The sequence below is a fragment of the Scardinius erythrophthalmus genome (genome assembly GCF_964197995.2).
Source record: "Scardinius erythrophthalmus genome assembly, chromosome: 13".
Taxonomy (NCBI): Eukaryota; Metazoa; Chordata; class Actinopteri; order Cypriniformes; family Leuciscidae; genus Scardinius; species Scardinius erythrophthalmus.
The window spans coordinates 31179513-31323691 of NC_138233.1; the positions used below are offsets into that span (position 1 = coordinate 31179513).

Genomic DNA, 144179 nt, shown 5'->3' on the forward strand with positions numbered 1-144179 from the left:
TATTTTCAGTCAGAGAAACAGAGGAAGCTCCCGAAAAAAAAAGTGACTTTATTTTTTGATAGTCCGGTTTAAAGAGACGAGACGTAGGCTATGACAGATAAAATAAAAACTGTGATAGCCTTTAAGATTGGTCTGATTTCTTCAAGCGTTCGATATGTTTTTTTTTTTTTTACCATGCGTATCTTCAAGCGTTTACTATGTTTACTATGGTAACGGCTAGGGGTGTAACGATACATCGATATGGATCGATGCATCGATATAACGTCTAACGATACGATGCATCGATTCCGCACTTAAAATATCGATATGCACCTTTATTTTGACACGCTCCACATTATCACGACACGTAACATCCTTCCGCTAAAGCGCACATTTTCGTTTACTCACCAACCGCCTGCCGGAGTGTAACGTTAATCTCCTCATCTGAAAAAGACGCCTGACAAGACTGACTAAACCCTAAACAAGTTTTTTTTTTTCACAAAAGCCGGTATTGTCCGCTGTCAAGGCATATATATATATATATATATATATATATATATATATATATATATATACACTCACCTAAAGGATTATTAGGAACACCTCTTCAATTTCTCATTAATGCAATTATCTAATCAACCAATCACATGGCAGTTGCTTCAATGCATTTAGGAGTGTGGTCCTGGTCAAGACAATCTCCTGAACTCCAAACTGAATGTCAGAATGGGAAAGAAAGGTGATTTAAGCAATTTTGAGCGTGGCATGGTTGTTGGTGCCAGACGGGCCGGTCTGAGTATTTCACAATCTGCTCAGTTACTGGGATTTTCACGCACAACCATTTCTAGGGTTTACAAAGAATGGTGTGAAAAGGGAAAAACATCCAGTATGCGGCAGTCCTGTGGGTGAAAATGCCTTGTTGATGCTAGAGGTCAGAGGAGAATGGGCCGACTGATTCAAGCTGATAGAAGAGCAACTTTGACTGAAATAACCACTCGTTACAACCGAGGTATGCAGCAAAGCATTTGTGAAGCCACAACACACACAACCTTGAGGCGGATGGGCTACAACAGCAGAAGACCCCACCGGGTACCACTCATCTCCACTACAAATAGGAAAAAGAGGCTACAATTTGCACGAGCTCACCAAAATTGGACAGTTGAAGACTGGAAAAATGTTGCCTGGTCTGATGAGTCTCGATTTCTGTTGAGACATTCAGATGGTAGAGTCAGAATTTGGCGTAAACAGAATGAGAACATGGATCCATCATGCCTTGTTACCACTGTGCAGGCTGCTGGTGGTGGTGTAATGGTGTGGGGGATGTTTTCTTGGCACACTTTAGGCCCCTTAGTGCCAATTGGGCATCGTTTAAATGCCACGGCCTACCTGAGCATTGTTTCTGACCATGTCCATCCCTTTATGACCACCATGTACCCATCCTCTGATGGCTACTTCCAGCAGGATAATGCACCATGTCACAAAGCTCGAATCGTTTCAAATTGGTTTCTTGAACATGACAATGAGTTCACTGTACTAAAACGGCCCCCATAGTCACCAGATCTCAACCCAATAGAGCATCTTTGGGATGTGGTGGAATGGGAGCTTCGTGCCCTGGATGTGCATCCCACAAATCTCCATCAACTGCAAGATGCTATCCTATCAATATGGGCCAACATTTCTAAAGAATGCTTTCAGCACCTTGTTGAATCAATGCCACGTAGAATTAAGGCAGTTCTGAAAGGCGAAAGGGGGTCAAACACAGTATTAGTATGGTGTTCCTAATAATCCTTTAGGTGAGTGTATATATAGGCCAAGGCTATAGCATGCAGTTTATCAAGAATAATGATTGATCAAACCAGACAATTTCCATTTGGCGTTTTAATTCCACATTTCAAAGTACAGTAGCCTAACTGTCATTGAAACATGTCAGATCACTGAAATATAAATAACAGAAAAAAAGAAAGAAATATATACACACACACACACACACACACACTAAAGAACATGCAGGTTTCCAATTAAATTGTAAAAAAAAAAAAAAAAAAAAAACAGCTTACAAAGCAACATAGATTACATATCCAAGCAAATTATAACACAATAATTGTTAATAATACACATAATAATAAACACAATAATACAATAATTGTTAATAATATAAAGAGGTCAGCTCTGGGATGAAAAGAATTACCAGTAAACATAAGGATATTTGGTATCAAAGAATGTGCAGGATACCAAATAAATCGAGGTATAACATCACATTTACAAGTTATTTCTAACAATAGGATAAGTGGTAATAATTTAAAGAAAAGCTCTGGAGTAGAATAGACCATTATAATGGCATTGCTGACCTGGGGTACAAGATTTCACTGTGCTGCAATAAGATCTGTGTCTCTTGTATCTGTGATAAACAACTTGACATATAAAAAATACTGAGGTAAAAACAGTAGCAGAACAGATATAACTGCAATGCTGACCTGTGGCACAAGGATTTACAAGCTATTTTTAACAATAGAATAACAGTTTAGCACTGTGATGGAATGAAAAAAGCAAATGTTAAAAACAGATTAAGTAGAATATTTGGTACCAGGTAATGTGCAATATTAAGTATCAGAGATATGAAATAGGATTTCCAAACTATAATAGAATCGTTAAGCACTGACGGAATGAAATAAGCCAATACTAAAGTCACAGTAAGTAGAATATTTGGTACCAGATAATGTGCAGATATCAAGTATTAGAGGTATAATCAAGGACTACAAGCTATATTCAAAAATAGAATAGTTAAGCACTATTTGTGCTTATGAATGTTTAACATTCAATTTACACATAACTATAATTGGGAACAAATACAATTAACAGCAGGAAATCTGGCTGTAGAGAACACAGCCAATCAGAATGTCTGGAGTGGTTGGGGTCTGCGTGGCATAGTGGGCTAAGAATTGCAGAACAGTCCAAGTCATGATAATCAGCGGTTCACGCCTGACTACCAGGTCCGTGTACTTTTTCGTTCATTCATTATTCTATTTCGGAATGAAAGATGAAATTTAAAAAAGGGTGCAGCTTGGTTTTTTGTTTAAAAGAAAAAAAGCAGAAATGGCTGTATTCTGTTTTCCAAATTTATTGTATTTCATTTGACTGATCCTATCTTTACCTGGAAGTAAATTACACCTCCTTATTTCTGTCAGACGTCTACAGAAGCTCTTATTGAGAATTAACAGGTTTTGGTGTTGACGATTCATTGAATGTTTCATTTAAAGTCACCAGAATCGTGATTAGTGTCAGCTTTATTTGGGCTCTTGGCCCTTGACTCTTTAACATTAGTTTTCTTTGATTGCTGTAAATGTGTATTTATTTTAACAAATTTGAAACAGCAATAGTAATCATGAGAAAAATATGTTCAGATTATAATGATGAGTTTTAAAGATGAGTGTAATATATAAAAGATGATTTTTAAAAAGATTAGCATATTGACTTTGTTATCAAACTGACATCAAGTATCAGCACATGAATCTCAACAATGGTGACAAACAAAAAGCTTCATGCCGCAATGCATGCTGGGTGCCACCATAGTACGAATCTCATCAATGACTCCAAGCATGCATTGCGGCATGAAGCATTTCGTTTGTCACCATTGTTGAGATTCATGTGCTGATACTTGATGTCTGTTTGATACGATAGTCTGTAAGGTTCTGTATGTACTGTGTATTTAAAAATTAATTTTAAGCTAATTCAATATGCTAATCTTTTTAAAAATCATCTTTTATATATAACACTCATCTTTAAAACTCATCATTATAATCTGAGCATATTTTTCTCATGAAGTTTCTCACAAGTTGTCCCTGAGCACACACACACTACATGTGTCAATGAAACATCAACATCTAAAACTCAGTTAATTCTCAATAAGAGCTTGTCTATGTAGATTCATGATGTCTAAACCATCCAAATGTTCAAACAAACTCTTTATTAAACGTCATAGGACTACATAAAAACAAGTTAACAATACGTTTCAGTTTTCATCCAAACACTCAGTTGTAAAAACACAGGAAGTAATTTTGGCAAATACACACCGACTACAGTCACATGTGACACATATCTGACACAAGTTGTGTAACTACACATTAGTGTGTAAAAGGTTTCAACACACTTCTGTGTAAGAGGAATAACACATTAGTTGTGTTAAAGGTAATACAAAATGTATAGTCCTTATAAACACAGAGATGAGTTAAGAATCAACACAGGTTGTGTGTTAAATTTGACACAACATGTGTTGTCCCTGAGCACACACACTACATGTGTTAAAATCTACACAACATGTGTTGTCCCTGAGCACACACACTACATGTGTTAAAATCTACACAACGTGTCCCTGAGCACACACACTACATGTGTTAAAATCTACACAACACGTGTTAAAATCTACACATGTGTTGTCCCTGAGCGCACACACCACATGTGTTAAAATCTACACAACATATGTCATTTTTAACATCTCTTTTTACAGGTTGTGTTGTTTTCAACTCATATAATTTTATAAGAGCGCGCCGACACTCACCATCACTGTGAATGGTATGCAGTGTTTGCTATGTTCTCAAACAAACAGGCCAGTGTAAATACAAGTTATTTATATACAATATTTTGTCAGTTGCTACATTTTAATTAAATTCAAAGTGCAAACTCTGTTAACTGTTATCTCTTCATGAACTTTTGTCATTTCTTTACATTAGTTAGCATCCAAATGTTACATTGCAAATATGGAAACTTTGGACCGAATGAGAGATGCACGCAGCACGAAACCAATGTCCGTACAGTTTCAGTTTCGATTCAAATAAATTTGTTTAGGCTTGACGTTTAAAATAGGCTAAATGTTGTTTATAATAAAGGACACAATAGGCTATTATTATAAGCTATTAGGTTAGATTTTTATTATACGTGGCTACTTATTTTTCATTCTTCTTGTTTTCTGAATAGCATTTATTTAAGGATTTGACATAGGCTACAGTAAGGGGAGGTAAAATACGCATAGACATATGTTATTAATAGTGTTTATAATGTTAAAGTTGTATTTTATTTATTGTACACTATTTCTGAATAGGCTAATAATAAAATGCATTTGTTTCCCTCTCAACGTGACCGGTGCCCTGCGCACAAGCGCACATCTTTGAGATATAAATTAATACATTTTAATAAAAACACAAGGCCTACATCATAAAACTCAGAAGAGTATGTATTTAATATCTCTGTTGTTCTCTGTTCTCCGGTTGTTAAATAGTCTGAATGACAGTTCATGCGTTTACGTTAATATAGGCCTATTATATAGTCAATGCATTATCTTTTCTTTTTGGATTCGTGTTAAAAATATTTAATTTACAACTAATTATATTGATTTATATCTTCATTTATTATTTTAAAAAAAATTACTGGGCGAGGGCGACCATGGTAGGCTAACAGCCGCCATTTACCCCGCATACCCAGCTAATGCAAAGCGTAGGTGAATTTATATCTACACAGAAGAAAGCCCTGTCTAGTCTATTCCCCAGTACGGGTTGTGTCGAACCATTCGTTAGTCTGATTGTTTGATGAAAAAAAAGATGAAATGTAGTTGCAATAAACGCGTTAAGAATCCGCACAACGGAGGACCCTTATCCTGCAGTGCAGAACTAAGGAAGAACTGATGAAGGTGTTACAATATATTCGGTTCCTGAAATATTTGGTTCCAATGGGTGGAGCTACCATGAATATTTACAAGACCATAGCGTGGGCGGGGCGACAAATACAAGCGAGTGGAACGGAAATTATTAGCGTGAGCGCCTGCTCGTTTTGTTTTATGGATTATTTATTTCAAACAGGTAATACATTTGAACGAAGTTAATCTTAAACTAGTCGTATATATTTTATAAATAATTCATCGTTTTGTAGCATGTGTTTCAGTAGCCTACTCTGAGTTTACCTGAACTGAACTAATCCTGGAAGCGTTGCAAGACCTACATTAAAGGCATATTTCTCCAAATTTTCCCAGATTAGTTGTTGCTGACATTATAGAACTTTTGGTTTCTCATGAGTAACTGAGATTAGGATTTTTAAAGGTGTGTGATTGCTGTTTAATTAAATATTTACAAATAGATTCTTTCTTGTGTCTTTATTCTGTCTCCCAAAGTTGTCTGCATATTATTAAAATAGCCTTTAAATTATAGGCTGATAGCTCAAGACGACATAAGAACTTGGAGTTGCATGTTGCATGCTTTGGATGTTGCTTTATACTGACTCAACTGAAAATGTTTTTGATACACAACCTTTACTTTATCAAAGGTTATCATAAATGTTAAGCTTCAGATGCATTAACAGTTGTTTTCTCTAGCAATGCTTTAGAACAGTGGTCAAATTAACTGATAATAATGACTAACCATTAATGATAAAATTAGGCCTACATCTTATCAGTTTAGTAATGTTATCATTCTTATGTAATCTTTTTGTAAACAAGTGAACAGAAAAAGGCAGGGGTATACCAAAATATTAAGGAAAGGTATATTTGAATGGAAAGGTATATTTGAACAAATACATATTTGAATAATATAGTAAATATTTTATTAGTCCTGCTGTATTCATTTTGTCCTTGATCCCATTTTTTTCTCTTGTCTAACATTCTTGTTTTTACAGCTGAATATGAATAAAATATGTAATTTTTAATTTAAAAATTATTTCGAGTTAATGAATGAATGCTTTAAAAAAACAGATGTTTTTGTTTATCAGTTTTAAACAGTCTAGAATAGATCATATTTAGGTAGATAACTTTATGCATATAGATTTATATTATAAAAATTATATATTATATTCTTTAAATGAGAATACTTTTTAATTATATGTCCATATCCCACCACACCTGAGAAACTGAACTCTATGTCTGTGCAATTTACTATTGTACACAGCTTTGGCCAATAAATAATTGGTTTAGTACATATAGTTTGTGAAGCATTCAACATCCAATTAGCTATGGTGTTTTAAAATAATAACGAGTCTCAACCACAATTCATAAACCTACCCATCTTTGTTGAATTTGTCACTTGGGCTGTCAATATAGATAAGGAAATGTTTAAAACCTTGTATGAATTGAAAAAATCTGGAAAGGTGCCTCATGGTGTTTCTAAAAGAAATTAAAAATATGTCCTTCTTAGAAGGGCACAGAACTTCACAATGAGAGGTGAGTTAAGTAACACCACTACTTTTAGATGATTTATACTATATTATACAGTGAGGTTTTTATTTGCCCTAGATGCAAACACCCTTAATTTTGTGCATGATATCAATGAAAGAAAATTAGAAATTTAAAAACTAAATTAAATGAATCAATTTGCTAGAGTTTTGTCATTTGTCATTTGTTATGTTTTATTACAATTAAGTGCACTTACCTTTGGAATGGTACATTCAAAACTACAAATTGCACAAACTGAGTATAAAATTACTTTAGTTGGACCTTGTATACATCAATGCAATTGAAATAATTATCACTTAATTTGACCAATGTTCTAAAGCATTGCTAGAGAAAACAACTGTTAAAGCAACTGAAGCTTAACATTTATGATAACCTTTGACAGTTGTGTATCAAAAAGATTTTCAGTTGAGTGTAAAGCAACATTCAAAGCATGCAACAACATGCAACTCCAAGTAGCCTATGTTGTCTTGAGCTATCATCAAGCTATTTCAATAATAGCCTACAGACAACTTTGGGAGACAGAATCAAAACACAAGAATATATTTGTAAATATTTATTTAATCATGCAATAATATACATTTAAAAAGCTTAATCTCAGTCATTCGTGAGAAACGAACAGTTAGCAGTATAGGACAAAACGCGATCTGAGGCGCTCGCGCTAATAATTTCTGTTCCACTCGCTTGTACACTCAAAAAAATAATCTGTTGAACGAACTTAATTAAATTAAGGAAAGGTTTTCCACGAAATTGAATTACATTTGTCCAACAAAATCTAAATAGTTTGAAATAATGTGTTGTAATCTTGTTGTATGAATTTAAATTAATTTAGTCATTCCTGCTAGATAAAGTTTTGTCGGGTTGACTACATTTAGTTTTTGACCTGCCTTAAATAACCAACATTATAATTTTAGTTAATTTGACTCTATGGTCACTTCTATTGATAGACACTAATGTTCAATTGAATTATTACTTGTGCAGGTCTGTGAGCAAGGTTTACACAGTGTATACTGAGTGCCCACAGTCTGAACATGAGGTGTTATGCACATATAGCATAATACTGAGCCCACAGCCTAAACACAGTCGCCACTCTTCTGCAAAATGGTAACCACAAAATTCAAAAACATTACAGAAAGTCCTCTAAGTTTATAACATAACTGAACATTAAACACTAACATTAACTAACAACATCTTTCCATTTACTGAAAAACACATAAAATAACACTTTTTCCCTAAATTGACCCTCTTAATGCAGTCCCTTGCAAAGCATGCTGGGAACTACAGATCCACTGCCCGGTTAGATTTCAACAACAATGATTCATGTAGTTTTCACACAAATGAATTAGGTTGATTGAACACAATTAAATTAAGTTGTGACAATATTAAACAATCGTGTTACTTTGGCTTATTGTAATTAATTATTTTAACAAGAGGCCAAAATTATTTTTTTGAGTGACATCCGGTTAAGACGAACGAAAAATATTCATGTTGACTCAATTAAAAAAAATTTGGTAAACCAAATTTTAAAAAAATTACATTGATTACATTTAATGAAATTAAGCTGGAATCATTTCTATGAAGGGTTGTGTTGTATATGCTCATTTTAATTAATGAAATTGAACAAAGAGCTAAAATCATTTTTTTGAGTGTATGCCCCGCCCATGCACGCTATATGATCTCATGAATATTCATAGTAGCTCCACCCATTGGAACCAAATATTTCAGGAACCGAATATATTGTAACACCTGTTCGGACAGTTATTTAAAATCGGAATTTCTCTTAAATAAAAAAAAAATCTTTGGAGACTTTTGAGATATTGTAAGTACACAACTGGAGGAAATATATCACACTGTGCAAGATATTTTCAGAAATTTTATTACAAAATTGTTATTGGAGCTTTAAATGTGTCTAGACTCTGTTTATGGTGATTTCTACATCCATTTAAGCCCATATCTTATTTCATGTATGGGATGTATTTATTGTATGTATTTTAATAGTTATAAACATTTTTTAATTCAATACTCTGTAATTTCTGTTTTAATTTTACAAGCCTAACCAGGGACAGGGGTTGCAAATTAGTCATGGCTATAAACCTGTATGCATGGCATCTACTTTGTATTCTTTATAAAGCAATGCATTTGTCCCTGTCAAATAAACATTAAATAAATAAATAATGCTGCATGTTGCTTTATTTAACCGCCAGTAAAGGTGTAGTTGCTGATGCTTTACTTTATTTTTGCGTTCTTTCTTTGGCTGCCATTGACAGTCATTGACCATTTTTTAAAGATTTCATTTTTTTACAGACTGTCACAATGGGATACGCTGATGTGGCTACCCATTAAAATGCTATATGTCTGTAAACTAGTTGCTCAATTATTTTAACAAATTGTTTTAACATCTTTATACAATATATTATAAACTGATATTTTCTGATATTGGTCAAGGCCATTATTAATAGCCTATACTCCTTTCTCTTAATTCACTCTTCTCTATACTTTCATTTTTGTTGTCTACACACAAGTATCAATATGCAATTAATAACTATATTCATTTTTTTTAATTGCTTGAGTGAAATACAAAACGTGCCTCAGAAAAAAACTTTTTCAATTCAATTAAAATAAATCCAAATAGCAGCAAAAAACATAAATACAAAGGCAAAATAGGACAAAAGAAAAAGGAGCTTAATCAACATAATATACTTCTAAAAAAATACTTTTTATATTTTTCATAAAATGTAAAGATTCGGAGAAACTCCTTTTGCAAAAGAGAGTGGAAGGAATGAATTTTTTTTTTTACATTATTTATCTGCATATGTGTATAAAATGGTTGGCCCAAGCTACAATATTATTAACTAAAAACTTAACATCCAGATTCAGAGTGAAAAAACAAACAAACAAACAAACAAACAAACAAACTTTATAATTTTGAAATCAGACTATTTCAAATTTAACCAAACATGATGGTAGGCCCAGAATTTTCTAGAAAATGTGCATGAATAAAATAAATGTTTCAATGACTCTATATCCGCTTTACAAAAAGTGCATTCCAAGTTAAATCTATGTCTGAGAAACTCTTTATAAGGATAAATGACATTAATAATTTTATACCAAATCTCTTTTGCCTTTGGGAGGAAAAGGAAAAGAGAGGTAATGTTAATCTGATTTAAACCACTTTCACTTTAGAGAAAACAAAACAGAGATCTCTTTCAAACTTTCAAAGGAAAATAGTCTTATTATTAGGCTACTGCAGATGTCTTCCAAAAAATTAAGACCACAAATGAATATATTACTCAGTCTTGGTATCACAGTTAAGACAATGCATCTTGAACAGTACAGAGGAATGGCTTTTAACAATATAAAATATCTGCGTACAAGTGGTTTTGTACTTTCCAGTAAAATCATGACTGAGGAAGTTCCTTTCTCCAACCACTATGTGTAGGCTAACATATCCATCCAATAATAAAAGAACAGAGAAGAACGCATGTGAAGATGCATGTTATTCCACAGAGAACAACTTTATGGGGCACTATACGGTTATCCGGACCACACGTGACCACACGTAAATGTAGGCTACTATACGGTTAACCTAACCCTAACCCTACCCAAATAGGTGTGGTCCAGATAACCGTATAGTTCCCTTTATGGGGAAAAATTGTGTCACTCTGTCAACATTTTGCAGCTGCTCTTTTAGGAGTATGCGCTCGATTAGTCACAATCCTCTTATTTAACGGTTCTGGTCACATCCATCCAGATTTTAGGCTTGACGAATCACCCATGTGTAAGAAAAACGGCTCGTTGATCAGTACAGTAGGGGGCGACAATGCTCCAGAGAGTGGATAGCCATTCATCAAGAAGAAGACATTAACATCAGAGGAAAACAATGACGTCAATTGAGTGACGTATCAAGCGGATGAGGATTGAGATCTGATGTTCGTGCTGGTCATATTGAACGCTTAAAACAGATAATACAGCAGGTATATGTAAAATATAAACATTAAAGTATTTAATTAATGTTTATGTTATTCCGAGTGCAGTTATCATGCAGGTTAGAGAGTGAATGTTTTCGGTCATGAGTTTACGGAGGTGGAAGGATAATCGCGAATATGATGAGATCCTAGTTACTAAAATAATGAAGAAATCAATTAAATGTTTTTACTTATTCCCACTAAATGAACGGCAAAAGTCATTTATTCTTCAACTGTGATTTAATATAGGCCTAACTGATGATTATAGCTGCTGTGTAGCCTGGTAGCTGGCCTGCTAGCAGAGCTCGGAGTATTTACAATATCACAATATCATTTAATTCAGACAGGAGAGCATTTAATACACTGTTATATTCACTATATTTTACAGCCTTAAATATCATGACCCTTTATCATCATATAAATGTTTTAATGGCATGGACTTTGTATTCTAAAATTTCCACTCTTATATGCTACCTTATACTTTCTCTGAATATTATTCAAAATAATTAATTTTCATTATTTATCATGTTTTTTTTGTTGTTTCTAACTGAATTCATTAGTATAGTATAATTTTATTGCTGAATGTGAGTTGTTAATTGTTTTGTCAAATAATTTATTATTATGATTTTATTGTGTAAGCAAAACATGTGCTCCTTACATTCCTGATTACCTCTAGTGTGCAGGGGTGGTTATATGTTTTCATTCTCAGTGAGGCTTTAACCCTCAGTCAGAATCTGTAGCAAGAGACCATTACCTAAGTGGTGCATCTTTAAATCAACCCCACTATATTATTATACTAAGTCAAAAGTAGCCTACCGTAGGGCTGCTCGATTATGACAAAAATCATAATTGTCGATTATTCCCTTGAAATTGTAATTGCAATTATTAACTACGATTATCATAATTTACATTGAATGGTGTTTTGAATAGCTATATGCCATTGTTTGAAACGACTGCATGCCGAGAAAACACTCAGTTTCAGTTTTTTTTCGATTTTCTATCACATTAAGCTTCAAATGTCCAATATATTTATTTATTTAAAGAAACCAAAGTAAAAAAAAACTTAAGATAAGCAGTAGAAAGAAAAAAAACACATCTTAAGCACACAGAATATTGTAAGTGTACTTGTTTTTTGTAATTGCGCCTTTAAACGATTACATAATTGTGGCATCCGTAATTGTAATCGCGATTACAAATTCGATTAATTGTGCAACCCTAGCCTACCGGTACTTAAATTGGTACTAAATCAATTCAATATTTTTTAAATGATACAATACCAGTCTTTTGCAGTACAGTTCAAATCGGTACACGTAGGCTATTGTTTTACTAACAGAACATTGTCATCATATCAATATTATTAACAAGTAGGCTATCACTATTAACTAGCTAAAAAACAAAAATATTGACGCAGGGCACTGTTGAATCGCTTTTTTTTTATCAGATTTTTTTTTTAGATTAGCTATTTATTTGCCTCGTCAAATCATTCACTGGCCTTGCTTAAATAAATAAAGTTATTGCTTTCGTTGTTTTCTACCTATGTAGTAACCTTACGATACCAACATTTTAGATGGCAGTGAAATTACACAATTCTCGATTCCAATTTACAATCACAGCTAAAACTAATACTAGCCTAACTAAAATAAAGTTCAAACATTAAAGACAAGTAAACATTGATTATAAAATAAGGAATTAACTAATTTCAAGCAATATCACAAATAAATACAAGAGAACAAAGATACTAAACTCTTTATAGTAGGCCTTTGTGAAAACTGTTTTACTGTATGAAGTAGGCTAAATGTACAAAGATACAATTAAAGCTACAGAAGTTTATTTAGTTAAGAGCAGTGAGTGATTATCTATTTTTCTTTTGTTGTTTGGTTGACATTAATGAAACACAAGGTATGTGATTCGGCTGTCGTTTAACACCTAATGATGTCGATTAGGACTGTGTTTACATGGATGCTTGTCAAAACGAGCATTTTTACATAATAGGCCTTTATCTCACTTACATGCTCGAAAAGCGGAAGCTTCAAATAGCAGCGTAATTAATGGCTATGTCCATAGCACAGGATTGTTGTGATTTATTAATGTAAAATTCAGCACAGATACTTTCTTCTAAAGACACCAGCCACAGTTTACAATCATTAACTGAGTATTGTGAAACAAAGAAAAAAGGTGTCTTAATATTCCGAAAATTTCCAACGCATATTTTGTGATTTAAAGGGGTCCTATAATGCTTTTTCAACATTAGTTAGTCTGTTATGTTGCTGTTTGAGCATAAAAACATGTGCTAAGCGGTGCCGATAACACACTGGGCTAGCTAACAATCACAGCATATTTTGTATTTCGGCTTCATTAGGCTTCATCGAAAATGAATAAAAACAACCAGGTTCAACCAGACTGGGGAGAGAGGAGCTGTAATAATGTAAAATGTGTGAAAAAAAAGTGTCTTTTGAACAATTAAGCATGATTACATATTCTAGTACACACACAAAAAAAAAAAAAAACAATACTTTGTAAAATGGCAAATAGGACCCCTTTAAATAATGTTATATATAATAAAGATAATAAAGTTTTGTAGTAAAATTAGGGTGTTGTCATGTCACCGTAAATAGTCATCAACTGTTCTAATGTGTAGTTAGTGTTAAGTTTGTATGTGTCTGACAGTTCAATAAGCTTTAGCCTAAAGCTTAACTGACAAAATGGCAGATAGCAACAAGGCTTCTCAGCGCAGCAATTTGATTGAATATTTAGGCTGTCGGTCATTTATTTGTTGTAAGGTTAATTCTGATGCCAGTATCTGTTCTTGTGATTTAGCTTGCAGATGTCTGAGCATGTCTATGAGAAGTTCCTTGCTCCAGAAGAGCCATTTCCACTGCTTTCACAGGGAGGAAACTTCAGTGAAAATGCCACGCTGGATATTAGCGACTTTGGGTGTCAATTGTCATCATGTCACCGAACAGACCCTTTACACCGCTTTCACAGCAGCAGGTAAGTGACTGGTGATTAGGTAGGAGTTTATATTAATATAAAGTGATAGTTCACCCAAAAGTGAAAATTCTGTCATTAACTTTCGTTAATCTTTGGAAAACAAATGAAGATTTTTTTGATGAAATCTGAGAGCTTTCTGTACTCTCCATTGAGCGCTACGCAACTACCATTTTGAAGCTTCAAAAAGTTCATAAACAGATCGTAAAACTAATCCATATGAATTGAGTGGTTTGGTCCAAATTTTCTGAAGAGATTTGATCGCTTTATATGATGAACAGGTTTAATTTAATTCACATTTAAACATTGATTAACAGACATAAACAGAAGCTCAATTGAACCTGCTTGACGCATAAGATATCCATATTTAAAACTTTATAAACTATAACTGGCTTCCGGTAATGGCCATATATGTTTCTAGTTCTGGCAGAAGAGTGACCTCTGATCTACGTATTACGTACGAGTAGCGTAAGCTTAGGTGAGAGTAGATGCCTCCCGCGGTTCAAACAAATAGGGCTGGGCAACAAACTCAATCTCCTCCTTTGGGCTGGGCGATAAAACAATAATGATAATTATTGCAAATTTGCAATATAATTTTCCTTGATTAAACTATAACAAGAGTTCGATAAATGTGGAACGAAACAGCACTACTCTTTTGAACCGCATGCCACGCAAACCGCTCTGCTCAAAGTTCAAACTAAAGCCAGCGTGGGCTTACATGTGTTTACTTGCTGATCTGTCTCGGTCACGTGACCACTAAACAGTGCTGTGAGGTCCAGTGAGAAGCACTTGAAGCGACAAACTGGAGAAACACAATGATACAGTCAGAAGGCTTTTCAATCTACAAATTTCCATCATTTACCATGAATTTACTGTAGTAACACTGACTGCACCATGTGGCAGAAATGTGGGATTTTCAAATTGAATTTTATTATATTATTTTTTTTTTTGTGATCAACATTTTTATTGTTTTTTTTTACTGGGGTTGGGGGGGGGGGGGGGGGGGTTACAGACATATCCAAAATCATATATGACCATATAAGAAAAACTAAAAGAAAATGAACAATGAGGAGAAAAGACATCAATGGTAAGACAGCACATACTGTACAACATCAGAAACATGGGCGGCAGGTGTTTTACAACAATGATTATCTAGCTATTGTCCCTGGCCCAAGAGATTATCTTAGATGAGAAAGAATTCCAAGCTTGTACAGTCACTGGTCTTGCCTTGTTGAGTCGTGCAGTTGTAAGCTCAAGGTTGACAATGTTGACAAGACTATGGATCCAGAATGATTTCATACACATATCCGGAAAGAACCAGTTTTTCAAAATACTTTTCTTTGCTGAGGTAAACCCTGCAAACACCATTTTAAACTGAATTTGGTTAAGATTTATATCAGAATTATCATTAAGGAGACAGAAACCAGGACTGGGAACATAAAAAATGTCAAGTATATCTGCTAAAACTGAATTTACATGCAACCAGAACTTAGAGATAACTGGACACTCCCAAAACATGTGTAGAAACGTACCAGGTGAAGCAGTATTACATATATGACAGTTGTGAGTAGGTTGTAATTTCATCTGGAATCTCTTATAAGGTGTAATGTAGGCTCTATGTATGGTCTTGAAGTGAATTAGTTGGTGAGCTAGATTCTTAGAAGTCATACCTAGATTGCACCATATTCTTTCCCAATCTAGATTTATATTTAAGCTCCCCAATTCCCTGTTCCATATAGATTCAATTGGTAGAGCCTTAGCACTATGCTGAATTAGTGCACCATATATTAAGGAGACATAAGCTCTACCCCGTAATGGTGCAATCCATTGTAACATGGGATGAGAAGGGAGAGGAGAATTCCAGGGAACTCCATACGTTTTTAAGGCAGATCTTAACTGAAAGTAAACAAAATAAGCGGATGTGGGAAGAGAAAAGCGTGTTCTTAAATCTTGAATGGAACAGAGACCTTGAGTGTCATAAATATCACCCAGTGTATTCAGCCCAAGGGAGGACCAAGATGGTTGATTGAATGGTTTGTTGCCGCATAAAAATTTCTGATTATGCCATAATGGCGTGCTCTGACAGAATTTAGGTGGGCCGCCTATCCACCGTTCTGCTTTCTTCCACACTTGAATAGAGTTGGCAATGATGGGCCCAAAATTATTTTTTATTATTTTGTTTGCTACACTAGAGAATAGTATGTCTTGCAGTTTGTGTGGAAATATCTTAGCAGCTTCAATCAATCGCCATGCAGTGGTAGACTGAGGATCGACCCATGTGCTGAGTGCTCTGATCTGAAATGACCAATAATAAAGTTCAACGTTTGGTACTGCCAGACCACCAAGCAGTTTGGGTCGTTGCAATGTCTTCAGACGAACCCTAGGTCGTCTACCATCCCAAATAAAACTGGAAATCATGGAGTGGATTTCTTTAAAGTAATTTGGAGGGGGGCAGAGTGGTAACATAAAAAAGAGGAAATTGAGACGGGGCAATATATTCGTTTTGACTGTATTAATTCTACCTTGAAGAGATGTTTTCAGATTCCTCCATCTATGAATGTCTACTTTTATTTTGCTTAATATAGTGTTAAAGTTGTCTTTGGTAATTGTATGTATGTTTTTATAGATCGTAATACCCAGATATGTGAAAGAGCTTTTGGACTGGATATCGATGGGAATAGGAAACTTTGGGTGTATATTATTTAGAGGCATAAGTGCCGATTTTGTCCAGTTAATTTTGTAGCCTGACAGGCTGCTAAACTTATCAAATTCCTTAATAACTGGATCAATAGAGGAATCAAAATTATCTAAGAACAAAATTATATCATCCGCATACAGAGATATAATATGATTATGATGACCAATTTTCATAGGGGAAGCTGTAGATTGTCTAATGGCTTGTGCTAGAGGTTGCAGAGACAGACAAAATAAAAGCGGGGAGAGTGGACACCCCTGTCTTGTACCACGCTGTAGTGTAAAAGGAGAGGAGATCAAGTCCCCTGTTAAAACACTCGCCAAAGGTGAGTGGTAGAGTGCCTTGATCATTGAAACAAAGCCCTGCCCGAAACCAAATCGTTGTAACACTGCCCACATATATTCCCACTCTATCCTGTCAAAGGCTTTCTCTGCGTCGAGTGAAAATACGGCACAAGGATTTGGGTGCGTCTCTGCAAACTCTATAATGTGTAGCAGCCTTCTCATGTTATCAGCTGCATAGCGTCCCTTAATAAATCCTGTTTGATCCTCATTGACTAGCGATTGAATAACTTTTTCCAGGCGGAGAGCAAGTACTTTGGCATATATCTTAAGATCACTTGTAAGTAAAGATATTGGTCTATAACTAGAGCACTCTAAAGGATCTTTACCTTTTTTCAAAAGTAAGGTGATGAGTGCAGTTTTTTGGTCCCTATGGAAGGTCCCATTTTTGATTGCAAAATTAAATGAATTCAGCATGAGTGTGCCCACCATGTCCCATAGTTCTAAATAAAGCTCTGGAGGGAGGCCATCCAAGCCAGGCGACTTGCCTTTATTAAGACATTTTGCTGCTCTATGTAATTCATTCAGCTCTAATGCAGCTTCCAGATCATCTTGATCAGTTTGATTGAGACAGGGAAGGTCTAATTTATCAAGAGAATGTTTGTTGGTAGAATCTTCAAAAGAAATCTCTGATTTGTACAAGTTTTCATAGAAGGTTAAGAATGTATTATTAATGGCCTGCGGGTTAGTAGTAATTTTACTCTCAGGTGTGTTTATTGCTGGAATCTGCGCTTTCGTTTCACATTCCTTAAGCATTAAAGCCAGTAGGTGACTAGGCCTCTCTGCTTCAAAATAGTACTTTTGTCTGGTTCTATGCCAAATGAATTCCGCCTTTGATATGGCCAGTGTATTGTATTCATTTTTTAAAGATGCCAGCAACTTAGACTGATCATCTGAAAAACTATGTTTTTGTAGATTTTCTAAAGATTCTATTTTATTTTCAAGATTTGTGATCTGGGAAGCTTTTGTTTTAGCTAACGTTGAGGAGACTGAAATACAGAAACCCCGAATAAAGCACTTTGTGGTCTCCCATAGAACTTGTGGATTGGAACAATCCTTTGTGTTAATATCTAAAAAATATTTTAGTTGACCTTTAAGTGAACTAAGGAATCCAGAGTTAGTTAGTAACGATGTATTAAAACGCCACCTAGGGGCCTTTGTTTTAATGTTGGGCAGATCAATGTTACATAAAAGTGCAGAGTGGTCAGATATTAGAATTGGTAGTATTGTAATGGACGTGTGTCCTGCAATAAGGGTTGGGCTAAGAAAAATATAATCTATTCGGGAAAATGTTTTATGTCTATTGGAAAAAAATGTGTAATCTCTAACAGTAGTATTCTGTATACGCCAAATATCCACAAGATTTAAATCTTTGAGGAGCGACTTCAATAAGGTAGATGAAGGATTGCCTGCTGCATCATTATTAGATTTATCAAGAGATGGGTTAAGGACTGCATTGAAATCACCTCCCACCACTAAAGAACAGTCATTTTGTTCTAACAATATATTTCCAATGTAAGAAAAAAATTCTCTGTCAGGCTCATTTGGGCAGTATATGGATGTGAAAGCTAATTTATGATTAAATATACACACACGGGCAAAAGCAAGTCTTCCATTCTCATCATTTCCAGTATTATTTATATTGCATGATATTTTTCGATTAAGAAGGATGCATACTCCCTTGGTCTTATTTAGGGCGCATGACGATACAATTAATTTGTAATGTTTATTTTGAAATCGAGCCACATCGCATTGTTTTAGGTGTGTTTCTTGGATCAGTGCAATATCTGCCTTTTTACGATATATATACTCAAGCACACGAGTGCGTTTAATAGCGGAATTTAGGCCATTCACATTAAGTGACAATATATTCAGTGATTGCATCGACATATACCGCTAAGATCTGTCTTAGTATATAAATGTGTTAGTAAAGATATAAGCATGTAAACATCCTGCCGATTACCGTACTGATGTCCTAAAACTGATGTTCTATCAAAAAGTATGAATATGTCTGTCAAGGGCAGGGAATGGAAAAAACTATATACAAAAACAAAGGCAGACCGCACAGGTAAAAATCCGTAGGTCTGCAAGAACATAAACAGTGTCTGATCCGTGACCAAACCACCCCAATACACAGCAATAGAATCAGATAAACACACACAATCTTAAAGGCCATGTTGCAGGTTAACAACCACTGTCGATTAATGGGTACATAAATCACTCAAGATATGTATATCATTTTTAAAATGTCCCAAAAATGGCCTTAAAGACCAGTTTTTTACGTTTTTGGTATTAACGGTTTTTTTACGCAACTCGGTGATGACGTCACGTTGGGGAGAAGTGGAGGAAAGCTAGCCTCAGCCTAGTATTATGGTGCGTTCAAAGTCATCTCGTATAGATCGTATTTACGAGTTGAACGCAATTAAACGCCACCACAATGTCGTAAATACTTAATAATTAAATGCATGGTCCGAGGAGAATGAGTGGAGAGTTGGTGAAGTGTTCTGGTGAGTTGCTATCATTTAACAACGCAGCAATGAGCACTGGAGGTATAGTCTACGAGCAGCAGTGCACAATAACGACACTTTTTTTTTCTTTTCATCTACAAATAGAATCAAATAGGCATCATGCTAGCTATATGGGTGTTTCTAAGCGTTTATCTCTTCCTCCGGTGAAAATGTTGTTGCAAACGTAGCCGCCGCGTGTCTGTCGCTGTGTTCGGCAGGTGCTTGTGTGAGTGGTGCCGTCCCATGGAAACTGCGTTGGAAAGCTTGTGCTGTAGGGAAGTGAGTGTGTTTTGGTCGCTGGTCGAGGAGCTCACCCCACACCAGATGTGACGTGCCTCACTCAGCATCAAGAGTTTTTACACCCAGCACAAACAGTAGATCACCATTGTCAATCTACCTAACGTTATATATTTCTATATTATCTATCTAGCTGCTAGCTATCTATGCTATTGCTAACGTTATGCTATCTGGCTGTCTGCCTATCTCTCTATACTAGCCTATCTATCTATCTATTTATCTGTCTGTCTATCTATATCTATTTATTTATCTATAATCTGCGCTAACGTTATCTGAATACTCTCGTCTGCTACTCGTCTCTCTAGTCACTCTCAATGCGGGCCGCGGGCTTTGGTAAATTCTCTCCCCAACGTGACGTAATGGCATTGTGGGGGAAAGGAGAGTCGTTGCAAACCGCTCTACTTTTTCTTATTATATTCCGCTTTGTGATACCCAACGACATAAAATACAATGGATAACAGTTTAAATGTTTATTACCAACAAGTAAATAGCACAAATTCGATGAAAAAAAAAACCTGCAACACGGCCTTTAATACATAAAAAAAAAAAAAAAAAAAAAAAAAAAAAAATTACATTCGACACATCTCAAACAGAGTAGGCAAGGCTATTTAGCATAAGTTAGTGTTACTAGTTTTAAAAAGCAACCAGTAAATATTAACTGAAGATCATTGTGGTGAGGACCCTGAAAATAAACATAGTCCCACAAAATGTTAGGTGATGATCATTCCTCCATGTCCACTAAATTGCCTTCTCTGGCGTGAGGAGGATTCCCGTGGTTGTTTTCTTTAATCGGGTTTGAAGCTACGTCAGTGACATCACCTTCGCGCCGTACCGGTGTTAAGGTGGACCTCCGCGGAAGAGAGTTGATAAAATCTTCGGCGGCCCGAGGGGAGTCGAACATCTTCTTTTCGCCGTAGTACTGCAGTTTCAGCCGTGCCGGATAGATGAGGAACGGCTCCAAGCCCATATCCCTAGCCTTCTTCATGGTAGAACTGAAGCTCTTTCTCTTTGCTGTTGTCGCGGGACTATAGTCGGGAAAGAATAGGATAGTGCCGGCTGTTGGCGCCGAGGCCTGAGCGGGAGGCTTGATCGGGCGAACGGATGCGCGTGCGCTGATAGCATTATGCTTCACTGGATAAACTTGACGTGCCCCGTTAAGGATAGCCGATCTGTCTTGCCAACGCAGTAATCTGAAGATGAGTGTGCGCGGCTTGTTGGACTTAGCCTCTCCTCCATCATATATGCGATGAGCCCGTTCAATGTCAATGTCACGGCCCACCAATGAGGGAATCCACTTGGGAAGATTGACTTTCAGGTAGCCGACTGCATCCGAACCCTCCACTGTTTCTGGTAAGCCAACCAGCCTTACATTATTTCTTCGTCCCCTATCCTCCAAATCTGTCAGTTTTGTGGTTAGCTGGTCTAGCTGTGTCTTTAGTTCAATAACCGATCGCCTGTCCTCTCGCGCGGCCGTCTGCACAGCTTCTACTCGGTCTTGAACCCGTTTAGTAGATTTGGCTACCTTTTCAAGTTCACTGCCGATCTCCTTCACTGTTTCATTCGTTTTTTGAATTTCTATTCGCAAGTCACGTAATGCTGGGGCCAAAATAGAATCCACAGCTTCCCTGACAGCGGAGGCTACGGCCACATCTAAACCACGTTGTTGTTCTTGGAGGGCTAGCTTTATGCCATTAGCAATAGCTGCATCGAGTTCTTCTTTAGAGATGGCAGAGTCCTTGAATTTTTTCTTTATAGGCGATTGTTCATTTTCCCTTTTCCGTGTTTCTTTGCTTGAGGAGGTATTCATGATGAGATAGATGTCGAAGTATTTTCAATTAATTGAAGGATTATTGAAAAAATAAGATTATGCGAGCAGAGCCGAAAACTACGCTGGCATCGCTGTCGATGGGTCACGTGATCCCTTTTTATTATATTATTAATGTAGACCAGTGGTTCTCAAAGTGGGGTCGGGGTCCGCGGCGCACTGCCTGGGGGTCCGTGGAAAGTTCGCTATAAAATATAAACATACCCGGAGAAAGTGCAGGGCCCATCGTCATTCATTACTCCCGCGCGTGTAACGTTAGACCAATGAACATTCGGCTTTTACATTAGCCAATCTACCAAAACATTTCCCTCAGGTTTTAACTTCACGTCTCACAGCTAATGAATGAATAAAAGCCAATTAAACAGGCGCATTGTGTTCATCAGCACTCCCCTCGCTTTAACTTTGGGCCAATAGAAACTCTGTTGTATTACGTCAATCTGTCAAAGTCGTTATTTCGACATAATATCTCGTAATTTCGCCATAATAAGGGGACATTCTTATCTGCATTAAGCCACATTAAGCGTTCTTATAATGGTTTTCTATGGGAGGAAAATGCTTAACGTGTAGGCTATGCATTTGTTGCGTTTAACGTTGCGTTCATATTCTGGGCTCATCTGATTTACATAGCCTACTTTGTTATGATTTTAGTATCATAATGATTAATAAATGCACGCACAATTATCCGTGAACTTGATTTGATCAAATGCCTTTCAACTTGTTTGTGAAAAATTCAGAATTAAATGAATGTGCAGCAATTTGCAGAGAGTCTGTAGGCCTACTATACTGTTGTAGCCATTAAATAAGCGCATTTAGTTTCATATTTGTTCAAATATTATGATGTTATTTTGTTTCGTTTATGTTGATTTATGAAAAGTGCAACAGCACGAGTAAGATAGAATGCGCAATATATCGAGAGACGTGGAGCGGGTTCTATGATTTTGACCACTTCATTAAGTTTTGTTTTGTAGAAAGCCTTTCTTTAAAGTGAATTTCGTTTTGTATAAATTGTATCTTAATTTTAATACATTTTTCATCAACCAATTGATTGTTTTTAATGAATAAGTTGCAAATGTAACAGACAATAATCATGGAGGCGCCCGCGCGGTCACTTGCCCTGCACGTTAACTGGAGCGCATCTCATCCTAACTTAACGAAACTCAGTGTATGCCTCACACTGACATGAGAAATACATCAAATACACAAAGCTTGAAATGTCTTTAAACGAAATAATTCAAAACGAAAAGAAAAAGGCTACTCTCTGATTATGTAATCCATGATGTGCATTTCTCTCTACAGGCGCGTTCACTGCGAATATGGCGATCGTCAACTTCATCTTTGCAGCCGACACTGTAATAAAAATCAATGCAGGCGCCACCGGATTTACAAACGCACATCTTGCTTGTTGTACGCACACATATTATAACATTATTATTAATTAATACATCTTTTAGAATATTTGACTGAATGCTGAATGTTGCGCTTGTTCAATTTAATAAAATTAAAACTTTAATTATGATCATTAAAATAATTGAATATTAAATATTTAGTGGCCAAGTTTAGCTCATTTATTAATAGTGTATATATATATATATATATATATATATATATATATATATATATATATATATATATATATATATATATATATATATATATATATATATATATAATTGCGCAGCCCCCCTGTCAATGATCTAGCACCCCCTCAGCACATGCGTTAACGATTTTGCCGGGGCTTCAGCCCCGAATGTTTTGAGTGTAGCCCTGAATGTTTTTTGAAAAGTTGACTGACAAAAATGAAACTGGGCAATAGCCTATGTAAACCCCTCGCCTTATTTCATTGTGCTTTGGCTTTGCTGCTGCTTTGCTGCTATATGTCAGTAAAACTTTCCTGTCGTATCAGCCATGTGCTCGCAGCGTGCACTCTTCAATATCAAGCGCAAATGCAGCCTGCACTGTATCACGCAAAAGAAACTACGAGCATGTACGTCGTGTTCTGTCGTCAATTAAGTATTGAAATAAATCAATATTGCAAAGTCGTCAAAACTGACTCGTGTCATAAAAAAATTATATTGTGACCAAAAATGTGGAAAAATACATCTAGCCTATAAGCAACCCAATTTGTCTAGATCTGTAATATTATTTCCTTTGTATAATGAGCTTGTCTTTGTTCTAAATTATATTGTATTTTTATTGTGAGTGTGAACTGCTGCACAGTCGTGATTTAGTCAGCTTGATTAACATTATTACAATGTATTCCTATTTAACACAGATGTTCTTTGCTAATTACAGAAACTATAAGCAAAATATAAGTATAGATATATATTTATAAAATAAACAAACAAAAGATTGCACTGGTGTTTGATTGAAATGTAACATCTAAATGCAAAATAATCCTTAAAAGATTTCTCATTTAAGGCCATTCCTGTTTGGAATATGTGATTGTGTATTGTCAACAATAGGAAGAAACATTCTCAATTTCCATTTTGTAGTGTGGATCATTCATTTCAACATTTATTCTCATTCTCATGTTTAAGAATCTGTTATCTGCTTGATAATTTATGCTACTGCCCACTTACATGCTTTTAAAGCTATTGTAATCCAGTTTTGGGGGGCCTTCAAACACCTTAAAATGCACATATGTAACTCCGAGAAATCCAAATTTTCTCGGGGGAGCATGCCCCCGAACCCCCCTAACTACCTTACATTTCAATGCACGTGTCTATGGGGTAATGTGGGCTGGTGTGGCTGTCCCCTGTATATAGACCTACAATATATATTATTATCTGTATCGAATCATGTTATCTTGTAACCCACCCCCAGCCCCTAATGTTTCAGGCTCAGCCCCTGATGTTTTTAAAACCTAGAAACGCCCCTATCCCATCTTTCTCTTTAGCCATTTAGCTATTACATTTAGCTATTACATTTGTGTTGCGGTTATGAGGGGGTCCTTGGAATTTTTTCTGCCCTATGAGGGGTCCCTATCTCCAGATAGTTTGAGAACCCCTGATGTAGACATGTATTAACCCTCTGGGGTCCTTCATTGAACACTCACACTCAGGACCTTCGGGTCAAAAATGACCCGGAGGGCAAAATTAATATATATAAAAAAAAATCATATATATATTTTTTTTATTGTTTTTAATAATATTTTTTCTTTTCTTTTTTGGTGTTTTGAGAGAATTTTATGATTTATAATTAATATTTATGCAATAATTATGACCAATTTTTTCCCATTGAATATAATGGAAAAATTATATTTATTTTTTTTAATTTATTTTTTTTATATATATTTTTTTTTCTTTTTTTTTTAATTAAAGCTGAAATGAGATGGGTGCCATCTGGTGGACACATTGAGCATTTTTATCAAGCAATAGCACATTTTTACCACTAGTGGATTTACAGCTCTCTGTAGAAAGGCTTGCGAATTCTAGTGATTTTTGCCTGAACAGATTTAGTCTGTTTTGCACTCTTGATGTTTTAGAGATTCACCCCTTCACTGTTGAGTCCCTTTTTTCTGCATTCTGGCTTATTTGTAGATTGTATGCACAAAAAATACTCTTGTGTTTTCATATTTTTGACAATTTCCCATTCATTTCCTATGGGGGTCATTTTTGACCAAAGAGCAGAAGTGTGACGACCACTTAGCATGCTTGGATCATGACCTCAATATTTTTTGTGTGTTTACATACCTAATACCATAAAAGTCACCTAGTTTCGTAACATTCCGATGAAGCTGTGATTTTTAAATATTCAAAACAGATTTTTGTTATCTGAATTTATTAGTGTATGTGTATAAAAGTGTGTGTGTGTGTGTCTGGATGTGTCTGTTTTGCACTCTTGATGTTTTAGAGATTCACCCCTTCACTGTTGAGTCCTTTTTTTCTGCATTCTGGCTTATTTGTAGATTGTATGCACAAAAAAACCTCTGTGTTTTCATATTTTTGACAATTTCCCATTCATTTCCTATGGGGTCATTTTTGACCAAAGAGCAGAAGTGTGACTACCATTTAGCATGCTTGGATCATGACCTCAATATTTTTTGTGTGTTCACATACCTAATACCATAAAAGTCACCTAGTTTCGGAACATTCCGATGAAGCTGTGATTTTTAAATATTCAAAACAGATGTTTGTAATCTGAATTTATTAGTGTGTATGTGTATAAAAGTGTGTTTGTGTGTGTGTGTGTGTGTGTGTGTGTGTGTGTGGATGTGTCTGTTTTGCACTCTTGATGTTTTATAGATTCACCCCTTCACTGTTGTGTACTTTTTTTCTGGATCGTGGCTGATTTGTAGATTGTACGCACAAAAAAACTCTGTATTGTCACATTTTTGCCAATTTCCCATTCATTTCCTATGGGGGTCATTTTTGACCCGAAGGTCCTGAGTGTGACTATTTTTTTTTACAGCCACTTAGACTACTCAAATCCTGTCCCCAATTGTTTTGGGTGTTCATATACCAAGTACAAAGTACCAACAAAGTCACCAAGTTTCGGACCATTCTGATGAAGCTACGATTTTTAATCATTTTTTATTTAAACGCTTCGGGTCATTTTTGACCCGAAGGACCCCAGAGGGAGGATCAATATAATTACAGTATTTTTTGTGATTAAGCTATAGTTTTTGTGCATTTATACTCAATGTATTTAGGCTACTGTTTTTCATACAAATACCATAGAAACCATATAGTTACATTTTACCATGGTATTGAGGTGCTATATGTGTGATTTATCTGTGGTGATCATGATCTAAATGTATGCTACTATTGAAGACCAATGGTTAATTTTAATAAACCTCAAACAGTCAGAATAATTTTACCATATAAAAATGAGGTTGTTTAAATTTTTACAGATGTTACTTTTTTAGGGGTGTAAATCGGACAGTTCAGCACGATACGATATCGATTCTCTCAGTCAGCGATACGATATTTGGCGATACCTCAAAAAAATTCTGTGATATGATTCAATTCGATTCAAGGCTATTTTTTTGTTTTGTTGGCAAAAGCAGATAACTCTACATTTCATGTTTCAGTGTTAAACAAAACCAAGTAATTGCTATGATACATAATAAAACACTCAGTTAATCTTAGTAACATTAATCTCTTCAGCTGACATAGATGCCTGACAAACTTTGTTGTTGTGATAACACGCAATTCAGCAATCTTTTCCCTCACCACTAACGTGCAGTTTCCGTAAAAAAAGTTCAGCTTTTCAACAAAACGTGTTTAGGGTTCAGTCAATCTTGTCAGTCATTTTTTCAGCTGAGAAATGTGAGGATGTGGAGTGTCAAAATATAGATACCATATATCAATATTTTATGTGTGGCATCGATGCATCGTATTGTTAGACGTTTGATCGATGCATCGATCCATATCGATGTATCGTCGTTACACCCCTAACTGTTTTTGGTAATGAACATACATTTACATCTGCAGAACTCAAATGTGCTAGCCTGGTAATACCAAACTCAGCTACTTCGCTTTGCTTCGTAGACAGAGTCTGGCATGGCATAATTGAAAAGCGTTTTCTTTCTTGCGGGGGGGCGCTTGTCTGAAGTTTAAAATCATTGGTTACCCGTAAGCCAATCACATAACGTTTGGTTATGGCGTGTGTTATGCGCATGTTCAGCCACATCTAACTTCCACTGTAAACACATGTATGATGCGAAAACAAAACCTTAGAGCGAAATACCGGAGTGAACATGGCTGTGAACGACTTTTGCAGATTATGTGAAGTAAATCTACGCATTCCACGGTACAATCAGTGTCTACGTCACGGCTCTCAGCCCGCCCTCTGTTCGTTGATTGGCTGGCTGTTTTCAGGCCGGAGAAAAACGGAAAGCTATTACGCTGTCTCAGACTGAGTACAGAAGCGAAATGAAATTGAGCGGAAGGAAGAAGTCTGACGTAGTCAGGCTACAAATGTGCATTTCTAAGAGAGAAAACATGCAATATTATTTATATTGTATTTGCAGCCTGAACCGCAAACTGTGCTCTGTCTTTTGTATAGGCATATTCCCTACACTGTTAGACCTTACCAGGTTTTTTTACAGTAAAATACTGGCAACACTGTTGTTGTTTACATCCTGTTTTCGGTTGAAGTCCATAGTAATCGATTGTCGAGTTCACGCGCATAGGTTTAGTTACCTACGATCACGCGGGTGAACTTGGCAATCGACTACTTTGGACTAAAGGTCCAAAATCACAAATCCACTTCTTATACAAATAATACTGGTGTTCCGCAAGGATCTATACTTGGGCCACTGTTGTTCAGTCTTTATGTTAATGATTTGCCTTTGGTTTGTCCCGATGTAGAAATTCTATTATATGCGGATGATGCTGTTATTTATGTACATAGCAGCACAAAACAGCAAGCTGCTTTAAAACTAACCAGTGCAATGAATTATATCACAACATGGCTTGACAGATCATGTCTAACATTAAATGTTGGTAAAACGGTTAGCATGTTCTTTTCAAAGCGACCATGTAGTGGTTCCAGACCCTGACATAATGATATCAGGTCAAAATTTGCAAGTTGTGACTGAATACAAGTATCTGGGTGTTTGGATTGATTCGAATCTCTGTTTTAGAACTCATGTTAAACGTATGTGCAAACGAGTTAGATTTAATTTAAGTAATTTTAGATTTGTTAGGGATTCATTCACCTTTAAAACTGCTATGATATATATGAATGCCATGAATAACCCACAAGCTGGGCACAAGCTAACAAGTCTACAATGAGGCCACTTGAAAGTCTTTATAAACATACTCTTAAAGTTTTAGTTCAGAAACCTAATAAGTTTCACACTTGTCAAATTTTAAATACCCATAGACTTAGAAGCTGGGAAAACTTGCCCATAGAGCTACCCATAGAGCTGGGAAAACTTGATCACTTACAGTAATCTTTGTCTAGTCTAAGATATTGCATAGTACGGCCCCACCTCCACTGAAGAGATTTGTTATGCAGAGAGCAGGCACTCATGTCACCAGAGGTATCACAAGAGGGGACTGTATCATTCCCACTCGAAAAAGTGCCTTTAGTCAGTCAGCTTTCTCTGTACCAGCAACTAAACAGTGGAATCTATTGCCAAGGATGATAAGAGAAACAGACACTTATCGTTCTGGTCAGCTTAAGAACTGGCTAATTGATAATCAGATATGTGCACATTAGATATGCGCTCCGAGAAAAGACCGTTAAAATCGATTCCCTTTTTTCGTTTTCGAAACTTGCGTTGGTTGGTCCGATCGATTGTGCAATCGATTTTCGAACGTAAAGTGACAGCCCTATTACACATTGACACTTATTATTTACCAGTGTGACTTTATTTCTGTCATACATCTACAGAAGTTGTTATTGAGATGTTTCATTGAAAATGTTTGGTTTGAAATTACCATTATAGAGATCAGTGTTTGCTTTAGTTGGGCTCCTGACCCTTGACTTTTTTTAACATATATTTTTCTCTTGCTTGAACTTTGTTTTTGCAAACCACACTTGTGCACACACACACACACACACACACACACACACACACACACACACACACACACACACACACACACACACACACACACACACACACACACACACACACACACACACACACACACACACACACACACACACACACACACACACACACACACACACACACACACACACACAGTTTGTGAATGCAGTTTGTTAAATTGAATATGATGACAAAATCATCATATAGCCTGTTCATTCATTAATCTCATTCAGAGTTTAATTCTGTATCAAAACTGTTATATTACCACTACTGTGAAACTACAGCAATGATTTACAATGACAATTTTTTTAACACATCATGTAAAAGCAAAGAAACAGAGCTACACTGTCTTGCAGGAGCACAGAGATATAAAAAAATCAGCCCATGTCTCTCAAAAATGGTGGCAATATTTTATTTATTTATTTTTTATTCATACTGCAGTGCATGCTGGGAGTTTTATACTATCCTGTAACCCAGCATGCATTGCGACATGAAAATTTTGATTGTCACCATTATTGAGATTCATATGCTGATTGTTGATGTTGATGTCTGTGTCCAAATAAAGGACGAGTTTAAGATGTTTTACTGCACTATATGATTTCAATATCCTTCATAATAAATGTTTACAGAAACATTGCTGGATTTAATGTTGTAGATTAACAGATATACGATAAATATTAATTACCCATATATTCAAAGCTTATATACTGGATGTGATCAGAGAGTCAGACATGTCCAGGATGATTATGGCATCATCTCAACAGCCTAAAACACCTGATCATCTTCCTCTTGGCTTTTTCTAGCCATAACAAATGTGCTTTATAAACACACAGTTAAAGCACCCAGAGAGAAACTAATGTTATAAAGTCAAGGGTCAAGAGACCAATTAAAACAAATACTGATCTCCATCATACAACAAACTTTATTATTTTCAATAAAACATCAACAACTAAATATCTGTTAATTCTCAACAATAACTTTTGTACGAAAGAAATAATGTTTTCTGGTTTGTAAACTGTTTTCACACTCAGTGTCGCTTGGAAGTCAGTTGTAGTTTTTGTGTTTCTCTTTTTTTCTGTTCTTGTTTCTCTGTCCTTCAGTGATTCTAATTATCAGGTGTTCATAAGTGTCTCAGTTCACTCACTTCTTTTCATTCACTCTGTCAAGTGGACTATATTAGTGAACTAATGTAGGGCAGTGGTTCCCAAACCTGTCCTGGAGTACCCCCAACACTGCACGTTTTCTTTGTCTCCCTACTTAAACACACCTGATTCAACTCATCAGCTCATTAACCTATGTGATAATGAGCTGATGAGTTGAATCAGGTGTGTTTGATTAGGGAGACAAAGAAAACGTGCAGTGTTGGGGATACTCCAGGACAGGTTTGGGAACCACTGATGTAGGGAATAGTGAATGAGTGTATAGGGTGTAATTGGGAAAACAGCCTCTGAGTGTCGATTTTGAGCACGGTTAATTTACAGTATATTCCTGTAGGCTATTTTTGTTTTCTACGGTATATTACTGTTTTAATGGAAAATGGTATGATATTGTCAGAAGTTGGCCTTTTTTTACAGCAAGGGTTAACAGTGTATGTTGTAGTAACGCTAGTTACGTATGTAACTGGTTCTGTGAATTTTGGATGACCACCCGAGGTGGTGTTAAGCACTTGTGGATAATCACTGCGCCAGCTAGATACGAGAAGAATATAACAACAAAGTCACGTCATGACGCAGACCGAGACGCAAGGATATAAACTACAGCAGCTCGGTGCCCAGCCCTGGAATGCTTTCTCGCGCATTCCAAATAACAGGGGACTCTGGCGGTCAACCAAAATTCACAGAACCACAGTTACATACGTAACTAGCGTTCTGTTTCATTCCTCCTGACCGCCAGAGATGGTGCTAAACACTAGTGGAAGATTCATATCAACATAGTCATGAGGAAAGCCACCCACCTGCAAACATCAGGTTTGCTCCAGAAGGACTGCAGAGCTCACATCATGGGAAGCAGCCACGTTAACCTTGTAGAACTGCGTGAAGGTACATGGAGAAGACCAGGTAGCAGCTTCGCAGACATCTGCCAAGGAAACTCCCTCTAAAGTGGCCCAAGATGAAGAGACGACCCTAGTGGAGTGACAAGTAACACCCACTGGTAAGGGTTAATGAGATTTGTTATACGCCAACTTTATCACCTCGACAATCCAGCGTGATAGTCTCTGTTTGGATAAAGGTGCACTTTTGTTTAGCTCATCGTAACAAACAAATAACTGACCCGTCTGTCTGAAAGAAGTGGTAGACTTAACATAGCACTTTAAAGCTCATACTGGACACCGAAGATGAGGCCTCCCCCTATCTGTATCTGAGTGAGTGAAAGGCAGTTAGTGTTCATTACTGCTGGTTTACAGTCCATTAACTGTGAACCGTACCCAATGACCAAAACCAGAGCTGAAGGCGAGTTGGATCTGGGTGCCACAGCCGTGCATCTGAGACAGGAGGTCCCGTCTGATGGGAAGCTGCCATGGTTCTTCCTGTAACAGACTCAGAAGGAGAGGAAATTTAGCTGTCCATCGGGGTGCAACTAAAAGCACCCTGTGCTTGTATAGGAATATTCTGTGTAATGTTTCCCACAGAAGTGGTAGTGAAAGTAATGCATACAACAGGCAACTCATTCACTCATGGGCAGCAGATCCCTAGACAGAGCATTCGTCACTTGATTGTCCGATCCCGGGAGATGAACTGCCCTTGACAAAGCCAGCTGGCCCTGAGACCATTTAAGGATCTTGCGAGTTAGTTCTAAAGAAGCAAGAAACCTGTTGCCGCCCTGATGGTTCAAATGAAAGATCATTGACGTTATCGGACCAGACAAGCTCTTGACGACCCATCATATTTGGTAAGAAGCGTTGTAGAGCTAAGTACACTGCCCTCATTTCCATGTCACCAATTCCCCTCTAGTTCCATGTTGCCCACCCATCCTGTTAGTGAAGCATCGGTCGTGATCACTTCTTTTTTTATTTATTATTTTTTTCTTTTATTTTTATTGCGGTTTTAGGCATTACAGGGATTTTCAAAACATATAAATAGAAAAGAACAAAGGGAGGAACACATCAAGTCAAACATGCAAGCAAAACATGAAACCTCCATCTGAATCCCTTATTTGTTTTCCTTGGAATTCTGTTCATATGCATATCAAGAAATAATAATAAAAAAAAAATGATAATAATGATTTAGTAATAGAATAGCAGCCAACCCAAAATTACCTCTACTCCTTCCAAGCTAAATTTTGAATTCCCAAGGATAGCATATGTTCCGCATCTACACCTAAGTATTTTAGAAAGGGGCCCCAGATCCTGTAGAATTTAAAGGGTTTGCCTCTTAGTGCAGTGGAAAAGGCTTCATTAGGAATAAAGCCCTTAACAATATTTATCCACTGAGCCACTGATGGGGTTATGTCAGTTATCCATTGTAACAAAATACTTTTGTGGGCACAAAATAATAATATTTGCAAGAGATGATCACCCTTAAAACCATGAGGGAGTTCCTCTGTAAGTCCCAGTAAACAGATCTTAGGCCCTAATTGTAAAGAACAGGAAAAGATTTTATCCACTTCTAGACAGACCCCCGCCCAGAATTGCTGAACCTTAGAACATCCCCAGAAGCAGTGCATAAGGGTTCCCTCTGCGATCTTGCATTTATTGCATAGGCTGGATAAATTGGGGTTCATTTTGTGTCTGCGAACCGGAGTGATATGCAATCTGTGCAGTATTTTAAACTGCATTTCCCAGGATGCATTGTCTGCTAAGTAATGTGTTACACATACCATTCCCCAGTCCGCTTTGTGTATTTCTACCCCAAGATCAGTTTCCCATTGTCTCCTGACTTTATCTGAATTATCCTTGTTTGAACTTGAGAGAATATTATAAAAACGGCTAAGTACTGATCGAGAAGATGAGAGTTTATTAAGCTGTTCTTCTATTGTAGACAGACCAAGGCCGCTGGATGGTCCTTTAGCTTTTTTGATACAAACCTTTGTATTTGGTTATATGTAAAGAAGTGCTTCCTATCAATATTATACTTTAAAACAATCTGATCAAAGGTCATCAACTTATTGTTTTCCACTACATCACCTATAACACAAATCCCTTGTTTTTTCCAGAGTGCTAGCCCATCACTCAACCCAGGTGGGAAATCTGGATTATTGTGTATAGGTGTGTACGGTGAGAGGTGTGTAGCATATCCCTCTGTTTTGCGAGCCATCCGCCACACTTTAATCATGTTATTAAGAATTATGTTGCCTTTGATTAAAATAGACAACTTTGTAGATGACATGTATAATAAATTGCGAAGAGGGATAGAACCAATACCTGCCGCTTCTGCACTGACCCAGGTCGAGTTTGGGTCGTCTAGATGCCATTCTAGTATATATTTTAATTGAGCAGATAATTGATATAATTCAAATGAGGGAGCTGCCAACCCTCCAGACATACTAGGGAGAGAGAGAAAGCTATACCTGAGTCTAGGCCTTTTTTTCCGCCAAATAAAATATATAACTGAACCGCGTAGCTGTCTTAGAGCTTTACCAGGAAGCAGAATGGGAGCATCTGGAAGAGGTATAACATACGTGGTACTATGTTCATTTTGACAAGGTGAATACGCCCTATTAATGATAATGGTAAACTGCACCATCTATCCAGATCATTAATAATAGATTTAATAGCTGGGGTAAAATTTAATTTGTAAAGGCAGTCCAGTGATCACTTCTTGATGGGAGGACACCACCCCTAGTGGCACTCCAGCTTTCAGAAATGTTACCCGTTTCCAGGGTTTCAGTGCATGGACAGAAACGATATGCAGGAGAAACGACAATCATGCAATGACGATGTCTGAAGAGGCCTGAGGTGAAGCAAGCCCAGGGGGGATCAGAGATGTGGTGGCAGATAACTTCCCCATTAGTTGCAGAAGGACACCATAAGGAATTTTTGTCCTCAAGCGGAGTCAGTAACTGACAAATATTGTCTGTCCCTGTCCGAGCATAAGACAGTGTGGCAGACAATTCTGGGACCAAACGACTCTGTGTCGTTCACAGTAAGGCCCAGTCTCTGTATATGCTCCAGTACAATCTTGGTGTTTTCTAGAGCATGTCGTCTTGTTGGGGCACAAAGCAGCCAATTGTCTAAGTAGGGCAGAATCCTCATGTCTTTAGACCAAAGAGGAGACAGGGCTGCACTCATGCATCTTGTAAAAACACAAGGAGCCAGAGATGGACTGAATGGTTGGACTCTGAACTGATAGGCTTGATCCTGTAAGCAGAATCTTAGGAACTTCCTGTGGTGGGTAGCAATGGGAACTATAGTTGTCGTGTAGCCTCTGACAACTTCATTCTCTTTTCCAATACCTCAGGGACATTGGGGCCAAAAAGTTTGCAAGAGTGCTGGCTCTTTTTGACCTCTTTCTAGGCACATTGGGACCTGTAAGTGCACTGGAGAATTCTGTCACAAAGTCCTTACATGGTGGCATTTCAAACACTTTACTATCAGCAGCTTGTCTGAAGAACACATTGGTTTGAACGGGCTGGACAGGCGATTTGTCAAGACCAAAACGAGCCACTGCCATCTGCAGAACAGATAAATATCATCTGGAGAAGATGGGTCTGCGCCTGATGAATGCACTGCTCGAACCACCTGCAGCAGATAGGCTGGAGAAAACATCATGTGGGAGGGTGGGTTGCATGGCAGGTTCCACCAATTCTGCATCAAGAAAATGTAGTCATGGAGAGAGCATATAAATCTATAGCATGTGGGGTTTGGAAATCACTCTCGTCCATGTGTGCGTGTGTGTGTATTTGCGGCTGATGCTGGGGGTTGTATAGACTGAAGAAGACGTTTAATCTCTACCATTTCTGAAGAGAGAGTTGGCACAGTCTTCAATAGCAAATGTTCTGAAGTTTCTGTCTGTGGTAAAGATTTTTTCTTGCTCGCAGAGTGCCAGCAGCTGCCTACGGGAAATGCATTTGAGAGCACCTTGGCTGTTTTGTGAGACTAACAGACGAGTTAGTGTCTAAATCAACAAGGCGAAGCTGGCTCTCTGACAACGATAGTATACTACAATGCAAACACGGATCAGTCAGTGCCTCCTTTAGGTGTTGAATCCCTAAACATGATGGGCATCGATTGTGTCCGTCATCGGGAAGAAGCGTATTCGGACACAATTTGTAACTTGAAATGGAGATTAGAGAACTATGATCCTTGACTGTCAACAACACGTCCTCTGTTCGCACCATAGGCACAAAAAACTGTGATAACACCCACTCAGAAAGATCAGGCGTCGATTAAAATCTTCAGATATGAACTGAAAGATTTATAACGTGAAACACACTCACACGGGAAAATCAAATCTGCCTTCGAATAGAATCCCGTGGCATACAATAACTTGCATGACAGCAAATATATTAAATATCTTAGACTTAATCTTATATATATATATATATATATATATATATATATATATATATATATATATATATATATATATACACTCACCTAAAGGATTTTTAGGAACACCTGTTCAATTTCTCATTAATGCAATTATCTAATCAATCAATCACATGGCAGTTGCTTCAATGCATTTAGGGGTGTGGTCCTGGTCAAGACAATCTCCTGAACTCCAAACTGAATGTCAGAATGGGAAAGAAAGGTGATTTAAGCAATTTTGAGCGTGGCATGGTTGTTGGTGCCAGACGGGCCGGTCTGAGTATTTCACAATCTGCTCAGTTACTGGGATTTTCACGCACAACCATTTCTAGGGTTTACAAATAATGGTGTGAAAAGGGAAAAACATCCAGTATGCGGCAGTTCTGTGGGCGAAAATGCCTTGTTGATGCTAGAGGTCAGAGGAGAATGGGCCGACTGATTCAAGCTGATAGAAGAGCAACTTTAACTGAAATAACCACTCGTTACAACCGAGGTATGCAGCAAAGCATTTGTGAAGCCACAACACGCACAACCTTGAGGCGGATGGGCTACAACAGCAGAAGACCCCACCGGGTACCACTCATCTCCACTACAAATAGGAAAAAGAGGCTACAATTTGCACAAGCTCACCAAAATTGGACAGTTGAAGACTGGAAAAATGTTGCCTGGTCTGATGAGTCTCGATTTCTGTTGAGATATTCAGATGGTAGAGTCAGAATTTGGCGTAAACAGAATGAGAACATGGATCCATCATGCCTTGTTACCACTGTGCAGGCTGGTTATGGTGGTGTAATGGTGTGGGGGATGTTTTCTTGGCACACTTTAGGCCCCTTAGTGCCAATTGGGCATCGTTTAAATGCCACGGCCTACCTGAGCATTGTTTCTGACCATGTCCATCCCTTTATGACCACCATGTACCCATCCTCTGATGGCTACTTCCAGCAGGATAATGCACCATGTCACAAAGCTCGAATCATTTCAAATTGGTTTCTTGAACATGACAAAGAGTTCACTGTACTAAAATGGCCCCCACAGTCACCAGATCTCAACCCAATAGAGCATCTTTGGGATGTGGTGGAACGGGAGCTTCGTGCCCTGGATGTGCATCCCACAAATCTCCATCAACTGCAAGATGCTATCCTATCAATATGGGCCAACATTTCTAAAGAATGCTTTCAGCACCTTGTTGAATCAATGCCACGTAGAATTAAGGCAGTTCTAAAGGCGAAAGGGGGTCAAACACAGTATTAGTATGTATGTACCTAATAATCCTTTAGGTGAGTGTATATACAGGGTTTTTCCTGGCTCAAAACGAGGCGGAGGTGGTAAAATCCTGATAATGTAGCTATTTTAATAATACGATAATTAAATGTGTATTTTTCGTAGACCATATAGCCTACTGTGTTTCCCACAGTATTGGAGTGGGTGGAGTTCGGTACCTCTAGGGGGGTCCGGGGACATGCCCTATGGGGTTAGAATTGTTGCATTATTCCAAATAAATAGATTGAGATTCACAAACAAATGTAAAGAGTGTAACGAATGGACTTAATCCAAAATGCTCTAGGCATCACAAAACCTTCCCCCTCTCCCCTGTTGTCATCGGCCCTCTAGCCAGTTCTCTTCAAAGACCATTATCACCTCTGCTCTACTGAACGATTTCAACAAGAGACTGTGTCTGCCACCCTCAAAGACAGCACGAGAGTCCAGATGGCACTAGCCATTTGGTCAAAGACTATAGAGGCAAACTTCCAATACACGAAGGACATTTACTAAATTCTTACCCATAAACTTTCCCAAATGTTTATAGTATTTCTCCTGTGTTTTATGCATGTCCCTATGTTTTATTAGTTATCACTACTTATGATTCTTTAGTTATGTTAGAGTAACTTCAAATGTTGATATCCAAAGATGAAGCATCACTGCCAGGGTTTTTCCTGGCTCAAAATGAGGCGGAGGTGGTAAAATCCTAATAATGTATTTTAATAATAAGGTATTTTTTGTTGGGCATCATATAGCCTAATGTGTTTCCCACATTTATTTTTGTGGGTGTAGCTCGGTACCTCTAGGGGGGTCCGGGGGCATGCCCCCCCGGAAGAAAATTTTGTACATTTTAAAGATAAATTCATTAATCTGGTGCACTTTGAGTCACCCGAATCCACTGTTAAAAATAAATAATCCACCCGCAAACCGCCCATATTCTTTGATTTAGTTATCTGCATCTGATCACCACATTACAATTATTCAAATTCTCAGTGTTAAGCATGATGGTAACATATCACACTGAAGTAGGCTGATTTAAAATGAACTTTTATTTAAAATAAAAGTTCTTCCTTTGGCAAAATTACATTTCCTGTTTTTACATTTTTTTGTACCTTATATAAAGGGCATTTCCCCCCTAATTTTATTACATGCATGCTCCATTTTTCATTTCAAATTCTTAAATTTGATCAATATATTCAATTAAAATAATAAGACACAGGCTGTTACCAATCAAATTAAATAATTTACATTAAATATTATAACTGTATTAAATGAGATTAATTTAAATATTTTTGAATATACAAATAAGGAATATTGAAAAGAATGATACTTTATGAAACTAAACCGCCAGTAGGAGGCAGCAGGCGACCGTCTTAATGAGCGAGTCATTGAGTCATTCATTCAAACGATTTGTTCAAACGGCTGATTTATTCAGAGTGAGGCAGTTTATGAATGGATCATTGAATTTTTGACTCAACCGATTCGTTCGAAACGCTGAATCATTCAGTAATGCTTCAAGTGTTCGTTGCTGTGAGATGCGCGATGGTGCGTGATCTTTGTTTGGAACTATTTTCGCTGCAGAAACAGAACAAAAACGCAGTCATTGCGTCTAAAATGTAAGTGACTTAATTTTAACTGTTTAAAGAACTGTTATGAAATCAGTCTCGGTTTCAGTCTTGATGGCATTCAGGAAAACAGCACTCTTGTCGTGTGTAGCCTAGGCTATTGTTTCTTAACAACATTCTTAACAACATTGTTGCAACATTGTACCGTCAGTACATTAGGTAGGCCTATTATTATCAACTATAGGCTATCAATCGCCACTTACATTAAATTAAATTAAACAGAATCATCCTCACATTTTCGGTGATTCCCTAGATATTTTTTATTTTTAAATAAAAAATTGTTTTAATCAGGGTATTTGTTCGGTTGGACAAGTAGTACAATTCTCTCTCACTTTTCCCTTCAAAAAAAGAAAAAAAAACACGTGTCCCAGACAAGCGTTATTGTCAAGCCTTGATATTTTCCTTGATGGGTTTTCCCTGAAGAGAATTAACGTTACGTTGTTGAAAACGAAAGTAAAAGTGACGCACGTTCATTTCGTTTTACCGTGATGAGAGTTCCGTGTCTTTATTAAACTCAAAACATTATAATTTATCGGTCATCCACCCTCGATTAATTGGAATGGAATGTTTGTATTACTTGGCCCGCCCGACCTGCGGATTATCCGCGATCCGCGCAGCACTATACGGGTTGAGAATGGACACAAGCCGGTAACCGCAACAGAACCATCACGGTGGAAAAACTGTATCTGACCATGTGACTGTCCGAATTTTGTCGAGAGCCGGAGGCGGCACGAAATTTTACGGAGGCGGCCGCCTCATAATTCTCTATGCAGGAAAAACCCTGACTGCTTTAATGTCTTCAAATCCACTTTCTTTGGGAATCAAAAGAATTCAAAAGAATCCTCTTTTGATTTTATAATCAATTGTGTACAACATGTTATGATAACTTGCATCATAAATATTTGTACCATACTTTTGTGTAAAGACTGCACAAATTCTCCATGTCACCATGAACATGCAAATGGGGATAAGATAGAACAAAGACTTTCTCCCGGTCATCTTTGATTGGTCACCTCACCAAATGGGTGTGAACTGATATGACCTTTAAGAGTGTCTGATTAGTTCATATTAGGGCTGTTTTCGACTAAGGATTTTCATAGTCGAATCTGATTCGTTAGATTTTGCCTTAGTCGACTGATAGTCGAACCTTTTTTTTTTTTTTTTTTAGATAGCAGCTAGATTTTTTCCATTTCAAACAAAAGAGCTAAAAGAAAAACATTGTGTGTAACAAATACCTTTTATTCATTTAAAGCCAGATGAACAAAACATATGTCAAGTCAAGTCATCTTCATTTATATAGCGCTTTTAACAATGTAGATTGTTTCAAAGCAGCTTTACAGAGATAAGCGTATAATTTAAGGTAACAGAGATTGTTTTGGCTTTATAGCAGAGTTAAGTTATTTCCATCTAAAGTTAGTTTTAATTGATTTGCTTCTGTCGCAATGATCATTTGTTATTAAATTAGGGGCCGCTAAGACGACACCATTCTCTCTACACAGACTTTAAACGCGAACCTGTGAGAAACGCTGATGGCGTTCACATGCGCATTTAGAATGGGTTCTATAGTTATGTGCGTTTGAATATACGCTTGAATATATCACACATATATCATAATATTTCATAAACATGAGGAGCAATATGAGAGAGAAATTTGGTGATCGTTGTTTAGGTACATTAAACCACGTAAAGCTTTTTCACGTCCATGAGAACCGTGTGGAGTCAACCCACAACCGCTCCGCTGCCCTGCTGAAAATGTGAAGCAGAAACGCTTAATGTCAGATAACGTCCGTAATAATTGGACTCTGGGTTTGATTTTTTGACCATTTTTAGTGGTTATGACTTATGAGGAGCAATATGAGAGGGAAATTTGGTGATCGTTGTTTAGGTACATTAAACCACGTAAAGATTTTTCACGCCCATGAGAACCGTGTGGAGTCAACTCACAGCCGCTCCGCTGCCCTGCTGAAAATGTGAAGCAGAAACGCTTAATATCAGATAACGTCCATAATAATTGGACTCTGGGTTCGATTTTTTGACCATTTTCAGTGGTTATGAGGAGCAATATGAGAGGGAAATTTGGTAATCATTGTATAGGTACATTAAACCACGTAAAGCTTTTTTCACGTTAGCCCATGAGAACCGTGTGGAGTCAACCCACAGCCGCTCCGCAGCCCTCCTGAAAATGTGAAGCAGATTTTTGAATACATTTTTATTTATTTACATTAGTAAGCTACAGGACATCGTCTTTCAAAACATGACCTGCGCGAAAGCGAAACATTTTTTTTTGTACCCAGCCCTTCTGAAAATGCGAATGCGTCTCTGTCCCCAGCACATTTCAAACCAAATTGACGCTCATGTAAATTCGACTACGAGGTTCATAGTCGAATCAGACCTCTCCGAATCGAATCGTCGAATCCTCGACTATTAGAAGTCAGCCCTAGTTCATATCTTTGCTCAATCTCTTTGAGACAACGTTCTCCTATCTTCTTCCGGCAACTTCATCTTCAAGGTAACTTCTTTGGATTCAACTTGGGACCAAGTTAATTTCTTTGGATTCAACGTGGACCACACCAAGAACCCAAACGAACCCTTCAGCACACTCCAGGCGAAATCATCAAGAATCTCAAGAATCTCCTGCATCTGGACTTGTTCAGCAACCGAAGTCAATGCAAGTACCTGTTTGCTGCCTTTAGATGCGTTTCTAAGTTATTGTGCCCCTTTAAGGTGACCCTGATTCTCTGATGTTTCTCGTAGGTTGTGGTTAACTTATTGTAATCTTGCCATTCTCTTTTCTTCTCTCTCTCTTTCTTCACTTTTCTTTACTTTCTTGATTCTGTATACTGTCTTTGTTTAGTTTAGTTGTGTGTGTGTGTAGCCTACCCTAGTTTAATTTATTAAACCATTATATCAACGCTTTATTGTCTCTGTTATCTGCACGTCGACGCTAGAAGTGTTTCAAAATCCACAGTTGCGTGAGGGGATTTACAAATGCACAAGAAGCAATTCACAAATGTGTGCAGCGAAGAAAGCGGTTCACAAATAAATGCCAGGCAGCGTTGTGTTTGTGACATAAAACACATTTGTAAATATATTTTTTTATTTGCAAATCTCACTTTATTTATTTATGAGTTTTATAATTTTTTTTTTCTTTACATTTATTTGTGGATCTTAATCTATTTATTTGTGAATTTGATACTTTTTTGTGTATCTCTTTACATTTGTTTTTGAATCTCAATCTATTTATTTGGAATAATGCAACAATTCTAACCCCATAATGCCCCCCCGGAAGAAAATTTTGTACATTTTAAAGATAAATTCATTAATCTGGTGCACTTTGAGTCACCCGAATCCACTGTTAATAATAAATAATCCACCCGTCAACCCACCGCTCCTCTGACCTATGATATTCTTTGATTTAGATATCTGCATCTGATCATCACATTACAATTATTAAAATTCTCAGTGTTAAGCATGATAATATGGTAACATCACACTGAAGTAGGCTGATTTAAAATTAACATTTATTTAAATTAAAAGTTCTTCTTTTGGCAAAATTCCTTAATAGCCTAAACAGAGGCTTTACTCCCTCCAAACTTAAATTGTCAATGTTTCATTACATCACTGTTGGAAAGCACTCTTATCAGAATACATTTTTTTTACCTTTATAAAGGGCATTTTTCCCCCCTAATTTTATTAAATTTATGCTCCATCTTTCATTTCAAATTCTTAAATTTGATCAATAAATTCAGTTACAATAATAAGACACTTGGCTGTTACCAATCAAATTAAATAATTTACATTGAAAAATGACAACTGTATTAAATAAGATTATGAGAGTGTTTTAAATATTAATAATCAATTACAAATAAGGAATGTTGAAAAGAATGATACTTTGAAACTAAACCGCCAGAAGGTGGCGGCAAGTGACCGTCTTAATGAGTGAGTCATTTAGTCATTCATTCAAATGATTCGTTCAAACGGCTGATTTATTCAGTATGTTTAACGTTAATGCAAAAACTGCTTTATGTGCAGTATATATGTTTGCATACAATTTGTTATTTGAGTGTTGATTATTATATCGAAAAATAAATGGCAACTGAATTTAGGCTCATAGTTTTGGCTCTGTTGTTAACCTTTAATATTATAGTAATGTGCAAGTTATGGCTCTCTATATAGTTTACAGCATTAGGAGAGATAAAAAAAAAATTATCCTTAAGAAACTTTTAATTATAACTTAATTTAAAGACAGAGACATAATTTGTTCAATAAAAAAAGCAATTTCAAACTATCTGAAACAAACTAATTATTCAAACTAATTATTTTAGGTTGGAACAAACTAACAAAAATAATATGTATAGGTTAAAGTAAATTAATTATTTTAGGTTGTTAAAACAAACTAATATTTACAGGTCCGAGTAAATTAATTATTTTAGGTCGTCTCAAATTTGTATAATAAATCAAATTTAAATAAATGCTTTTAATGCATTTTGATCAATGACTACTCAGAACACTTTCCTTTAGAACACATTTATATTTATTGTTCAATAAACTGACAACATTTGAACATCTGTTTCAAATGTATGAAGATTAACAGCCACATTTGTAAATGCTGCAGTGAAAAAGCAGCCTCTTAAGTGCAACCTCTTACAAAAGGATCCAAATTCTACACATTTCAGAACACTCGGCCTACTTCGGCCTTTGAGGCTGGTAGCCATCGAACTTGGGCAGCCACATTTGTAAATGCTGCAGTGAAAAAGCAGCCTTGTAAGTGCAACCTCTTACAAAAGGATCCAAATTCTTGAAAATCATTTCTACACATTTCAGAACACTCGGCCTACTTCGGCCTTTGAGGCTGGTACCCATCAAACTTGGGCAGCCACATTTGTAAATGCTGCAGTGAAAAAGCAGCCTTGTAAGTGCAACCTCTTACAAAAGGATCCAAATTCTTGAAAATCAGTTCTACACACTTCAGAACACTCGGCCTACTTCGGCCTTTGAGGCTGGTAGCCTTCGAACTTGGGCAGACACATTTGTAAATGCTGCAGTGGAAAAGGAGCCTTGTAAGTGCAACCTCTTACAAAAGGATCCAAAGTCATGGCTGTAAAAACATCATAGAATTTAACCACAAATGGAAAATAAAATCAAGCAAGTCTGTGCAATTCAGCTCTGCCTACTCTGTGCTGTACAGCTGGGTGGTCAGTCTAGTGACTTTTGGGGTCATCTTTTTTCCATCAAGCTCCATCAGGACCTTTTGCACAAATTCAAAGGTGAACTGCAGCCTTTTCGGATATTTTAGGTTAAGTGTATATATGAGCCCAAAGACCATGGCAAAAGCGGTTGCAACCGAGGGCAATTCGTTCAGGACCTCGGTTCCTTCGATGACAATTTTAATGTCTTTGGGTGGATGGAGAGGACGCTCTTTCCCAGTGATAAAGATCGCCATGGTTGTCTGCTCCAGTTCTTCAACTTCATTTTCCTGCATAAAAAAGAAAGAGAAAATAAGTACGTTATAGTTTCAGAAATCTCCCGATTTCATGTTAGATCATAATGTGCCAAGCTCTTATACACTCTAAACTTTCAAAACTTAAATAGGTGCAAATCAAACGAATCAAATGTTTATTACAAGGGGTGTGACTAGATTAAAAGTGACGAGATTTCTTGTCTGGTTAGAAGCTGTCTCATGAGATTCACGCAATTCACAATATTTCACATGCTGTCATGTGACACATCATATTATCTCACACAGTAAATAAAACAAATGTATAACTGATAATGTGCACTCGCAGATTGAATCAACTCCGCCCAGCTGATGCAACACCAGCGTACGCTTTGATCTAAAAACTGGAATGCTTCCTAGCTCTGTTTGAGACTGTGAGCTGCAGTTTATCAGAGGTGCTGAAGTTAAAATACGTTTGAAATGGTGGTGATATTTCTGCCTGATCAGAAGTGTTTTTTCTAGGGCTGCACGATATTGGACAAAAACTGGCATTGCAATATTTTTCTATTCTGCGATATATATTGCGATATGAAAAAATACAGGAACAGCAATTCAACTGCTCTATTTGAAAATAATTTAGCATCCTAAAATGATTGGGGTGATTTTGTAGGGGAAAATGCATGGAAAATAAAAATTCGAGTTCAAGCCAGCCATTCTTGAGCTTGATTGTCTTATTAGCAACAAACTGTGTATCCAAGAACTCTTAAAGTAAAAGTAAAAGTAAATCGATGGTGAAAGTAATAGTAACTAAATACTACTACTACTACAACAACATAGTAATGTAAAGAGTAACATAACTTCTAATAAGTAATGTAATATTATTACTTTGAGTAATAAGTAACTAGTATCTTATTACAATTTCTGAGTAACATGCCCATTGATGACATTATTCTCGTTATATTCTGACTTTTTTTCTGGACATGTCAGAGAACACAGATATGTGGGAGAGATTCTGAATGTGCAGAAATTTTTGAACATGATCAGAAAACCTGCTGAAATAGTTTAAAACTGAATTAAAATGTATTAAATTTTTCATTTAGGGGAAAATGTGCGCCAGTCACATTTAAAAAGGTTACTTCCCCAAAGACACAAAGAGGAGGCAAGACTAAATCATGCCTGCATGTGTGCTGACCCGGCAGGAGTTGATTTACAAAAGTTGATCTATAGGAGAAACATATCTGAAAGCAACACAGAATGCCTGAGAGCCTTACTGCATTATATTCTGTTATAGTGTTAGGTTTTGAATCCACAGGTCATCTTGCCACATGCATTGTGTTTCCCCCTTAAATAAATAAATACATTTCCACCATAAAAATTCACCAGAATGCAAGAGATTAAGGGCCCATCCAGACGGAAACGCTTTTTGATGCAAATGCACATTTTGCATCGTTTGGGCCAATTGTTCAAACAAATCTTGTAAACGTAGTGCATGAAGACGCACTTTTTTGAAACCTGGTCCCAGGGTGAAAAAATTCTAAAACGGCTACCTTTTGGTTTCGTTTGGACGGCGAAGCCGCATATGTGTGTATTGCTGATGTCATCGCCACACCCCTCATCCTCTTACCCCCATGCTTACCCCGCACTAGCGTTAACGTTAGCTGTTTATAAAGTGGAAGTAGACAACTTAACTAGCTAACTAATCTGTCTGCTTATCAACTCCTTGAATAGATTATAGTAAATTTTAGCAAGGCTTATTGTAGAAACGCTACCGCAAGAAAAACGTATAGCTAGCTAGATTATCAAAAAGACATTGGATCATTGATGTTAGTTTGACTGCTGATGTTAGCTAGCAGAGCTAACGTTAGCGCGCTAACGTTATATAATAGCGCGCTGCAATCATGTCCGATGGCAGACATAATTGCAAAATAAAAAGCAATCCAACAGCACATTATACAATGTAAACAAAGACACGTTTTCTTGCGGCGGCCTTTATAAAATGAGCAGTGGTGAAAGTCTAGTCATGTTATGAACGGAAGTGGAAGTGACTGAAGACTGTGCTCTTCTTCTCTGTTTTTGGTTAATTTCTGTAGTCGAAAGAGCGCCACATATAGGCCTGGAATATGAAGTAGCGTGTGCATATACAGTGAGGAAAATAAGTATTTGAACACCCTGCTATTTTGCAAGTTCTCCCACTTAGAAATCATGGAGGGGTCTGAAATTGTCATCGTAGGTGCATGTCCACTGTGAGAGACATAATCAAAAAAAAAAAATCCAAAAATCACAATATATGATTTTTTAACTATTTATTTGTATGATACAGCTGCAAATAAGTATTTGAACACCTGTCTATCAGCTAGAATTCTGACCCTCAAAGACCTGTTAGTCTGCCTTTAAAATGTCCACCTCCACTCCATTTATTATCCTAAATTAGATGCACCTGTTTGAGGTCGTTAGCTGCATAAAGACACCTGTCCACCCCATACAATCAGTAAGAATCCAACTACTAACATGGCCAAGACCAAAGAGCTGTCCAAAGACACTAGAGACAAAATACACCCGCCCATATACTCCGCCCAAGTAACTGTGCTCCTACGCCTAGTGAGAATATAGTTCCCAGTATTTATACGATTAAAAATGGTCTCTGTCTCATATAGCCTTGTTATTTGTACACGCTGTGACTATACAGATCACAACATGTAAATAGGAAAATGTTTGCATTATTTTGTCACTTATTGGGATTAGTATGCTACCATATCCATTTACATCCAGTCTTTGTGTTAAGCTAGGCTAGCGGTGGGTGCGTCAAATAACACTTACAGAACGCACAGAAATGAAAAAGGTATGTATGGACTTATCTAACTCTGGGGGATACTGTGAATAAGCTAAAGTCCCAAAAAGTCGGAGTGTTCCTTTAAGTTTGCCAATGACCATTTGGATGATCCAGAGGAGTCATGGGAGAAAGTCATGTGGTCAGATGAGACCAAAATAGAACTTTTTGGTTATAATTCCACTAAACGTGTTTGGAGGAAGAAGAATGATGAGTACCATCCCAAGAACACCATCCCTACTGTGAAGCATGGGGGTGGTAGCATCATGCTTTGGGGGTGTTTTTCTGCACATGGGACAGGGCGACTGCACTGTATTAAGGAGAGGATGACCGGGGCCATGTATTGCGAGATTTTGGGGAACAAGCTTCCCTCAGTTAGAGCATTGAAGATGGGTCGAGGCTGGGTCTTCCAACATGACAATGACCCGAAGCACACAGCCAGGATAACCAAGGAGTGGCTCTGTAAGAAGCATATCAAGGTTCTGGCGTGGCCTAGCCAGTCTCCAGACCTAAACCCAATAGAGAATCTTACTAGCGTGCCCATTGGCTTCCCTGCGGCAACTGCAGCAGCCTACCGCTGAGCCCTTGGCGTGACGTCACGACCAATGAGCGCGCTTGGCGCGCTTAATGCGTCACAGCCCGCGAAAAGGGGTGTGGCTTAGCGTATATAAACAGGGCCCGGAGGCTGCTTCTCTGATTTCTGTCTTTTCAGCGAAGCTCTACGCATCGCTGCTCTCTGAGGAAGCCGCCGTCGAAGCAAGCGACCAGCACGCCGAGGATCTCAGCCTGAGGACGCCGGCCGCCTTCGCCGCCTTCAGCCTTCCCTGCCTGCTTCGCTATCCGGCGAATATATCCTTTTACCGCTCTGTGTTGTATGTGTTTGTGTGTTCGCCCCGCGACACACTCTGCATCTAAAAGAGCCTCGTGCAGAGCATCTAAAAGAGGCTCGTGCAGAGCCTCGCTCAGTGACGGAGACCGCCACGTGGACCTCTCCACGGGCGGCTGCGAACAGTGTGAGGACTTGCCGATGTCGACCCTGCGGGCTCGACTCGCCATGTTTGATGATCCTCCACCTTCCCCGGCTGCCTCTTCAGGGCCACGAAAGAAGAAACGCCGCTCTCAAAGGCCTCCCGAGCCGGTGGTTATAGCTGAGCGCTCGCCGGAGCCCCTCCCGCGAGCCTCGCTCTCTCCTTCTCCCCCGCCATTCACCGACGCGCAGCGGCCGGCCACTGCCCGCACTGCTGTCGCCTCAGGGGATGAAGCAGATGACGCCGCTGACAGCTGCTCTCTGCTTGCTTCGGACAGCGAGGAGTGGTCGGGCTCTCGCCGCTCTGCCTCCTCGACTCCAGGGTCTGGCAGGTCCCGCTCCAGTGTCGACGCGGAGCTTATCCGCCTCCTCACCAAAGCGGTCGACCGACTGGGATTAGACTGGTCCCCACCCAAGGAGCCCGCGCCGAACCGACTCGACGGGTGTTTTCTGCCTAGCCGCCGTCAAGCGCCAGCCTCTAGGTCAGCACCCTTCCTGCCTGAGCTCCACGCGGAGCTATCGAAGTCGTGGAACGCGCCCTTCTCCGCTAGACTCCGCTCGTCTGTCTCCTCGGCTCTCTCCCAGGTGGACGGGGCCGCCGAGAAAGGCTATACCGGCATCCCTTCCGTTGAGGAAGCGGTGGCAACGCACCTTTGCCCGCCGTCTGCCAGATGGCGCTCAAAGTCTGCCCTGCCGTCCAAAGCCTGCAGGACCACATCAGCTCTCGCCGGCCGCGCATTCGCCGCCTCCGGCCAAGCTGCTTCCGCCCTGCACTCGATGGCTGTTCTCCAGATCCTGCAAGCCGACCTCCTCCGTGAATTGGACGAGAAGGGCTCGGATCACACAGCCTTAACAGATCTGCGCAGCGCGACGGACCTTTCGCTCCGCGCTACCAAGACCGCTGCACAAGCCATCGGCAGATCTATGGCCGCGCTCACCGTCATCGACAGACAATTATGGTTGACGCTGGCGGATATGAGTGAGTCAGAACGCGCTGTTTTCCTCAACGCCCCGCTCTCGCCCACTGGCCTCTTCGGCCCTGCGGTCAGCGGGATTGTGGACCGCTTCTCTGAAGTACAGAAGGCGTCGCAGGCTATGAATCTTTTCCTGCCCCGCCGCTCGAGCCCAGCCGCAGGCCGCTCTCAAGCTCAGCCTCCTGCGCGCAGCTCCACACAGCGCTCGTCTCGGCCACCAACTGCTTCGCAGCGACACCAGGGCGGCCGCCCTAGGTCGCGCTCGACCAGCGTCACAGACCGCCGCCCCCCCGGGGTCCGCGGCCCAAGATAACGCTGAGGTCTGAGCCCGCGAAGTCCTCCTAGCACCCGCAGGGAGGAAAAGATGGCTGAGTCCCGCTGCGGCCGGACCGCCATCAAAACGCCCAGCTCTGTCAGTCCCCTCAGAACAGGCTACTGCAGCAGCTTACACCGCAGCCAACGAGCCAGTAACACCACTCGCTCGCCTGCACACAAACGCCGTTTTTACGGCGGCCCAAATAAATCTCAGAAAGAGTGTAAATTCGGGTTTTCCGGCTCCGGCCGAGGGTGTTGTAAGTGTAGAAAATGTGCCCACTCCCACGTGCTCACTGCTTCACACAAACACGGTCCCCATGGTAACGAATTCAGAGCGCTCTCTCATAAAGCGGTCACACGCCGCTCGAGTGCTAAGTGTAGTAAATGTGCCCACAACTCTGTGCTCACATCTACCCGTAACTCGCTCTGCCACTCGGTTACCCCGGGCAACAACGGCTCAGGCCGGGGGTGTTATAAGTGTAGAAAATGTGCCCACTCCCATGTGCTCACTGCTTCACACAAACATGGTCCCCATGGTAACGCGCACAGAGCGCTCTCTCATAAAGCGGACGCAAGCCGCTCGAGTATTAAGTGTAGTAAATGTGCCCACAACCTTGTGCTCACACCTACCCGCTGCTCGCTCTGCCAGTCAGTTACCTCGGGTCGCAGACCCTCTAAAGCTCCCAAACACTGGCCGTGTCATAAGTGTAAACTCTGCGCCCGCTCACGAGCACGCGCACTCACTTTTAGACATTATAATCCCCACGCCGCTCTCGCGCCTGGGATGTTTGACAGCAAATCACGCTCCATCCGATGGGACCGAGCTACTGAACGCTGTACAGTCGGCCAATACTGTTTACCAGCCCCCGTGTTCGAGCACCAGCGGCGCGCACGCCGCTCCATCCTCTCTGATACAGGTTCCCCATCCCGCGCAGCGCGGCGATCTGAACCCAGAGACCATTCGACCCCTAGCCATGCATGCGGAAGCATGGGAAGCGATTCAGGGCGCGTCAGAATGGGTGCTGAATACTATAAAACACGGCTATTCGCTTCAATTCGCTCGTCGCCCTCCGCGCTTTATAGCACAGACGGAGACGAGAGTGAGTTCAGAAGCTGCGCACCTGCTTCAAGCAGAAATAGCGAAGCTGCTGCCCAAAGGGGCTATAGAACAGGTTCATCCTTCTCTGAGCGAGTCGGGCTTTTACAGCCGCTACTTCCTCGTACCCAAGAAGGACGGAGCGTTAAGACCTATTTTAGATCTGAGACATCTGAACAAAGCCCTCATGAGACGGGCGTTCAAAATGATCACAACCAGAAAAATCCTCGCGTAGATTCGCCCAGGAGACTGGTTTATCTCTCTCGATCTAAAAGACGCATACCTTCAGATCCAGATAACTCCCCGTCACAGGCCATTCTTGAGATTCGCCTTCAACGGTCGAGTATATCAGTACACAGTCCTGCCCTTCGGCCTGTCTTTGGCACCCCGTACATTTACGAAATGCATGGACACGGCCCTCGCTCCCCTGAGAAAACAGGGAATGCGAATACTGAATTATCTGGACGATTGGCTTATTCTAGCGCAGTCAGAGACGGAACTTGTGTCTCACAGAACAGCGCTTCTCAGCCATCTGGAGGAGCTGGGTCTCTCGGTCAACTGGACCAAGAGCTCGCTATCGCCCCGTCAGTCAATTTCCTTTCTTGGAATAGAACTGGACTCAGTGGCTATGACGGTCAGACTATCGGAGCAGCGCGCGCGCCGCATCCGCCTCCTCGCCGCATCCCTCCAAATAGGCAGCCGGGTTCCGCTGAGGACATTCCAGCGTATCCTGGGGCATATGGCCTCACCTGCAGCAGCACTCCAGCTGGGCTTATTGCGCATGTGCCCGCTTCAACGCTGGCTGAAAGCGCGCGTGCCCCACCGAGCCTGGGCGGCCGGCGGCTTGCGAGTCAGAGTGAATCAGAGCTGCATTTCAGCCCTGCAGCCCTGGCTGGCAGCCGAATGGTATCTCACAGGAGTGACTATGGGAGTGATTTCACACCGGAAAGTTGTCTCGACAGACGCTTCCAAACTAGGTTGGGGAGCGCTCTTCGAAGGCAGACCGGTCTATGGCCGCTGGTCAGACCAGGAGAATCTCCTACACATAAACTGTCTAGAGATGCTTGCGGTCGAGAAAGCGCTCAAACACTTCCTCCCATTCCTCCACGGTCACCATGTTCTAGTCCGCACGGACAATACATCGGTAGTGGCCTATGTGAATCGCCAGGGCGGTGTCAGATCAAAGACGCTCTGCACCCTGGCGGAACGCCTCCTCGTGTGGGCTCAGCACTCTCTGCGCTCGCTGAGAGCCGCGCATGTGCCTGGCCACCTGAACGAGGGCCCCGACAGACTGTCCAGGGACAACGTTCCCCCTGGGGAGTGGTCTCTACACCCCCAAACAGTCCAGTCACTGTGGCGCCGTTTCGGCAAAGCGAAAGTCGACCTTTTTGCGTCAAAAGACAACGCTCATTGACCAGAGTTCTTCTCGAAGAACGAGGACGCGCTGGCCCAGACCTGGCCCAGCGGCCCGCTGTACGCTTTTCCCCCGGTCTCTCTGCTGCCTCAGGTCATCAAGAGAATCAGGGAAGCGCGCCACACAGTGCTCCTCATAGCCCCATACTTGGGGGAACCAAGCTTGGTTCCCGGATCTAATACAGCTGGCAGACTCAGCCCCCTGGCCGAACTTGAGTCTGCGCAGTAGTGATCTCGGGACCAGACCTGCGCAGTAGTGAGCAGGAAGTAAAGCCGCGAAATCAACGCTCCGCCCTCACTCTCGCAGAACGCACGCAGGGAGAGTGGATTCTGCACACTTTTTTAAAAATTGATTGCAGTACGACAAGAGACTTGTTAAAATTAAGTAAATACAATCTCCTCAGTCCTCCGAAGATCCTGAAAAAAATGTCCGTTGGTGCTTCAGTGACTACTTCGCTCAGAGAACCTGTCAATCACAGCTGTCAATCATGACGTTACACCACCGCATCACGAAACTAACTAAAAACCAACTTATTTTTGAAACAGACACTTGAACTTACATCAGCGTGATAAAAACGACAGCAAATTAAAGAAACCACCTTTGGAAAAAATATATTTGCAGTGTAATTTAATTGTTTAGCTGGTCTCACGTCCCGTTGAATAACACGGGGAGGCGGGGCTTATGACCTATACTAGGACCAGTCACCGGGGGGCGATCGAGACGTTTTGGCTTTACTTTTCAGGGCTTGTGCGGCATGAGAAGAAAAAAAAACTTACAGTATTCCTCAGCTCGCTCCTCGATATACCCGCACTTCTGAGGTACTTTTTTCATTATTGTTATTCCTCACAGCGCTACGAGACGGTGTTAAAGTAATGATCTGAATTAACTTGTGTTTCTCGAGCTGATATGGGGGCGTTCACAGGATTGCGCGGATTGCCTCATTCATTTGCGTTTGAATAGCGCGCGCTCTCCGTAGGCGGAGTCACATTACATTTGAATTAGTTGTAATGAGGTCGACTGGAATCGCTCTCTTTTAATACAGATTTCACAAGATGAGAATATTTGTTTTTTTATATAAATTACTTAATTTAAGAGAAGAGAATTCAAGCTTCATGCCTGTATGTCTGTTTGCCTGTTTGACTGAGTATTCGCTGAGTTATTGTTTATTTTCGGACGCGTTTCAGAATGGACTACACTGACAGATAGAAGGCAGAACTCGCATCACGTTTATTTTTCTTTATTTGGCAAAAAGCACAACACTTTGTTTTTATTGTGAGTATACACAAAAATAATACACATTTAACAGAATCGATTGATGTATGAAACTTGCTTGTAATATCAAAGTCCACAGAGCAAAATTAATTTCTTTTGAACTGAACTGAAAAAAAGCAAGCTGGTATCGCCGGCGATACCGTCGACCTCAGGGGGTTAAGCACGGCAGGGAACGCAATACTCGTTCCCTCTCTAGAGAGAACCGAGGTTACGTGAGTAACCAAGTATCGTTCTCTTACGAGAGGTTCTCTCGTATTGCGTAAGCTTGCTTACGCTGCGGGAATCCCTTGTCCACGCCGTGCGCGCCTAACGATCACATATGACACTTTATGAAAAGCATAGAGGTGAAATGACAGGTGGCCAGCGGTGCAGGCCAACACATGTTCATAAGCACACCTAGGGAACACAAGAACGGCACGGCCGGTCTATGCATACTGATACCCTGAGCGTGCAGCTCAACAGACAAGCTAATCGATAGTACAGCCTGCGCACATGAGCAGGACATGAACACGACTAGACTGACAGAAGTTTAGCCTGCAGGGCGGGAACTTCCAGGTTATAAAACCTAACAAATGTAGAGGGGGACGCCCAGCCCGCCGCCATACAAATGTCATGAATGGAAATCCCGCTGGACCATGCCCACGATGAGGCCATGCCTCTGGTGGAATGAGCCCGTATGCCCAACGGACATTGCAGGTCTTTTGACGCATATGCTGCTGCAATAACATCCACTATCCATCTGGATAGCGTCTGTTTCGAGGCGGCGCAACCCTTAGCGCGCCCTCCAAACGGAACGAAAAGCTGCTCTGAGAGCCTGAAGGCTGCAGAGCGCGTGACACAACACCTTAACGCCCTGACCGGGCAAAGGCGGTTAACACCCTCCTCACTGCTGGATGACGGCAGGGCTGATAGGGTAATGACTTGAGCCCTAAAGGGAGTAGCCTACCTAACACTTTGGGGACATAACCGTGCTTCGGTTTGAGAATGGCTAACGAGTCGTTAGGTCCAAACTCGAGGCACGACGCGCTGACGGACAGCGCGTGCAAATCACCCACTCGTTTGACTGAAGCCAGAGCTAGCAGAAAAACGGTTTTAAGCGCCAAGTATTTCAACTCCGCAGAGTCCAAAGGCTCGAAGGGATGCACTTTTAGGGACTCTAGGACCAGAGACAGGTCCCAAATAGGGACTGACGGGGGCCGAGGAGGGTTCATCCTCCTGGCCCCGCGCAAAAAGCGGGTAATGAGTTCGTTCCTGCCCAGTGAGCGGCCGCGCCCGAATCGGCGAACGCTGCTATGGCCGCGACGTAAACCTTGAGCGTGGAGGGGGACCTGCCCGCGTCCAACATCTCTTGGAGAAAGTTTAATACCTGTGGGACTCCACAGGACTGAGCATTCGAACCCTTTTCCACACACCATTTGCTAAACACCGACCATTTAGACGCATAGAGCCGCCTCGTCGAGGGGGCTCTGGACTGCGTGATCGTGTTAATTACCCCTTCTGGCAGATCAACGAATATCCCTTGATTTCCCATGCATGCAGAGACCAGTGCTCTGGATGGGGATGCAGAATCGATCCTTGGGCTTGAGAGAGAAGATCTCTCCTCACCGGAATCGGCCATGGGGCTGTGTCTACCAGTCTCATTAGCTCGGGGAACCACGGTTGGTTTTCCCAGCGCGGAGCTATAAGGAGCACTGCGCAGTCCGCCTCCCTGATCCTCGCTAGCACTTGAGGCAGCATCGAGATCGGGGGGAACGCATACAGCGGAACGCTGGGCCAGGTCTGGGCCAGCGCGTCCTCGTGTTTTGAGAAAAACCTCTGGCACTGAGCGTTCTCGCTCGCAGCGAAGAGGTCGATCTGCGCTTCGCCGAAACGACGCCAAAGCGTTTGGACCGTCTGGCGGTGTAGAGACCATTCCCCTGGGGGAACGTTGTCCCTGGACAGTCTGTCCGGGCCGTCGTTCAGACGACCGGGTACATGAGCTGCCCTTAGGGAGCGCAGCGGGCCCTGAGCCCAGGATAGGAGGCGCTCTGTGAGAGTGCGCAGGGATCTGGATCTGATTCCGCCCTGGCGGTTCACGTAAGACACCACTGACATGTTGTCCGAGCGAACTAGCACATGGTGTCCCCGTAGAAGCGGTAGAAAGTGCTTCAGCGCTTTCTCGACCGCCAGCATCTCTAGACAGTTTATGTGAAGGCTTCTCTCCGTATTCGACCATGGGCCGCAAATCTGACTGCCCTCGTGAGTCGCTCCCCAACCCATGTTGGACGTGTCTGTCGAGACCACTTTGCGGTGTGCGATGACCCCCATCGTCACTCCCCGCTGATACCATTCGGCCGCCAGCCAGGGCTGCAGGGCTGAGATACAGCGCTGAGTCACTCTGACTGGTGCACGGCCCGAGATCCATGCTTTGCGGGGCACTTCTGACTTTAGCCAGCATTGAAGCGGGCGCATTTGAAGTAAACCCAGCTGCAGGACCGCTGCGGCTGACGCCATATGGCCCAAAAGCCTCTGAAAGGTTTTCAGGGGAAAAACTTTTCCCACTTGAATGGAAGCGGCGAGGTGTCGAACACAGCGTGCGCGCTGTGTTGACAATCTGGCCGTCATCGCCGCCGAATCCAGATCTATACCCAGAAAAGTGATAGACTGGCTGGGGGTTAGAGAGCTCTTGTCCCAGTTCACGGAAAGACCCAGGCTTTCCAAATGACCGAGAAGCGCTTTCCTGTGAGAAACTAGTTCCTCTGTTGAGTGCGCTATAATGAGCCAATCGTCCAGATAGTTCAGAATTCGCATTCCCTTTGATCTCAGGGGTGCGAGAGCCGCATCCATGCACTTCGTAAATGTACGGGGTGCCAGGGACAGACCGAACGGCAGGACGGTGTACTGATATACCTGACCGTCGAAGGCGAATCTCAAGAATGGCCTGTGACGGGGTATAATCTGAATCTGAAAATACGCATCTTTCAGATCGAGAGAGATGAACCAGTCCCCCGGGCGAATCTGCGCGAGGATTTGACTGGTCGTGAGCATTTTGAACGGCCGTTTCACGAGCGCTTTGTTCAAATATCTCAGATCTAATATAGGTCTGAGCGCTCCGCCCTTCTTGGCTACGAGGAAATAACGGCTGTATAAGCCTGCCTCGGTAACCGGAGGGTGAACTCGTTCTATCGCCCCTTTGTGCAGCAAATTCGCTATTTCTGCGTGAAGCAGATGAGCTGCATCCGCTTTCACTTGAGTCTCGACCCGGGCGCGAAAGCGCGGGGGGCGGCGAGCGAATTGAAGCGAATAGCCCTTTATCACTGTGTTTAGTACCCACTTCGACACTCCCGGAATAGCTTTCCATGCATTCGCACTCATAGCTAGGGGTCGAATCGCCTCCGGGTCCCGCCCGCCGCACAGCGCGGGACAGGGAGCCTGTGGCGGTATGTGCGCGAGTCGCGCAGTGGCAGTGAGGGGAGACGGGGGCTCGCTGATAGCGGCAGCCGGCTGAGTGACGCTGTGATAGAGCGTTGTGTGTGACGGCTTGCGGCGCGGAAGCAGGGCGGGCTCGTGAGTGTTTACATGAGAGTGTGCGTGCTGTGTAGCGGGCACAGGGCTCTTTATTAACACACAGCCGGTGGCGGAGTGTTCTGGTCCCCGAATGTGTGAGACAGAGCGGGCACTGTGTAGGTGTGAGCACTGGGGCGTGGGCACGTGAACTAACACTCGAGCGGCCGTAGCGCGCTTTATGTGAGTGCACTCTGTGGGGTACACAGGGGAGATTGTGCTTGTGTGTAGCAATGAACACTGGGACGTGGGCATGTTTACTACACTCATAACACTGACGGCGTGAGCCGAATGACCAGATTTTACACTCTTTATTTGATTTATCTGGGTCGCCGTAAAAACGGCGTTTGTGGGCAGGCGAGAGAGTTGAGAAACTGGCTCGTTGGCTGCGGTGGACACTACTGCAGTAGCCTTTATCAAGGGGACTGGCAGAGGGATACAAGTTAGCTTTGACGGCGGTCCGGCCGCGGCGGGACTCAACCGTCTTTTCCTCCCGACGAGTGCTAGGAGGACTTCGCAGGCTCGGGTTTCAGCGAAACTCTAGGCCGGGGACCCCGCGGGGGTGGCGGCCTGTGCTGGCTGGTGGAGCGGGACCTGGGTCGGCCGCACTGGCGCTGCTGCGAAGCTGGAGGTCGAGACGGGCGCTGCGTGGAGCTGCGTGCAGGAGGCTGAGTGTTAGAGCGGCCTGCAGCGGAGCTCGAGCGGCGGGGCAGAAAGAGGTTCATGGCCTGTGACGCCTTCTGTGCTTCAGAGAAGTGGTCCACGAGGCCACTCACCGCAGGGCCGAAGAGACCGGTGGGTGAGAGCGGGGCGCTGAGAAACACGGACCGCTCTTGTTCCCCCATGTCGGCTAGCGTTAGCCATAGGTGGCGCTCTAAGACGGTCAGCGAAGCCATGGAACGTCCGATAGCTTGGGCCGCTGTCTTCGTCGTGCGAAGGGAGAGGTCCGTCGCACTGCGCAGGTCGGTCAAGGCAGACTTATCCAGTTCTCCCTCGTCGAGCTGGCGGAGGAGGTCGGCTTGGAGAACTTGAAGGACCGCCACTGTATGCAGGGCTGAGGCGGCTTGCCCAGCGGCGGAGAAAGCGCGGCTGGCAAACGCCGAAGTAGTCCTGCAGGCCTTAGACGGGAGGGCAGTCTTTGAGCGCCATCTCGCGGATGGGGGGCAAAGATGCGCTGCAACCGCCTGTTCGACCGGTGGGATCCGGTCATACCCTTTCTCCGTGGCTCCGTCCACGCGGGAGAGAGTTGATGAGGCCGGAGAGCGGAGCCTGGCTGAAACTGGAGCGTTCCACGATTTAGCAAGCTCCTCGTGAAGCTCCGGTAGAAAAGGCGCTGGTCTGGACGCTGGAGCTTGTCGACTGGCGGGCAGGAAGCATCCATCGAGCCTGTTGCCAGTAGCGCGTCGTCATCCGCTTCATCCCCTGAGGCAACGGCATCGAGCTGCGCGTCGGGAAGCGGGGGCGGAGAAGGAGAGAGCGAGGCTCGCGGGAGAGGCTCCGGCGAGGCGCTGGCTCGAGTCTCAGGCTCCGGTGGTCGTTGAGAGCGGTGCGCTTCTTCTTTCGCGGCCCAACGACGGTTGGAGCAAGCTCTGTGAAAAGGGCGAGTCGAGCCCGCAGGGTCGACATCGGCAGCTCCTTTCAGAAGGCGCAGCGGCCCGTGGAAAGCGCGACGGCTGCGTGGTCCCGGCCCAGGCAGAGAGCACAGATAAGATGGCGGTCTCTGTCGCTGAGCATAGAGCGGCATGAGCCGCACGTGGTGCGAAGCATTTGCAACAACGCCTCTGCTCTTTTAGATAGTGCTGCGGAAGCAAAACACCGACACAAAGAGCTTGCAATGAAAGGATATCGCCGGATAGCTGAGCTGGCACGGCAGGCTGAAGGCGGCGAAGACTCGACCGGCTTCCTCAGGCTGTCCTAAGCTGGCTCGTTAGCTGTTCCTTGCAGGACAACGGCGACGGCTTCCACTCAGAGTTCAGCGATGCGAGTGCTTCGCTGAAAAGACAGAAATCAGAGAATATAGCCTACGAGCCTTCCTTATATACGCTCTGACGCCGCCCATTCTGGCGGGCTGTGACGCGCAAGGGCGCGACGTCACGCCAGGCTCGCTGGTAGGCTTAAGCAGTTGCCGCGCGGCAGCCAATGAGCGTGCAGTATGCCGCTCTAGCTCAGCTGCCCGCAGCTGCACTGCGTTGACAAAATATGAAATTAAGGATAATTTTTGGCTTCAGTATCTCGAGAAAAGAAGACTTTTCCCGCAGCGTCAGCAAGCTTACGCAATACGAGAGAACCTCTCGTAAGAGTCAAAAGAAAGGCATTATTTCTCAGTTCTATCTTTTAACAACAATTCTTCCAAGTCTGAAGTGGTGGGTTCGTTAATATATTGTTTTGACTGTCAGATTCTGGCAAATACACATCTTGAACCATTCTCAGTCCCTTAGTTTTCCATAACTTAAATCTTGCGTCTGGCCTGCCTGGTGAAAAAAATTGGTTGCCCTATAATGGGCTAAATTGAGACAGACAATGTGAATCTTTCAAAAGTGTCTTCACATCACTCCATACATTTATCATGTTTTTAAGAATTGGGTTTAATTTCTCTTAATAGTTTTCTTATTGTATTTGAGTATATATGAGAGGGAAGAGGTAAAGTTTAATCCTTGTGATTCCATTTCTATCCAATGTGGTGAGTGATTAGTATAATAAAACATAATAGACCTTAGCTGCGCAGCCCAATAGTACAGCTTAAAATTAGGACATTTCAAACCTCCACGTTCATAAGGCAAGTACAGTAAAGACAAACGAAGTCTTGCCCTTTTATTATTCCAGAGAAAACATATAAACATTTTTTTCATTTGTGAGAAAAAAAACAAACGGGGGTGAAAGGGGAATATTCTGAAACATATATAGTAGCTTTGGAAGAATGTTCATTTTTAAAATATTAATTCTCCCAATTATAGATATTGCCAGCGGCATCCATCTATCAACTGAATTTTGTATTCCTGTTACTAAAAGATTATAATTTACCTCAACTATTTTTTCTAAACTTGGTAAAATCTGTATCCCCAAGTACTCAAATTGTGTCACAACATTAAACTGTATAACATCTGGGATTGGGTTTGCTCTTTCATGTTCATTTAACAATAAAATAGAAGACTTGGTTTTATTGAGCTTGTAACCTGAAATTTCACTAAATAACTGGATGATTTCCAGAATGATTCGTATTGATGTGTTTAGATTCGAAATAAATAAGATCACATCATCTGCGAACAGAGAAATCCTATGTTCAGTAGGGCCTACTGTACAGTCATGGTCAAAATTGATGGCACCCCTGATAAATATGATAAAAAATGGCTGTAAAAAATAAATCTGCATTGTTTATCCTTTTGATCTTTTTCATTCAAAAAATTCACAAAAATCTAACCTTTCATTGAAGTAAAAGAATTGAAAGTGGGGGGTAAATCACATTATAAAATAAACGTTTTTCTCCAAAACACGCTGGCCATAATTGTTGGCACCCTGTTATTAAATACTTTTTGCAACCTCCTTTTGCCAAGATAACAGATCTGAGTTTTCTTCTATAATGCCTGATGAGTTTGGAGAATAACTGACAAGAGATCTGAGACCATTCCTCCTTACAGAATCTCTCCAGATCCTTCAGATTCACAAGTTCATGTTGGTGCTTCTTCTCTTCAGTTCAGCCCACTCATCAGGTCAGGGAACTGTGACGGTCATGGCAGAAGCATCATTTTGTGCTCAGTTACCCATTTTTGTGTTGATTTTGATGTTTGTTTTGGACCGTTGTCCTGAAGGAAGATCCAACCACGGCCCATTATAAGATTTCTAGCATAGGCTGTCAGGTTTTGATTTTTTATGTTTGTATTTGCTAGAATCCATAATACCATGTATCTGAACAAGATGTCCAGGACCTCCAGCAAATAAATAGGCCCACAACATATAAGATCCAGCAGTATATTTAACCGTAGGCATGGGGTACTTTTTATCCCTGTTTGCACCAAACACATCTGGTGAGTTTGCTGCCAAAAAGCCCTTTTTTTTAGTTTCATCTGACCACAGAATCCGGTCCCTTTTGAAGATCCAGTCGTGTCTGACAACTGAATATGCTGGAGTTTATTTTTGGAGAAGCGAGGAGGATTTTTCCTGAAACCCTCCCAAACAACATGTGGGGATGTAGGGGTTGTTTGATAATTTTTTTTAGGCTTTCTGACCCCCAAGACTCAAGTAATCTCTGCAATTCTCCACCTGTGATCCTTGGAGAGTCTTTGGCCACTCAAACTTTCCTCCTCACCGTCCATTAAGACAATATAGACACACGTCCTCTTCCTGGCAGATTCGTAACACCTTTAGTTGATTATAACTTCTTAATTATTGCCCTGATGGTCAAAATGGGGATTTTCAATTATTTAGATATTTCCTTACAGCCACTTTCTATTTTGTGAAGCTCAACAATCTTTTGCTGCACATCAGAACTATATTCTTTGGTTTTATTCATTGTGATGGATGATTAAGGGAATTTGGCCTTTGTGTTTCCTCATATTTAAACTCCTGTGAAACAAGAAGTCATAGCTGGACAATTTCATGTTCCTAGTCACCCTGGTGTGCTAAAAAAGGTAAATAGTAATGGGAATATACTTCAGAGATATTTTTCTCATAAAAAATTCTAGGGGTGCCAACAATTATGGCCAGTGTGTTTTGGAGAAAAAACATTTATTTCATAATGTGATTTCCCCCCCATTTCAATTCTTTTACTTCAATGAAAGGTTAGATTTTTGCAAATTTTTTGAAGGAAAGATAAAAAGGATAAACAATGCAGATTTATTTTTTAAAGCCATTTTTTTATCATATTTATCAGGGGTGCCATCAATTTTGACCATGACTGTAATTCCACTAAGTTGGGGATGTGAGCGTATTGCAATTGCAAATGGTTCTATTGCTAACGTGAATAATATAGGTGAGAGCGGGCAGCCTTGTCGGCACCCGCGTTTTATTGCTATCGGTTGAGAAATATTTTTATTAGTGATGATTTCAGCAGTGGGGCTATCATATAATATTTTTACCCATTTAATAAAATTGTTTCCACATCCAAATTTTTCTAATACCCGGAAAAGGTATGGCCATTCAACCCTATCAAAGGCCTTTTCGGCATCCAATGATAGAAGGGCTGTATTTGGCGCATCCTTTTTAAAATAAATAATATTCAATAATCTCCATACATTATGGAAGCCATGCCTTCCCGTGACGAATCCATTTTGATCTTGATTTATTACATAAGGAAGAGTTTTTTGTAGTCGTTTTGCTAATAATTTAGAAATGATTTTTAAATCTGAATTCAAAAGACTAATGGGTCTTAGATTCTCACATTTATCTAAAGGTTTTCCTGGCTTAGGCAGGAGAGTAATCAAGGCTGTATTTAATGAAGGAGGAAGAAAATTCGATAGAAAGATTTCTTCAAGCATGTCCAATATAGGTACCAAAAGTTTATTCTTAAATTTCTTATACAGATCTATAGGAATGCCATCAGGCCCTGCTCTTTTTCCAGATTTCATGCTATCAATGGCTTGTCCAATTTCTTCTATTGTAAATTTTGAATTTAAATTAACTCTATCATCCTCCGAAATAGTGGGAATATCTATTTTATTTAGAAAGGTGCTTATATTGTCAAGTTTAATTGTTGCTTGTGCTTTATACAATTCTTCATAATAGCCCTTAAACGCATTATTAATTTCTAATTTATCATCCCTGTAGGCCAAACAGCATGGTGCATGATCCGAGATCACAATATTATCATAAGAGCAGTCAGAAATTTTAGATTGCAATTCTGAAGAAACAAGAAAGAAATCTATTCTAGAGTACGTCTTAAAGGTACCCGAATGACAAGAATAAGCTCTAATATTCGGGTTTCTCTCTCTCCATATATCTAATAAATTTATATCTCTCATAAACCTATGGATTGTAGCCCTACAGTTGTTATGTGAATTATCAACCCCAGTTGATCTGTCTATTTCTGGGTTCAATGTACAATTAAAATCCCCGGCTATCATATGAAGTCCTGAAAGTGTTGAGAGAGTAAGAAATAGGTCATTATAAAAATTGCTATCATCCACATTAGGACCATAAACATTTGTTATATTTAGCATTTCTGATAACAAAGATCCGTGAAGTATTATAAATCTTCCCCTTTTATCTTTAATAATATTTTTTATTTTAAATGGAACCGACTCATGAATTAGTGTCATAACTCCTCTAGCTTGAGATGTAAACGATGCCGCATACACAGTGCCCTTCCACCTCCTTCTCACCCTTATACTATCATCAATGAGATGAGTTTCTTGCAACAGTACAATTTTAGCATTCATTTCTTTCAGTTTATTCATAACCTGTTTTATCTTTTGAAGACGTTGCAGACCTCTGCAGTTCCATGAAATAAAATTAAGATTCACTTCTTGAGACAAAACTTAAAAATTAAATTTACCAGGTTGCTTTGCAATGTAAAACTATCCTTGTTTATAGGCATAACAAATTGGGATGTTAGAACAAACATCCAACACTCTGAACAAACATAACCCCCCTTTCCCCTCCCCCACTCAAGAGGGTATCCCCCCCCCCTGCTGTTGGTCTCCCGTTATTGCTAAGACCGGTCCACACCAATGAGGATCAGTCAAACCACTCTCTTGTTCCAACCTACTCCAACTACTACTGCTGCTGCTACACTCTAACAAGTATTAACTTATAACTCCTGCTCACTTCGATTAACACTCGGCTTGTTGTATGACAGTAACATCTTGTTTGTCTCATAATAATGTGACCTCTTATGATCACTGTTGAATAGAAGTACACGGTCATGCTATATATACACTTTTGTAAATATATAGCTTCAAACTTTAGCACATAATAATTACGTGTCAGTCATTAAGTGAAATAAAATAATAAAATAAACTGAAAATGGGCTTGTCATGGTTATTTGTGTCCTGCTTACAACAAATCACATACCACATTAATTGGCTCTATCATCTCGTGTTCCTGTCTCTTCTTTATGTAAGTGTTCTTGGATTCACCTGAGAAAAACGTGTGCCTCAGCAGGGGTTTTAAAAGAATGAGCCTTCAGCGCCCTCTGGCAAATTCACAAGCCGTAGATTGTTTAAACGAGATCTGGCTTCTGAATCCATAAGTTTATCCTCCATGGTTTTGTTCTTAGCTTGTAGCGTGTTGACTTTAGCTTGCAGGCTAATTAGCTCGTATTCCACGGTGGAAATACGGTCCTCCACATGGGACATGCGTTCACTGCAGTCACTAATCTCCTTTTTCACATCTTGTAGAGTTGCTGCCAAGCTATCAAGCCTAGAGGTGAACCCTGTTTCCATTGAGCCTAATTTTGCCAGTATTTGATCAGCTTTGGTGCCTGCTGGTTCATTTTCATTGTCAGTTTGTGTAGTCATGGCCTGGTTAGCCTTGGATTCTTCGTCACGAAGATTACAGTCACACAGGCTCGGCTGTTTGGTTGTCCCACCTTTCCCCTTTTGTGACTTTACCGAGCTAGGCATCACACCTCAAAATCTTCTTCTATTTGAAACTGTAAATGAGCAGGAGAGCTTTTTTGCGAACTTAGCAGCGGAGCAGCAAAAAAAACACGTCTTCCTACATGGCCGCCATAACCGGAAGTCAACTATGACCTTGTTAGTCTGTAGGTGTTAACTGTGTGAGCAAGTGAGAGAGATGCCCTTGCCTGGTATTCTCTGATAAGGTGCTCAACAGGTTCGCCAAGGTAGATCATCAGAGATTTGAGGATGCATTCTCTTCTGATGGTGATGTCCAGAGTCTGAGTAAGAACAGTTGCTATGAAATAAAATTAAACATTTACAAAAAAAAATTAAAAATAAAAATTCAGCCATGGATCCCACTGATACACAACTTATTTATAGATACCTCATCTAAAACCTGCAAGGTCCTGGTGGTCTTCTCTTTCACAACTCCTCCCTTGCGCCTGATGACCTTCAACAGTTTGGTGGAGTGCTTGTCCAACTGCGCCAAGAACTTTGTCTCCAAGGGAACTGTTGTGATTCCCATGAACTCGGCATTGATCTAAAAAGTAGAGCATACAGAAATAAGTTTAGAAGTTTTTAAGATGGTGGACATAAAACGGAATCACCAGCACAACCTTTCTAAATTATCGCCTACAACAAAAACAACTCATAAGTGAATCAACAGTTAGGTCTAAAAATGTTCAACAGTAAGCTATAAGACATTTGCTCGCATGGATTTAACTGGTCTTAGACAAAGTGCCATGCCTGTGAAACTCCATTACAGGCCAACAATTACGTGAGTAAATGAATGGGTGACTAATGCGTCTGAGGTGCTTTGCATCTAAAAACCTACCTCTTCCATCTGAAAAAGTGCATGGCCATCTCTCGAAGACGTCTTCAATGCTCAGCTTCTTATGCACAATTTCTTGTCTCCGGTATCCAAACATCTTTGCCATCTTTTCTTTTATTGCTTGTCTGTTGTTTCTTTGCTGTAGTTCTGCCAGAAGGGAAATCCTCTCTTGTTCAAGGCTTTCTGGCGTCTCACCACTTGGCAAGGGTGGAAAATGGTTGACCTCAGCTCGTCTAGGTCTCTTCAAACTCTTTGCTGGGTAGGCCTCCTCTGGAGACTTGGATTTCAAAGAATTCACAGTGAGCTCTGCAGATGTTCCATGTGCCCCAAGTAGAGTCCGGTAGTTGGCCATTTTTACCTTGAGCCTTTGTTTCCATCCATAGCTCTCATTGAAAGACCCTGGTTTTCTCAGGCAGGGGTGCTTCCTTGTCAGTGCCTCAGCAACATCGCTGAAGTCAGCATCTGTAGGGTATGCTTTGTATGTGTAGACTTTTTCAGCCACTTTCTCCAGTATGTCAGACAGCATTTTTGAGCAGGGTGTCAACCTAGATTTGCTTCTTGTGTACTCCTAATTTCCCCTCTGTAGTTGACATTCTGTGTCATAGGAGAAGAGTGGGATTGAGAACACTTTTGGCCACTGCTGTGTTCTTAATGATTCTGGGGAAGAGCTGCTAAGAATTATGGTGTCATCTGTATGTGCAGAGGAGGAATCTTCACTGTCCTGTCCACCTGAAGGGATGCTACTTATTGTGGGATCAACTGGGTACAAGACAATCATTTAGCCTTATGTGTCCTCCTAATCCACATGCATTCTTGACCTCTTCGATGAGTTCTTCCAGTGATTTGGGAATCCCATTGCGTAGCTCCATTCTTACACTGTTTTCTTCGTTCAAGATGATCAGCAATCGAACAGTTGCAGTATCTGCCATTAACCTTGAGTAAGAGAGACAGAGAGACAGAGACATGGTAAGAGGGAATGAGTGACGCAGCTTTACACTTTATAGCCAATAACTAAGGATGCTAATTTAGATTTATTTTCTGATAGCCGACAATAATAACCTGCATTCATTTAATTGTACTTGTGTTGTGTTCCACTGTAAGAACCCCTGTGCATCACTTAAAAAAAAAAAAAACGTTGCTCTGATGTCCTGAGGGGACAAAAATGTCCACACCCGCCCGAAAAAAACAAACCTGTGTGAACTAAATGATCAGGTTTTTTCTTTACAACTACAATTTTAAAGACCGGGCTCTAGATTGAAAGCCTGATATAATATAATTTATGATATTATGTTACAATGACTGTGAGATCACAAAATTTGGTTTAAATGTGTTACTACGGGGACATCGAAATTTAAAGGAAAAAAAAAATCCCTGGTGAGGCACAAGGGTTAGGACTGTTACATGCAAAAGTCATACAACCACTCACTAAATTCTGACCTTAAACATGCATGTATCTTTTGAGAGTAATCAGCCGCATCCCCCCAACTGTGTAGTCAGCCAATGGATATGGAACTGTCAGTTCGTTTGGGCCAAGAAGTTCCACCTCCTTCGTAGGACACATTTTCAGTTCATAAGCTCTGTAATGTTCCCTGTACCACGCACTCAGCTTTCTGACAATAAAAAGCAGCTTATCCTTGACAACAATCATCTGGATTATTTCAGTAAATTCTGGCAGCCCTGCCAATGAGCCATGTGCAAGTATCATTCCATTCCTGTTGTTAAGGCCACTATACGTTGCATTTTTAGCCAAGCACACACAATCCCAGTCTGGGTGCCTCTGTTTAATAGCAAATGCAATGTCGTCTTTCAAAACGTCTATGGGAAGAGTTGAAACATTTTGTACCTCCAGGGGGAATTTATGAAAGTTGCACATGTAAAGGTGATGTGCCATGAGAAACTGATGTCTTTCTGCTAAGGACAGGAGCACATTTTGGAAGCACGTTGTATGGCGCACAACTCTTTTGAAGAAGCTGTGCTTCGCTTCGAAACGCATGGTCCATAGTGCAACTAACGGTCCAAACTCACAGATTAACTGAGGATAATGCTCCAGGAAATGGTGTTTAGGCAGAAGATTTGTCTCCGGGAAAAGCTCTTCAAATCTAACTCTGTGCTCAGAGATCTTAAAGTTCAAATATCCAATTGATTCTTTAGTTTGAACTGGAGAACCAAAAAGTTTCACAATGTCCTTCAAGTCAGCAAGGAGATGCCAGGCTGGTTCATCAGTGGGAACTTTCTGTCCAAGTAGTAGTGGAAGAAATCTTATTAAACTCCAGTTTTCATGTGCGTTTCCACCAATTGTTCTCCTGGATGATTAGGTCAGTGGAACAGGATGGGGGCGATTTGTTTTATCAGTCCATTTAAAGGGAAAATCTTCTATTGCCTTGTTCAAAGTGTCCAAAGTAAAATACTTTTTGGAAATGAATACAGTCAGACAGAGAGATATTTCAGCAGGAACTATTCCCTCAAATAAATCATGGGTAATGTCTGGAGGAAAACCAGTAGCAACATTGAAATGGGAAAGTTTTTCTGACAAAACACATTTCCTCGTAACACCATAACAGTTGGCCAAAGAATTTTCCTCAAGGGTTTTAAGATGACTTGTGTGAATCTCTTCAGTTCTCTGTGAGAAACCTCCAGCTCCAACGTCCTTGGTCTGAAAATCTAACCTATCTGCCGTGCAAAATCTGCAAACATATCTGCCAGAAAAACTTTCTACAAAATCAGCAATACTGTGTGCTCCAAGGTTATCAGCAACAACATACTGCACTGTGCCCTTCAAAGTTTTCCCCAACTTACTCACAAAAGCCCCATTTTGTTCTAATGTTATGAGATCACTAGTCAAAGGCTCTAAAACTTTGTCATAACCATAAACCTTGACATCATTGCTATTGATCAATGCAGCCAAATGGATAGAGGACAACAATGACTGAAAACCAGGTGGCAGATTGCCTAAAATCCAATACAAGGCAAATTTTGTGTTTTTTTTTACGTGATGTACCAAGGGGATTGCATATTTCAAAATCGTCAACATACAAAATCAAAGAAATTGCACACTCTTTTGAGAGAATAGCATTTCTTTTAAAGAGAAGTCCATCCCAAAATGATCTGTATACCTGCCTATCACTATCCCCTGGTTGATGTTTTTCTTTCAAATTTGTTGCCTTATTTAGAATAGGTTCACAATTTAGAAGTTGCTGCAAAGATTTTAGTAAAGGCACATACTGAAAAGACTTTCCATTCTTTCGGTTTAGCACATATTCAACTGGTTTCACAACACTGAAGTTTTTTCTATAGTATGTCTTTCCTTTTCCAAATGGTTGACAGTGGACCATGGTTTCCTATTGCAGCTTGAATGGGATTTGAAGTGCAAAGTACAGTGGCCAACTCTTTCACAACTGATTCATCAATCTGGCAATTGTGATCCTTTAAGAGGTGGATTATAGTCTTTTGAGTGGCCGGCACAGAGACAGTCCCAATTAAATATTGCAACTCTTCAAGTAGTTCATTCACAGCTGCACTTGGCACCAGAAAAGCATTTTCTAACTTAAGTAAGACTGAGGATAATTTAAGTTCAATAACATTTGTCAAATCCATTGATTCTTCATCAGGAAGTTCTTCAGATAGTAAATCATCATCTGACAGCTCGGTATTGCCTCTTACAAATGATTCTACAACAGCAGGACTATCAACAGGTCTATCAACAATTCCAGGCTTTAAATCATTCATAGTATGGGGGGTATGCTTTCTCCATTTGTGAGTATTGAAAGCTTCATATAGATTGGTTTTGTATGAGCAATCAGCAAACATACAGCTGACAGATTCATGATTTTTCAAATGTTTCCCAATGTGTCGAAAATAGTCTGTCTCAGTAGAAAGTAGATTGTTGTCGCAAATGTGGCACTTGAAGAATTGTGAAAAGCTATCTTTCTGTGAGGATTGTTGAGCAGGATGGTATTTGCTTAGGTGGGTCAGTAGAGCTTTCCATGTCTTGCATGTGTATGGGTAAGCACGGCCCTGTCCATAATGCCAATGATCAAGTTTATAGTGTTTCAGAAGTTCAGATCTTCTAGAATATGAATTGTCACAGTCTTTACATTTCCATTTCATGTACGGATAACTGAAGAAACATGAGATAGAAAAGATACCTTTAGGCAACTGAGCAGACCACATCTAGTTTTACTTAGTAGATCTGGTAGACAACTTCCCAGATGAGAGAAAATACTACACTTTAGGATGTAGGATGACTAATTACCACAAATGCCCTCATGACATTGTAAATAGAACTTACCTAAAGCAATGATCACTGGCAGGAGCTTCCAAATAAGTTGCATAGCAGGAACATAACTGATTGGTGGCTGCTTCCCTGAACATGATTAAGTTTTAGCTGTTAGCCATCAAAGTGTGTTAACTACTAACATCATGCACAAATTAAGAATACCTAACATTTAACATAAATAGATATATGCTTTATTTTATGATTTTAGGAAAGCTGGCTAACATTTTGGTACATTTCTACCACATGTAAATGCTGTTAACAGTGTAGCAAACTAACATTACCAGCTAGAAATAGCTGGGCCTTGTAATATTATGGCTGATAAATACTGAACACAAGATAATTAGGAGTGTAAATAAAAGATCGCATTTGACCTTATGCTTTTGACAGCAGAAGTAACCATCAGTCAAGTTTGCAGCTTGAACCTGGGGATTAACTACCACATTTCAAGTGTCAAAAATGAAGAAAAAAAAGAAAAAAAACCTAGCTAGCATGTCATGGTTGGTACTAATTGATGCCTAATGTCATTTAGTTTCATATGATACTGATATCTTCACTAGCTAGCTTTAAAACAGAGCCCACAGAGCTCTTAAAAGACAGTAATCTCGGAAAATAAACATTTTATAGGCTCTTCGCCACTGTTAACTGTTAAAAACACTCAGCCGAACAAATGCATTTGAATTCACGAACATAACATTAGCTGTAACGTTAACTAACTTAAGTTACACGTGACGTGGTAACTTTAGCTAACGTCAGTGCTACCACAAAATGCATTTAGAAATGATAGTTTGCATTCATTAGCCAGTTAGCTAGCGACCTGTGATAGCATTACTCACCGACGAGTCACGACCAGAGGGCGATTAACGTAACGTAACCCAGGGCTGCCAACTCTCACGCATTGAGCGTGAGACTCACGCAATTGACACTTTTCACATGCTCTCACGCCACACATCCATTTTCTCACGCACAGAAAAATTGCGGAGCAAAGAGGTACTTTTAATATTAAACTAATTCTCAGCTCTTAGATTCCGTCAATTTTATTACGAAATTCAGACAAAAATACGTTTGGCACTTGTAAATGTGACATGACAGATCGCTGAGCGCCTCAGTTCAAGTGCACGTGAACCGATCATCTGTTACTTTTTATTTAAAGATGCAGTACAACTTACCGAAAGTATACATAATAACGACCAATTAGTGTTTTTCAACCACTGAAAGAGGTCAATATATAACAGCAGGAGAACAATTGTCACATAACGTTACATTTACCTCAGGAAAGCCATTTAATGACCATAGCATGTTAATTGAATAGAAAAAAATAGCTAGAGAGGAGATTTTGCTGAGCACTATATTACATATTTATTATATTTTTACTTATGTCATTAAATAATTGTTATTATAACAAAAACTGCATTATATTTAATTTAATTTGTTATTTTTAACCTTTAATAATACCAGCAGATTTGGCCCTCTATGTTTACAGCATAAGGTGAGATTATTTTTTTAAATAAAATGTAAAATAAACATGTATCCAAATTAGTCAATATTGAATCAAAATCGGAATCAAATCACAAGAATGGAATTGAAATCTTGAAATTTTTGTCAAGCAATAATAAAAACTGTATCCTACCAGTCATTGTACAATGTAAACATTGTAACATGTTGTCACTAAACTTCATAAAATTCTATTTAGTTACCAAATGTTTTGACAATTACACTTATTGTGATGCAATATTTGTTTTTACATCCCCCCCCCACTCCAAGCTAAACTCAAAAGTTGGCAGCCCTGCATAACCTAACGTTAACGTTATAGTTTGAATGAAGAATGCTAACGTTAGTGCTATCTTATAATTTACATGCTATCAAGCGTGAGTGCTGAAATTACGGCCAGAGTCAAGGCCAGTCAGGTATACTTGGAAAAAAACGTTAACGGTAGACAAAGTTTATTGTTTTTACCTTACCAGTATCACTCACAGTTCTTCTGTGTCGCAGCCTGGCTCTGGAGGGGTCTGTTGAAGTGTACCGTCCATCACGGCCGTCGCTCACTTGTGTGTGTGTTCTTCAGGTCACAGATAGTTCAACTGTGACGGATGTTTTTTTTTTTTTTTTATCCTCAGGTCAGGTCAGAGAGCGGGATCTCCAACTCAACAATGCGCATGTGCAAATCATGCTTAATCTAATAAAAATGCTCTGATCAAATGAATAAATTCAGTTTAATGTCCCGTTGCCAATTTATATTGTATCCATGTAAAAAAATGGATTCAACCATAAATATAAACTAAAAAGTTTACTTTAAATGAAAAAAACTAATAATTTTAAGCTATTTCAACGAGAAAATACATATTAAACGAACAACAGCAATGTTAGACTTTTTTCAGTGCCGGATCTGCATTGGCCAACCGTAATGATGACAAAAAATTCTGTCAATTGCAGGGTTCCCGCCTGTCCTTATGTCTTAAATTCACTTTTCATAATTTTAAGGCCGTAAATATGCTTACATTTCTTAAATAGTGTAATAAATGTCTTAAGTTCTGTTTAAATAGGTCTTAAATTAAGGAAAGATGAGGTGTATTCACCCTGCTGAGGGGGATGTGATCAAAGCCTGGAGTGGAGCTAAAGCACGTTCCTCACTGCACTCTTAAAGGTGGTATCAGAGATTTCAGGCCCAAAAATATTTTTATCACAGTCATCTAATCTTTCCTAAGGATCCGCTAGCTGCCCGCCCCATAAGCATTCCGTCAAAAAAACGTGTCTCTGTTGGCAGCCTAGGCTCTGAGATCTGCACACAAAAACAAATGGTTTAGTCAAACACTCAAAACCAAAACAAATAGTGTTCCAACCAATCACTGACAGGGGGAGGGTGTTGTGAGGTTTTGTGCTCGTGCACGGCTGCACGCGAAGTCAGAGCTGAAGAAAAAGCTGGCTAAAAACCTCACAACACCCTCCCCCTGTCGGTGATTGGTTGGAACACTATTTGTTTTGGTTTTGAGTGTTTGGCTAAACCATTTGTTTTTGTGTGCAGATCTCAGAGCCTAGGCTGCCTACAGAGACGTGTTTTTTTGACGGCATGCTTATGGGGCGGGCAGCTAGCGGATCGTTAGGAAAGATTAGATGAATGTGATAAAAATATTTTTGGGCCTGAAATCACTGATACCACCTTTAAGCGTTCTGTAATCACTCCGGGTTTTCCATTCCCGCTCACGCAGGATATCATGCCTGTGAAGTAGCCTATAAGCTGACTTTAGGTTCATTTATGAGAGGGGCTCCAGTTCACATGCAATGCAATTTCACGCCGGCGCCTCCATGTCCTGATTAGATTGTCTGTTATGTTTGCTTCTCATTTATTAAATCTGGGCAATTGGTTGATGAAACATCGATTAAAATTAAGATACAATTTATACAAAACGAAAATAAAGAATTAAAGAAAGGTTTTGTACAAAACAAAACTTAATGAAGTGGTCAAAATCATGTCTGACCCACTCCATATGTCTCCTGATATATTGCGCATCTAATGATCCTATCTTACTTATGCCTAGGGCCGTACCCACCATTGAGGTCGAAGTGCATATAATGAAGGTTGTGAAATAATTGCCTGACGTTAACTCTACTTTGGTGCTGAAATGATATTGCATATCGCCACGAGAACCGACTTCATCTGAGCTGCTTTAGGGGCCGTTCACATGTTTGCGCTCTCATGTTCATTATTATAAATTCAAATCAAAATAGGCTTTAGGGATTTATGTTCACAGAAGGTGCGAGCTGAGCGTGAATTCAAGTGCAACACTTCACGACACGCTTTCAGTTAACGGTCATATAGTGTGAGTCTGTCCTTCGAGTTGTCCAAACAACTGTAAAAGTATTAAACGAGTAACAGTAACAATCAGTTTGCAAAGACTGTATAAATCAAAGCTCAGCTTTGGGAAGATAAGATATACAGGTAAAGATTAGGAGACTGTGAGAAGAAAAAAGAGAGAATGTGATGGAGATGAGAGAGGAAGAGCAGGTATTGCATACTGTGCCCATGAGATTAACATTATTACGTTGCGCATGTTATTAATATGGTATTTTAAGGGCGCATGCTTGGCCATAATCAATGTAGCGTGTGCACAACGCGCATACACTTTGATTCTCTAAATTACACAGAAGCAGCAGTTTTCATTTTTGCAAATCATACATTATTACGATAGATAGATAGATAGATAGATAGATAGATAGATAGATAGATAGATAGATAGATAGATAGATAGACAATTTATTATAAAAGCATACATCTAGCTTACACATTTACCCAAATTATCATACGCCTTTTTTAACCGGGTTTAACCGGGCTTCTTAACCTTTTTAAGTTAATTTGGGTGGGTTTCTCCATCCCTAGTCTCGCGTAGCCAGACCTTCAGACTGAAGGTCTGGAATTCATAGCAGCTTTCTTTGGCCAAGGCCCGCCCATAAGGCCGTTTGACCGACATGTCAAACAACCAATTACAGTTCGTTTCGTTCAGCGTCACGTTTCGGGGCGTGAAATGTCCCCACAACAACAGACCGGCGTGCAACAAGTCAGTCAGCATAGAAAATCAAAGAAGGAGAAGAAAACAAGCAGTAAGTCATTGATCTGTTCGTGTACGTATACTTTTGAGAATCCTACGTTTAGCTGATCTTGATAAATGCTCATTGTCACTCATGTAAACACAACAGTTTTTCTTCCGCAATCACACGTCTGCGCTTTGTTTCCCGGCAGACCGAAAATAAACGCGACACTCGCGCCCCCCGGAAATCCGATCAAATTCAACCAATCAGATGATGACTTCGACATTCCTGAAGTGATTCCAGTTAAGTGTACCATATGCATCAGACGTTTAGCCAACGTTCCGTGGGCGTGACGTCTGAGGCTGAGACTACTCCATCCCCAACGTCCCTGACGAGAGCATTGCTCTCCTTGGCTGTGAACCACTCCTGGCGCGCGCCTGGCAAATCCGCCGTTATAATAGGAATCCGCTTAGAAAAAGCGCGCCTGCTCTTAAAGGGATTGTGAGATGACGCTCTGATTGGTTTATTTCACGTTACTCCCAAACCACACCTATGAATAATGAAGCTACTTCAGACCAGCCCAATTTAGATTTGCGCCTGGCGCAAGAGTCATTTATCCCGCCGGGAAAATAGCAACAGCGCCAAGACCCGCCCACAAAGTTACTTGCGCTTTGCGCTTTGACACTTGCGTTTCAGATCGTTAAAATAGGGCCCTAGCACCTATTAATTATAATGCCATAATAGTAGTATTGTATAAATATTAATATTTGTATATGGTCCTCGAATATGTTATATATCACCAGTATCAGCATTGGGAGTGTTTGTGCAACTTGCATCATTAAGCCAGTAGGTGGCGACAAGTGACTGTCTTCATGAGTGAGCAATTGAACCGTTAATTGAACAGATTAGTCCAAAAACAAGTTGCTGAAACTAATCTTTGATGCTCATATAAATTGCTCATTTGCCTCTGGACACAGAAGTATCACATTGGCATTTGATTGAAATGTAACATCTATTCAAATTAATCCTTGAATCATTTCTAATTTAAGGCCATTCCCGTTTTGAGTATGTGATTGTGTTTTGTCAACAATAAGCATAAACATTCTGCATTTCCATTTTGTTGTGTGGATCATTCATTGCAGCATTTAAACTGATTCTCATGATTAAGAATCTGTTATCTCCTTGACAAATAATTTAAGCCACTGCTACTGTTATCCTTTTTTTCAAACACCTTAAAATGCACATGTGTAGATGAGGAAACATTTTCTCAGGGAAGGCATGCCCACGAACCCCTATAGCAGGATCACTATAGCAAGGACCTCTGTATTTAGAAAATCCTGCGTACGGCCCTGCTCATGCTGCTCACTTTTCATATAATCAACATAGATGCAATTAAAAAATAATTATATATTTAATTATATAAATAAATAATTATATTATTTATTTATAGGGGTGGGACGATACAGGTACCTCACGATTCAATTCTTTGGCGATATGTGGTCCACGATATGATAATATCACGATTCGCGATATCTACGATATTCAATATATTGGAAGAAATTTCATCAACGATATATCACGATATATGTGACTGAAAAGAAAAAGAAGGAATAAGGAAATAAGGAAATTTTATGCATTTATTAATGCCAACATTTCCAACATTGTGCAAAGAAATATGCATTTGCATAATAACTCACTGCCTCCTGGTCTTAAATGTAAACACTGTACATCTAGACAGATAAGAGTGCATGAACATTGCAAAACAACATGAACATTAACATGTGTAAACCATAATACTGAAACGTCAGTAGCGAACGAGGTGCATTTGCAGATTCGTGTTGCTGTTATATTTTATCTTTGCAAAGCAGTTCTTGCAGATTGCATAGTCTTTATCCAGTGCCTTTCCGTCGACTGTCTCGTAAAACCCTTTAGAGTGGAAACTAGCGGGTGGGTCTTTGATTAGTTTTTAGCGCAATTTTCCACCCGACAAAATTGCGATTGTTAACTCATGATTTCTGTTCTGTCTGTGTGCACCAATCTTGTACTTCTATCTAACGTTACTCTTCAACCAGACCACCTAGAGACTTCAGGTTTCGGCATTATGTCAAGGAAGGTCTAATCTCGGGAACGCACAAAAAAAATCCAGGAAAAGATTTACTATCTCTTAGTGTTGTGATCCCATGAGGTGAGAAAATTGCGCTAAAACACTCACCGAGTTTTTATTACTTGTTTATTGTTTTCCGCCATTCTTCTTGCTTCTCTTTTTTTCTGCAATTCTCTGTTGTTGTTAGTTAACTTGTGTTCTTCACCGGCCGCTGTTTGCGCCACTTTACCCCTATTTACTCGAACAGCGCCCCCCGCAAACAGAATGGTAGATATTGGGTAGTGACAGTGACACTGACAACGGGTAAATTAATCATTTTGTGTTGTAATAAAATATCGATATTGGGCGTTAGTGTATCGATTATTTATTGCGACAGAGAGCACAACAATATATTGCAATATCGATTTTTTTTCCTACCCCTATTTATTTATAATGGCTAGGTTAAAAACAGATATTATATTATGTATAGTTTGTGATATTAGCTCACTTTTCGGCAAAAGCTCTGTTGGCTTATTATTTGGAAATAAAAACTTTTGTTAAAGGTGAACTAAGTAACTTTTTTTTACCTTAACCGAACAGCTTCGGAGTCATTGGAATAGTTACATGACTTTTTTCGGGTTGAATGGTGGTCGTCTCGCACCCCCGAGATAAACCACACTTGCAACTTTGGGCCGGCGAGCCACCTCAGCGTCAGGAAGTATTGCATGATATCAGGTCTCGCGATGTAACGAATTGCTTTACGGCACTGCACATATACACTATCTAAACATTTATATGCTAGCCTTCTGTGTATCATACATACCTCAGTGGACATGGCTCCGTGCGTTCGCCGGGTTCTTTGAAAACAAATGCACATGACGAGCGGGAGAAGATCGGAGGGGGGAGAGTCGCCAACGAGTTTTGAGGACAGTGTTGTCAAAAATCTATTCCGAAGCTGTAGGGGGAGCTCTATAGAGAAACGCGTGAGCAAAAAGCGAGAAAACAGCGAAGAAATCTGCAAAGCTGCATAGTTCTGCTTTAAAGTTATGCAAATGTTTTATTATTTGTATGACTACATCACAAAGAGTCAAGACTTGTAAAAGCATTAGATTGAAAACATTGAAATTTCATAAAGTGTGTAAATAATAGAAACGCAATTCAAAATGGCCTTTCTTTAAATGCAAATGTTCTTTGAGCATTTCATTTGTGAAGGTAAAGCATGTACTCACTATACTCCTAATTACAAGAAGAAGAAAAACTGCTCTCAAACTGTGTGTGTGACAGGCTGTGGAATGGGGTATGGGCGAGGAAAATTTTTCAGTTTTTCAACCAGGGATGACAGACCAAGTCAGAGACGACAAATAGGAAACAGGGGTAGAAATAAGGCAGGGTAGATTTATAAGTATGCCCATTTTCCTACCTTATTTGTAGATGCAATTCAGTCTCTGATCCTTCTTCGTAACATTTAGCATACATAGCTATGTTTAGATTTATTTGATTAATTTGGCCTCAACTGCATTTATATGGTTTTCTGTAATCAATCTAACAACAGTTTATCTTTTTTCCGCAATTGGGTGAGCACTTCCAAGTAGACAAACTGCTCATAAGCTTTGTTTCACCTCAAATGAAATATTAAAATAAATATACATTTCCATGAAGAAGCACAGAAAATTTTATAATAATTAGGGTCTTCTTGGGTCCGTTTGGTAAAAGCACATTTATTTGAAATGACCCTAAACCTGTGGCCACTAAGATCAGTGTCCTAGGCACTCGTCAAAGTTTTGGACCCGAACCTGCTCGGTTCTTGGATCAGACCTCGGATTTTCGGATCCAAGTGGACCCTTGAAGACCTCTATAATGTAAACTGCCTTTAAGTCAACAACGGTCACCTCTTTGCAGATGGAACCTGACGTCATGTGGGACTAGTGTTGCCAGTTCAGAATGCAGTGAGGAACTCTTCTCCTCTGTTTCTGTGGGCGATCAGGATGACTGCTACTCCCTCCTGGATGATCAGGAACTCACCTCCTTTGACCTGTTCCCAGAAGGCAGTGTCTGCAGCGACGTGTCCTCCTCCATCAGTACTTATTGGGACTGGTCAGACAGCGAATTTGAGTGGCAGGTGAGCCCTTAGTTTTGAAGCCGCGTTTTATTTTTTTATTTTTTGTCACTTTCATTGTATTTTATTTCCTAACATATGGACAAGCTGTTGATTATTTCATTGAAGAATTTGCTGAACAAAAACTGTGCCATTGTAGTTACCAGGCAGTGACATAGCCAGTGGCAGTGATGTGTTGTCCGACATCATACCCAGCGTGCCCTGTTCACCCTGCCTTGTATCCAAAAGAAAAAACAAACCACACCGAAATCTGGATGAGCTGCCCTGGAGTGCCATGACTAATGATGAACAGGTTGATTTATTTTATTTATGCAATGAAAATATAAAATGCATCCAGTATGTGTTGTCATGTGTTCAGGAGTCTGAGACCACCAACTAACAATAATTACCATGGATCATCAGGTTTTGTCCATGTCAACTCCAGTGCTGTTGTCAATAAATCAGCATGGGATATATCAAATGCTGAGAAATGTTTAGTAATGTCATTTTTTTTTTTTTATATATATATATATATATAACTTTTATATTGTTATAGTGATAATATAATTTTGTACTGAAAAATGTTAATTAGACAATTATGAAAGAAAGGAAGACTTCTCTGCATTTACTTGTTCTATTTCTTTAGAGCTTCTACTGTTCTTAATGCAAGCTAACTTTGATTTTTGGTTTTCAGGTGGAATATATTGAATATTTAAGTCGAAAAGTGAGCACAGAGATGGGACTTCGGGAGCAACTTGATATCATAAAAATAATCGACCCGAGCGCACAGATACTGCCGACAGACAGCGAGTTCATTATTGAACTAAACTGCCTCACAGATGAAAAACTTAAACAGGTAATGAATTACACTATTTACATACCATTCTAAATGAGTTCAGGGAAGTGACCTGGTTAATGCCCACTCAAAACAAAATGGCACTCATTTATCCACAGTGTTGTTTTTCCTAATTATTACATCTAAGACATATGATAAAAAATGCTTCACACCTTCACAAAATCCACACACCCAACCCAAAGTCCACACATTTAACACCCTAAACATTACATAACAGCTTATATATATATATATATATATATATATATATATATATATATATATATATATATATATATATATATATATATATACATATATACACATACATATATATTATGTATACATATATACACACACACACACACACACATATATATGTATGTATGTAAGTATGTATGTGAGTGAGTATGTGAGTGACAGAGAGAAGGAGGGAGAGCAGGGTAAGGAAATGCAGCTGAATGAATACGCTGCCTGTTTTAAATAGTGAAAAAAAAAAAAAAAGAATAACGAAACGTAATATGTGGCGGCCGGTGTTGATTCTGTGGCGCACCGCCAAGAATTAGTTTATGTGTGGGAAACACTGTATTGGTTGAATAGTCTCTAGGTGGCCATTGGCTTTCACTCAAGAAGAAGAAAAAAATATATAAAAAGGGGCTCGACTCATAAATACACAATATTTCAATTATGACTTGATTGAAGCTCATAAATAGTTGTATAATATAATAAAAAAAAAAAATATATATATATATATATATATGAAATGTCTATTTACACCAAAGTGCAAATACATTTTCTGCTTTTGCCTGTATATGCATAGACTTCTACAAAACATCTTACCTTGCCAGTGGACTTAGCCTGACGGGTGCAGTCGGCAGAGAATGCAGAAAAAAAAAACATTTTGTTCCTTCATTTTAGTTCTATAGTTTTAGTTATGGTGGCCACAGTTTACTTATTTGTTTTTTCATTTTAGTTCAATCGTGAACAAATTAATACAACATTCTCATGATTGAACTAAAAAGCAGCATCACTGATTATTATGGGTTCTATTTGCTCTGTTTTGCCAACTTATATTAAAGGAGAACTTGGTAACTTTTTTAACTTAATAAAACTGTCTAGAAATCATTTGGATGGTTAAACAACCTGTTCTGGTGATATTGGTGACTTTCCCCGCTCCCCCCAGCGTAAACCAACCAACCTTGCAACTTGGGGACTACCGTCCCGGCAAAATAGAAATTGGAAGTCTCGTGAGAAGCGAGAACGAGCGCGAAACACGAATCGCTTTACGGTAATTCAACATAAACACACACGCATGTATGATGTATTACCAGATTACCCACCTCGGTAGACAAAGCTCCACACGATTCAGTTGGCTTGCTCCGATCAAAACAAACGCACATGAGCAGCGGTAGAGAGGGGGAGGAGGCCGCCGCAAGTGAGTTTTTTACGACCGTGTTGTGACATATACGCCCCCCCACAGCTGTAGGGGGAGCTCGTGGGGAAAACATGCGACAACAAAAGGGAAAATCAGCGAAGAAGTGACTAGAGTTCGCTAGAGTTGCCGAGTTCTCCTTTAAGCGACTTTTCAGACCCCTTTCGTGACTTTTTTCCAAAAAGTGCCTAGCAACTCTTTGGACAAACCTTAGTAACTTTAGCTAGAAATTAGATAATTTATTTAGAAACATTGTACATATTTAAACACAATAATAAACTTTAAACTGTATTAAACTCACACATATAAAAAATGTAGGCATTCACTATATCATACTCGTTTTGTAATCTGACAGAAAATATGTAAATGAGAACAGCTTTATTGGACATTCAGCTATATTATTTTAAAATACAGTATGTGAGCACCGATTAGGAAAGAAAGCGTCTAGGTTACAACTGGAACCATGGTTCCCTTAGAAGGGGACGAAACGCCATGTAAGCCGATGCTATGTCTGTGCTGTGTCTGAGGCATGTGTACCAGCTAGCCACTCACGGCCGACAGTGATGATGTAAAAAGAGCACCTGAAAACACGTCGCCGTTTTCAAATGTCTGAAGTTAGATGTGCGCACGCCTGAAGCATGACAACATGGCACGGCTACTCAGACTGGAACCATGATTATAGTCGTAACCCAGACGTTCCGTTACTAGGGAATTTAATGCCCCATCAACTGACGCTAGTGCCTGCTTGAGGTTACAAGTAGTGTTGTCACGATACTAGAATTTCTAACTTCGATACGATACCTTAAAAAATATCGATATTCGATACCATTTTTGATACCACGGAGAAAAACTGCCACAATATTAAGGGGGTATTTTTTTTATTTAAAGCTGAATATAACAAGTCTAGAACATGACAATGAGGTATATTTTACAAAAATGTCCTGAGTTCTATCTGTTAATATTTTTTCTTTGGACCAGAGCTATATGAGCTGTTGTATTTTTATTACCTACTGTTATCAAAGATTAAAATATACTGTAACAAATGCATTGTTTATCGGTCATAAATGCTGGTTAATACATTAACGTTATTATTTGATGAATAGATTTAAACACAAACGTGCGTGCATCACACGCGAAAATAATGCTCACTGGATCGACATTAAGTCAAGTTACCTTTATTTTTATAGTGCTTTTAACAATAAAGATTGTCAAAGCACTTAACAGTATCAAATTGGAGGATAGAGTGTCAGTAATGTATAATAATAAGATTAAACATTCAATTTTCAGTTAAAGGCATTTCATTATTGAATTCAGTGATGTCATTGTCTAGCTCAGTAATCGCTAATGAAGGCAAATTGCAGAATTATATAATATTTTTTTGAATAAAGTTAAATAGGCACAAGTTAATTTACATTTGACCAGAGTTAAAATATTTACTTCTAGATTCCACAGTCAGATTAGGCCTATATTAACATTAAGAATTACAGTGGAAAAACGAAACAACACACTTATAACAATACTAGGCCATCTTGGTTAAAGTTTCAGAAAAGTTAAAATGAGAAGTTACAGGGGAGTTACAGTTAGTTATAGGGGAATTCAGAAAGAGGTGACCCATTGATGCTGAGTAGCATACAGTTACATGCTGCTAAATGGTCCCCCTGGAGCTTGTTCGTTTAATTAAGTCTGTTTTCAGAATTAAAAAAAATGAGTGATGTGAGGGATATTGATAGCCAAACAATATTTTGGGTGCCCGCAGCCCGCTCAGTGTGAAGCGCGTGTCCGCGCTATTCTCCGAAATGCCCGCTCGCGGTGTGTAGCGCGTGTCCGCGCTATTCTCCGACATACCCACTCACGGTGCGTTTTTAACGGGTGTCCGCGCTATTCTCCGACATGCCTGCTCGCGGTGTTCTTTATCAACCAAAGGTGGTCGCGAGGGCGCCACACTCGCTATCTTTCCATTCACTTCACTTTTGCTATTTAAACAGAGCGAATGAGACGAGTGCAGTCACGTGTGATGTTTGTCAATGCGCCTTTGGAGAGAAGTTAAAGTGACAGCTCGGCTAGTATGGGAGTATCGATACTTCGGGACATTAGTATTGGTATCGTTCAGATATTTCAGTATCGATATTTATCGAAATATCGATATTTTTGACAACACTAGTTACAAGTAATCTAAAACCATAGGCACTGAAATTCAAAAGCACAGAGCCAATTGTGTGTCAGTCGGTGAGCGGTAAAACACCTTGGCACATCGCTACCAGTAAACTAGATGTTAGGAAAGCCCTGAAGCTTCTATGCTTGGATTGGAATCACAACTAGTCTGAGTCACGCTCAAGGAGAGTCAAGACCCCTTAAAGCAGAGCTCCCAGCCACAATTACATAAATTGCATATACTGTACGTAACTGGAGCAATGGGAAGGAAGGAGCATAACCTTACATAATACCCAGATACCTGGAGAAAGTGACAGAGAAGAGAATATAACTATCATAGATAGTCATCTCAAACATCTGTCCAGCTCTACTTCTGAGTAGGCTATATTATTAGGGAGCCTAACACACAGTGCCGCCTGACCTGATGCCACACAGCGTTTAAACTGTCTGGCCGCCGTAACTCTGATCTCTGACAATCTCTTACTTGAAACACACTGCAATCTTCACACAGCACACACATAAGCTGCTGCCTTAAGACATATGACATATCAACTAATGATGTGTTTTCTGGTGCCCTTTTTATACGTTGGAGCACACCTTTTGACAACATCACTGCATCGGCCATGAGTGGCTAGTTGGTACACGTGCCTCAGACACCAGGTCCCACGGGATGGTCTTCATAGCGTAAGCTGCTGTGGCGTTGAGTTCCCTCGAAGGGGAAGAGACATTAGGCAGAATGCAAGTACGACGTGATGACGTCACGAATATGCTAATTGACACATGATGTCGTCTAGTGACAGGCAGGCTTTAGCTACTTTCCTTTGAAAATAGTTGGCAACACTGCATTTGCTTTTGACATGTGGATGTGTTCAATGATGTGATGTAAAATAGTTCATATTACATAACAAATAAACATCCAACAACAAAATGGTCAGAGTAATATGGAGAACCCCGCCGTTTCTTTTTAGATTTAGAGATAGAGACGTGACTTCCAAACTCAATACAAAATGTTTGTTTCACAAGAAGATCAATCTTTATTTCATTAAAAACATTCTAAAATAAGTCACTTAAAACAGTTTACCAGTTAAATACCCACATTGTTTGAAGGGCTCTGAACCTGTTCAAGGAACGAAAACAAAAAACGGAAACTTTTTAAAAGGAACATAAACGAAAATGGAATCAACTGTAATCGTTCGAAACAAAAACTTATTTGAAATGACCATTAACCAGTTAATATAATTATTTTATTGTTATTTTTTAATATTTTAATTTGTCAGTCAACCAATCATAAATTCAAATTGTACGGTCTCTGCAAATGTGACGTTGACTCATCCATTGTGAGTGAATTTCCCCCGCTATGTTATTTGCAACGCATTCTCATCCTAGGGCGTCATATACTGACGCTTTTGACATTTCATCTACATCCAACGCACATGGCAACCTTTAGCGTCAATATGACACGCACAGAGCTTTGTTCGGTCTGGGGTAGGGTTAGGGTTAGACCGCTAGGAGGCGCCTTCTGGCCCATATCTATCTGCGCGTCATATTGACGCTAAAGGGTGCCATGTGCGTTGGATGTAGACAAAATGTCAAAAGCGTCAGTATATGACACCTTGGGATGAGATCGGGCTGGTTATTTCCGAGGATATGTTACCAAACGTTAAAGCGTTACATTTAAATGAAAATGAATGGCTCACATACTTTAAGGACAATACCACACAGAGAGAAGTCAGGAAGTGACAGTTTACCAATATCCAGCGTAGTTTGTTTTGAAACCAGTGAAAAGCTTCATGTGAGCTTGATTTTGGTAAAATGTTAATAATATAATGAAGCCACATGCGAGTTAGGAGTCATTCATTAGAACGGACTTATCTGAGGCAGCAAGTGCAATGCATTACATTTTCATCAACAGGTTACAAAGTTTATTGTAGCTATGTTGTCTCTCAGTTTCTCCTTTCGTTTTATACATTTTTCCAAAATCTTGTGTTATAAAAGATGAAGGGTTATGCACAAGCTGTATTGTGCTATGACTAGATGTCAAATACCATACTCAGACATTCTTCTCCACTCCTCAGATACATAAAACATTAGCCTTTGCAAACATCATGTTTTAATAAGAAAACAATGTACTTAAAGGGATAGTTCGCCCAAAAATTATATTTAACCCATGATTTACTCACCCTCAAGCCGTTCGAGATGCATATGTCAATCTTTTTTCAGACGAACACATTTTCAGTTATTTTAGAAAATGTCTTAGATCTTTCAGTGGTTATAATGTGAAGTAATGGGGTCCACCTCCTTCAAGTCCCAAAAATGTGCATGCATCCTTCACAAAAGCAGGGATTAAAGTTCTCCGTCGCTACGACGGATTTCCGTTAATTGCAGCAAGTCTATGACGGATTTCCGTCAATTGCAGGGTTCCAGTCTGTCCTTAATGTCTTAAATTCACTTTTCATAATTTTAAGGCCGTAAATAGGCTTTCATTTCTCAAATAGTGTAATAAATGTCTTAATTTTAGTTTGAATTAAGGAAAGACGAGGTGTATTCACCCTGCTGAGGGGGATGTGATCAAAGCCTGGAGTGGAGCAAAAGCACGTTCCTCTCTCCACTCTAAGCACTCTGTAATCACTTCGCTTATGGTCCACTCCGGGTTTTCAATTACCGCTCACAGAAAATGCATGTCAGGCTACAGCTGAGCGCTGAGGTAGAACTATATTTCAGTTACTATGGACACACTTATAATGCAGGTAGGGCTGGGCGATATATCGATATAAAAATATATATCGATATATTTTTGAAATGCGATATGGAATTAGACTATATCGCATATATCGATATAGTTAAAATTTGCGCTGTGATCCTTGCTCCCCGCGCCCCCGCTCCTCCTATTCCACTCTGCGTGCGTGTTTAGAGCATGTTAGAGGCGAATCATGACTACTTCAGAAAACCCAGCACAATAGGAACTACCAGGCAGTGACATAAGTGTACGCTGAAATAAAGTTTTTCCCCTGAGAAAAATGGACTTTCTTGTCCTGTCAGCCGTTATCCTGTTCTCGTAGCGCACACTCAATTGCACGCGCAAATGCAGCGGTGCGCGCTGTATCGCCTCACTGATCAAGTGCAAAACTACGAGCATGCAATGCCGTTACGTTGTAAATTACACTAAATAAAAGTAATGCAGGTATGATTTTCATTCTATTCACCAGGAGCAGTTTCCATGTTTCATTAACAGTTATTGTTAATATTGTGTATTCACCATGGTAACTGTCGTTTCCATATTAACCCCAAAATGCCACTATTTTTCTTTGTGTTATTTTTTATATTTTTAAATGACTGTAGTGGCTCATACCAACATTGTATTAACAAAAACTAGTTTGGGACTGCTATTTAATAGCTTTAGCATAGGCCTAATTTTATTTATTAGTACTAGTCTTTACTATTAGTCATATTCTTACAATTTATGTTAAGTAAAGGGGAAAAGTACTTGTGTGTGTTAACAAATTTTGTGTAAACGTGTTATAATTTGCCTATATATAATATAGTATGCTACAGTATGCTCCCTGCCTGGTTTTCATAGATTAAAATAGCTTTTAAAATACGCCTACTGGCAATATTAAAGCGGTTTAAAACATCTCCCCTTAAAACTCTATTGGTCTCGACTATTTAAAAAGTTAAAGGAATATGACTTGGCCTAAAAAAAAGAATCAGTCAGAAGAATTTTTTTCACTTTAATCCCTGCAAAAGTAATCCATCCGGCTCCAGGGGGATAAACGAAGGCCTTCTGAGGGTAATCCGTGCGGTTTTGTCGTAAAAATATACATATTTAAAACTTTATAAACGAAAATGACTGGCTTCCGGTAGCGGTCGACGCGCGTTCACGGAGATGGATGCTGGCGTATGACGTAGGACGTAGCGTAGGAAGCGTTGTGACGTAGAACGAACGTGACAGTGCAGCCAGAGAGCAGAGCAGAACAAAACTCTACGTTCGTTCTACGTCACAACGCTTCCTACGCTAGGCCTTCGTTTATCCCCCTGGAGCCGGATGGATTACTTTACAAGGATGCATGCACATTTTTGGGACTTGAAGGAGGTGGACCCCATTACTTCACATTATAACCACTGAAAGATCTAAGACATTTTCTAAAATAACTGAAAATGTGTTTATGCATGAAGTATCAAAACAAAAACTTAACATACAAAAGGGACCAATTGGTAAACAAGAAAAGAAAATGGAGACTAAAAATAAACTGACACAGAGCCATCTAAGACAATGGAAAAATTCAAGCACAATATTTAATTAAAGCTGCAAGCAGCATTTATCGGGGTTCAAGCAGTTAAGGCCTTTAAGGCCTTTAAGCACAAAAACATCAAAAGACCATGTAACCACTGACATCATAGATGGAAAATACCATGTTTTAGCATGATTTATCATGATATACCACATTCTAGCATGATTTACCATAGTTTATCATGATTTACCATGGTTTACCATGATTTACCCTGTTCTAGCATAGTTTACCATGAATTTATCTTAGTTTACCTTGATTTACCATGTTCTACCATGATTTACCATGATATACCACATTCTAGCATGATTTACCATAGTTTATCATGATTTACCATGGTTTACCATGATTTACCCTGTTCTAGCATAGCTTACCATGAATGTATCTTAGTTTACCTTGATTTACCATGTTCTAGCATGATTTACCATGATATACCACATTCTAGCATGATTTACCATAGTTTATCATGATTTACCATGGTTTACCATGATTTACCCTGTTCTAGCATAGTTTACCATGAATTTATCTTAGTTTACCTTGATTTATCATGTTCTAGCATGATTTACCCTGAAATACCACATTCTAGCATGATTTACCATGGTTTACCATGATTTACCCTTTTCTAGCATGATTTACCATGATATACCACGTTCTAGAATGATTTATCAGGATTCTAGCATGATTTACCTTGATACACCACATTCTAGTATTATTTACTATGATTTAACATGTTTCTAGCATGATTTACCATGATTTACCACATTACTAGCAATTATGTGAAGTGTCAGTGCAAATGAAGTGATAAACACTGACAAAATATGATTTTGTTATAATAGTTATTGTTATATAAGTGATTTGCACAAAGCACATGTGAAAAGACTTCATAAGTAGAATGGCCAGCAGAGGGCACTAGAAGACTTATTGGCTCACTTTCACTTTAAATTTCATTATTTTTACCAGTTTTCTGCACTAAAACAAAAAAAAGCAGTTTTTCCATGTTAACTCAATAATGCATGCTTACACACACACACACACACACACACACACACACACACACACACACACACACACACAAAGACAAATGTTGTTGTTTTTACAATGCTATTGGGATTTGTCTTTATGAAAATATATTTGAATGGTCTATAAACATTTCACAAAGTCTTTGTAAGCTATTAATCAGATGATTCAGAATTTATTCAGAAACTTAAGACTACACACACACACATTATGTTGTAGATACAGACATTTGAACTATGTGATGTGATCAAACTGTCAATACTAATACAGATGGATTTTGACTAAATGTAATTGTAAATGTTAAAATAGTGATTTTATAAAGTATAAATATAAATAATAGAACAATATGACAAAATTACTATTTTAAACAGCAGGGGGCAGTAAAATAACACTTATTGGCTTAATATGCCATTATATTCATATCATTTTCACCTTTTTAACTGTTATAGAGGCAAATTTTGTCCGATCGGTCTGAGAATTTTCATGCATGTTCAGAGTGATATTTCACATTTTCTGACTGTTTTTGAGAAGGTCTGATCATTCATTAAAGATATATAGGCTTTCGGGGACACTTGGTAAAGGCCACATTTTGAAGTGAACCTATTATAGCTATCCAAATGAAGTAGTTCAAAGTAGTGAAAAACCTAGGACTAGTTCGCAAAAGTAGGTTTTTAACATAATTACAAATATTTAATGAACGGTTTGATTGACAGCAATGGTTCTTGAGGCAAAGTTGTTCAGCATGAGCAGATCTATCAAATGATATGCATTTTGTGACAATAAGTGTAACACCACGTGATTACAGAGCCATAAAACTCGTTAGCGCCAACTAGTGGCCGATTTCTTTCAAAATTCTTACAGACCTCTAGGGCCATAAGTCGAACATGCCCATTGAGTTTCGTTCCGATCGGCCTCCGTTAACCTTGTCTAATAGGTGCTCAAACTTCATTGACCAATGGCGGCCATGTTTTTTGAGATACACCAATGTCCTCATAGACATACATGACACCTTGGACCAAGACACTGCATACCAATTTTCAAGTCAATCGGACTAACGGTCAGGTGGTTATAGCCTGTTTTGTTTCTTTCATATGCGCCACCATGTGGCCAATCACCGCGATTTTTTTTACTGTTACCTCATATTGAGCTCATACATATGTGTACCGAGTTTGGTGAAGATACCTCATTTACTTCTGGAGTTATAGCCATTTTAGTAAAATAGGCCCCTCCCACAACGTACGTTTTGGCGCCCCTTAGCGTCCGTGAATCGAAATTTCGATAATTATTGATCTTCAGTCTATAGAGAACATTTCTGCACTGGTTTGGTTCCGATCGGGCGAAAACCCTAGGACTAGTTCGCAAAAGTAGGTTTTTGACAAAATTCAAAATGGCGGAAAATCTATCATGACGGAAATGAAATCGGAGATATACGTTTTGTTCGTCAGGTGTCCAGCTTTCCAATGATATAAGACACTTGAGTCTACGACATACGGTCTAGGAGTTCTGAGCAGTTTTGCGCTTTTGGTTGCTATAGCGCCAACTATGGGCCAATCGGGGTCATAATTTGATAACCTCTCCTCGATTTTTGTACTACCATCTGGCAAAGTTTCAACGTTCCAGCTCTTACGGTTTGTTCTGCACGATGCGTTTTACGGCAGAAGAAAAATAATAATAAAAATCGGTACAATTACAATAGGGTTTCAGCACTTCGAGCTTGAACCCCTAATAATAAATCCTTTAAACCTTGAAATATTATCTTTTAAACCGCTTGACCCAAAGCCAGCATCTGGGTCAATTACTGTAGCGAATTTGTAACTATGCACAAACATGTTGGTTCGATATATAGGCACAACAAGGCAAAGACTAGATACCAAACACTCAAATTTCACATACAGATCATACAAATCAGTTGAGCAAAATCGTTGTAGAAAAAAAAAAATCCCTTACCTTCTAAGAGAGATTCTTACCCTATGCTACTTTGCTCGCCACCTCACACACCTTCCTAATGATAAACATAATTGGTTTAGACCAGTGGTTCTCAACCTTTTTTGGGCCAGCGCCCCCTTTCCAATATCCAGGTCCCTGAACGCCCCCCATCCCCAAACTACTGAGCGAGCAGGAATGAGTGAGAGTTAACAGATGAAATAAGTGCAAAATTGTCTTTTGTTAATACAACTGAACTATACTCCACAGTGATTCATCCAAAAAAAAAAAAAAAAGTTATAAATTGCATTGACATAGCAATACCAGTATTTCTCACAGGATTTTGGTAAATCTGTGGTGAGTGGACGTCAGGCCTTCTAGGGGGGTTCGGGGGCATGCCCCCCGTAAGAAAATTTTGTGCATTTTAATGTTAAATTCATCAATCTGGTGCACTTTGAGAGTTTAAAATTAAAAGTGCCAATCCATATTCAGTGTACAAAGAAAAATTCAAACCTCTTTTAGTTGTGTCTGTCTACATTACACTACTACATAATAATAGTTATAAAATTAATCCCATGACAGTAATAGCCATATATTGTAGAACAAATGCACTGAAATATAAAGGATGGTCATTAAAGCGGTAATGTTTGCACTTAGGTTTTATTACGCATTTAGGAGAGTATTGCAAGAAGCTGCTTACATTAACCTTACTTTCGAAAAATAAATAAATACAATCTTGATTTTTCATGAAAAATTATGTTAGAATTGTAGGCCTAAAATAACATGGTATCAGCTTGTTTTCTTCAATGGTATAATTAATACAATTACAATTAATTGGGTTTGTTGTGATTAATTTGTGTTCATAATCAGTAAAAAAAATCTTTTAACAAGAATAAACACATATGAACAATTACATTATTATTGTATTATTAATTATTTGTATATCTTGAAACTACCCAAGCAGTGTTTCCTACTCAGATGTGATGGCGGAATGAATACATTACCAAAATGTGATTGCAGAATATATTTAAATTATCCATCAAATTGTCATTTTCTCCTTACTGTCTTGTGAGTTAACAATAATGCCTGCAGTAAATTACTTGGTGAACAAAGAAAACATTTTGGCATTTGGGATTTGAATTAGTTAATGCCTAAAAATGTAAAAGTTTTACCTTAGAATATAGTTCAATTAATTTTAAAATTCGTCGCCAGAGTGAATGGGAACATGATTTATTTAAAATATTTGAAAAAATATGTGTTTCTTAAGTCAATACTTTTTAATGGCTTATCAACTTTCCATACCTTTGATTCTAGTACTGTACGGATTGTTGTCAGCGCCAAACACATTTTTGAGATCGTGATTGCTGATTCTTGTCAGCGCTGGATTCTAGTCAGTGCTTGAGCGCTGGTCTATGACTGGAAAAATAATAGAGTCGTTGCAAAAGTAACGATAGGCTACATGTCGCATAAAACTGGAAGATTTTAGAATGTTAGGCATTCTAAACTTTTGAATAAGAAATAATATCAAGTCGTCAAAATACAACTCGTCAAAACTCCTCGAATCACAACAAGCGCGCGCGGTGAGAACACTCACATATACACACACCCGAACTTGACTGCACATCATATTTTTTACATTATTGATACTGCTTTCAATCGTAATGCAATAGAAATGAACACAAAAAACATGCCTAGTGCCTACCTACAACACTTGCGGTCAGAGCGGGTGCGGACGAATGTTTTTTTTTTTTTTTGAGCGCTGCTGAGGTATTCTTTCACGCGCACCATAGATGCACACAATATGATATCACACTCTGCGCATATGTTTTACAACATAATTTAACAAAAACATAGTCCTAACACTTTTTAAATAGCCCACTTACAGTGTTTATTACAACTACTAAATGCTTAAAATGAATAAAAGTAAATGAACAAAAATTTGCGTTACATATTTAAACTTGTGAACACCCCCCATTAACACCTGAACGCCCCCCTTTCAAAAATCTTGCTTCCAACGCCCCCCGTTGTTCTCTGAACGCCCCCTGGGGGGCGGTACCGCCCCCGTTGAGAACCACTAGTTTAGACTGTGAATCACAACTGTTGGAAAAAATAAATAAATCTGCACACACACATCTCCCCAGGAAGGAAAGAAAAAAAGCAGTTTAAGCGGAACAGATAGCAGCAGCAGCAGCGTGTATATTTTCAGCTATTTTCTATAAATTTTAACTCTGTCTTAATACAGAGACCTTTACATTAGCCTACTGGAATAATAAATGACAGAAACGTATTCAAGGGAACTGAATGTGTGTTCTTATGGAACATTCTACCTCTGACCTGCTAATTTATATTCCCTAAGTTTGTCCTTATTATCTTTAAGTGATCTTTCTGCTTTACAACTGTGGACAAATTAGCTTATATTGCATACAACATTTTAATATAATGTAAAGGCCTATTCTACATAGTTTTTCCACACAATGTAGAGAATACAAAAAGAAATGTATTATTTTTAAAATAAATTAGTAAGAAATCTGATTGGCTGCTTATATTAGCTAACTAGCGTATATGGTAGGTAAAGTTAACAGGTGCAGTTTCTACAGTAGTCAACATTTGAAGTGGATCAAAAAAAGTTCAAGTTATCCTAAGACAAGAACAGGTATTGTTCAAAATTCATGTATAACTTTGATGAAACGTTTTGATCCACTTCAAATGTTGACTACTGTAAAAAGTGCATCAAGTACAACATTAGACTTAATTATTTGGGTCATTTGCATTAAAGGGATAGTTCACTTTGAAATTAAATTTTGGTATGTTTTAGCTTACCTCAAGGGCATCCAAGATGTAGGTGTCTTTGTTTCCGCAGTAGTTTCAATTTTGATATTTTTAGGTCAAACCGTTCTTGTCTGTCAGTCGTATAATGCAGGTCTATGGTCACTATCTGAAAGAGCATGTACAGAGAAGTCCAAATTAACCCTCTGGGGTCTGGGGTGTTTTTGGGGCCCTTGGGATGTTTTGACATGCCCTGACATTTGTGCTTTTTTCAGTTATTTATAAACATGATAATGGCAAAGGTGTAAATTCACTCTATATAGCACAAACAGGGCTACCATAATATGTAAGCATTGTGTATGTAGATGTTTGTATTTTTAAGAGAATAATGTTTATGCGTGGTTATTGAAAAAAATAAAAATGAAAGTTACTGAAATAAGACCACAAAACTCATACTAAATATGTGTCAATAAGACTTTTGACTAATGGATGTTGTCACTTCGAAATAAGAGAAGCTTCATAGAATTTCATCCGGCGCTGCGGAAAAATGACCATTTCCCCCCCATGACAGGGAAAAAAAAAACTAATTTAATTCCGGCGCTTTCCGGCGCTTTTTTTTTTTCCTTTCATGGGGGCTGAGAGTGGACGGAGGAGCTGAACACGCAGCGCCGGATGAAATTCTATTAAGCCTCTATGCGGGTAAATAAGGGGAATTTATGTCGGTTGATAGGTTAAAGAAGTATAGGAAAGTGTCAATGGTCCATTTCTGAGATAGGTGGCGGTAATGCACATATTTGTTTGCGATCCGCCATAAAAAAAAACAAGAAGAAGAAAGCGCCGGAAGCGCGCGCGCCCTCAGATCACTTGGATGTGGTTGTGTACAAGAGGTAAAACCGATATAAATACTGTTCGTTTTCTCACACAAACCGCTCGTTTCGTGTCTTAGGCCATCAATGTGTACTTATGATGGGGAATTGTTTAATTTGGACTTCTCTGTGCATGCTCTATCAGTTAGTGACCATAGACCTGCATTATACGACTGACAGACAAGAACGGTTTGACCTAAAAATATCAAAATTGAAACTACAGCGGAAACAAAGACACCTACATCTTGGATGCCCTTGAGGTAAGCTAAAACATACCAAAATTTAATTTCAAAGTGAACTATCCCTTTAAGACAAAATAAAAATGAATGGCTGGATCCTTAAAACCTCAAATAGGGGCATGTCATTGATTCAGCCCATGTCATCAAAATCTCACTCTAGCCAGACAGCCAAAGTTGGCAACCCTGTGCTTTACACGTGCAGGTCAAGTTGGATATACTTCTAGTAGTTGTAAATTGGAATTAGGAATGGAATGAAACCTATAAGGTTTTGATCAATTTATAACAATTTAGTGTAGTTAGTTAATTAAAAGTTAGTTAGCACAATACTTTTACTCAGGGGCCTCAGGGTCTGACGATTCTAAGGGCAAATGGGAGGCACAGACTTACAAATTCGGCACTCCAAAGCTCCGCCCCAACCCGTCAGATTCAAACATTCAAAAATCCCAAACACTGCTTCAGCTGGAGATACAAACATTCCAAACGGATTCAGCGGGAGATTCAAACAGCACATTCACTGCTTCAGGGGCATCAAAAAGAGTAAATCGAACTAAGGCACTTGTCTCCTGACACTGGACATTTTTTCTTTCCACTATAGAAATGAAGTCACATCCACTAGCATGTTATTTAAAGGAAAAAATATATACTTTTTATTATCATTTATTAGAGTTCATCACATGAAGTTTGCTACACAACCGCCCTCACATACCCCCCCCCCGCCCCCCACCCCACTGACTTACAAATTCACTCTTGATTTTGAACACCACAAACTCACGCAGAAACATACCTCATTGCTAGGAGATGAATGACAAATGACAGTAATATGTGTCAACTCTGACAGCTTAAATTGCTGACTATCTGACTTTCAGCAACTAACGTTGACTAGTCCAGACTGCAATTGGAGCAAAAATCACGAAAAAGTCCTGTAGTGTGTATTTCAGCCTTAAGGCTTGCCAGTTATTATCTCATACAAGTAGGTTAGTTTCATACAATGTGCATAAAATTGTTGCAGGTTAATCTGAGATGTGTTGGTCAGTAAAACTCTAAAAAACATTCAGATTTCTATTGTTAATTTAGGTGAGGAGCTACATCCGTGAGCACAGTCCACGGCAGCGTCCCAGCATTACACGTGATGGCTGGAAGAGGAGCATGGCGAGCAGTGGCAGCACCAGTGGTGTGAGTGCTCACAGCAGCAGTAATGTCAGCATAGTAAGCAGTGCCAGCAGTAGCACCACTTCCACAGGGTCCAATTCCTCCACAAGCATCAGCCGTGCACACAGCGATGGAAACCTGGCCACCGCTGCAGAGCGAATACGAGACTCTAAGGTACTTTCAGCACTCATTTACTTCAAGACATCAAGAATGTCTTAATGTCTTAATACAAACATACAGTGCAGCCAGTGTAATCTGATTCACAAGGAAATGTCTCTCTTAAGTCATTTCTCTTGAATGAAAAAAAAAAAATACAGATTGAATCAGTCTGACAAATCATTCACTGTACGAACTAAGTAACAGTTACTATAGTTATGGATTTTTTTAATACTTCCCTGATATTCACAATTTTTTTTTACTTCCCTGTTTCATGTAACAAATATTTACACACATTCCACAAGACAAAACAAAAACTGAATGTACACAAATGGTCTTTTTTAAAAAGTTTTACATCCCTTTGGTTTTAATATGGTGTTTAGTTTCCTTAATGATCGGTGACTATGGCTGTGTTTACACTGCAAGTCTTTAAGGGGTCATGAACTGCATTGTTTTATTGTTTATAATGTTTTCTGTACACTTATAATGTTAGTATGATTATTACATCAAAAATTGCCATAATTTAGAAATAAAGGCATTTTTCCTACCCTGATTTTAGCCCTCTGAAATTTAAGGGACGTGTCTACTGTGAGACTGTAGTGTAAATGCCCACTGCTGTGATTGGCTAACATATTTGTATATGAAATAGTTAAGTATCACATTTTTAACTATTGAAAACTTAGCACGTTTTTACTATTACAGCTCTCAAGGTTAACTAATCGTTAAGAGTTGATTATAGCATTATATTTAGATCTATAGCATTTATATTTAGAGCGTGACATTAAAAGGTTGCAGTGGTGAGCGTTGTAGCCGGTCACAGACATGTTGAGCACATGAATGCAGCGATCTCATCATTCCAACTCGATTTCTGAACACTAATTAATACGATAATTTACAACTAATCAAAAAGTAATCGAAACCAAAATGCTGAATCTCTAACCGACGTAATTTTCCCATGTCTTTTTTTTATATATTTTTTTTAAACCTGTTAATACTTTCCCCTTAAAAACATACTACCATATGTGGTCACATGATTCCACCCTGTCCAGTCAGTGGCATGGAAGCAACATGGAGAACTCAAACTCAGAGTCAACTGAGAAACAGGAGCAGCTTGTACAAAAGAAAAACGCAGTGTCCGTTGTTTGGACACATTTTGGCTTCAGTAAAGAACACACACGCACGCACGCATGCTTCACTCAAAGAAGAAAATTCTGTTATCAATTACTCACCCTTATGTCATTCCAAACCTATTGACTTTCATTCATCTGTGAAACACAAAGATATTTTTTAATGTAATCTGAGAGATTTCTGTCCCTCCATTGAAAGTCTATTCACCCAAAACTCTGATGCTTTAAAACTTTCATAGAGATCGCAAGATAAATCCATATGTATGGAGCAATTTAATCCAAGTCTTCTGAAGAGACACAAATGCTTTATATGAACGTTTTTGGTGAATGAGTGTTGTGATTTTCTCATGATTTTCATGCTAAAGTGTGGATAAAAATACAGAAGCACAGATTTCCTGACTGTTTTGTAAACAGTGTATGGTTTATGTACATTCCTCTGCACTTCTGCTTTATTTACTTCTCGAATTAGCTTCACAGCGTGTTTGCGTCATGTTGAGAGACAGCATAAATTCAACCCTCATGAAAACACTTGAGTAGCCTGGGTTTCCCTATGCTGCCTTGCGCGCAGCGCGATTTTATTCACGCTGCTAGGCAGCCTGGATTCCATGGACAAGATTTTCCCCTCAAAAAGGGAAACCAATCACAGAACGGGGAGGGAGCAGCAAGACGATGACGACGTCTATGCGACACACCGAAGCAGTTTGTTTATATCTATGGATCCAACATGGCATCAGACGCGAAGTTATCTTTCGATGCAGCCTTGGATAGTGTTCTAAGTAGTTTAGACAAAAGTTTATTTTGTCTTTTTCCTCGTCGAATTTCTGTCGCTCTACATACGTCATCTGGTATAATTGAAACGATTGGCTATGAGCTACGTACAGGCGCATTTGATAGACATTCGTAGCGCCCAATAAACGGCTCTGGGCATTCGTAAACCACGCCTCAAATACGAGAAAATGAACGTGGTTTCCAGACCACGTCTCAATGAGAAGAGGTCTGACGTTAGCCAGGCTAACACTTGAGACAGTTGGTGGAACATTTTTGCACTCATTCACTTATGGATTCACAGAGATGGTTATTTATCTGAAAATCTTTGTGTTCATCTGAAGAAAGAAAGTCATATATCTGGAATTTCATGAGGTTTAGTAAATGAGAGAATTAAAATTTTTTGGTGAACTAAGAAAGATTGGCTGATTGCCAATCACAGGATTAAATCACCACAACCAAAGAGACTAAATCTCTTTAAATTTCATAGAGAGCTCAGAACATCCGGTGCCATGAGCGACCACAGGCTCTGGCAACCAGATGTGTCCAACGACAACCAATAGAAGAGAAGACAGTACACTTCCTCGTGATGGAAGAATGGAGTAATAATTTATCCTTGCTGTTTGCAGTTTTTTAATTGTATAAAACATGTTTCTGACTGCATACCGGAGATTTAATTAAAATAATTTTTATCATAGGTACTCTTCAACTGTGAGTGACGGAATCTAAAACAAAAATCCAGAAAATCACATTGTATGATTTTTAAGTAATTAATTTGCATTTTATTGCATGACATAAGTATTTGATACATCATAAAAGCAGAACTTAATATTTGGTACAGAAACCTTTGTTTGCAATTACAGAGATCATACGTTTCCTGTAGTTCTTGACCAGGTTTGCACAGACTGCAGCAGGGATTTTGGCCCACTCCTCCATACAGACCTTCTCCAGATCCTTCAGGTTTCGGGGCTGTCGCTGGGCAATACAGACTTTCAGCTCCCTCCAAAGATTTTCTTTGGGTTCAGGTCTGGAGACTGGCTAGGCCACTCCAGGACCTTGAGATGCTTCTTACGGAGCCACTCCTTAGTTGCCCTGGCTGTGTGTTTTGGGTCGTTGTCATGCTGGAAGACCCACCCACGACCCATCTTCAATGCTCTTATGGCTCGTTTCCACTGAGCGGTACGGTACGGTACAGTACAGTACGGTACGGTTCGGGTCGGTAAACCATGAATCGGCTAGCGTTTCCACTGCCATCAGGACCCTTACTTGATAGGCGTAGTGTAGCCTATGCTGGAAAGAAGCGATCGACGTCATTTTCGCGCGAAGAAGAAAGCGACATAAACAACAATGGATGACATACAGCAGATCTTGTTCTTGCTTCTCGGCATGTTTGTCACAAGAAGCCAAGCGCCGACATTAGGCGTTTCTCAATAGCAAGTACGCAAAGTTCGGACTTGCCAAGTCCAGATCAGGAGAATCAGTAATTCTGCAAATGGAACAGCGCGTTCTTCAAAGTGTCACTCAGCTCGCTCTGCTATTCTGGTTATCTCTGTATGTACATTTTAGGCAACAATAAAACGAAATATGTTATAAAACACCACACTGCCTCATTACGTTTTCATTTAAAGAAATCTTAAACATTATAGCCACACAAATGTGGTTCAGGCAACGTGTATTGATTATATTCACTGCATGTAACGTTAGCCTATTTATAATAAAAAAAAAAAACATATATTTAACACAACCCTGCCTCTTTTCGTTTAAATTTAAAAAATATTAAACTTATTAATATGGTTCAGGCAATATGTGCATTTGTACTCTGATCATCTTCACTGTAATAAAATAAAAAATTATAAAACTAAACCCTGTCTCTTTTTGTTAAATTTCAGTTTTATCAATAATAGCCATTATAAAAGTATAAGAAAAAGTACAAGAAGCTATACAATAAGAAATAAAGCAAACAATTCAGTCAAACATAAAAAGTCAGCGCTCTAGTCTAACGCTACAACAGTAAAGTTAAATAGCCTAAATTGAAAGTTATGAAATTTCACTTAGCCTTCAGTTTGGCCAGGGAACAAATTATAGATTCACAAGACCAAAGATCGCCCGTTAGGTCTACACAAGGCGAATTATATCTCATGTTTAACCACTACAGAGACGTCAGAGTCAGCGGCAAACATCAGAAGGACCAGCCGAGGAAAGGCTGTTCCAGGCGGGGTACATGAGCGCCGAGCGCCTGGTGATTGCCTGGATCTCACAACCTGGATCAAATTTTCATAAATCTTTATAAATAAACCACCGATTTGAGCTTTAAACAACTACATTATTGCCTGAAAAAATTATATTTAAACTGTATATTAAAAAATGGTGCTTTTTATGTTGTCATTCCCCTTGTAGCACGCTCAAGTGACGATTCTCTGTCAACCAATCAATGTCCTGCAGTGAGTCTAGCTCCACCATTTAGTACCGTACCACTGTGCTGGGTACCCCAACGGAAGGGTACCCAAAAAGTGGTACGGTACGGTTCGGCATTTTGGTACCATTCACAACTTTTGACAGTGGAAACGGAAATAAATGTGTACCGTACTGTACTGTACTGTACCGTACCGTACCGCTCAGTGGAAACGAGCCATTACTGAGGGAAGGAGGTTGTTGGCCAAGATCTCGCGATACATGGCCCCATCCATCCTCCCCTCAATACGGTGCAGTCGTCCTGTCCCCTTTGCAGAAAAGCATCCCCAAAGAATGATGTTTCCACCTCCATGCTTCACGGTTGGGATGGTGTTCTTGGGGTTGTACTCATCCTTCTTCTTCCTCCAAACACGGTCCCAGCTCTCTTCAGGTCATTGACCAGGTCCTTCCGTGCAGTTCTGGGCTGATCCCTCACCTTTCTCATGATCATTGATGCCCCACGAGGTGAGATCTTGCATGGTGCCCCAGACCGAGGGAGATTGACCGTCATCTTGAACTTCTTCCATTTTCTTTTTTGTCAAATGGGTTTTTTATTCAAACAACAAATGGCCTTGAAATAATTATAGGTTCCAGGATAAATTTTCTTATATGCAAAAAAAAAAAAAAAAAATTAAATTACTATAACCAACACCCCATCCCCCACCTTTTAATATATAATCCAGTGACATTAATACACAGCACTTAAGTCAGCCTACATTGCATTAACATTCCTATTGAGGTAGCAGATGAAAGGGTCCCAAATCTTGTGGAATTGTCCAATGTTGCCTTTCCAAAGGAATCTAGTTCGTTCCAGGTGTTGAGTAGACATCAGTTCCTCAAGCCATAATTTAGCACCAGGAGGGTAAACCTTTTTCCAAAACAGTAGTAACAGTTTCTTGGCTGTTATCAGACAATATGTGAGAAATTTCTGTTGAGCACTGTTCAACGAATATATATGGTTAGAATGTCCTAATATAATGAGCACTGGGTCTGGTTCCAAGTTTACATTAAGTACATCTGAAAGCATTTTAAAAACCTCACACCTGAATCCCTGTATTTTATGGCAGAAAATAAAACTATGGGCTAAATCAGCATCCTCTGATTTGCACTTATCACAAAGAGGTGAGCCATTGGGGAAAATCCTATGTAATTTATTTTTTGAGAAATGTAATCTATGTAAGACCTTAAATTGAATGAGGCATAATCTTGTATTGACCGATTGTTTATCAATATCCTCTAAACCATTCTGCCAAATCTCTTCAGAGATTCCAATCCCCATCTCTCGCTCCCATTCCTCTCTAATCAAGCTTGTAGAGGGAGAAGCAGCTGCTTGTAACTTTCCATAAATTAAAGATAACTGATTTTTGTTTCCTCTAAACTGAGTGAGACAATCATCACTGATTGAGGGCGGGACCTCATCCAGGGTGACATTATGTGTACGCAAGTAATTCCTTATCTGTAAAAATCAGAAAAAAAAATTTGGGGGGTATTTTAAGAGGGAGAGTGATTTTATATTAAGGTAATCTCTTATCTGTCTCCAAATACGTAACTGACTTTTTATGACAAAGCCATTAACTACAGTTTGGTCTAATATCACTGGGGAAAGCAGCACTGCTCCAAGATCATAGGGATGGCAGTAATCCCTCTCCATCTGAAGCCATTCTGGGGCATTAGCCGACTGTTCCAACCATAGTGCAAAAACTTGTAAGTGAGTGGCCCAGTAATAAATGCGAAAATCCGGAAGGGCCAACCCCCCCTCATGCTTGGGTTTACAAAGGTGTATTTTTTTTATTCTGTGACATTAGCCGACTGTTCCAACCATACTGCAAAAACTTGTAAGTGAGTGGCCCAGTAATAAATGCGAAAATCCGGAAGGGCCAACCCCCCCTCATGCTTGGGTTTACAAAGGTGTATTTTTTTTATTCTGTGACCCTTATAGTTCCATAGAAAAGGAAGAACAATCGAATCTAGGTGTTTAAAGAAGGACTTGGGCAAAAATATTGGAATATTACGAAATAAATATAATATTTGAGGTATTTTTATCGCATTTATTCTGCCAATTAAGGAGATCGGAAGAGTTTTCCAATAGTGTATACAGGTTTGTAACTTGGATAGTAAGGGGTTGAAATTAGCTTTGAGGAATAGATTATATTTAGAAGTAACCACTATTCCTAAATATGTAATTTTTTCCATGGAAACTTTAAATGGGGAGGAGTGTATTACAGATAAATCCTTCAGACCAATGGGCATGAGTTCACTTTTTTCAAAATTTACTTTAAAGCCAGAAAATTTTCCAAAGTTAGTAATAGTTTCGAGTATAACTGGAAGGCTCACCTGAGGTTGGGTAGTATAAAGCAAAATGTCGTCCGCGTAGAGTGATATTTTGTTAACAGTGTTTGAAGTGTTAAAAGCCATGTATGCATGGGTTAGATCGAATGGTCTCTGCCAGGGACTCTACTATTAATGCGAACAAAAGGGGTGAGAGGGGGCAGCCCTGTCTGGTTCCTCTTTGAAGACAGAAGGAGTCCGATATTGTTTTATTTGTTAAAACCCATGCTGATGGACTACTGTACAAAATTTTAATCCATTTTATAAACTCATCCCCCATATTAAATTTCTCAAGGATAGCAAACAAATAACGCCATTCCACTTGGTCGAATGCCTTTTCGGCATCCAATGAGATTACAACCAAGTTGTCTCGGATTGCCTTGGGATGATAAATTATATTAAACAGGCATCTAGTATTATGCATAGTACTTCTTCCTGGAATAAATCCATTCTGATCTGTGTTAACCAGTTTAATTAATTTGCCAAGTCTATTAGCAAGTGTCTTGGATAATATTTTTTGATCAGCATTAATAAGGGAGATAGGTCTGTATCCCTCAACTTCTTCAGGATTTTTACCTTTTTTAGGAATTACTGTGATAATGGCTTCAGAAAAAGTCGGCGGTAGTCCAGTTGTTAATGCTTGCTGATAAGTTTTAAGCAAATAAGGAGTAAGGATGTCGCTGAATTTTTTATATAGTTCAGTTGGTAACCCGTCTGGGCCAGGAGTTTTCATGCTCTTTAAAGAATTTATTGTGTTCTTCAATTCCTCTAAAGAGATATCTTTATTAAGAGATGTCTGATCATCTGGAGATAGAGTGGGAAGAGTACATTTACGTAAAAATTCATCCATTGTTTGTGGGTCCAGATCAGTTTCTGAAGAGTATAACTTTGAGTAAAATTCCTTAAAACATTGGTTTATCTCTTTATTTGTGATACATTGTGTCCCACATTTTGTCTGTATTTTATGAATTGTTCTTTCACTATTTATTTTTCGCAATTGTCTGGCTAATAATTTATGGGGCTTCTCCCCAAATTCAAAGTATTTCTGTTTAACGAAATGAAACGTTTTATTTATTTTAGTAGAGACTAATTTATTTTATTCAAACCTTAACTGTAAAATTTTCTTATGAGTATCTGGTGAGGGGTTTAGTGCATTTTCATTGTCTAACCGATGAATTTGTTTCCCTAAATCAACTAGTTTCGTTTTGTATAGTTTATTCCGGGACCCCATATATGATATAACACAACCTCTTATATAAGCTTTTAAAGTTTCCCAGAGCAGTCCTGGTGATGTCCCTGGCTTATCGTTACTATCAAAAAAAAATGCCAGTTGTTTACTCATGAAATCAATGAACTTAGGGTCTTCAATAAGTTGAGGGTCCATCCTCCATAGAGGGCGGATAGAAGATGTTTGATCAAGGACAACTTCAAATGAAACTGGGGCATGGTCTGAAATCAGTATATCGTGAATTTTAGAATTTAGGATATTAGAAATAAGATTGTTGTCCGTATACATTTATCAACGTAATCGGGAAGCCATAAACCTCACCACATAGAATAACATAACGGCCATCTCGATCGGTACTCAGGGCTTTTTGTTTAAATGGGACCCCCTTTCGTAATAAGATAGCTACCCCCCTAGATTTATGTAAAAAATTAGATTGATAGATCTGTCCTATCCATCCAGATTTTAATTTCTTTAGAGTCCACTTTGAGATGAGTTTCCTGCAGAAAGATTATATCTGAGGAGAGAGATTTTAGATGAGATAATATCTTGCTTCTCTTAACCGGATGGTTTAATCCTTTTACATTCCACAATGTAAATGTGAGACCCCTTCTGTTACTTTGAGTTGTTGTTATTCTTTACGTGATTGAAAATCAGGCTGGTCATCATCACTGCTTGTTCCATACCTTGCACCCTTTTAAACAGGCCCCCACCCCCCATTCCCCAAAACTCAAACATTAATCCCGTCATCTGACCAACTACAGAACTCGCAGCACGACACAGAATTACGAAACAAATTGAATATAATGACAAAGAATATAACCGAGATAGTCAAATAAAACCTAACAAATACCTTCAAAATGGTATCAAACCTTAAACTTCCACACACACAAAAAAAAAAACTTGTATCAGCACAACTCCGTAATAAAGAGTTCAGGGTGAACATCTCAATGTAAATAACACTACATGAGTTTTATAAACATCATGTAAACAGTCAATACGTTTCCGTCACGTTACGTTATGTTGATCTTACTTGACTCAGTCCAACAGCGTCCCTTAGACTGGTCCTGGAATTTCAAAGTTACGTTCAGCAAACTTGACCGCTTTGTCCTTTAAAAATGCGCGTCTCAGAGAGAAGAATGCCGCGAGCACTTCCGAAATTCTGCGGGATTCTGCAGAAGGGGGGATTAGGTGTTGGACGCAGGAAATACTAAAACCTGTAGATGGCAGTCGTGTTTCATGTGGCCATACTGACGACAATGCTGTATGTGTGCTCGACTTCATGCTGAGCATACTGTATGATATTAAAGTAACATGACGTGTAACAAGGCACGCTTTTTGGCAAACGTTTGATTGGCGAAGTTTTCTTTTGCCAGTTACATAAACAGTCACATATTCTTCATAAAAATCCGACTCAAACGCGCATCATTTGTCTTATTTTTTTTCTGTGTACTTACAGTAGAAGAGACGTGATGTATGATAACTGAGTCTTATAACACAATAATTCGCGAAGACCTTTGAAGAGACCGAGAGCATTTGCGCAATATCATTAACTAGTTTATCTAATTTTACATTTAGTTCCTTTTTGCATCTGAACGTTTTAAGCTGTACAGTACTTTTTATATTATCATGTTTCCCTTTACATGGTATTAAACACATAGGCGTCGATTTCGGTGGGAACAGTGGTTACCCACCAGATTTCGTCATGAGTCATTTTGTACCCACCACTTTTAACTTCCGTCCATATTAATTTGACTTTTGGTTTGATTTTTTTTATCGTTTTCAGTGGTTATGAGGAGCAATATGAAAGAGAAATTTGGTAATCATTGTCTGACCCAACAAAAAAACATTATAATATTAATTTTATTTTATTTTTCGTGTTCGCATTTATGAGGGAAAAAACAATGTGTCAGTTCTCGGTTACGGACGTGAGCGCTCTGAAAGCGGCACTAAAAGACTGCTTTAAAACTTTCACAGAGACCTCAAACAGAACAGCTGCCTTTCTTTAAATTTAATTTCGTTTTGTATTAATTATATCTTAATTTTAATCAATGTTTCATGAACCAATTGCCTGTATTTAATAAATAAGAAGTAAATATAGCAGACAATCACGACATTGGAGGCGCCGGCAAGTGAACTGGAGTTCATCTCATAAATGAACCGAAACTCAGCGTATAATGCACATTCACATTCACAGCGTATTTAGACACATTTAGACGCAGTCATAATCATTACTTTTACCGGTTCTTTGTGGCAAGCTTTATGTGTGCGGTCGTGCGCTTGTGTGAGGCTATATTACATAAATGCTCATTATCCTGTAGGCTATATAAGTAATTAAATTAATATAAAGGGGCGATTTGTCCACGAATGACTTAAATGAACAACTAGCCTACTACTCGACTAGAAAAAAAAACTTTTAGTCGGAAGCAGCCCTTATTTTCGAACCAGGCAACAGGACATCTGGGTTGAGCGAGCGACCCTGCGGAATGAACGAGCGGAGCGGAATATTCTGAAAGGCGCTCTCCACTCACGAGCTCTGATCGGAACAAACCCGAACCTCACTGTCTGTTGAACTTGCGCAGAAACATCAAAATATAATATTTTCTAAAGAAGAATTTTAAAACTTTATTGGTGGTAGTTGAGAAGAATTCCTCTTTTTCATATCTAAATAATTTTGAGCGCAATATAAATGCATCATATTGTTATTCTTATTATAAAAGAATACGTATTTTTTTACAACATTTTTAACATATAGAGCAGGGGTCTCCAACCTTTTTTCATTTGAGAGCTACTTTTTAAAAAGGAAAGTGGCCGAGAGCTACTCATGTAATACATAAATCTCTTAAATAATGTCTCATAACTCTCATATTAACAACTATCAAAACTGATTTAGACCTAAAAGATGTTTTTGTAGGCCTAAATATGTCAGAGAAAAACAGAATCAGAGATTATTTTTTAGTTGATCAATACTACACAATGAAATCAATTCACCAAGTTTTATGTCGAAAACCAGCAAATAACAAATAAAATTAGCATCAATATGTACTTTTTGTTTACATAAACATTAAAATAATAACATTAAAAATGATAGTCAGATTTTAAGAGTGTCTTGCAACGTTATCTACTGACATGCATCAAGTTCAAATCAAGTTTTGACAAAAAAGGTTTTATAAAAAGATAAACCTCACATATTTCAGCCTTTAAATGCTTTTTTCTAAAAAGAATGAGTCAAAAAAGATAAATTACTGACATTTACAATGCACATGATTAGCTTATCTTTTATTATTAATAGTAAGATTCGGTTCGATTTGCCTGTGGCGTCTGTCGTTAACGTTACTATGCAACCATGCACTGCGCTCTCCACAACGACAAAGATTTCCACCGCCGAAAAATGCTTACTGTAGCTTTGCTACAAGATTTATTTACGGAGAAGAGAAAAACACCTGTAGGGCCCTATTTTAACGATCTGAAACGCAAGTGTCAAAGCAGTAACTTTGTGGGCGGGTCTTGGCGCTGTTGCTATTTTCCCGGCAGGATAAATGACTCTTGCGCCAGGCGCAAATCTAAAATGTGTTGGTCTGAAGAGCTTCATTATTCATAGGTGTGGTTTGGGCGTAACGTGAAATAAACCAATCAGAGCGTCATCTCACATTCCCTTTAAGAGCAGGCGCACTTGTTCTAAAGCGGATTCCTATCATAACGGCGGATTTGCCTGACGCGCGCCAGGAGCGGTTCACAGCCAATGAGAGCAACGCTCTCGTCAGGGACGTTGGGGATGGAGAAACCCACCCAAATTAACTTCGGTTAAAAAGGCGTATGATAATTTGGGTAAATGTGTAAGCTAGATGTATGCTTCTATAATAAATTGTCTATCTATCTATCTATCTATCTATCTATCTATCTATCTATCTATCTATCTATCTATCTATCTATCTATCTATCTATCTATCGTAATAATGTATGATTTGCAAAAATGAAAACTGCTGCTTCTGTGTAGATGAGAGAATCAAAGTGCGCGTTGTGCACACGCTACATTGATTACGCCCTTAAAATAGCATATGAATAACATGCGCAACGCGCCACTGACTTTAGACTAGTTTTTTCCTGGTTAGTGGCGCAATTGTTTTCTAAACCTGCAAAATAGCATGAAGGAACGTTTGCGCCGGAACACGCCTCCTTTTTTGCGCTGAACCGCCCAGGGAGCGCAAGTTCATTCCCTAGTTTAGCGACGTGCTTCTGTGGAGGGAAAAGCGCGCTTTGCGCGGGTGCAAAATAGGAATGACACATGTGTCGGTGTACAAAGTCGACTAGACAAAGTCGACTGGGTGCAAGATAGGGCCCCTGTAGTGTTTGGGTGCACCCCATCCTTCATGTTGACTGAGCTTTCAATGTTGTTACGGAGCCCTCTGAAGGGAGCTTCACCCTTAAAGCTGATTGGTTGGTTCTTGTCATATGACCTGCATTCTGTTCGTGGCATTCTGAAAAGTTGCGATTTTTTTTCATCTCACTGCGCCTGGAAAAAATGAGCGCGTTGCTTCAGTTATGAGCGCGCTTGCCGCGCACCTACATTTGAACGAACTTGAGCGCAAAAGACGCGATACGTGAACGGCCCCTTGGAGACCCCTGATATAGAGAATATAGCCTAAGTTTAGCGTGTTGTGTGTATTTCCTAATTATAAGCTTTTGGTGAAATTGCAACAAAACTAAAAGTGCATAAAAACATAAAGTCATTTCTTTTTTAATTCTTATTCACTCTTTGTTTAGCGATGTTTATAAATATATTATGTTTTTTGCTTTTTTTTTTACAAACTGTCCTAAAAGAAACCAATGTAATCTTCCTGATTTAAGCACGTAAAACACAAGTCTAAACACAAGCACCACTCTTCTGAATGATGGTAATCACAAACCTCCAAGAGTTTGTAAACCAATTGTTTGTAAAACATAATGCTAACTTTACTTACAAATTCAAAAAAATATTTTTTACAGTGTATAAATAAAACGACATGAAGGAAGTTATTTCCAAAATGTAATTAATTGCACAGTCTTTGTTTTAGCTGCTTGTTTTAGCTGCTACCAATTGACACAGAGTCAAGAAATTACAAACCACCCAGCCCCCAGGTCTGCCAATTCTTTGCCAACCCCCAATGCTAATCGATCTCCTCTCAGGGAATCAAAAGAAAACCGGTTTTTCCTGTTTTCACCAGCGTGTGGGGGTTTAATTCCTACCCTTGCAGTTCCTTTGTTTAAATGCTATTTAAGCAAATCTACTATACATGCGCTTTAAGTTATTTCAAATTAATGTTTATAACTTAATTTGTTGATATCGCGTAACTTAATTTGACATATGTTGATATAACCAACTGACATTGTAGCCTAGTAGATTAGATTGCATGCCAGGAAGAGGCTTATGCTTTGTATCAAGTAATGAGCGTTTACTATATAGCCGCACTCAAGCGCACGACCGCACGCATAAAGCTTGTCACAAAGAACCGGTAAAAGTAATGATTATGAATGCGTCTAAATGTGTCTAAATACGCTGTGAATGTGAATGTGCATTATACGCTGAGTTTCAGTTAATTTATGAGATGAACTCCAGTTCACTCGCCGGCGCCTCCAATGTCGTGATTGTCTGCTATATTTACTTCTTATTTATTAAATGCAGGCAATTGGTTCATGAAACATTGATTAAAATTAAGATATAATTAATACAAAACGAAATTCAATTTAAAGAAAGGCAGCTGTTCTGTTTGAGGTCTCTGTGAAAGTTTTAAAACAGTCTTTTAGTGCCCCTTTCAGAGCGCTCACGTCCGTAACCGAGAACTGACACGTTGTTTTTTCCCTCATAAATGCGAGCACGAAAAATAAAATAAAATTAATATTATGTTTTTTTGTTGGGTCAGACAATGATTACCAGATTTCTCTCTCATATTGCTCCTCATAACCACTGAAAACGGTAAAAAAAATCTAACCAAAAGTCAAATTAATATGGACGAAAGTGGTGGGTACAAAATGACTCATGACAAAATCTGGTGGGTACGCGTACCCACCGTCCCCACCGAAATCGACGCCCATGTGTTTCATACTATGTAAAGGGAAACATGATAATATATAAAGTACTGTACAGTAATGCAGAAAAGCGCATTACAACCATGTTAAAGCTATTTAAAACGTTCAGATACAAAAAGGAACTAAATGTAAAATTAGATAAACTAGTTAATGATATTGCGCAAATGCTCTAAATCGATGCTTATGCTTAGAACAATATCTTTGCTTCTGACAAGTGTCTGTAATAAATCCGTAAATCAATCACAAAACGTGTTGACGTGTTGGCGAATAAAATTTTAAATTGTCAATTTAAAAAAAAGCAGAAACGTGTATAAAACCCGCTTCAATTACAGTTAACAATATCTGAACTGTGCTCTTTTGCATACTTCTAATTTTCTCATGCACATTGTCTTGTATTTCTGCAATAGATTAATTGATCTGGCCATATATGTGACCAGACTAACGTAATTTCTCTGTCATTTCTCTGTCTTTTTATCTCTTTAAAATATTGCCTACTTTTAGAAAAAAATGACATAATTATGAATCAAATTATTATGAACAAACAATGAAACTCTGTCAAAATTCGACAACACAAAGAATTATCAAAAGGCGATATAACACACATCTCAGGTTAAATTAATAATATAAAAAACAGGGAACATTTTGTAAAAGCAAAACTGAACAAAATGCGTAATTAAAATAATTGTATTATGTTTTACCAAATATTTAATACCACTTCCCCATAATGTTGTAATTAATTTTTAAAACAACATCTGTCAATCAGATACCTCTTATCTGGTCATTTTTATTTTATTTTAGAAGTCATAACTGTTTAGCACCCTTTATATGGATTTTGTGAATATGAATATTTAAAAGATTTACAAACTGTCGGCAAGACCTCAAGCCAACCCCGGACATTCTGAGACTAACGTGGAAAAATCTTTATGCTTAGGCTAATGCATTAAGACAGTTCAATTAAAATATTTATTAATAATGTAATGGCAATCAGATGCGCCCAAAATATAAATGCTACGCGTTGTGCTGCAACATTACCTCATAAGAAATATCTGCACAAGAACAATCACACAAGAAATATCTGCACGAATTAAGAATCTGGGTAAGTCGCATTATTTAAGCCTTTCATTATGTTAGGATGATTTTGTGTTTAAAAAAAAAAAAATACTGCTGGGTTTTTACAGGCAGAGTCACGTGTATTATGCTCACACTAAATTTTCTGTTGCACTTAGTATAAATGCGCATTGCACGCACAATCATCTTAATAGTTGTACAAAAAAGTTATGCGCTGGCAAGAACGTCACTTTGCTGTTTTAATAAAAACAATGTTAAATATTCTGCATGCACTCATCTCCTGGAAACCACAGCAATGACAAAGCATATATAAAAATTCGTAAACGTTGTCCAATACCCCTTCTTGTCTTAAGACAACTTTGATGAACCTTTTGGATTTACAAATATTTTCAAATGTCTGTATAATACAGTACTGTAAATATTTGTGTCTATTACTATTTATAATTTATATTTTATTGTGGATGTTTTCTCACAATCATGACGTAATGTGAAGTAAAATAAAAAATCTAATGTAAAGTTGTTTTTTATGCGCCACCTGGTGGATATTCTGTGAAGCGAAACACATTGAGGGAATTTGTAAGTAGGCCCCCTCCGAAAGCACTTGTAGAATTCTGCGAGACGAATTGCCGAATGCCGCGGGAGAAAACGCGTGTTTTTAAAGGCCACATCTGTAACTCTTTGGCCTTTAAAGAAAATCTGTTGCATCCTAGCAGTATTTTTGCATTATTTCTTCCATCTCATGGACGTAGTGCAAATGCAAAATGAAGGCCCTTGGTGGTTCATCACTTCCAGGACGGGCACGTAGAGCTCGGTGGGCGCGGCCCACGTGTTGGGGTTTGTCTAGTGACAAGGCCTCTGCAAGGAGTTGAGCAACGAAATCTCTAGGTTTAACTCCAGATTCAGCACCCTCTTTAACCCTCTGGGGTCTGAGGTGTTTTCTGGCCCTGGAGGTGTTCTGACATGCTCTGACATTTGTGCTTATTTCTGTTACTTGTGACATTTTCTGGCTAAAGTTTGATTACACTGTATTCAGCACAAACTCTGCTACAATAATATATAAGCAGCATGTATGTAAAAGTTTGTAGTTTTGAGATAATGACATTTATGCGTGGTTTGTGAAAATACAAAAAAACTTGTCACTGAAATAAGGTCATGAAACCCATACTAATTATTTATTCACAAGACTTTAGAAAATTGTATCACGTAGCCTAGAATATTTTTTTCAAAACTATGTGAAAATCATCCTGACTGCTCATTCAGATAAGACAATATATTGATTTAAAATTTGTAAGACTTTGTGTAAGAAAGCTTTATGCCAAGAGGCGTAAACACATCCTGAATATTGATGGTTTTTCACACCTGAGAAAGACAAAGACCCTCCCCTAATGGCCCTATTAGGAGCTATCAGGCCCTATCATTCTGAGCAACCTTGCACAAAGAATGAGGAGATTTAAAAAATAATGGCTTTTTAATTGTTTGAATTTATTTACAACACAACATAATCCAAAGATACACAACAAATGACAAAAAAGCACACTATTGAAAACAATGATCCAAAGACAGAGACCTTTGTGCCATTCCTAAAAACATTGTACATACCTTTCATTTCCAAGGTGTTTGATTTTCACTTCATGTTCATGTACAGAGACTCATGTGAATGTTGAAGTAAGCAGGACTCATCAGTGGGGCATCTGTTCCCTGTAAAAAAAAAAAAACTGTGAACATGCTGATATCAAGAGAAACTATAGGGCTGCACGATTTTGGGAATAGATTTTAGATTTTTCTGGCTAAAATTGCTTTTTAAAATTCACAGAATACACACACAAATGTTTCCAACAATATATAATGAACACCAGGTTTGTTGTGCCTTGTAGGCATAGGCTACGCACAGTGTTGCATAAAATAATAACAATAACCTATAGCAGCCTATAAATGTTTCAAAAGGATCACTTCAGTAACAACTACGCTAGAGAAAAATATATTGATTAGCATATGTTACTTCAAATGTTTCCATTCGTTATGATGATATGAAATGACATGAAGCCTAATGTTTGGTGCGTTTTGCTTTTCAAACGCACAGCGCATTTTGAATATGAAACATTCAAACGCACAGCGCGCTCCAAAATATGAAACATTCAAGTGCACAGCGCGCTCCAAAATATGATACATTCAAACGCAAAGCGCGCTCCAAAATATGATACATTCAAACGCACAGTGCGCTCCAAAATATGATACATTATGGTTACCATATTATACATATCTACGTTTGAGCAGATATCCACAAACACAGTATTTAACAGTAAACATGGGTCTAAATATTATAATATTCACCATATATCTAGCAACAGTTCAACTGCAATGTGAAGTTTATGCAACAATAACATTTAACTAATATAATTAAGAATTTCTTACCTTACATCTTTCTTGTCTTCAAATCGCATTCTTCTTCTTCTGAGGTAAATCCAAGGTAAGCTCACAGCGTGTTTTCCAAACTCGATGAAAAGCAGAGACTTATGAAGTTTGGTGCTTTTTTTTGAGGGAACGAGCGTGTTCGCGTTCCATGTGGACGATTTGCATGTCAATCTCTTTTGCGCGCGTGGGCGTGGTCATATTAAAAATAATGAGCAAGGGTTTGAGAAGCTGGACATCTTGTTGGTTTTATACAAATTACTTAAACAGAGAATATTTGTTTTCAGTTTGAATCCGATCATTTAAAAGTACACACTTAAATGTTTATAAAGATATATGGCTCATAAATGTGTGACAAGTATTCGCTGAGTTTTGTTTCAGTTTATAGACGTGCTCAAGAAAAAAAAGTTCACAGAGATGGAGAGGCAGAAAGCACACCCTGTTTATTTTCTTTATTTTACAAAAGCACAATGTTTTGATTTGATTGTAAGTGGACACATACAAAACATAGACATCTCACAGATTCCTTTTTCATATTTCTTTTTTCTGTATGACCACAAATGATGGAGTAATTTAAGTTTATTGTGCTACAATGTGAACAAAATCCAGCAAAATGCGCCGGTGTGTTTGCCGACCTCAGAGGGTTAATGTTCAGTATGCGGATGTTTTGTCTGCTGCTGCGGCTCTCGAGGTCTGTGCATTTTTCTGTGAGTTGGTCCACTGTAAGCTTTAGCTTTCCCAAATCTTGTTCCATCTTAACCATCGTGTCAGAAGAGGTGGAAGCATGATTTTCCAGGCTCGTTAATTTCGCAGCATGATCGTCCACCGTAACTTTAAGCTCCGAAATTGCCGCGTTGGCCTCGTTTTTGAATGTGGATAATTCCCCTCGGATAGTGACAGCGAGCTGCTTGATTTTTGAGTCAATAATTTCCCCAATGTCAGATTTGATTAAAAGGAGTTCCGCGCGAAGAGAGGAGATCGCATTGAGGATAGCTGAATTATCGGACTCTGGAGTATCTTTCTCAGGCGTTTCCTCCACATTGGCATCAGAGGCTATCAAGGCCTGGTCTGGAGCTTTTCGAGATTTGCCCGGCATGTTAAGAAATCTGAACTAACTGAATCCTAAAGTCGGCTAGTAGTTTGCAGGATGCGGGACTGTAATTTTATTAGTGTTAACAATTACTAAAGAGATGTTCTGACGAAGTTATATAAAAAAAATATACGGAGTCGTCGTGAAGCGTGTGCTACTCTCTCGTGTCGAAACCGGAAGTCCTTCTTCCATTTTCTAATAATTGCGCCAACAGTTGTTGCCTTCTTGTAATGTAGCCCATCCCAGCCTTGTGCAGGTCTACAATTTTATCCCTGATGTCCTTACACAGCTCTCTGGTCTTGGCCATTGTGGAGAGGTTGGAGTCTGTTTGATTGAGTGTGTGGACAGGTCTTTTATACAGGTAATGAGTGGAGAACAGGAGGGCTTCTTAAAAAAAAATTAACAGGTCTGTGAGAGCCGGAATTCTTACTGGTTGGTAGGTGATCAAATACTAATGTCATGCAATAAAATGCTAATTAATTATTTAAAATCATACAATGTGATTTTCTGGATTTTTATTTTAGATTCCGTCCCTCACAGTTGAAGTGTACCTATGATAAAAATTACAGACCACTACATGCTTTGTAAGTAGGAAAACTTGCAAAATCGGCAGTGTATTCAAATACTTGTTCTCCCCACTGTATATTGTATATGTTTATACTACAGGGCCGTTGAATGCTTGAATCTGATTGGTTGAAGAACGTTCTAAGGTGTGCATTATTTTCAGGGAAACGCACAGCTAAAGTAGTTCCAGGCAGGTCTTGACCGCATTACAGTTCCATATCACTTCGCGTAGTTAACGGTAATAACGGAAAATAGGATACAATTCATAACAAGAAAAAACATTTAGCCCCATGCGCTTGATCTGGAATTTTCAATGTCTAGCTTCACAATCAATGGAAACATGCAGTTTAATTTGAATAAATAAAGTATAGCCTATAGTCCTATCTATAATCAATAGAAAATTAAACTGAATATAGGCTTAATAAATGGATAGTCCTGCAGCACGGATTATTATTGGTATACTATTGATAGGCCGATGTGTTAAAAGGGCTTTGTGTTTCATTTATTTGGCTAGTCTGTCAATTGTCAATAATAGAAAAAAAAGAATGAATTCGAATTAATTAAAAGGAATTGAATTAATAAATAAATAATAATATTGACGCACATGCTTTTCTGTCTCATTATTGCAACATCTCTCTCTAATAACTGCATTTATAACTGCATAAAGCCGGGGACACACTTTAAGGCCGGTTATGAATGTAATTTGATACTTATGACTGATCATGTCCAAACGCGTGTTCAGCGCGTTCAGTCTGTGTTCAAAGTCGGTGTTTAAAATCTGCTGCAGTCGATGAAAACAGTCAGAGAATAGTGTCATAGAACAGTGTCAGCTAGTCGTGTGTCCCCAGCATTAGTCTGCTATTAGTGACTCAAACCTCCGTTACTAACTCTAAAATGACGTTTTGGAATTAGCAACGGAGGCATATGGGAGTAGATGCGTAAGAAATTAGTCCTACATACAAGAGCGTTTTAATGACAAAAACTTTACAAACGTCTTGAAATACATAATCTGAACAATGTTTCGAGGTGTGGTAACTGTAGTATAAGCGGAATAATTGACTTCAGGCCGTTGAATTATTAGAAAAATAATGCACACCCTAGGTGTAACTCCGCTTCGCGTCGTGACCGCATTACCACCTCGGGTGTGCATTATTTTTCTAATAATTCAACGGCCTGTCGTCAATTATTCCTTACATACTGTATGTATATGTGAGGTGCAAATCATTGCCAGTAAAATTGACTATTAACTTATGAAAATCTGTTACATCCAAAACCATATAAATACAAAAGATGTATTGAAAGATGTATAGAATAAATGTACCATATTAGTAACCATTAATATTTTAATAATAATATTGAGTAAACAGTGCTGTGAGGGGTTTCCAATCCTGCTTCTGGAGGGCCAATGACCAACAGAGTTCAACTCCAACAAACACACTTGCCTGGAAGTTTCTAGAAATCCAGAAGATCTTGATCTAAGACCAACCCTGGTCTATGGTAACCAACAATAGAAATTCACTGTATCACTGTGCAAGCGACAAAGTTTCTGCCTGTGTGGATGAAGCTTAATTGACCTATAAAGGACACTGGATTGGTGCATCCCAACTTTAAATGCTTTGCTATTCTTAATAGTAAAAACATAATACTGTGATCATCATCTTTTACAGAAACGCTCCAAGCAGAGGAAGATGCAGCAGAAAGCTTTACGCAAGCGCCAGCTGAAGGAGCAGAGACAGGCTCGCAAAGAGAGATTGAGCGGCCTCTTCCTGAATGAGGAGGTCCTTTCACTTAAAGTCACAGAGGAGGAAGATCATTGTGATGATGTTGATGTATTGATGTGACGAGAGTGAATTATTCAGTGTTCCTTCTAAGCCTCTTCCAATGCAGCATTAATTACTCTGTTCTAGACATCTCTCGGCAACTAGGGGCCTGATGTATAAACGTTGCGTGCGCACAAAAAAAGGCATTGAAATATGTGTACGTAATTTTCCACGCACAAAACAGGATTTATAAAAAAATAAACAGCGTAAATATGTGCGTATGCATTCTTTTACTGGAGTGAGCAAAGTAATGAAGTAAACAGAATGATTATAAACTGTTTTCATTTTGATGCATTTCATACACCTTTCGATTAAATATTCCACTCATTAATGGAGTTAAGCACTCAAATTACATTCATTATCCAGAAATTAAAAATTATGAATTTAGAAATATTTGTAGTGGATGTGCTGCTTTGAACTCTTTTCCTGTGGAATGCTACATTTTCATGTTTTAGTGACAGCGAAGAGTGCTAGGCGCATGATAATTTTTCTTTAATCTAAATTCCATTACTCTTGTTCTGAGAAAATATTTCTAGCGAGAACAATAATCAATGATGCACACTTTTGTTCACTGGTAGAGCGGTCCATTGGCCGGTTTGAATGGGTCCGATGACAACACTGTACAACCACTGCTGCATGCGGGTCTTCTGTCAATGTCATGAGCAGTTATACGGTATCCTAATGATAACAACAACTGTGATCTTCCCAACATTGTGAAAAATACAATTGTATTTGAAGGAAACTAAGATTTGCACGTTTTACTTTAAAAATGTTTTGTCGAAGAGTCAGACAGTTGTATTTACACTGCAAAAAAATAAGGCCAGTCTGTTTCCATTAAAAATGTATAAACATTCTAAAACATATGTTTACTTTTATAGGGACAATTGCATTGATTTTATTTGTTTAAAACAATTAAAAATACTGTTTGGCCAGTGAAAAAGAAAGAGAATAGCTCTTCACTGAAAACCTCTGAAAAATAGGCCTTATTTTATACAATTTAGCTTTTGCAGATATTTTGATATATTTATTCTAAAACAAGACAAGGATACTGCAATTTGACTGCACATTTATAGTTTGTATCTCATATTTTCCCAATGTCTTGTACCGTTAAACATGGTATCACGTGGATGGGGATATGCATATGGTAATGATATGCAGATGACGTTATGCATTGTGAAACTAGCTCCATATAGTTATTTCGAGGTGGAGGTGCATGTACATACAATCTTCCGCTGACTGGGTTTTATAAAGGGAATTTTGCGCACACACTTTTAGGATGAAATCTACGCAAGTTTTTATACATGAGGCCCCAGATCTTTATTTGTAATAGTAACAGTATTAACATGAAATGTAACAGTAAATGCTGTCTGATCAACAGTACATGCTGTCTGTTACCAGCGCAGTACAATTTTAGTCAGCACATACTGTAAATGATAGGGATTTTTTTTTAATGGTTTGCCAGACTAGTGATGAACGTTAAACCTTAGATATATTTTGTTTACGTAAATAAAAAAAGAAAAGTGTTTTGACTCTTGCCCAGAAGAAAAAACATCCAGACACCTTACGAATTCAGGTTCTTAAATAGTGTTTAAAAACATTAAAAGGACAGTGACGAATATTTGAAAATATATTTCATCATGTTATATAATGACATCATTCGTATGTACATAATTTATTGGGTAATTATTGCTTGTAGAAGTACATACAGTATGAACTCAGGCATAGAGGGAACACTGACAAATGCCTTCATTTTGTATCTACTTTAAATTTATTTGAAAGGTCATACAAATATGTTTTGGGACTTTTTGACATTTAAATTTCATATTACAAACTAATAGAACACGATACCTGAAAACATATTACTTTGCTCTCATTTAGCAAAACTGGAGAAAAGTAATATTTCCTAATTTTTATTGTGATTATATTTATGTAATCTGGGTTATATATTGTAAATGAGGGGACTACTTTTTAGTTTAAAAAAATACATTACATCATGGAATTTGTTAAGGTTATGCGACCTTAAGGTTAGCATTAGTTTAGTTACAAAACTTCATTTTTTTTAAACCTTGCAAATGTGTTATTTAAGCATTCTTTATCCATTTAAACATCCTTTTATTGCAAATGTGCAGAAAACAACATTGTGCAAAAATTAAGATTTTAATGTAAAAAACAAAGGATTAACCTAAAAATGTATTGTTTTTCTTTGGTCTCTCTAAACATAAATGCGCAAATATTCAAACAATGGGATGATTCCCAAAATTCTGTTTAGTTGCAATGTGTCTAAATAACATACATTTTTAGAGAAGACCATTTTGTTATTCTTTACACTATTTGTAAGACTAGCACATAGATATTTTGATCCGGATATATAAATGTGTAAGATGAAGTTAGTATGACTTAACTGCTTTGCTGAAATGTCTGAATATTCTTAATTTCATCAAATAAAAACAAAGTATGACATGATTGAGGTGTGAAATATATTGCACGTCATACTAGCTTTTGTGTTAATTATATATTTTCTTGACATGAAATACTTTCAGCATTTAAATCTATCTTTACAGTAAGTGTATTGTCTTGGCAGTCATGTAAGTAATTGTGCACTCAAACATTTAGCATTTTTATAAATGAGAATTAAACATGGTTTAGAGCAGGGGTTCTCAAACTATCTGGAGATAGGGACCCCTCATAGGGTAGAAAAAATTCCAAGGACCCCCTCATAACTGCAACACAAATGTAATAGCTAAATCGTGTGTGTATGTGTATGTATGTGTGTGTGTTCATGTTCATGTTTTTCTATCCCGGTGGGGACTTCAACCTGAATGCACACAGACTCATGGGGATTCATGTCACAGTGGGGACCTAAATAGAGGTCCCCATGGGTAAACAAGCTTATAAATCATACAGAATGAGTTTTTTTGGAAATGTAAAAATGCAGAAAGTTTTCTGTCATGGGTAGGTTTAGGGGTTGGGTTAGTGTAAGGAGATAGAAGATACAGTTTGTACAGTATAAAAAACATTAAGTCTATGGAGAGTCCCCACAAAGATAGTAAACCAGACGTGTGTGTGTGTGTGTGTGTGTGTGTGTGTGTGTGTGTGTGTGTGTGTGTGTGTGTGTGTGTGTGTGTGTGTGTGTGTGTGTGTGTGTGTGTGTGTGTGTGTGTGTGAGAGAGAGAGAGAGAGAGAGAATATGGAAGCTTGTTTCCGCCACAGAATAAAACATTTTAAAAGATAATTGCGACTTTTTATCTCACAATTGCGAGATATAAAGTCAGAATTGCATGAAATAAAGTCGCAATTGCATGATATATAGTCGCAATTGCGTGTTATAAAGTCAGAATTGTGAGATATAAACTATTCTGAGGCAAAAAAAAAAAATGTCTTTTTTCCCTTAGAATTGGACTTTATATCTCACAATTCTGAGAAAAGATGTCAGAATTGCGAGATATAAACTCGCAATTATGTGTTATAAAGTCAGAATTGCGAGATATAAACTCGCAATTGTGTTTAAAAGTCAGAATGCGTGACAAAGTCGCAATTGCGAGAAAAAAAGTCAGAATTCGGACTTTATAAGACGCAATTGCGACTTTATTTCACGCAATTCTGACTTTATATCTCGCAATTCTGACTTTAATTGCGACTTTATTTAACGCAATTCTGACTTTATATCTCGTAATTCTGACTTTATATCTCGCAATTCTGACTTTATAACACGCAATTGCGACTTTATTTCACGCAATTCTGACTTTATATCTCGCAATTCTGAGAAATAAAGTCAGAATTGCGAGATGTAAACTCGCAATTGTGAGATAAAAAGTCGCAATTATTTTTTTTAAAAACAGCAAAATTTCAAAGTGGCTTGTTTGGTGCATATTTTTTTCATGTAGCTCCATGTAGCTCTCTCAGTCTCGGCCCCCCATCACTATCAGATGGGTCTGACCCAACAAAAATCCAGTTTGTCGTTTTTTAACAGTGCGCGCGCTTCGAGCGTACACGCTCAGAAAAAGTGCATCATGTCAGAACAGAATGTCAATGAAATGTTTACCCGGCAAAGCTTTAAAGCACGAGCAAATAATGAAGTTTTGTGATTGCAAATAAGTGCAGTGTCCTGTGAGTAACTCTACCGCTGCATTAACATGTGATGTGAATGTATGTCGAGTTTTACAGTATTGGGACTGAGGCGCCAGAACTGCAGCTGATAGAATGTGCGCTGTAGCACGATACTACCATATTTTAGTTTCCATTCTTATTGTGTTTCCACAACAATGTTAGTGAGTAAATCTACTGAAATGGCCACCATAGCAGTGGAGTGTGATGTGTAAGATGTAGGGCTACAACATATTTAAATTAGCTTACTATTAGTATTATTTGAAGTTAACATAATAAAATACGTAGACCTACACCAAAAAACTAGTTGAGGATAAATTATTTAAAACTGGGCAATTCCAGCGTTATGGACGTGACATTTGCAGTCAAAACTTGAAATATAAATGATCAGAAAATGCATTTAATATTGAAACGTCTGTTTATATACTCCAAACATTAGAAAAATATCAGTTTACACATGCGTTTTATATTTAATATGAGGGAAATACACGTGACGTGACACAAAAAATCTTTTAACTTTTTGGCAAAATATATTTTTTAGTAATTCTATGAATTACACTGCGCAAAACAAAAGTAATATTACTCACCGGATGAAGAAGGGTCGGCCTCCACAGAACATAAAATATTCTTTTTATTTTATTTTTCGTGATCGCATTTATGAGGAAAAAAACAAAGTACGGACGTGACAGTTCTCCATTAAGGACGTGAATGCTCTGAAAGCGACTTTAAAACTTTCACAGAGACCTCAAACAGAACGCACAAAGCCTTTTTTTAAAGGGGTCATATAATGTCATTTTTGTACAAGCTAATATGATTCTTTAGGGTCTAAATTAAAAGTTTGTAAAATACTTTAATTAAAAATTCTCATTAGTATTGTAAGAAAACACTCATTTTACCTGGTCAAAAACAGCTCTGTTTTCAGCACGCCATTTCAGTGCATGTGTCTTTAAATGATAATGAGCTTTGCTCACCCCGCCCCTCTGTTCTGTGCGTACACCGTTTGTAACACAATAACCAGAGCCCGTCTACGGACATTCTCTGACAATAACCATAACGCGTCGTTCATTATGTGGGATTATGAATTATATTGATAACGTCGTACATAGAAAACATGCATAATGTACCCTGAGTGTAAAAATAGCCACATTCATCGTGAAGCGTACAAGCTATTTGCAAAGATTAATATAAAGATTAATATAGGGTCAATAAAACGTTACACTCACTTGTTCTTCTGGAGGTTCAGCAGGAACACGAATAGTTGGTACTGATCCTTTTTTCAGGAGCAGCTTCTTAGCAAATAACCAGCTTTATACTGACCCTCGTTTGTAAAGCAGTCTGGTGAAATGATTCGCGCAAACATGACAGCATTGACGTTGATCGTGGGGAATATTCCCTTTGAAAACAAACTCAGCCACTGCATCTTCAGCTGTACGGATTTAGAAACATCATCAGTATGACTGCTGTGTTCGTTATTACACCCAAGAACAGAACACCACAATCGTTAGAGACATTCTACTCAGCACTCCAGCTATCAACAATGAACGCGCCGGTCGGCACGTGCTATGATTGACAGCTCGCTCACAAAGGCGAGAGGGCGGGTCTGTGTTTGAAACGCTGCTGTCAATCAGCCATCGTGGGAGGGGCGTCGATATTGTGACGTCACAATATCGAACAGCTTGATTTGAGACAGGAGGAAACATAATAAGAAGATAAAAAAAAAACACTGGATGGATTTTTATCATTTTATGATGGTTGTGTACAGGCACTGCCAACACACATTTCAGTACAATCAACTTGTAAAAGTGCATGTACCATTATATGACCCCTTTAAAGTGAATTTCGTTTTTTATTAATTATATCTTAATTTTAATCAATGTTTAATAAATAAGAAGTAAATATAGCAGACAATATATAACAAATATAGTACAAAATACATAATCATGACACGGAGTCGCCGGCGAGTGAATTGGACTCTCTTGTCTCATAAATGAACCGAAACTCAGCGTATAAGGTTCTTGCCTCACAGACCTGAGAAATATATAGAAATCTTGACATGTCTTCTTTTAAACAGAACAAGTCAAAACGAAAGAAAACAGACTGTTCTCTGCTTATGTAATCAGTATGAAAAGTGCATTTCTCTCTGGCGCGTTCACTACAGCGAAGATCGCGAGTCAGCATCGTCAAGATCTCAAAACTCCTCCGGTAGCCTCTTAAATAAAAAAGTCCCTAATGTAAAAGCCGAATGTTCATTGGTCTAACGTTACACACGCGGGAGTAATGACGATGGGCCCTGCACTTTCTCCGGGTATGTTTATATTTTATAGCAAACTTTCCACGGACCCCCAGGCAGTGCGCCAGTGCGTGGTTTAGAGAGTTATTACTCTTTATAAATATGTATCAATATTTATTTAGTCATTTGAAAGGCTTTTTTGGCAAATGTGCAGGCAATAGGTTAATTTTAACAAATAGTATAATAACCATTTAGGAATTGTTCCTACTATGGAAGTGAAGGGTTAAAATTTAAGAATCTCAATTAAAAATTTCAGATATGCTTCCTTACATAACATCACAGTGAAGAATACTGATTTTAGCTTTTAAGGTTAAGATCTCAGCAAAGTTGCAATTCCTGTTTTCTTTAATGGCTCTTCGAGACCCAGTTTCACTCAGACTGATGGGATTAGCACACGAATGATTCACTGAGAATCTCACCTTTTGTTACCTTAACCTGTATACTCATTTACATGCTTTGTTTGAATTTGTCTCCACCCCCAAAAGTCCCTCCTCCTAAAATGCCTATAAGATAACATGTAAAGTTATGTTAGATCAGATCATGTTGGAAGTTTCTACATCCGCGTACAGAGGAGTTCTCAATAAAGAATAACTTCAGTTGAACGCGATCCTGACTGTCTCACTGGTCTCTGCTTTGAAGAAAGAGAAACTTTACAACAGATGGTGCCTCGTGACCCGGATGGAGAAAAAGGAAACTCAAAGAACTGAATCTTGAAACTTCAAGCTTTCCTGCTTCCTCCAGATTGAAAACTTCAAGCTCAAAGATCTCAACAAAGCTGACTGAGTCCCAGACTGAATCTTGAAACTTCAAGCTCAAAGATCTCAACAAAGCTGACTGAGTCCCAGACTGAATCTTGAAACTTCAAGCTCAAAGATCTAAACAAAGCTGACTGAGTTCCAGACAAATGTTTTCTGTACAACCAAAGACTCGGTGAGTTTCACTCCATTCAAAGAACCAATGCAGACCAGTACAAATGTTTTCCTCTGCGCCGTTCAGAGTAGTAGTTAACAAACAGCTGTAGAGTTTGGTTAACTAAAGATAAGCCTCTAAAAAGTTTTTCTTTTAGAGATGAAATTGATCCTCTGTTGTTGGCAGGGAAGATTAACAGTTACATGTTAATATTGTGTGTATGCTCTTGCTAGAGAAGTTAGCATCAAGTGCTAATAGTTGGTATCCTTTGCTTTAGGCAGAGAAGAATTAGCTTTACGTGCTAGTTATTTCTGTTGATCCTCTGTTCTTGTAGGCAGGGAAGATTTTAGCGTAAAGTGCTAGTAATTTGTGAAATCCTTTGCTCTGGGCAAGGAAGGTTAACAATAGCTGATGTGTTAACAAGTGTACCCTCTGTGTAGACACTAGAGAGAAGTTTTAGTGTTTTTGATTGTGTGGTAACAAAGAAAACTCACAAAAATGTTTAGGAAAAATGCCAGACTGATCCCCACTACTGAAAAAGGTGGACGTGCGGCTCCATTGTGGTCAGAAAGCGAATTTAAAACATTGTTGGGAGAGCAAATGGACTCAATCGTGACTGAGGAAGTCAGATTGAATTTAACAAGAAATTTGGCATTGATGTAGTCAAAGTTTGGTCAATTGAAGATTGTAAGAAGTACTAGGAGCAAGTATTCGCAAGAACGATATGAAAGCCATTATCTGTTGTCACCGAGAATTTAGCTTATCCATTGCACAAGAACAAGCTCCTTGTATTGCTACGTTAAACGATCAGAACAAACAATTGCAGGCTCACATGTCCTGTCTCAAGACAAAGGTGGGCCATAACCAAGCCTCAACCAAATGTGATTTAGAAGACCAACAGTCAGATGAAAGCTATCCTGATTTACAGTCTTTTGATAGTATAGAGGACAATGTCAATGCAGATGTAAATTATGATGTAAATGCAGTTGAAGTGTGCGTAGCTAGACAAAAGCCTCAGGGAAAAGGTGTTGATACAGTTTCATTTGCAACCCCCATATTGCAGCCACAAGCAGTCAAAACATCTTTAGGTCTGAAAGATAGGAGAGCATTGTTCAGTAAAATGCATCTTTACGACATGTCGTTGCCGGAAGTTACACAGCTGATGTCACAAATTCTAACTGAATCTGAATTCAACAATTTTGAGTCTGCTGTTACTTCCGAACTGCAACATGTCAGTAAAGGCGATTTGAGAGAAGGTGTTTTGAAAATCCTAAAGAATATCTTAGGACAGAAAATCAATTGGTCAAAAATTACCAATTGTGTACAAGAGAAAAAAGAAACTGTTTGTGAGTACACAGAACGATTCTGTCAGACCACTGCCGTTTACAGCGGAATTGCCGACACTCCAGAGAAAGTGTTAGGTCATAATGGTCCTCTAGTTCGCGCATGGTCCGATGGTCTTTTGTCAGAACATAGAAATGCATTGCCTTTCTTAGATCTTACATGGTCAAATAGAACCCTGCAAGACAACTTGGACAGTTTAGCTATTTGGGAAAGAGACTCTGATGTCAAGGCAAGGGTAAAAATTGCAGCAGCATCCTTTAAGGTTAACTCAGAGAAGCAAAAGAAACGCAAAAGTCCTAGAGAAGCCAGTTGTTCTTACTGTGGCAAGCACGGACATTTTGGAAATGAGTGTATGAAAAGCAAAAAGAACTTTAAAGATGTAAATAAGGTTACTCAGCTTCTGCTTAGCCTGCTTGATATTCTGAAGCAACCCCTCCCCTCCTCGTTAAACTCGTGGGGCAACTTGATGCAGTTGAAAAGATGAAAGACTTATTTTTGTTTAATAGAACAAAAGGAAAGTAACTGTCTCAGCTTTTGTTTGGGGGACATTAAATAAGACTCACAGCCTTAAATGTTATGCCATAAAATATTGCAGTCAGACAACCATCCTCTGTTAATGATGTTTATTAGGACTGATGTTTCACTGGAGAATGGAAATGTGCCAATTTTCTCACACACTGTACAGTGTGTACACAACACAGGGATAGGACACATGGACCAGTGAGGTGCCCAGGGGAGAACTGGAAGCAACAGGCTTTCAGGGGCCAACCCTGCGGTGAAGATTCCCTTATAGGCCCTTCCCAACCATAGTCCATCCTCACCTCACTGTTCTTTTTTAGATGTCTCATAAATTAAGAAATAGGGAAAGAATGAAACGACAACCGTAGACTCTGAAAACGATAGAACCATAGTGTTTAAACTGCTACAACCGTAGTGTTTTGAAGAAATACTGCTCTGTTTTGTTTTCTTTCTTCCTCTGTGCAGATAAACACTTGAGGGCTGTTCCAAAAAAAATCCAATTGCAACGACGTCTCATCTGCATATGAAGCCACAACCTCAAGAAGACTACTACACCCACTGCTGAACGAACCAATCACAAAAAAAATAAAATAATACACAACACAGAGATACAAAACCTTCAGTCATCCATCGACATGATCAAGACTACAAGCCTGCACCATTACATGAGTGCTGCACTGGGTTAATGTCAAGTTAACCAACAAGCAATTTTGATCTTTCAACAAAATTACACCCCAGATGACTGAAGATAATTCTTCATGGTTCAGAAACTTGTTCACGAGAAAATGAGTTCCAACCATAAAAGAAAATGAAAAATACACAGCGCAGAGACATCACGGACCCTAATCGCATGTTCGTTTCTGTGTCAACATGCAATTACAGAAAATCAACACAGAACATGTGCGACTTATGGAAGAATGAAGTCCATGCATGAATACTGCTGGTCTGCCGTTTCTTTGTTTTATTGTGTTACAGGTATGTGTGTATGCCATGATGTCTTCACAAGCTGCATCCTGGTATAAAACATCACCTCAGATTTCCATGAACAAACCTCATGAGGGACGAGTCATCAGAGCGACTCTACGTGACAAATGGACTCTACAGGAAACAGACTTCACAGCTATTCAGGCGCCATGGACTTTCAAGACTTCCACTCTTATGCTACATGGTTTTCTGTGTAATCATGTGACATTTTACACCCTGCGTCGCAGGTGTCAACAGTTACGGTTTTGAGAAGAACTATGACACTCATGTAAATCAAGGACACAACACAGAATAAGTTATACGTGCCTGTAACTTTTTCAAGTTACAAGAATTAACTTTTAAGTGTTTAAATTTGTATTTTGTGAGAGTTTTTTTTAAGAACTCTCAAAGAGGGGACTGAAGGGTCACGTAGGCAACCAAGGAGTGAGGAAGTCGGAAGAGTTGATGGTTGCCCATTCAGTGATGGTAAAGTGATTGCAGTTTTCTTCTGAGTTGGATTGAAGAAAATACAGTCTGACTCTGTTGGGAGAGTGAAGGCATAGCAGGCTGTGGTCAAGGCCTGCCAGGGCCCATGGACCCCAGTGGGGTGGTCCCCACAGATATCAACCCGAAGAAGCAGCAGTAGAGGCCAGAAGAAGAGAGAGTGGGTCACTGTGAATTTGTCTCTAATAAAGCCTGAGAAAGGCCCCACCTCTCCGGGTTTGCTTGACCAATGAGAATGGTGGAATTTTCAAAAAATTCCTCTGTGGTTGATTTATGAATCTTTGTTTTAAGTGTGCTCATTTGCATGTGCAGCTGGATTGGTTTCTGATGAAGAAACTAAGAAAGATTCTTGTAATACTAATATATTGCGCAGCTATCAGCATATCATGTACACAATCATTTCGATCTTCAAAGTACCAATTTATAGAGACCAAACATGGTATAGGTAGGGTTACATTGACCATTGGTTCTATCATAAAAAACCCAGTATCAAAAAAATAATAGAATTAGAAGACACTACACAAGACAGTAAATCATTCACACAATTTTCTGTGATGCATGTTCATTTATAGATCAGTTTATCTATAAATGAATGCAGCCAAGTCTGTTTTGAGGCCTGTTTCTGTCTTCCCTATGGTCTCTGCCTTGACCACATGACCACATTTTTAACAGCATTAAAACCAACTTATCTGATCGTAGTCATGGTAACCAAGACTCTTCTTGCCCTTGTTGGGGGAATGGGACCATAGATCCCAGAGTGAGTTTTAAAGATTATTTGTTACATATAACAAATAATTGTGTCTGATTTGTCTCAGTCGTTACATCTTTCTCATCCTCTTCCTCCTCATCCACCACCTCTTACACATACTCTTCCTCTCCTTTTCAGGTTGTTTCCATCTATCGTTCAAATCAACATTCAGTGCACCTGTATCACCCGAGCACTCTGTACAGTTGGTTTGATCACATCATTAGAAACAAGTTTGAACAATTTTGAGTCGCTGTTTGTAAACAATGACAACTGTTGTAGTTGTGTTTAACTTTTACCTGCATGAAATTTGCAAATGGTGTCTAACTGCCTGAACTTGTTTAAGGTTTTGCCTTAAGAAGGATTTATTCGACAAATTGGTTTAGGCTTGTTGGGAAGGAACAACCAATCAGATCAGTTGTTACTCCATTACGTCAGTCACTTTCTGTTCCTGATGAGCCGACCATGATGCGTTGCTCCAGCACTGAACTTAACATTCATGGTCAAAGTGGATATGTTTAAGTTGTGCGTCATTGATACCATGTAAGTAATGTAATGAGTGTTTTCTATTGAGTGTCACATACTATGAATAATCAAAACGTGAGTTCGTTTGTCTATGAGGTGACGACTATCCTAGAGTCTAGCCTAAGATGTTCATTTAATATGTATATTCCAAATACACTTGAGTTCAGTATAAACTGATCACTGATTAATGCTTTCCCTGTGTATAAATGTATGTTTGAATAATGTATAGACCGTCGTTCTGTAATTATATGTGTTAGCCTATTGTGTAATGATTCAGCAAAAGACATTTCGGATAATTCCGTTTATGAGCGCTATGCGCCACCTAGTGGTAAAAATCGGTATTACTGTAAGTAATGTTATGCTTATAATAGAACGATATTGGGATAAATGCCAGTTGATATTAGCTAATTATTGTTTATTATTCACTGTTTCAGACCACACAACATACCACCTCAGATACCACATCTGATAAGATAATTCCATGCAATGCCCTGTGGTCTGACTGTGCCATTCATTGTGCTGATTATTCATGCTGGACTTAATTAAACTGTTACTTTTGATTCCTGCCTCCTGTGTTCTGACCGACACACCAGTGCGAGCACAGCTAGTTTGAACCAGTGCAATACAGTCCTATTGAGCTATTGAGAATTTGGTTCAGAGAATGAGGTTTAGTGTCTTAGAAATTAAGAAATACGTTAAATGCTGAATAACATTATTGCAATAAAGGTTATGCCAATAATTGGAAGTAACAACAGGTTATGCCAATAATTGGAAGTAACAACAGATTAAAATAAATAAATAATCATTAACATTAGGTGATGCTCTTAAAGGAGAACTTGACCTTCTTGACCCTGGCCACCTCAGAAATGGGTGCCGATCTTTAGGGATTGTGTTAACGGGATGTAGGCATGCATGTGAATTTTTTTTATTTGGCCTTCATTTTTCCTTCATGCAAAATGAAAGTGTATTTATTTGGTTTGCACAAGTGGGAGGGCCTGAGAAGTTCATGTCTAGTGATTAGTCAGCCTGCAATGTCATTGCTGCTTGATCTTGTATACGCACATATATATTCAAGCGCACATACCTATAGACTAAACACGTAATATGCATGTGCACCCTGTCAGTGTTTTCACAGGTTGCGCAGAGATAAAAAATAAAATTATATATATATATATATATATATATATATATATATATATATATATATATATATTCTTCAAGGCTTGCACCTTAGAACCTATTTCAAGGAAACCTTGCGAATTATGGAACCATTTGCATTCTCGAGCCACCAGGCACTGTTGTTGTGCAGAATTAGAGGGCCAGAGCGCGTTAAGGGTTTTCTGTTAGAACAGCGACGTGTTAGCGGCCACTTAATAACTAATGATCTTTGCAACGGAAGTGAATCAATCAAAACTAACTTTAGCTGGACAATAACTTTATTCTAGAGCTGCTGTAAAGCCAAAACAATCTCTGTTACTTTAATTTCTTATTATCTCTGTAAAGCCGCTTTGAAACAGTCCATATTGTTAAAAGCACTATATAAATGAAGGTGACTTAACTTGACCAGCCTATAGAATAATTTGTCAACATCATATATGACATCACTTATGTCACAGAGGACTGTTAAAACACGGCCAAATTCTGACAGTAACATATTGTTTTCTATTAAAACAGTAATGTTTTCTATTACTTTATAAAATAATGCATTTTGGGCAACATTTTTCACTTTAAGCAATTTCTGTTACTGCCCATTTCAACACAAATGTATTTATGTATTACGGTTTTGAACTGTAGTAGGCATTTTGGGCTGGTCCATTTGAAACAAAATTATAATGGTGCTAAACGAGTGTTTCACAGTTATTATAGGGGAACAAGTAGGGGAAGTTTATGTTTGTAACATGGGAAATTTGTAACGCCACCAATCAGGGATAAGCTATGAGTCCTTCGATCATTTCATTATTTACCCACCTCCTCCCAGATCCCATATGAATGGTTGTCAAGGCTGTAAATAGGTACATGCAGATTTCATAAAGAAAGAAAAAAGATTTTTAGGTAAGAATGTGTTTTTTTTTTTTTGACTAAAACTAAATTTTGTTTAGTGCTTAAGCATTTGCAGATGAAATCATATAACTTTTTTTTTATATTGCAGAAATACAGAAATGTTACAAAATACACATATCGACCACAAAAAAACAAACAAACAGATAAACAACAATATAAGAATAGACGAGAAAAAAAGAACAAGCAAACAAAAACAAACAAACAAAAAAAGGTAAAAAAAGAAAAGAAAATAATTAATATTAATGATTAATATATATAATTATTAATTAATATAAAATAATACAATTTGAAATATATGTCCTTTGGGGGGGTGTTGAGTGTTTTAAGGTGTAACTTAACATATTTTACCCTTTCTCTTGTCCCCCCACTCTCCTCTCCTCCTAATCCTTCAAACAATAACAATGATAATAAAGTAATATGATTTTATGATTAATATTATAAATGTTATCTGTGCTATCTGTGCACATCCCCGGGTGAAGGACGGTGCGCCTCCCACAGGGTCAGTCCTGCCCAGAAGCCCACACCCACCCAACCCCTGGCCAGCACACCCACTATTACTTATAATTGATTTCCTCCCCCATTTTAAGACATAAAGTGTATGCATCGCACACACAACGAAAGTGTTATTATTATTATTCTTTTTCACTCATCATCCTCCAGCTATCCCTACACATCCCACCGTTGTCCATTGGTGGAAATGAGATGTGATGATGCTTTGGACTTTGTGGGGTATACAATATAGGGATTGTGTGTTCTCTCATGCAGGACTTGGCACTCACTATTACTTAGGGGAATAAGAATAAGCACAGGCATCCTTTGAAGGGATGTTCTTTAACCTCTCATTAAGGAGGAGGGGGAGAAGGAGAAGAGGGTAGAGAGAAAACAATATTTATATATATATATATATATATATATATATATATATATATATATATATATATATATATATATAATCAATTAATAATAATAAGTAATAAGTTGTGTGCATTAAATTCATTTACACATAGATATGCATATATAACTTATATTCGATAAAATTCTCAGTAGTTTCTCAGGCAAAATGTGGTGCATTTTTTAAATATATTTTATTTACAATTTTGAGTTATATTACAAAAAACAAAAGCATAAACAGTGACAACCAAAAAAACAACAACAAAAAAAACAAAACCTTTTGGATTGCCCCAGTCAGCAAATATATACAAAATTATTATTTAAAATATAAACAAATTACAATATTCACAGTTTTATAAATCAGATAATTCACCACAGGAGAAGAAAAATATATATATATATAAGGGGAGGATTACAGAAATATTTAAAAATGTATACGATGTTTAATAGGGAGCCAATGCAGTGTTGACAACGGGGCTAATATGGTCATACTTCCTGAGGGTTGTTCCATAAAAGACCCTTAGAAAAGCGGGGATTAAACGCCAAAACCGGACTTGAATGAGCCTAACAAATAAATTGGGGCTAAAGTGGTTCCATAAAAGGTCATTGAAGTTCACGCAATCTCACTAATTTGATCCAGGTTTATCAAGTATAGATAATTGCGTGTGCACACGTTTCTGAAGCAGCCCTAGAGGTCGATCGTGGATCAAATCGATCCACCATCAAACAGCGTATATTTTGTGCTGTTTTATGCGTTTGTGACATGTTCCCTCCCTCCCTTTTATTTCTAGGCTAGTTATTTGTTATTTTATGTATTTACTTATTTAATATTTAATATTTGATATTCAAATAATATTACTTGAATAACTATTAGGAATTATGTGTCATTATAAGAGTTTGATATAAATATGTGAATGTTACATTTGTATTAATATTTATTGTTTTTTTTGTCTTTTCCGCCTTAAATCATATGTAAAAGTGTCTAACTATGTACTTTTTGGTTATTGTTCTAATCATGTGTGTTGGTGGGTATTATCACAAAAGAAAAAAAGTAGAAGGAAAAATAAGGAATATTTATTGGGGGAAAATATGATGTCTTTAAAGGAACTGTCAATTTGTATAATTGTGTTAAATGTGTTTGAATTGAAAGACATAATAAAGTACATAATAAATAAAATAAAAAAATACAATATATATATATATATATATATATATATATATATATATATACACACAATATATATATATATATATATATATATATATATATATATATATATATATATATATATATATACAATATATATATATATATATATATATATATATATATATATATATATATATATATATATATATATATACAGTACCAGTCAAAAGTTTGGAAACACTACTATTTTTAATGCTTTTGAAAGAAGTCTCTTATGCTCATCAAGCCTGCAGTTAAAAACAAAAACAAAACAAAAAAAACCAGTAATATTATGAAATATTAATACAATTTAAAATAATGGTTCTCTTTTTTAATATACTTTAAAATGTAATTTATTTTTGTGATGCAAAGCTGAATTTTCATCAGCAAGTACTCCAGTCTTTGGTGTCTTATGATCATTCAGAAATCATTCTAATATGCTGATTTATGATCAATGTTGGAAACAGTTGTGCTGCTTAATATTTTTTTTTATAGCCTGAGATACTTTTTTTCAGAATTATTTGATGAATAAAAAGTTAAAAAGAACTGTATTTATTTAGAATAGAGATCTTTTGTAACAATATACACTACCGTTCAAAAGTTTGGGAACAATAACTATTTTTTTTTAAAGAAATTAGTACTTTAATTCAACAAGGATGCGTTAAATTGATAAAAGGTGATGGTAACAATTTATATTGTTAGAAATGTTTTTATTTTGAATAAATGCTGTTTTTGTGAATAAATGCTGTTAACGTTTTACTCATCAATGAATCCTGAAAAAAGTATTCCAAAAAAATATATTAAACAGCACAACTGTTTCCATCATTGATAATAACTGAGTATCAAATCATCATATTAGAATGATTTCTGAAGGATCATAAGACACCAAAGACTGGAGTACTTGCTGATGAAAATTCAGCTTTGCATCACAAAAATAAATTACATTTTAAAGTATATTTAAAAAGAGAATCATTATTTTAAATTGTAATAATATTTCATAATATTACTGTTTTTTTTTTTGTTTTTTGTTTTTTTTTAACTGCAGGCTTGATGAGCATAAGAGACTTCTTGCAAAAGCATTAAAAATAGTAGTGTTTCCAAACTTTTGACTGGTACTGTATATATATATATATATATATATATATATATATATATATATATATATATATATATATATATATATATATATATATATTGTTATTTGGACATTAGATGTGCCTTATTTAGAATTTTAAACCTACAAGTGTATTTTTTATGATAGCAATAACTGTAAAGGGACTATTGTAATGGGGTAAATCAAATGTAGGCTAATTACTGTCAATTACTAAGCTCAGATTCGTCTTACCAGTTAAAATTTATACTGTGCTTTTGTAATTATTTATTTTTAATTTTGTGATTTTAACTTCTGCTTTAAAAAGCTTTTTTTTTAGATTGTGTTCTAATGTCCTTCTACTACAGCTGCCAAACAAAACCAGAGAGAAATATATTTAAATATATATATATATTATAAATCTTTAAAACAATCTAATTAAATCTTGGGCACAAAACATTCAGCCAGTAAAAAAAGAAAACCTGTAGTACAGTGTGGGCCATTTATATGGATACACCGTAATAACATGGGAATGGTTGGTGATATTAAAGTCCTGTTTGTGGCACATTAGTATATGTGAGGGGGCAAACTCCTCAAGATGGGTGGTGACCATGACATATACTAATGTGCGACAAACAGGACTTTAATATCACCAACCATTCCCATGTTATTACGGTGTATCCATATAAATGGCCCACCCTGTATATATATTGTATTTAGGCCTATCTATCTATCTATCTATCTATCTATCTATCTATCTATCTATCTATCTATCTATCTATCTATCTATCTATCTATCTATCTATCTATATATATATACATTATATATATATATATATATATATATATATATATATATATATACAGTGAGGAAAATAAGTATTTGAACACCCTGCTATTTTGCAAGTTCTCCCGCTTAGAAATCATGGAGGGGTCTGAAATTGTCATCGTAGGTGCATGTCCACTGTGAGAGACATAATCTAAAAAAAAAAATCCAGAAATCACAATGTATGATTTTTTAACTATTTATTTCAAATCAAAAATCAAAATCAAATCAAATTTTATTTGTAGAGCGCCTAACAACAGCCAGAAGGTGCACAAGGCGCTTTCCAGTAAAACCAACAATAGACAACAATAAATAAAAACATAAATGTGCATAAAATAACAGTCAAATAGGAAGCTACGTGTTGAAAGCTTGTCTGAATAGGTGTGTTTTCAACTGGGATTTGAAAACACTCAACACGGTAATGCTTCGTAGGTATTGCGGAAGAGCGTTCCACAGCTTTGGGCCCTGGACGGCAAATTTGTATTTGTATGATACAGCTGCATATAAGTATTTGAACACCTGAGAAAATCAATGTTAATATTTGGTACAGTAGCCTTTGTTTGCAATTACAGAGGTCAAACATTTCCTGTAGTTTTTCACCAGGTTTGCACACATTGCAGGAGGGATTTTGGCCCACTCCTCCACACAGATCTTCTCTAGATCAGTCAGTTTTCTGGGCTGTCGCTGAGAAACACGGAGTTTGAGCTCCCTCCAAAGATTCTCTATTGGGTTTAGGTCTGGAGACTGGCTAGGCCACGCCAGAACCTTGATATGCTTCTTAAAGAGCCACTCCTTGGTTATCCTGGCTGTGTGCTTCGGGTCATTGTCATGTTGGAAGACCCAGCCTCGACCCATCTTCAATGCTCTAACTGAGGGAAGGAGGTTGTTCCCCAAAATCTCGCAATACATGGTCCCGGTCATCCTCTCCTTAATACAGTGCAGTCGCCCTGTCCCATGTGCAGAAAAACACCCCCAAAGCATGATGCTACCACCCCTATGCTTCACAGTAGGGATGGTGTTCTTGGGATGGTACTCATCATTCTTCTTCCTCCAAGCACGTTTAGTGGAATTATGACCAAAAAGTTCTATTTTGGTCTCATCTGACCACATGACTTTCTCCCATGACTCCTCTGGATCATCCAAATGGTCATTGGCAAACTTAAGACGGGCCTTGACATGTGCTGGTTTAAGCAGGGAAACCTTCCGTGCCATGCATGATTTCAAACCATGACGTCTTAGTGTATTACCAACAGTAACCTTGGAAACGGTGGTCCCAGCTCTTTTCAGGTCATTGACCAGCTCCTCCCGTGTAGTTCTGGGCTGATTTCTCACCTTTCTCAGGATCATTGAGACCCCACGAGGTGAGATCTTGCATGGAGCCCCAGTCCGAGGGAGATTGACAGTCATGTTTAGCTTCTTCCATTTTCTAATGATTGCTCCAACAGTGGACCTTTTTTCACCAAGCTGCTTGGCAATTTCCCCGTAGCCCTTTCCAGCCTTGTGGAGGTGTACAATTTTGTCTCTAGTGTCTTTGGACAGCTCTTTGGTCTTGGCCATGTTAGTAGTTGGATTCTTACTGATTGTATGGGGTGGACAGGTGTCTTTATGCAGCTAACGACCTCAATCAGGTGCATCTAATTTAGGATAATAAATGGAGTGGAGGTGGACATTTTAAAGGCAGACTAACAGGTCTTTGAGGGTCAGAATTCTAGCTGATAGACAGGTGTTCAAATACTTATTTGCAGCTGTATCATACAAATAAATAGTTAAAAAATCATACATTGTGATTTCTGGATTTTTTTTTTAGATTATGTCTCTCACAGTGGACATGCACCTACGATGACAATTTCAGACCCCTCCATGATTTCCAAGTGGGAGAGCTTGCAAAATAGCAGGGTGTTCAAATACTTATTTTCCAAACTGTATATACAGTTTATACAGTATATATATATATATATATATATATATATATATATATATATATATATATATATATATATATATATATATATATATAATATATGTGTATATTGTCTAATTTATCATTGTAGCCTTATTTAAGTTGATTTTTTGTATACTGTGTATTTATTTTTGGACTAATAGTGGTTAATAAAGTCCAATAATGGTATGAGAGAGTGTCAGTCATTGTGTTCTTGTCGGTCAGTGTTAGAGGATCTGTGTAACAGCTGAGGCTTAGCCTGACAGTTAGCCTGCCCTGGACCAGGCTAGTTTCCCAGCATAAGTTGCCAGGGTAACTGAGTTTGAACTTTTTTAAGTTTGCTTTATGAAACCGAATCCACCGACAATAAGTCTGACTAACCAAAATAAGCCTGGCTTGTATTCTAATCTTGTTTTATGGAACAACCCTCTGGTTCTGGTAAGAACTTGAGCAGCTGTGTTTTGAACTAGCTGTAGTTTGTTTATTAAGCGTGCAGGGCAACCACCCAGTAGATCATTACAATAATCAAGCCTTGAGGTCATGAACGCATGAACTATTTGTTCTGCATTTGTCAATGAGAGCATATGGCATAATTTGGATACATTTTTTAAATGGAAAAATGCGTTTTTTACAGATACTAGACACGTGACTTTCAAATGAAAGATTGGTATCAAAGAGCACACCCAGATTCCTAACCAACGACGAAGACTTAACAGAGCAGCCATCAAGTGTTAGACAGTATTCTAGGTTATTACGTGAGGAAGTTTTTTGTCCAATAATTAGCCTTTCGCCGAGCCCCGCCCCCCTTAGTTACTGTTGCTACGTCCGACAAACAAATGGTCAAACCAGCGCGACAGATTGCCATGACGGGAACTATACCCGTGCGTTTCAGTGACCTTTTTTGGAACAATACCTCCGCGATATCCTCCAGATCGAGGCAAAAGGGGTTACAGTAGGCAGTGCAGGGATATATTCAACATATAAAAATACACAAGGAAGGAGACACGACTACTATTGAGGCTAATGCTTACCGGTCTCAAGCGAAATCAGAGAAACCCCATGACCTGTACCTCAAATGCAACCAGCACAGCCTTGTGGACCAGTCATGCTCTTGCACTGCCGGGTAAGTTCTCTTTCATATGTTATGGTCTATTATTGTCTATTGCGAGTAGCTATTTTGTGAAAATACAAGGGTATGTTGTTAAACCTACATGTGCGTCAAAGCCATTCAAAGCTAACTAAGATTTCTCTGTTTGCCCAATAATTAGAATCTCTGTTTTTTCAGAATTTAGTAGTAGGAAATTACTAGTCATCCAGTTTTTTTATATCAGCTATGCATTCCGTTAATTTTGTGAATTGGTAGGTTTCGTTAGGTTTTGAAGAAATATACAGCTGAGTATCGTCGGCATAACAGTGAAAGCTAATTCCATGTTTCCTAATGATATCTCCTAATGGTAGCATGTACAGAGTAGGGCTGTCAAAATTGCTCAAAAATGACGTTCGAATATTCCCTCTAAAAAACATACGAATATTCGAACTATTCGAACATCTGGTTGCGCATTTTGTCAATGACGCGCATTACGTCAATAACAGGACAAATTAATACAAAGAGACATAACTACTTGTATAGGTAGTTTATTTAAGTTTAAACATATTTGACAACGTATTACCTACACAAAAACAAGTAAATCACCTAATGGCCAAGACTGCAGACCTCACTCTCGCTCGCTCACTCGCACTCGCAGGCACTCTCTCTCTCTCTTGCCCTCACGCTCATGCTGCGTTCACACCAAACGCGAATAGAGCATCTGGAGCGAGTGATTTCAATGTTAAGTCAATGTAAAGCCGCGTTTACGCGCGTCTGGGGGTCTTGCGGCGCGAAAGAGGCGTTACGCTCTCCGCGCGTCAATTTAGCTTCAAACTTTTGCTTTTGACGCGCGAGTGGATTTAAAATGTTCAAGAGTCCAACTAGACGCGGTAGACGCGAATCCGACATTGAACGCTCCGAGCGAGCTGTGCTGTGGTAAACAGAGAACTTTTCCTTGACATGAAACGGTAAATAATCAAACCAGTGAAGCCTGCAGTGCATGAAACTTCTGTATCCAACCTACCTTATTCATGCAATATCTATTCAGTCAGTACAGTAGCCTACACTTTAGTAATGTTTCTGTTTAACTTTAACGCTTCTTCCTGTGACATGTCCCTGACCCCTCAGGCAGCGCGTCCACTCGCAAAGCAGAAAGCCTCGCCTCTGCTTCCGCAGGCGTTTTTCCACATTCGAATATTAATTTTCACATTCGAAATTCTGTTTTTAAAAACTATTCGAATATATATTCGAATTTAGAATATTCGTTGACAGCCCTAGTACAGAGTGAACAGCAGTGGTCCTAGTACTGAGCCTTGTGGTACGCCATACTGAACTTGTGATCGACAAGACATTTTTTCATTTACTGCTACAAACTGATAACGGTCAGATAAGTATGATTTAAACCATGCTAGTGCAATTCCACTAATGCCAACATAATTTTCGAGTCTATTTAAAAGAATGTTGTGGTCAATGGTGTCAAATGCAGCACAAAGATCGAGTAACACCAATAGATAGATACAACCACGATCGTTTGGTTTTAGCCAGGTTTCTGTCAAACACAGCACATCTCGGTTATAATCTGAAATCATATCATTAACAATGAGTGCTTTTGGAGTAAGCAATTGAATATTCAGCAACCTAAGCTTTATCATTTGCTCATCTGTATTATATCTGGTTTCACATTTGACAGAAGACGAAGATCACAAAAACACAACTTAACCACAGAACTTATCTGCTTATCAGTTTTAAGATTATTATCAAACCAAACACCCAATTTTCTGACACATGTAGTACTATTGACCCTTTTGGCGCCGACGTCACAATTACGTCACAGCATTAGCTGGAGGCAAAACAAGCTCAATGGTGTTTTAAGCCCCCAATGGCTCCTTCCAGGCAGCTAACCCTAACCTCAACCTTAAACCTACCCATCCCCTCGCTGCCTGGAAGGCGCCGTTGGGGGCTTAAAACACCAAACAATGCAAAACAAAGAGAAAACTGGAGGTGGCCAATAGAAACCAGCACAGATTCGGCTACATAAGGAGCTTAAAATGTCATCTTGATATTTGTTGGGTATTGTGTTGTTGGGTGCAATAATCGATGGAGTACAGGCTCCAATTTGAAATGTTATCGCATAATGTTTTCTAAATTGTGATTATTTGTGAATCATCTATGATTGTATGCATTGTTGTGATTGATTGTGACTAGACTTTTTGTAGAACCTGGTAAGAAAGAATAATCAAATACAGAAAGTTCAAAAATGAATTTGCTGTATCTGGAATTTTTATTTCTATAAATTATTCACATCTTTAAAATTGCACTGTAATGTCACTCTTTACATGGTCCTCTTCTGGCCTTGGCGCTGACTAGACAGAACTTCGGATCGTACCACACAAGTCATGTACGTGACAATTACCACACAAGTCATGTACGTGACAATTCAGCCCCAATTATAGGCATCTAAAGATTTATATGCCCTCGGTTTCTCTTTATGCTCAGTAAGATGTCAGGCCCCTCAACCGGAGGTAACGTTAATCCTGTCAGATCGTCCATCCATTGAAGTGAGCGTGTATGGGTCGGCCAATCTAGTTCTGTCTGTTAAAATTAACTTTTGCAAATAACAATCGCGGTCCTGGACAGTGAGTGACCTTACACATTAAGATAAAATCTAATTTTCTCCAGTCATTGTTAAAAAACAAGCTAATAAATCTTGCTAACTAGCGTTAATGAAGTGGCCAGAGGAATCGGTTTGCCTCCACCTAAGCTCCGCCCACAAAAAAACATCATCATGTTTACTAACTGAAAAAGGGTCTAAAAGGTGACAAAAGATGCAAGTTCGAAATCATGTACAGTGTTCGTTAGAACCGAACACAATAAATTCAGTTTTACTCTCATTAAGGCTCAGGAAATTAGTTGCAAGCCAGAGTTTTAGTTCGTCCAATCCACAATAGGTTTTAAGGCCTGCTTGTTATCATACTTCAAAGGGATATACATTTGGGTGTCATCTGCATACAAATGAAAAGATACCCCATACTTGCTAAAGATAGACCCTAGTGGAAGCATATAAAAGGAAAACAGTACTGGACCAAGAGCTGAACCCTGGGTAACACCAGAACTTAAGTGTATTTCATAGGAGGAATGGTGTCCAATATTGACCACATACCTCCTTGTCAGAGAGATATGACCGAAACCACTGTAATACTGTGCCACGAAGATGTAAGAGTATCATGGTTGACTAAATCAAAGGCAGAACTGAGGTCTACAGAACCAGAGCCCTAGACTGCCCAGAGATACAAGATATTACTGTATGTTGTGGACTGTGGAAGTAGAGAGTACCACAACATTCAGCATCTTCTCAAGAGCACAGCACCTGTCAACGAGTCCCGTCACAGGCTTAACGAGGATCAATGGACTGAGATATCAGAGCCAGTAAGTGTCGAAGAGCCAAAGTCTGATGATTGTGCTAGTTCATCCCAATCATCACCTGCAGAACTCGGGACTGCTAAGCAAACGTTGCCAGCTGAGCAGTACACTACCAGGCAAGGCAGAGTTGTGAAGCCTCCTGACAGGCTCCGTTTATAGTCAGGGAAAGGCGTGGTAAAGACGCCTTGTGGAATTGATGTGCTAGTAACCTCTCTTTCCTAGTTAGACATGTTGATGTTCAACATTGTTGTGACTGATTGTGTCATTGACTAAGTTGCATACAAAGATGTTCTAATGTTTCTTAATTGTTATTTAGATGTGCAAGTTATGCAAATTCCAGAGTTAAAATAAACAGCTGTATTTAATGTTTGCAATATCTGCATATGTATGCAAAGTGATTATGTTGGCATTCTTGTTTCATACTTAGGAGATGGAGATGTAATGTATTGCCATTTTGACAATCTTTCTTTAAGTGATGCTCCGGCCTCCGTAGTTGCTATGTCTCCTTCTACTTTGTATGTACACTGCAGTACTAAGTATGAGAATGGCTCTGTACTGAAGCTTTGTGTCAGTTGCATTCAATTATTTTACAAGGGCAATATTGGATTAACAAGACATTCTTCATGACAACGCGATTCCAAAACATCATAGTATGTGGCAAGTATACACAAGTAAATAGTCCTTTCCCCGTAACAGGACAGTTAGAAACATCAGGCTATATCAGTCCATCAATCAATAGGAATTAAATAAAGATTGATTCTTTCAGCAGATAAGTAATCACAGGTAAGTCTGTCAAGACTTCTTGACCACAGGAATTATAACGGCTAAGTATTACAAGCGAGTGTGTAACACTCAACAGGAGGCAGGTAAATACTGTGGTGAGAACATCAACAAAGGATAAACAAAAGTGTACCATGTTGTACTTTAAGTACAACAGCAGAGGAAGAACAATCATTCAGGACCCCAGTTAAGTATCTAATTTAGGATTATCACAGAATTATCTTCAATACAGGTAGCTTCTCAAAAGGGTCCAACTCAAACAGTCTCAAACATTAAAAAACTAAGGTAAGCATCAAACTCTTAACTTGATGCCAAACTGAAGTCCTTTCCACATCCGTCCATACAAACTAAATCCACAGGTTGAGATTCAGATAATTGTCCAACAAGAATTCCCAGAGCAACTATGAATAAGACAGGTAAGCATCAACACAGGTCAGAACGAGCAATGATCGGAAAGTGAGTCCTCACAGACAGAAGGGTGAGTCATGTGAGTCTGGAAACAACTTAATTTCACAGATAGGCAACTGGACTGCATAGATCTCACTTTAATGTAAGTTCTCTTAGAGCTTCAGATGAGAAAAAAGAGATCAGATGTGAACCAACTAGAGACAAAGGAAGGAACGCAACCATTACCTGTGTGAGATCCCAGGGACAAGTCATAACATATGGAAAAACAACCTGGCACAATCACATCCTGATTAGAAAACAGATGGACTCACACTGTATACGACCACAGGGGAAGCGGAGGTCAAGGGTCATACATAATTTTTGGTGGGTCATTTTTCTTTAATATTTTCTTTTCCAAATTATTATGCATAATAAGATGAAATATACAGTCATGATCAAAATTGTATTGGACATGGCGGCGCGCGATAGTGCAGCGGCTTCTCGTGCTCCCGGGGTCAAGCCCCCTTTTAGTACTCTTTCAGTTGGTTTTGTGACCGACTACAATCGTTTTGCTTGTGTAAACAAGAGTGTAAGGTACAGCCGAACCGAACTTTTTAATTTAAGGATGGGTTCGGCCACGAGCACAAGAACTATGAACAACAATAACAACAGTGAAACAACAGCGGCGCGGGGACTCAGGGCCTTGCTGGGCAGACTGCAGCTCCTGAGGACACCGGACTGGCGCAGAAGAGCACGTCGGACAGAGGGGAAGAGGAAGCTGTGTGCGCGTAAGCAGAAGAGGGGCAAACGGGGCGGACTGCTAGCTAGGCTAAAGGCTAACACTGGGAAACCACCGATCCCGTCCCTGTTCCTGTCCAATGTCCGCTCCTTGGACAACAAGATGGACCTACTTCGACTGCAGCTGGGGGTTTCTCGAGAGATGAGGAACTGTGCGGTGCTTTGTCTGACGGAAACCTGGCTTAACGACAACATGCCGGACCAAGCCTTCCAGATCGACGGTCGGCTTCTCTTCCGTGCGGACCGTAACCAGCTGTCGGGGAAAGCCCGCGGGGGCGGATTATGCGTCTATGTGAATAAAGGTTGGTGCACGAACTGTACTATGGTGAACAGCCACTGCTCCGAGGCGATAGAGCATATGACTGTGAAATGCCGGCCACACTATCTGCCACGTGAGTTTACAGTGGTGTTTGTTATGGCTGTTTACATCCCGTCGGGTGCTAATGCTAACGATGCGCTAAAGGAGCTCCACGATAACATCAGCTCGCTCCAGAACAAGCACCCGGTGGCTTTTTACGTGATTGCGGGGGATTTCAATCACGTAAACCTGACGGACACACTGCCTAAGTTCCATCAGCATGTCACCATAGCAACACGGGGAAACAACACACTGGACCGTGTTTACACCAACAAAAAAGACGCATACAGAGCCGTCCCCCACCCCCACCTCGGCTTCTCTGACCACATTTCCATCATGCTGGTCCCGGTCTATCGTCCCCTGCTCAGACGCCAGACACCAACACAGAGGACCATCATCGTGTGGCCCAGTGATGCTGTCCCTTTACTGCAGGACTGTTTTCAGCGCACAGACTGGCAGATCTTCAGAGAGGCAGCTGTCTGTGAGGGAGAGGTGGATCTAGAGGACTACACATCTGCTGTCCTCAGCTACATCAACAAGTGTACAGAGGATGTCACCACCACCAGGACAATAACATGCTACCCGAACCAGAAACCCTGGCTGAACACAGAGGTCCGCTCTCTGCTGAAAACCAGGGATGCTGCGTTCAGGTCTGGTGACAGTCTGGCACTCAGGGCGGCGAGAAGACAGCTGACTGCAGGAGTGAAGAGGGCCAAAGCTGCATACGCCCAGAGGATCGAGGGACACTTCATATCCAGCGATCCCCGGAGTATGTGGAGGGGCATAAAGTGCATCACAGACTATAACACCAGAGATGCACAATGTCCCAGGGACCCCTCTCTACCCGATGCTCTCAACAGGTTCTATGCCCGCTTTGAGGACCTAGACACCCCCCCTCTCAGTACCAGACTCACCCCCCCACCAGGAGAAGAGCCCCTCAGCGTGACCGCAGCAGAAGTGAGGAGGACCCTCCAGAGGATTAACCCACGGAAAGCTGCTGGTCCCGACAACATTTCCGGGCGGGTGCTGAGGGGATGTGCGCACCAGCTCACAGAGGTGCTGACGGACATCTTCAACACCTCCCTCCAACAGGCAGCGGTCCCCACCTGCCTGAAGACCGCCACCATTATCCCCATCCCAAAAACGTCCACTGTGACAGGCCTGAATTACTATCGGCCAGTAGCCCTCACCCCGATAGTCATGAAGTGCTTCGAGAGATTGGTCATGGCTCACATCAAGGACTACATCGACGTCACTGTGGACCCACACCAGTACGCATATAGGAAGAACCGATCCACAGAGGATGCCATTTCTTCTGTGGTCCACACAGCCCTCACCCACTTAGAGAACAGGAACTCTTATGTTCGCATGCTCTTCGTGGATTTCACTTCAGCCTTCAACACTATCATACCACAGACCCTGATACAGAAACTGGCAACACTCGGACTGAGCTCCACCCTATGTAACTGGGTCCAGGACTTCCTAACAGACAGGCCGCAGTCTGTGAGGATCCACAATGTCTCCTCTGCCTCCATCACCCTCAGCACCGGCTCCCCCCAGGGCTGTGTGCTGAGCCCCCTCCTGTTCACCCTGCTCACATACGACTGCTCAGCGATACACCCGAGCTGTCTGATTGTGAAGTTTGCGGACGACACAGCTGTGGTTGGACGTATCGTGAACAACGACGAGTCTGACTACAGGAAGGAGGTAGAACACCTGGAGGGTTGGTGCAGAGAAAACAACCTCTGCATCAACGCGAAGAAGACCAAGGAGATGATCGTGGACTTCAGGAG

At 39.0% G+C, this 144179-nt stretch overlaps 1 protein-coding gene across 1 annotated transcript; it reads left to right on the forward strand.

Annotated features, from left to right (window-relative positions):
* The first annotated feature begins 11052 nt into the window (after positions 1 to 11052).
* Positions 11053 to 118168, forward strand: fam199x (family with sequence similarity 199, X-linked). Its single transcript, XM_081382552.1, has 7 exons — positions 11053 to 11157; positions 13966 to 14139; positions 77729 to 77948; positions 78085 to 78237; positions 78619 to 78780; positions 94514 to 94762; positions 115505 to 118168. Exons 2-7 carry the CDS (start codon positions 13973 to 13975, stop codon positions 115676 to 115678), a joined length of 1125 nt encoding a protein of 374 aa, XP_081238678.1. The 5' UTR covers positions 11053 to 11157; positions 13966 to 13972; the 3' UTR covers positions 115679 to 118168.
* The last annotated feature ends 26011 nt before the right edge of the window (positions 118169 to 144179 follow it).

Bases quoted from the DNA above. Each gene is read 5' to 3' on its own strand.
- fam199x (XM_081382552.1), top strand. From the start codon at position 13,973: ATGTCTGAGCATGTCTATGAGAAGTTCCTTGCTCCAGAAGAGCCATTT. The intron at 78,781-94,513 runs GTAATGAATTAC...TTGTTAATTTAG, and splicing joins CAGATGAAAAACTTAAACAG to GTGAGGAGCTACATCCGTGA. The intron at 94,763-115,504 runs GTACTTTCAGCA...CATCTTTTACAG, and splicing joins AGCGAATACGAGACTCTAAG to AAACGCTCCAAGCAGAGGAA.